Source organism: Haliotis rufescens, unplaced genomic scaffold (assembly GCF_023055435.1).
Source record: "Haliotis rufescens isolate VD_foot unplaced genomic scaffold, xgHalRufe1.0.p SCAF_127, whole genome shotgun sequence".
Classification (NCBI taxonomy): Eukaryota; Metazoa; Mollusca; class Gastropoda; order Lepetellida; family Haliotidae; genus Haliotis; species Haliotis rufescens.
In genome coordinates this window covers 162,343-306,521 of record NW_025963810.1, presented here as the reverse complement: position 1 = coordinate 306,521, position 144,179 = coordinate 162,343, and the positions used below count along the sequence as shown (strand labels likewise).

General features: G+C 39.2%; 2 protein-coding genes across 2 annotated transcripts; one reads left to right on the top strand and one right to left on the bottom strand.

Moving 5' to 3' along the window:
* Nucleotides 1-29,794: 29,794 nt before the first annotated feature.
* On the top strand, nt 29,795-132,495 carry LOC125378572. Its single transcript, XM_048394019.1, has 7 exons — nt 29,795-29,894; nt 39,908-40,215; nt 40,350-40,436; nt 42,254-42,356; nt 45,467-45,531; nt 45,840-46,080; nt 132,194-132,495. Exons 1-6 carry the CDS (start codon nt 29,795-29,797, stop codon nt 45,927-45,929), a joined length of 753 nt encoding a protein of 250 aa, XP_048249976.1. The 3' UTR covers nt 45,930-46,080; nt 132,194-132,495.
* On the bottom strand, nt 113,727-124,684 carry LOC125378571 (processed variable antigen-like). Its single transcript, XM_048394018.1, has 2 exons — nt 124,307-124,684; nt 113,727-113,909 (listed from the first exon to the last, which is right to left on the bottom strand). Exons 1-2 carry the CDS (start codon nt 124,682-124,684, stop codon nt 113,727-113,729), a joined length of 561 nt encoding a protein of 186 aa, XP_048249975.1.
* Nucleotides 132,496-144,179: the final 11,684 nt, after the last annotated feature.

The following is a 144,179-nucleotide window of genomic DNA, read 5'->3' as shown; positions in this document are numbered from 1 at the left end:
GCTCAATGAAATCTTTTACAGTGGCGTAAAAATTTTAAAAGACACCAGCAATGTAAATTATTTGTTTGCTACACCTCTGGCGATCAGGCGATTCAGGCGTGAAGCCACTGTATCCAACTTGGGTTCTGTGGGCGGCTGTTGTCAAATATGTCTCTGCCGCTTCAGTCAGTTCTATCGTATTGAACACCAGATTCACTTACCACAGGCACAGGCTGCTGGGTACCGAAATGGATGTTTTTCTTAAGTTTGTTAACCTCTTCATTCAGAAAGTTTGTTTTGTTTGTTTGTTTGTTTGTTAAACGCCGCACTCAGCAATATCAAGCTATATGACGGCAGTCTGTAATCAGTCGAGCCTGCACCAGACAATCCAGTGATTGATACCATGAGCGTCGACAAGTATGAGCTATAACAAAACCCATTCCACATTTTTATGTTTTATCACAATGTATAAGTATTTAGATATATTACTCACTTGTATACAGGACAAAACAGCCTGTCTGCCAAATGCATTACCGTAGTCATTCAAATACACTAATGGTCTTCTTTCATATATTTCGCGGCAATGTGCATTCAAACGTGCATCTTTAAAGTATGCATACAGTTATATACGGTGCAAAATAGCCTATACGCCAAATACATTACTGTAGTCATAAAAATACATATATAGTCTTCTTTTGTATTTCGCGACAAAGTACATGGAAACGCGTCGTTGAAGTAAACAATTACCGTATTCACTCCATTATCTGTTAGCTCTTTAGCTGTAGGAAATACACGTCGTCAAAAAAACGTTGCGTGCATGATACATTACCGTAGTTACCAAAATAATCACAACTGAAACTTACGTTTCTCTGATTGAAAACTCAGCTCTATCTCCCACCGTGCACCTTCGTATCAAAACTCTGAGCAGTCACCCGACTTACCGTATTTGCCGAACTTATTATATCATAAAAATTATAACTAAAATTACACATATGAATGTTTACCGCCTTTACCGAAGTAAATGTCACATTCCTCATCTGAACACACTGCCGCAGTTGAACGTATATGGACTACGTATGTATTTTTCATTCTATGATTAGTGTTAACGATAGTCGTAAATTCTTACCGTAGTTACCCAAGTAGGCATGACACCCCACACATAGAATTGTCATGTAGGTTGTACTTGCTCTATTAAAATGTTGCAATTACTCAATTTATCTGTAAACTAATGTTATTTGTTATTGCTGTTCTTACTCTAGTAAATGTGTACCCCATTGCATAATAACTCGATGCGTATTTACCGTACAGACCCTAATATAACATACATTGCATTTATTCCCAGATTTGAATATTGAAACTGTAATAGGGATATTATTATCATTATTATTAACAGTGTATGTCATTATTTGTAAACTAATGTTATTTGTTATTACCGTTATTACTCTAGTAAATGTTGTATACTTTGTATAATGACATTTACCGTACGTACTCCAGTATAGAATACATTGCATTTATTCCTAGACTTAGATTGAAACCACATTAGGATATTATTATCATTATTATACCAGTGTATGTCTTTATTATATAAGAGTGAATGATATCCCGACACTTGCTTGAATAAATCTCTGTTTTTGCTACCGAGCGGGGTAGTGAGGCAAATGCACTGAGCCAGGCATAGGTCATCCTGTCTCCTCTTGCAAATATTATAGTTTGTTTGTTTATTTGATAGTTTGCTTGTTGTTTAACGCCGCACCCAGCTATATGACTGCGGTCTGTAAATAATCCAGTCTGACCAGATAATTCAGTGATTGACATCATGAGCATCGATCCACGCGATTGAGATACGATGACATGCATCAACCATGCAAGTCAGTGAGCCTGGCCTGACCAGCCCGTCGCGTTAGTCGCCTTTTGAGGGAAGCATGCGTTGTTGAAAGGCTATTCTGACCTGCATCTTCACGGATGCAACATTATAGGAACACCTCCCAATAGGCTGAAATATTAGCGTTTAGCAGGAAATAACTGTGCCGAGGCAAATGTGAATAGAAACGCTGTTTATTACACCAAAATGGCCAAATGTTAAAGGGCGTTCTTGGGACGTCAGCAAATCTGAATTCATAAGGATAAGGACGTTGTTTATGACTTTCTGAAGCAGTATGGCAAAATTGTCGGAATTTCTAAAACCAGTTTTGAAACATATACTCTGATGGACGAGAGAAGTTTAATCTGTTTCCACTACGTAGCTGCATTCACGATGGTTCAATCCATGTGTGCCTACAATTCAATTTGCCTACATAAATTATGTAGGCACATTGGGAAGTCAGGTTCATCGCTATTTATGTAAATGGACTGAACCGCCAAGGTTTGACTTGTTATCTTTTCTAATACTATATATTTTTAATATATAGTTGCCCAATCAGTCAGGCTTGTACTGTTGCTGATTCCTGTATAAAATGTTAGTAACTAAAACACTGAATAGAGTTCTTAAGCAATGCAAAGATGTTAATACATATTTTCTTTTAGAGATCAATGCAATTAACATTAGACTGAGTAAATGTGTCAATGAATATCACTTCCTTTACTTTAATCCCATCACATAGAAATGTTTAAAACTAGATTGTGGCAAGTCACTGTTTCACATCATAGTAAATATTCATCGAGAAGAGTTTCTGACATCCCAGACAGGCGACCAGCAAGTGATGGAGGTTACCTTCCCGGCTCAACGGAAGACGCCGGGTGCTGTTGGTCACCTTATCAAATTTGGATAATAACTTTCTATGATTTACCTGTGGTGAATTGATTGAATGTAAAAGTATTTCCAAAACTATTGTTATATTTTTCTCCTGTGTTATAATTATTATAAATATAATATATCCACGACTTTCATTATGTGTTATGGTTTTATTTCATTTCACAAGTGTTTCCTATTGTTTCCTACATTGTTTCGTTGTCTCAGTACGGACCAGTCTATCTCCTAGCACAGGTGAAGCAGGTAACAGTCATATTCACTCGTGCATCACTTTCTGAGCTCCAGACCGTATCATTTCAAGATGTCACTGTGGGCACAATGGGACTGTTGGCACATTGGGAATGTAAAGAAATGTGAAATCGGGTGAAGTAGTTTAAGGAATTCGGACGCCGTTCAAAGCATCGTTTCAAAACAGGTCATCTGGAAGTTGTTTAAGTTGCAAGAACCGTGTGATCAAGGGTTACTAACTCCCTACAATGATGATATTCGACTGATAGCTTACGAAAGTTTTAGCTGTCAACTTGCGCATCTCCCTCTCCAGTCCGCGAGCTTCGTGACACGGGAACACCACGCATGCAGTTTGTTGTGGAACAGTCACTTGCCGTGTTTCTCTATCACATCACTTGGGGCATGCATATGGTTCCACACGTTACGTGTTACAGTCACCATGTCAACTTGGGGATAAGTGAAGCAGGACTCCAGTGAAGTATAATTCCAATCAGTTTCAAGACGGCAACACTGTTTATATATTTGATATTCCTGCAGCCCAACCTGATTTTTGTGTCTCAGCTGGAACACCACATACATCGGCAGCAGGTTGGAGTATACGTTGAGGGCACATTTCAGTAAATCCCAGTGCTAGCATCTGGTCATAAAACAAAATAACACTATCTATCAATTGTGTCACAAGTTCACGCCAATCCTAGTGTTCAGTTCTCAACACATTCGCACGAAACAAACATTAATGGTGCCGTGCGACGGATCTCGGGGACTTCATTGACTAGACATGGTGTCACAGTTTGTAATTTCTTCAAATAAATACAGAACAGGGTTTTTTATGGTGTCAGAAGTGGGATATCTTTGGAAATATTCATGATAGCTGAGTCGTGTTTTTCTGAAATAATGCATTTATAATTCTTATCATACTCAATGGCTAATTATTACCAGGAAGGTCCACTTTACAATCTCAGGTCACATGTACCCATTGCTCCGCCGTGGAGAATGTCAGACCTATTGAGAGTAGCAATGAAAGATAGTGTTGGCTACCAAAGGAACCTGTCCGATTGTTCAGTGATGGACGTGTGGGTGATAATAAAAGGCAGCCAAGCACCTTGCTGGTCTAACCATCATGTACCCAATGACAACTCTCCTGATCCATATGCAGTAAATATCTTGACACAACTGTCTAATTCTGTATGAAATCTGTTCCAAAGAGTTAACTCTATGCCCTTCAAATTTCTGGAGCGCGTATTTCTCTGCAGCTGCCTTAATTTAATGGCAAGGGACATTCTGCTACTTTTGAAGCACAGTTTAAGAAAATGGCTTCTCAGCTCTTAACCCTCATGGCGCCTGCCCGTCACCTGGCTTCGCATGTCGCTCAGTGCCGCAGTGTGATGACGTCGCGGTTATACATTGTGTAACAAGTGTCACAGCGTTCTCATTGCTGCACACAGTGTAACCAAATTGTATAACATCCAACAAGAGTTGATTGTCCCTGCAAATGTATCTCAACTCAACAAATCCAAAAGGCATATGCACTGCGTAACCAACGATGTTTGTAGATTCTATGATTCTAAGTTTGCTATGTATTTTACATTAACTGTAATATTGAATCACATGAATGAGGCTGTTTCAAAGATAATGTTACAGTCAGAACGACAGTTTGGATTATATATCTTGAAGAAATTCTAGTTGCGTCCATATATGTTTCAGTGCCAGTGCTCTTTCCTTAGTGAAAAAGGCAACTTCGCGGTGATTAACATCGGATATTTTCAAAGGACAAAACATAAAAGATGGCTCAACATCTGAAACAATCCTCAAGGTACTATGCTGGCTGGCTGCCGGCCGCATGGAACTCTAGGTAGGAGAGTTGAGACGTGCCTTAAGCCGGGCCCCGTCTCTAATATCACAATATGCGGCGCAAGTTGACGACGCGCATAGGGAGCCGGGAACCAGCTTAGACGTGCCTATACTCTTGAACTAGTCCTGCTTTCGAAATGCGCGACCGCCAACGCCAACTCTGCTAGACGGGACCAAGTATACTACCACGCTTGGTTTTCACCTCTGTTGGCAGTCGTAATAGTTCACTTATTTTGGAATAATAGGATCGGTTAATTGTTATTCCTGCAAGGTTGATCGGTTCCTGACTGACAACTGACAACCATGGGACGTTCGTAAACAACGTTCGTAAACAAACAAACAAAATTACCCAACTTACCATTGTATACAGGTATCTGACAGCATAAGCAGCGTCATGGAAGCCGTGCCTTTGACAGTTTGAATAGGCATTAAATTAGATTTGGAGGATGAAATTTGAAAAATCAATGCTGTGAATATATTTTTAAACATGAACTTTATTTTAGTATATTGTATTTATTTCTTTTTTTTTAGTAATTATAGTACTTAATAAACCAGTCAAGTGTTTAAAACTTAAAATTCAATATGCGCTATATTTGGTCATATTTACTCTGTCACACATCTTTTATTAAGTAAATAGTTTTCCTTGAAGAAATTTGTTAGTTTTGAAACTTATTTTTTAAATATTGTTTTTGAAGGAGACAATAGGGTTTTATGTCATGCAGAAAGCATTTGCGTAAATTGTTGGGTAATTATCAACGTTAGTTTGTATATGATATGTGAATAGATATAATAATGCAGATGTATTATATCTTGCATTTTGGTATACTTGCACTAAAATTTTACTCTTATCTACATGTACAGAATGACAGTGTGGAAGTTCAGATGACAGAAATTACTAAGAAAGACACAAACCAACCACCCACCCACTACCCCTCCTCAAAAGAATATATGTGAAAATTCTATTATAAACATAAAACATTATAGTGTCACAAATCACTCAATAGTTAATCAAATAACCATGAAAGCAAGTCAATACATTATATTGATTACTATAATTAACTATTTGAATTAAATATATCAAACCCTAACCTGTAAAACACACATATCCCCTAACTTTGAATTCCATTCGAATATACATTATCATGGTCATAATGAAAGTATGTCAGCCAATTGCTTTTCTTTTACTTGTATATTCCAATTAAATATCTCTTAGTCTTAGGTAATTTCAGGTTTGTGCAAAAAGTAACTTTGTTACTATTCCATATGCATATTCACAGTGATATACTTATTTATTAAATTATGTAAATATTATTCGTTAAGTCGAGTGATAAATAAAACTGGTGTTGGACAATGATAATCTTACACTGTGTATGTACTTGATGTCTAGTTGACGTTGTTGCTCTTTAAACCATGTGCAGAACATGGATATTGTTTTTTATCTTGGTTATATGGGAGGGAATTTCTGCTGTACAGCAACCAAAAGATGAAGCAGCATCCAGCATACAGCAACTTCAAGTCAGAAGTTGCCAAAATGAAGGCTAATTCACTGAATTACATTAAGAAAGATACTTCCCAATAATTGAAGTGTAATGTTATTCTGAGGGAGGAAATAAAAAGAGTGTTAGACCTCGTCAGCAATATAATTGTTTTAACACTGCAGAATGTGGTTGATAGCATGGGCAAGATTAATTGTGAAGAAAGGTAGTGCTTTCTAATTAATATTTCTAGTTGTGAGGCTTAAATGATCCAAGTAAAAAAAAAATGCCAGAAGTTCAAATCATTAATAAATTCAACTTATCATTCAGTGAACACTGATGAACACAATTTAGTACAACGATATTTATTTGATGCAGAGATAGAAACAATTGCACCTATTTTTCATATATTTTTGTATTTCAAATATTCAGCCAATAAAGCCAAGTTAAACAAATGAGGTGTCTGACATTTCATATTTTCCACTATCCATTTGTATCAATCTGTTTAAAGATTACTGGTCAAGAATAATGTTTATTGGCTATTGACCTATGAATCAGTGTATTTGCATTCTTAACCCTTATACAGCCGATGCAAAAACAAGACATGTTGATATTTCCTGAAAGAATCAATTTCACAAAGCAACTACTGCTATGCCATTGGTTATGTTTAATTTTCATTGGTAATCATCTGTTGAATTTTCTAGGAAAAAATTCACATCAAACAGAAAACATTTAAGTGGGGTCACTTTTCAGAGATATTAAAAACAAACATTGCAAGGATTTAATCATCATTATTTACAAATTAGATAAATAAATTTTGTGAATAAAACCTGATTTTTCAGTGCACATAATATCATCATCATCATATTGGCACATACCTTTTTTATAAACACAGGCACCCCTATAAGTCTCTTTGCCCAAAATTATTACTCAATGATATTACAAGTATTGACAAAATTTCACAACAATTTACATTGCCAACATGCACATAATAGGCCTTCTTATGACTATAGTTTGTGTCATCTCCCCAGGACCCACAAATATAATTCTGTGACGTTCCTTGTGAGAGCTGAACATTTACTATTGGAAAAGGCTCAGGATAGATGTACCGGAAATTTGCAATAACATCGTATGATGCATAAACTGGGAGCTAGTGCAATTCTTGCGGTCTTTCTTTTTGACAAAAAATAACAACAAATTCAATCAGACGGGTCACTTATGACTGTTTGTGCTCATATTTCAACACCACCATCACTGTTCGTGTGATGATTAACCGATCAGTTTTGACTTATCAACACTGATAACTATACCAGCCTATCAGAAGTGTGAGAATAGTGAAAAGTTACCTCAATATTTATGAATGGGTAGTGTCCAGCGTGACATCGACCATATAGGACGTCTTGACAACACTGCAACTGCTTTCACAAGCCAACACTTGCTATTCATGCTACCTAACTCGAGTGTTTTAATGCCTGTGACAATGTTATGTTTTTTTTCTAATTTACACCAGCGTGTTCCGAATATGATTCGCCGGGCCCTGTCTGAGGTAACACTGCTGTCGCCATTGCCACGAGACGTTGTTTGTCACTGGAAGTACTAAACAACGTAAGGTATCGCCTGGTCCCGTGACCTATTTATGGGCCCTTTTCATGTTATTGTTTGTTTGGTAAATTTACACCTGGATATATACATGTACATTTAAAGATATTATGTTTATTTCAAGTTTCCCATTTCATCCCATTCTAAAAAAAGGAAAAGTTTGAAAAAGATGGTGATTGTAGATTATTGAAACTAATGGAATTATTTGTCATAAAAGGGAAAGCAGAATATGAAATTGAATTACGAAAATAAAACTGGCAACATCATTAAATATAACTGTTTTTCAGTAATCATATCTTTCCCCTTTTTCCGTTGGCCTAGCTACAGCACGGATTTATGACTTAAACTAAAAAAGAACAAGCTAAATAAAACACAAGAATGCATTTTGCTTATAGGCAAGATTGTTCTTTTACAAATTCATTTTTTTCATTAAGAATATAAAATAAATAAGAAAACAGCGTTATCACTATCCCACACCATGGGTCACAGAGGAATTTGGTTTGTTCGTATAGTAGTGACCAATAAGGAAGTTAATGTTTACTAAAAACATCCAGTCCTATGAAGCCTTATGAAGAGATAAGAACCAAGGTCGCTTTACATCATCAGAACAAATATTGAAATGAGATGTGAAATTAATACACACAAAAGGTCCCTTCTCTGGGCAAATAATTTATGGGACCAATTTTCGTACTCAGTCTTGACAAGTATCCCTTATATGGGCATGCAAGCTTTCATTCATGTAACCTCAGTAGTGTCTGAGAAAAACCTGTCCCTATTTCACATAGTATGCACTCTGTTGTGTGCAAGGGCCGTGTGTCTGTGGAAAAGGAATTTAGGACACATACTTCGAACTCATTTGAGAAACCAGTGGCTAAAGATTCATTTCCCTAACCCAAATAGTTTTAGAGAACATTGGTCCCCAGAAAGAACGAATGAAAGAACGAACCCCCTTCCATTATCCCCCGCCCAACTTTAATTAAATATCACTCAAAACGTAGGATAATCACATGGATTGGTCTAAGGATCTGATAATTAAGATAATGCAGTATTGTTTTGGGGATATCACACCATGATGTGAAAAGCACATGTCAACATACCAAAATTAGTATAATCCGCCAAATTCTAAGGGTGTGGGTCGATAAACGTCTCATTAACTCCATTTAATCTTCCCAATTTTGATGTACTAAATCTACGTTCCAGTTCAGATCAATTCTGTCTAAGAGAATATTATTACTTAGAAACTGAAACCACGTGCAACCTTATATGGCCACAACATTAGTTCAGCTGTTTGACCTGACGTCATCCACAACACTACACTCGAGGTCAAACCGCTCGCACCTGTCCAGACACACAGCGGCAGTGTTAGCCTACACAAATAAAATTACAGATAGCAACTCCATTGAACGAAAAATCAAAGCGTTTAGCTGACACTAGAATTAACATATCAAATAAAAGTTAAAGACTTGCGATATATTATCATCATCCAGAGTAGACTCGACATAAATAATTTGTAAATCTAAATTTAGTGAGATCTCATATCCACTGTAGCATGTTTGAAATACGAAACTTTATGAGTTATGCCAATACTTTCCATTTTATGAGGAGATTTAATATGTGTATTTGATAATATATAGCCATACATAATCACAGTTATCTATTTGCTTGTACATGCATGTACCATGTATATTAGACTCACGGAAAACATTATTTCAGCAAACCAATCATAGCACCATTATCACAGTTTCATTGAAAGGAAAAACAAATCAAAATCGAACTATAGAGCACGTGGTAACCGTAAGTGGTTAACCCAAATGCAAATATCAGTCATCAGTGATACTGAGAAACACGTTTGCGACAAGACTGTGTGATGCTCTTGGGTCTATGGGGGCCTTTGAATGGTAGTTATTCGTATATTTGTGGGGCGCTTCCTTCAGTTTCTTTGCCGTGTGGGAGTTTGACATGCTGCGCCCGGTAAACTGTAGTCTTGCCAGATTATCTTCCAATTCATGCTCTTTGTGTTTTACAAGAGCAAAGTTCCTACATGATCCCTAGATACTAATTTGAACACTTTGTAGATATTTGTTTTCAGATAATGTTTATTACCATCCTTGTCACCCGAGGCTGCATGACATTCAAAGTCGCACATATCCACTTACACAACAAGTTACAACATCATCGTAATTAATATAACAAGATTACACTATCTTGAAGAGTATAAACAATAAAAGCCACCAGTGTGATCTCAATGGGCATCTTTCATAATATTGCATTTAATACAGGACATCCCGCTGTAATATCTAACAATGGGTGAAGCTTTGGTGGCTATGATATCATGCATGCAATGTCCAACAATGTTGAACATCATATAGAGTAAAACGGCCATTCCGCCTTCCCAGCCCATACGATATAAGTTTTATTCATCTCTATCATAAATAAAAGTTGTAAACCTGAAAGACTGTACAACAAAACCGGGTTTTAATGTTGCATGGTCAGAAGCTGATGTATTTGTCTCTTTTTTTCTGTAAGTAACACATTGAAACTTCCAACCGCAGGGAGTGAAAACCAACCTTGTACTTCTCTGCAACACAGATCTTACTCCACTAGTGATTCACCATTTTCATGTCGGTTTTACATTTACGCCCTGTAGTTAATATCAGTTAGTTAATTGGGCAATTAACGTGCGCTTTCCAAGTTATGGCTAAGAATTCGCAAACGTATTTTCGCAAACGTTTGAGGTCACTCAAAGCAATTTTTAATTCATAGTTAAAATAGTGCGCTGAGAAATGGTTGAGTATATATGAATATAATATACCATATTAAAAAAAATATTCTTCATATCCAACGAATATGTTTGCTCTTTAGTGTTGCGAATCTATCAAACGCATCTGTCTTTGTGGTTTATTCTGCTCCTTCGTAAATCACCAAAACAAGGCAATTCTACGCCATTTCATGGCACGTCGTACACAGCGCATACACAACAGCGATATAACTGGAAAGGCTATATCTACCGTGAGAATTACTGTATCTTATACATACTTACCCCAATAATAGTATGATGGCTTCTTTGCAGATATTCCAAGTACGAATATTGTGTGTCTATTATTACGCGTCCTTCGTAAGTCACCAAACGAGACAATTCTACGCCATTTCATGGCACGTCGTACACAGCGCATACACAACAGCGATATAACTGGAAAGGCTATATCTACCGTGAGAATTACTGTATCTTATACATACTTACCCCAATAATAGTATGATGGCTTCTTTGCAGATATTCCAAGTACGAATATTGTGTGTCTATTATTACGCGTCCTTCGTAAGTCACCAAACGAGACAATTCTACGCCATTTCATGGCACGTCGTACACAGCGCATACACAACAGCGATATAACTGGAAAGGCTATATCTACCGTGAGAATTACTGTATCTTATACATACTTACCCCAATAATAGTATGATGGCTTCTTTGCAGATATTCCAAGTACGAATATTGTGTGTCTATTATTACGCGTCCTCCGTAAGTCACCAAACGAGACAATTCTACGCCATTTCATGGCACGTCGTACACAGCGCATACACAACAGCGATATAACTGGAGAGGCTATATCTACCGTGAGAATTACTGTATCTTATACATACTTACCCCAATAATAGTATGATGGCTTCTTTGCAGATATTCCAAGTACGAATATTGTGTGTCTATTATTACGCGTCCTCCGTAAGTCACCAAACGAGACAATTCTACGCCATTTCATGGCACGTCGTACACAGCGCATACACAACAGCGATATAACTGGAAAGGCTATATCTACCGTGAGAATTACTGTATCTTATACATACTTACCCCAATAATAGTATGATGGCTTCTTTGCAGATATTCCAAGTACGAATATTGTGTGTCTATTAATACGCGTCCTTCGTAAGTCACCAAACGAGACAATTCTACGCCATTTCATGGCACGTCGTACACAGCGCATACACAACAGCGATATAACTGGAAAGGCTATATCTACCGTGAGAATTACTGTATCTTATACATACTTACCCCAATAATAGTATGATGGCTTCTTTGCAGATATTCCAAGTTAGATTATTGTGTGTCTATTATTCCGCGTCCTTCGTAGATCGCCAAACGAGACCATTCTATGCCATTTCAAGGCAAGTCGAACACAGCGCATACCCACATCAATATCACTAGAAAGGCTATATCTCCCGTGAGAATTAGTGTATCTTATACATACTGACCCACATGATAGCATGATGGCTTCTTAGGAAATATTCCTAGAACCCCCATTCCCTATACTACTCTAAAGCTATCCGCATCCTTGGCTGCCAGTGATGAGACCAGGATATGGTCAGTGGAATGTGATGTCTGTTTGACACGTGAATGTCAGGCACCAGCATCACTTTGGTTTCAACACTATCTGCCCCTTGCAATGCCTGCACCTGGCATGTGAGAACATGGCATGGCCCACAGTGGCTAACTGTGTCAGTATCAGATAAAACTATGCATTGATAACCCGTGTAACACTGTATGCATTTTAACAAAATCTTGAAATTGTCCAAATTACGGGTGTGTTTGTGTTTTGATATTGTGTGTGTAAGCTACATAAATATCTACATTTTGATTTATATCAATGTAAAACTACCAGTACTCCGTAGGGGTTCGTTTAAGAACATAGGTCCCCAGTCACCCATGCTTGCCTTAAGTGATCTGGGGGTCAGGCTCATTGACTTGGTTGATTGGATCAATGATCATAGTGTCGATCACTGGATTGTCTGATCCAGATTCGATTATTTACAGATGGCCGTCATATAGCTGGAATATTACTAAGTGTGGCGTTGAAAAAAAATCACACCAAAGTGAATTAGGTATAAAATATAACTTTTTGTATATGCAAGAAAACACAACATCGATTGTATCAATTAATTATTTTACTTTATAGATAAACGTGTTTATTGTTTGTAAGTCTTATTTCATCAAACATAAATCGTGTTATGCTTGTGTTTTAGTCATCAGGCATGTTAAAAGTACGTGTATTCAGGACATGTAATATCAGTCACCGGATTGTCTGGTTGCGATCATTTACACACGATTGGAATATTTCTAGTGCGGCCTTACATTATTTGTATGTTGGTCCGGTGTCATAGATTTAAATTGTGGCTGTAAGTTTGCAGATTTTCTTGAACTATAGAGTCTATCAATGTAATTCCGGTCACTTCCGGACGTCATGTGCGACACAATCGTTATGAGCAGAAGGGAACACAATACTTGAAAGACGAGATCCTTATTCAACGTCACCAGTCCTTGTCATACAGCTTCATCTATACAATAGCTGTAAAGGGCAGGTAATCCAGCTGGTCGTGTAAGTGGAAATGCCTCAGTTGCTACTAATTCCGCTCACCCTGGGTGTAATTCCGCACATACTTGTGATAATAAATTGTGATTTGATCACGTCGTCATCTGACAATCTGCCTTACAATTGAAAAAGGTGAATTGTGGAGACTGTACAACATTTTAAAGGTAATAAATAATTATTTTGAAAGTTCTTGTTTAGAAAACATGTTTGTATTAGACTATTATCGGATGTACAACGATTTATTTCTACAAAACTAGTTACCAGTTACAAAAATAAGCAATGATATCTCAATAAATCTGTTCCAGTTAACTTGCCTTATTAATGTAATCTGAAAATAATCCATCGAAATGTTGATGTGATGGAAGATGTTAAACCGTCCACGTTGTAATAGACTAACAGTGATCAGCAACAAATAATATCAATATTTATCCAGGATTCGCGACGATGTTTAACCGTTCACGTTGTAATAGACTAACAGTGATCGCAACAAATAATATCAATATTTATCCAGATTTCCTGACAACAAGGTTCCATACTGAATTAGCAATTAATTTTTAAGGTGACAGGACTTTTTAACAGTATCATTATATTAAATATCACATGAAAACTACCTTATTCAACAAAATAAATACAAATGTATTTGTTAAAGCGCTCGGTTCCAAATTAAAATAAGAGGTATCTATCTACCCGAGCAGTGGGATGACAACAAATTTCAAAACACTGTAGGTTTTATCTCCAAATTAGACAACTTGTTTTCACAACTGATTGATAATGGCGTCCAATTCTGCTCACCAGCGAATTGCCACTTTGTCGTTTTTGTTTGTTAAAATTGAATTATATGTATCATGTAAAGCAATTAAATTGTTATCCGAACACACATCAAAACAATTTTCCACGACCTTATTGGTGTAGTTTCTTGTCATTGCAGTCGATGTAAAATGATGTAATCTTCCCCATAAGATTTACCAAGCTGATATAGTGAGGCAAACGACAAGGGCATGTCCAACTTTTGACCAACCGAATTGGAGATACGGGATAGCGTGTTTAATCTTGTCGATCCGTCAAAACGAAAACTTTATGATTGAGGTAATCGTGAATGCAAGCATCTGTAAGCTATACTGGACCTAATTCAATAAAATTTACAAAAATTACAGTTGGTATTACAGGTTTGACATTCATTTGACCATAATTTAACTATTTCATTTCACCTTATATTTCAAGTTCAAACGAATGTACACAATATCTACTCGCTAGCGACCAGTTATCACTGTGGACTAATTATCGCCAACTCTCATTATAGCGCGCATGCACCCCATTTTATATTTCCTCGTTTTCATTAGAAGAGAGAAATATTTTTTCTGAAAAGGATGAACAAAAGGGACTCTTGTGAGAAATTATTTAAAAAAAACCACCATAATAAGCTTGCTTATATACAACTTTAGAAAAGACACCCAGGTGTGTCACGTGACTAATTCACATGAAAATATAAATCAAACAACACGATGATGCACTTTCAGTTCTGTCATTGCTTTCTATCTGTCTGATATATTTTCCCCAAAATACAATTCTGAGACCAAATCTGAGCTAAATTAAATTTCCAAAAATGCATAGACTCCATATACGGCTAAATCTATAGTAAATAGTGTTAAGAATAAGAATGTGTAGATCGAATAGTGGTCTTTGTCAGTTTGCAGCCCAGCTTTGATAAAAGCATTTCTTATACATTTTCATGAATAAAAAAATGAATGCGATACCAGAGATACTAAAAAATGTAATTTGTATAACTGAAGCGGTGCGCGTGATCACGTGACACGTGCTGTTGAGGGCATGGCGATAACTGGGTCAGTAAGTGGACTATTACCACTGGTTTGATTCCCTATCGTAGCGTTATAACGAATCTTATAGTTTCAAGTTATTACTACAGTCAACTTTGTACATGGAATATGTCAGAAATAACATGAACAAATGGCGATAACTGGTCGACTACCAGTATTAGATTTTTTTTGTATTTGAAAGCATGATGAAACAGGCTTGTGCTGGAGTATGGTAGAAGATGTAGATTGGAAAGTTTGAAGCACTTTTACAAAATTGAGTTCCAGAATTTTATACGGAGAGTATGGAGACATGCAAGTAGGGCTTCAACTGGTCCACAAATATGGACTCGAGTACCCAAGGGGTAAGACTCAGCTTGTGCTCCAGTACCCTCAATTATACATCTGTTTAAAACAATTGGCAATTATCCTATGTATACAAAATGAAAGAGTCACAATAACATCTAGATCACTGAGAAAATCAATGTGATCGCTATCAAATAAAATATCTTTGAAATGTGTCTGCTGATTCGCTGAAGCTTCATTGAAATAAGAATTGTCAACCTGGGAAAAGAAATCGTTTACATCTATATGCAACACACGCCATGTTCAGGGTGAAAACAATATTGCTCACGAGATCGTCACGTGATGATTGTTGCGATTGGTATTTGGAAGGATTTTGGTGGGCTGGCTTCTTACTATAACTTATATGATAAATAAGATCATTTGATGCCAGCGCCAAAGGAAACTGTCAATAAATGACAAAATATTGATAATAAGTTAAAAGTAACATTTCCAATGTTATCACAAATTCACAAGTCAGTATTTACCTTTTTCGCATTTGAAAACAAAACATTGAAAGATTACTAGGCTTGTATAGTTGACTTCTATAAGACGTTCCCCGACATTTGAGGATATAATTAGAATGAGATACAGTTACACAATGTTAATATTCAATAAAGCTATGTCCAGATAGAGGATTAACCACTGTGTTCGGTTGTTACCGAAAAATCTACACACGAGTGATTAATCTACCACGTTCTAATCATGGCAGATTAATCACACGTGTGGAGATTAATCAGTCGTGTGTAGATTTTATGGTAACAACCGAACACAGTGGTTAATCCTTTTTCGCCCAGAACAATATGCAATTAAAAGTCTGCTCGTAGTTGAAGATTTCCCTTGTTTAGTAACCACTCGGAATTCCCCCCAGCCTGGTTTCGAATATGCTCAGTAAGACAACTGCACCATAAACAGGTAAAAAGGGTCTAGCGAACCCATGCGAGTTTTCCCGTGACAGGCAAGCCATTTCTTAGCATGCATGATAAGATGCTATAACTACCAACTCAGGCAACTGATCAGCTGATTACTGCTAGGTAAATCTTCTCAACTCCATCAATGAATTGTAATATTTTTGAAACGATTTTCGTCTTTAAAATGAACTTTACAGTGAATAATTAAATATGTGAAATGATGATTATTTCATGTCATCTTTTTTCTATTTTTGTTTGTTTGTTTCTGACCATGGTGAGCACATGCGTTTGTATTCTAAAAAAAGAAAATATTTACTAATTCAGTGGACATTTTTTCTTTTGACCATGATATTTAACATCATAACACCAAAAATGTTACAAAATGAGGTATCTAATTTTCCCATATCTGTGAATGACACAATCAGAATTTGACAAGCACAATACTTTATTGTTTGTAAAACATAAATACATAGGATATATGTAAACAAAAGATTATCATTTCAATAGTTATACAAATATTTACATTATGTTAATACCCTTGTAATATTACGTTTATATTTTACTGCTACAGCCACATCCAAACCTTATTTTTTTCTTATTTTATCAGATTATAAATTAAGAATTACTGATCATAGGTAATTGAAATTTAACATGTTCTCCTCTTTATCATCTTGAAAACAAGACTCATAATAAATATATATTTTATTGACCTGATCATATATGAACTTTTTGAAAAAGTATTAAAATTAAAATTTGACATTGGTTATGTTGAGAAATGAGGCTAATGGTATATGTTATAAGATGACCTCTTGTTTGTCGTTCCTTCATCATCCGTAAATCTGAGTTTTTCTTTGCACATTAGAATAATTTAAGGTATCTGATTAAAATAGCGACTACATATAAATACATAGATCAAGGTACTTGAGCTTAATACATTCAAGTTTGAATGTGGTAATGGTTTTTTTTTTTAAATGAGTTTCTTCAATGTCCTGAAATGGTATGTTTAAATAAATGAAGTCTTCAAGTTAAAAAACAAAATGAAAGTAATTATAGGCCAAAATGAATTAATTAAATTGATCTGGATAAACTCCAACTGTTGCAAGGGGAAACAACTGCTGTGGTTGCAAAACATCCTGGTCGGGAGATGTTCGGTCCCACAAAGGTTGATCATTTAATATGAAATATAAGTCTCGATTATTTCAATATAACTGTGAAATATGTTTTTAACGCTGGGTTACACAAACGATTGCTGGTTCCAGATCAACACTTCGTTACATTTCTTATGTGGTTGATAGTTATTTTTTAAACATACCAAAAACAATATGTTTTGACAGACTGTCTGGCCCAGACTCGATTATTTACAGACCGCCGTCATACAGCTGAAATATTGCTGAGTGCAGCGTGAATCAACAAAGAAACAAACCAACCAAATCATATTGTCTGCGAGGACCCTTAAACGTAAATATTGGGGGTCCCTGACTAAATGGTATATGATGAACTCTACATGGCCTCACCAAAATGGGATGTAGGATGTAGACTGCACATTGTTGAAAGCCTGAAAATGTAATGATGTATCTAAAATATTAAGCTAAACTTTGTTGTGAACGATTCAGTTACCTTTAAAACTACTGAGTCACTGTCAAAGTCGAAGAAATGAATCAACTCTAATAATGTAAATAGCACTGTAAGTTGAATAACGTTTAATCTAAACACAACAGATGACGTGAATTTATTGTACCAGGGAGAGGGTAGGTCGCTGGTTCGATCCCCTGGCCGCGTCACTCTGATAGCAAGAGACATGGTACTTGTTGTTACCCTGTCTGCTGCTCGGCATCAATGGGACTCAATGGTCAGCTCAGAGTCAGAATACTGTGTTACAATAGGTCTTCAGCAAATCCATGCTTGTTGTAAGAGGCAACCATGCTTGTTGTATGAGGCAACTATGCTTGTTGTAAGAGGCGACTATGCTTGTTGTAAGAGGCGACTTATTCGTTAAAATGTTACATCCACAGAACTGAGAATCAGAAATACAATGTTCCCTCGCTATTGCGCCCCTAAATATAGCGCTAACTTTGGCTATAGTGCGCGGTAACACATGACTCCCCAAAGTACTTACATATTTAATCAACTCAAATTTTACACTGATACGATCCCAGGCAGCATAACACAAATGGGCCAATGCTGGCTGAGCGTTGCCAGTATCGCAAGTGCCGGTGTCCCGGTATAAACTCTCCCCCCGGAGATTTTATACCAGTACAGATTCTCCCCCGGAGAATCTGTTCTGAAATAAAATCTCCCCCGGGCGGATATATTTCGCGCCCCCCCTCAGTATAAAGTCTGCCCCCTGATTATTCGGTTTGTTGCAATGTCTTTAAGTACTATTTTCTTTAAATAGTTATCTTTAATGTAAGGAGGGTTACTTTAATAAATAGATTATGAAATATGGTCAAAATGAATTGATATTTCAGCATATTTTATTTGGTAACTGTACGTTCCATCCTAAAATAATTATAAGACATATATCATACCAAAGAAATTTGAATGAAATGACTTAATGTAACAAATACATGTATGGTTACTGTTGTAACTGAATTCAGAAATCTTGTTAATCCTCGCAAACATTCGGTTTTAACACTAACTACGTAAAATCTGTCAACATATCCACGCGCGCCTCAAGCTCAGGCTGTCCGTTATACTCTGATTTAAGATCTAAAATATATTCCTTAATACAGGCTACGATTTGAAAATGGTATCAGTGTAAGATCAGTGGCTAGAATATCATGGTGCAACCAGGTTTCTGTTAAACACCCCCACACATACAAGTAACTAAATGTATATTTAGATAAATATATAACCCAGAAAAAATAAAGGAGAGAAAAAAATACGTAAACAAATAAACATTAAAACCTTGAGGAATATGAAAAGCCAATGTGTAATGCTAAAGCACAAAGACACGATAAACTGTACCAACATTACAATGTTCCCCGATATGCATGCTTTACCTGGGTTACATACGGGTGATCTAAGTTAGAAATGTATGGCTGATATAAATTCTTTAAACACGGTAATATCGAATATGCTTGGATTATCTTTTTTTTCAAATGTGCTCCATTCAAGAAAATTATATAGAATTATGTATTTACTCTCCCCCCCCCCCCCCCCCCCCATGTATTTTGCTCTTTTATGTAAAAGCTTTTTACACCTTACACATTTAAATTACAGATTCCTTTGTTTTGATTTTAATGCAAACAAACCAGGCTTTAAAATGTATTTTGTTTCAACAGATTTTTATACATAAATATATGAATGCAAATGAATTGCAAACAAGCTTTACTGGCTTATGTAAAAGCCGCCACCCTTTTAAGCTGAGTTTCCATGTGCGCGGTTTGCCATGCGGTTTGGGACACGTTATATATATATACAAAAACTATGCTTAAGAGTTCGGCGACTTAGTTTCCATTGTGCGCTGTTTGGCGCGGTTTCACCAAATGCAAACCGCTAGGGGTTAGCGGTTGGTAAAACCGCACAAATCGAAACAGTTCATTTATGATGTAGTATTTCCATTGGCGCGGTTGGGACCGCTCGGCTAAAAACAAGTCGAACAGTGCTCGATTATCTTGAACCGGGTGGTTAGCCCAGCGGTTCTACCCGAGCCAATGGTAATTTTACAGAATAAGGCCTAATTTCCTTTGAAAAAAACCTTGCATAGCGGTTTGACTAATCAGCATTGATTTTTACTCCATAAACTGTCATAAAGTATTCATAAAGTATCAGGGATCATTTCAACTTGCAAAATGATTGACATAGTCCTTTATAGAGCGAGGACTGGGCTGTTTTCTCACCCGATTGACTGATATTACAACATTCACATGGTTTAGAATGGCAAAATGAATGGTCAAGCATGCAAATTACACTAATACGCGAAATTTCATAAGAAAATATCATATCTCCGTTAAAACACAAAACCAATGTTTATGAGTCCACATATTGATATAAGACTTTATCACTGTATTCAATTCAAAAAATTTAGATATAAACTTTCGGACAGTTCAGTTCAAAATTCTTCAACCATTAATACATCACAGAAATTGTAGCTAGACGACAGGAATCTAAAAACAGCTGAACACATTCTTACCACATACATTTCCTTATCTAGTATTTAGGTCTATCACAAAATACCACACAGACACTGCATAGCATAAGCATTTAATACACCTAATGTTATTGAACTGCATGACAAGTCTGTATACATAATCGGGGGGAGAAAATATGTTAGGGTTTGATTGGTGGCTAACCCTTGAGAATCTACAAATAGGAGAACACTTTTGTACCACTTACATTCCCTTAATTGGCATTTAAATTTAAATACCTCTAGTTAGTACCGTTTTAAGTTAAGGATCCAGTGAAATCCCTAAATACTGCCTTTGCTTACAAAAACAAGAAATCCACTGAACCCGAAACTGACTCACTTAAATTTATACATGCCGACGCAAGTAAAAGTTGTTCAGAAGCTGATATTCTCCATCAAAATATACCACAAAGACACCACTTAGCAAAAGCATTTTATTTCGTAGGGTGGGGGAGAGTTTATTACAAGAGGGGCGGAACTGTACCGGTATAAATTCGCCTGGGGGAGATTTTATTCTTGGGGCGAATATATTTCGTGACACCGGCACGCTCTGGCAGCACTGACCCAACAGCGGCCAACGTGTGCCAGCCAATGCTAGATAACAACTCGGCTGGGTTCCACTCACACCCTCGCCAGGCGACAGTAGCCCCATACAGTACCACGCTCTTATCAGTAATCGTCCCTGAACACTCAAAGTTGATATCAAATACTATCTTTTATAGGATGAAAATATATATATTGTTTGGTCACACGAATAAATAAGTCTTGTGTACATTGATCGGAAGGGGCGCTAATTGGGATTGTTCACTAGCCAATATATTAGCAAATATCGCGGTGGGCGCTTATTAAAGAGGGGCGCTTATTACGTCGAATACGGTAGGTCTCACAACTTGGTGTCATCAGGGTATGACCGCTGCAGACACAGTGAGACACGTCCTGTCGTCGGCCATAACAAACAAACAAGTAAAACAAATAAATTGGAAAGGGACATCCGGAAAGAGGGTCTTCAAAGACATGCCATCATGCCAATGTTATCATTAATAAGTACAGCTTCAATCTTAATTCGCCTCAATATGTTTCTTGATAATTGCTAAGACATGAAACTGTCTTGAAAACAACTTGAAACAATGTAACATTTATTCTTAGCCTTTCAGTGTAAAACGTCTCAATTCTTGTACATTAACGAGCATTAATATACATGGAACTGTTTGTGTGAAGTAATTAACAAGATTTTAGTAGCTTCTATCTTGTCAAGTATGTTGCAGAAGCCACCCGAAAAAAACCACTGGCCCCAAAAACAACAATGAAATAGAAGATAATTTTAGAAGATGAAAATGTGGTTTCTGCCTCTGACAGGGACGGAGGCAGAAAAGAGCGGATCTTAAAGTCCTTACAAAAGAAGGCACCAGCTATTCCTGGTGGAGATTAGCTTGCAGAACCAGACAAGGAAAACTTTAAACGAGAGACATTTATTTGTGTTCTGTGTTCAAATTCACATCATTAATGTTCTGTGAGGCATATTTATTCAAATATTAGATATTTACATGTAAATAAACAAGGAGGTGGATCACTCGGTTGTTTGTTCCTTTTTTCTGACTATTCAGGACTTCCTGAATTGGATTTGCATTATACAGATTTGTGGTAGACTGACCAAGAATTTCTTTAGTTCATAGCTTTTGTTTTGACTGACCGGCTGTTCTTAATCCTTTAGACCGTTGATTTGGATTTTTTTTTTCAAAAAAAATAGAAAAAAAATGACTCTCTACATTTAAGGTAACTGATAAAAAATTATTGATAATTCCTATTTAGCAAAATATGTAATAAATTCAGTTGGTATCTTAAATCTTAAATCTTAAGTATCCATTCATTCACACCAGCATGATCAAATTTGTAATTCAATTTTAAACCCTGATGGGACACTGCTGATGAGTTTCTATGAAATCATTGTCAATTCTTCACGGACGCATGCATGACTGTGAACTACTGACCATAGTTTGAAATGACAGGAAAGGTAATTTCAAACTTGCCAGCATTGGGCCAACATTGGGCCAATGATGGCTGACAAATGGCATCCAGTGTTGGGCCAATGCTGCCCCATCGTTGATAAACAGCATTGGCCCATTGCCGGCAAACGACATTGGCGCAAAGATTAGTGCGGCATTGGCCTACTGTTGGCCCAATTGCTGCCTGGGATGTTTCTCCCTCCATCTCAAGAAACATTATCAGCTGATCACTGCGAGCATGCATGTAACACCGGAAATACCAGCCAACAAATCCGCACAGAAGTATGCAATTTAAACCCATTATTATACTATCTGGTTATAAAAGCATGTTCGTTGTATATCTTGACTTATGTGTGTAGCATATTTTATAATTTTATTCAAACTTCCCTTCAGTTTTGTTTTGATTAATGTCAGCGAAATTGTGTGTAAAGGGATCGGCAACCACGGTCAGATAATTGCTATTGACGCCTTGAAACGAACTTTAGTTGACAGGGAATGGATACATATATCATAAATGTCATACTTAAAGTTAAAAGTAATATTTGTTGTCGTTTGACCTATGTTTCAACAAAATTTTCGCGATCGATAGAGCATGAGCCTCGACCGGGACTGGCGTATTCAAATAAAATATTCCATCAAAGCTAGGCCTAACGAAGCTTCAAATGTCGGCACTAGACCTACCTCGCATTACAAATTCCAAGAAATGTAGTCAAGAGTCCATCATTCCATTTCCAAGAAGTATGTGCCATATATGGAACAGTTACTACGATTTATCAATGAAACAGGCCTAGTTCTCATTGTTGACCTGCCTGACATCGAAATGTCTTAATCCGATTGGTTGACTGGTGTAACTGTATGCAAAGTAGATTGCCAGTCTGGGACACTAGCCAGTGAAACATCGTAACATGATCACAAATTACATTCTCGTAAAACTTGACCCAGTTCATTTTGTGTGCTCTACTTTTCCACGGCATGCCAGAAAACGTGTATTACTCGCCAAACATCTAAACCTGTTTGGCAGGGGCGTCGGCAATGGTATTTTTTAACCCCTGCGGGTTCGGGTGGTTAGGCTTGGATGATGCATGTCATCGCATCCTAGTTACGTAGACCGATGTTCATTATGTCTATCGCTGGATTGTCTGACTCGATTATTTACAGAACGCCGTCATATAGATGGAATGCTGTCTAAGTTAAACAACAAACTGTGTCTGAGTGGGGTATCCATGGTAAACTGTGGCATGATATCTCACATCTTTCCCAGGCAAGAGAGTCCACTAAGCCATATCAGAGTCCAGTTTTCACTTGAATTTGACATAGGCATGTAGACCTGTCATAAGGTAAAAATGCATCCCCAAAACTTTAGAAAATTACAACAAATTCAACATTCCAAATGGCGGCTTCTCTCGATATAGCTTCCATCCTGTAGTTGCATTTTGATCAATCAGTACATACAGAGTACATAAATCAGGAGGAGTACAGAAGACATAAGTCTTGCGATACAGAATACCTAAGATCATTAATGGGATCAGTAAAGGGACAGACAGACAGACAGACAGAGAGACAATTGTTTATTTGAGTCTCACCACAGTAATACAATATAAATTTACAAACATATATAAAACAACGTAAAATTATTACTTAGGCCACTCAATACAGAGTTATGAGAGACTAAAACGGTTAAAATTATGTACAGAAAACGTGTATAAACATAGTAAAGAAATATCACACTTTGTTATAAATAACCAATTTACGTTTTTGTAAAATTGCATGGCAGGTTTTGGCACTAAGATTACATATAACATTATTTGATAAAACAAAAGACACTTTTTCGACTTCGCTAAGAGTATCAAAACCAGGATATACATATCACAGCATTGTGCTAAAAGAGGTTGACGCTCATCGTTATAAACAGTACAATTCAATAAAACATGTGTTTCATCTTCAATAAGAGTTTGGCAATTAAAACAGAACCTTTCATTCACAGGCACATTATTAAATCTTCCTGTCTCGATGTGTATAGGGGCTGTACCAGATCTGAATTTGGCTAGTGCACTTCTGTGACTTCGAGACACAGGTCGTAGAACATATGTTACTGGACAGTAGTTGTCTACTTGTTTTACAGTAGAGTCTCAACTTATTACCTCCCTTGCCTGATGGACCAACCGTTTTAGAAACAGACTCTTTCCACTCGTTCACATACATTTCCACAGCCTTGCTTTTGACCTCAGATACAATAAATTGCGTATTAAAGTTATGTTCACATAGAATAAAATGTTCAAGGCCCAGTTCACTACACTTGTGATGTATTCTAAAGTTCAAATTTCGTTTTCTTCTGGGAGCCCATCTATTACACCACATATAAATCGTGCCTGTTATTCTGTCCGGGTTTATATAAGAGAGTCTTTTATAAAGTCTTGCCGTACTGCACCACTGACGTACAATAGGTGGAATCCAGGCCATATCACCGTTTACAGCAGGGTTTGGGGCATATTTCCTAAGACCAAGATAAAATCGCATTAACTCTATTCTGTACTGCGTTGATGCATGACATGTTGTATGTACCCCATATACATGCACCGTATTCTAGAGTTGACCACACCATTTTGTTGCAGACGGTTGAAAAATGTGCGAACTTCCATCCCGCCCAGCATCTTGTACTTAGAGATGAGTAGACCCAGTGCTCTACTAGCAGAGCTGACGGCTGCTCTCGCCACACGCTTATAGTCCAGGTGTTCCGTTAGTAGAATCCCCAAGTAACAATACGAGTCGACAGTTTCTAAAGTCTCTTCACCATACTTAAACGCAACGTCAGTCTTTTTCATGGATGGAGGTCTGAAGTGGATTATCTTTGAGTTGTTTGTCCTTGTTAAGGGCCATCTTGTTGGCATGGCACCAGGTATTTCGACAGTCTGGTAACATGTTTAGGTCGTTTTCGTTTTCAGCGAGTAGCAATAGGTCATCATCAGGACATTAATAACAGAATCTTCAAGACAAACTCCCAAACCTAATGCTTCTAAAATACATAGCAAATCATTATTGCCCTTTTGGGAATTAGACAAACACTTAGCTGATAGTGCTGTTATCATGTCCTCTTTAACATGCATATTAAAGTCATTAAAGGCAGCATCAATGTCACCTTAATGCTTCTTAGAATTCTCAAGTCCATCTATGATGTGGTTAAGGGTCTCGCTGCAATCTTCTGATGACATGTCGCACCTTATTTTACTCTCAGATACACAGTTGCCATATTCAGGTTTCTTCACCATCTCATTAATATCAAGAGTCCAGGTTAACACCGAATGATCAACTTTATGAACAGCTTGATCTACCGCACCCGACTGCCACTATGTTACCTATTTCACTTGGCCTCAACACATTAAAGTCATTTATTTTGTTCAGTTTCTCATGCGGTAGTCTACCACAGAGGCACCCCCAGGTGACATACAAGTAAAGTCGTCCCTTGAGCCTCGTCTTCCATTCACAAAACAATAATTAATGTTAATTAAAAAGGCATTTAGGAGATGACCGTAACTCCTTCCACAAAGTCTAACAACCCTCCACATCGACTTTTAAAACCCTCACATATATATGTCATCTCAGGCCATTGATATTTAATAACCTGCAATAAAAGTGTATCAAAAATCTTAACAGCATCTATATGTCTTGATGAATATACAGGTGTTAAATAACATACACAAATTGTAATAACAATATCATGTTTAATCTACTTGTCAACTCCAGCCACAATATACCCTCGTACGAGGAATCTAAAATACTAACACTAAAACAATCATAAAGTTCACGTTTGATGAAATAAACCAAAGCCCCCTGAACCGCATTTGGCTTTTACATGTCTATTTTTTCGGTTGTGTCGTACCATATATAACCATCAACATTCAGTACAGTATCACCAGTTAAATGCGCCTCTGCAACACCAGCAATGTCTAGGTTAGATTTGGATAAAAACTGTGAACGTAATAAATAATTATCAGAGTTAATGTCTTTTGAAAAAACACAGCTATCCAAAACCCGCATGGAACCAAGTAGTTTCGCCGGCTGTGACTTTTCGCTTCTGTGTTGCTGTTCGCTGGTCTTTGGCTGGCTCCAGTCACGTGACCCGTGTTTGTAAACACGACCACGTGTACGCGAATTGCTCTGGTTGTGTCGCGTGTCTCTCTCACCTGTTGGCTGTCGATCTGCGACTGTCGTCTCTGTCTGTCCCGGACCCTGACTGGTGACCTGCTGTCCCCGGAACCACTTGACCAGTCCTTCCTCCCTCGATGTACCCGCTGCAGTCTGCTTCATGACAGTTTCAGCTGACCATCACCCACGTTTCAACAAGCAACTTCTTGTTGTTTTCAAATATTCTCTGCTGTAGAGGTTTATCATTTTGAATATAAACCTCCCTAAAGTTTCTGCTATCTTATAGTTTCATTTTTTCACCCAGATCGATGGATCTGCATTTGGCGACTACTACTCCAGGATATCGGGGGTTATTCGAGTCTTTCCTAGCAGCATTGACAATTGTAATGTCTCCAAACTTTAGTCCATCTTTAATTATGCCATTCACTTTAGAGGTAGCACACCCGTTGTTGGATTCTGGAACATTTCTCAACACAATGTTTGGCCCACTATTTTCTTCTTTTGCAGCTGCAGCATAGCTCTTTTGTCTGCGTATATTGTCTATATCCCTTTTCATTGTTTCGGGGTTTTTTGGTCTTGTGCATCAATCATTTGCTTGAGTTCAGAGTTCATATCGCCTATCTCATCTCTAATCTCACTTCTCACTTTACATACCTTTGTGTCTATAATATTCTGCATTTTACACATTGTTCGCTCCTCCATTGTGTCTAACCTTTTATCAAAATGTCATGTGAGATATTCAATTGCTGTCACCCCCCCCCCCCCCCCCCCCCCCCCTCCCCACCCCGTGAGACTTGTCTCACATTCAACCGAACAGCATGTTGATGTATGTGCTGAGTCTCTACTCACATTGTCTGTATGCACCAGATGGACTGTCTTACCTGGCTGACTAACAGTGTTGGCTAAATTCTAAATTAATCATCCATGTTGTGATAACCTAATCTCAAATTAGAAAGAGACGTTATTTTCATCCAAACTTTTAATACTTATTGGAATGTTTCTCTCCTCTGTGAAATACTTTCAGACCATGAAGAACAAAACGGTTGCGATGTGAACTGGTTATACTTCCGAATATTTTTAGATGGCAATTGTTGTTACCCTGACTGGCACTCGCAGCATTACGGGGATGAAACAAACTCAGATTTAGTATTGAATGTAGTCATGTTAACTGCCGCTGGCACTAAAAAACTGGTATTATAGACTAGTACAAACAAACACATGAGCATGCATGTGGCTATATTAGTGTAATAAATATGAACGCGACGTTAAACCCCATTTCACCTCACCTATATATAGTGTATTATAGCGTACAACTGCCACGATTTCATGCAGTTGGATGGAGGAGGGCGATTTTAAATCCCCACTCTGCCCAACCAGTTCACGTATATAGACTGCTGGGTATGAAACTCATGACACATGCGGGAGTCGTCTCTTTCCCCTCTCTGCCCAACCAGTTCACGTATATAGACTGCTGGGTATGAAACTCATGACACATGCGGGAGTCGTCTCTTTCCCCTCTCTGCCCAACCAGTTCACGTATATAGACTGCTGGGTATGAAACTCATGACACATGCGGGAGTCGTCTCTTTCCCCTCTCTGCCCAACCAGTTCACGTATATAGACTGCTGGGTATGAAACTCATGACACATGCGGGAGTCGTCTCTTTCCCCTCTCTGCCCAACCAGTTCACGTATATAGACTGCTGGGTATGAAACTCATGACACATGCGGGAGTCGTCTCTTTCCCCACTCTGCCCAACCAGTTCACGTATATAGACTGCTGGGTATGAAACTCATGACACATGCGGGAGTCGTCTCTTTCCCCTCTCTGCCCAACCAGTTCACGTATATAGACTGCTGGGTATGAAACTCATGACACATGCGGGAGTCGTCTCCCCACCAGTGGTGCCGAGGGTGCCGACATGCAATAGAATCACAAACATGGAGTCTATTTTAAATGAATATAAGAATGTGAATAGTTCCTAGGCAGGGCTACGCACATTAGTTTCAAGACACATTTTAGGCGTTGGGTCGACACTAAGTTGGTGACCATTGATTTCCTGATTTACAGTGTGCGAGGAAATAATCTGAATTGCTGTTGCTGAAAGTGACTGCCCCAGTTACTGGTTTTGTTTCATTTTTATAGCTGCAATAGAAATATGAAAGTTTCAACACGTTTCGTAACATCTCATTTGTTGCCAATTAATAATAGTTTCTTAGACAGGACAAATGCGTTGAAATCAATCAAATAGAAAGAATAATATGCATATGTGTGTATATTGGAAAGATTTATTAGAATGATTGGTTTTGTTTGTTTGTTTAACGCCGCATAGAGCAGTATTCCAGCTATATGAGTCTTTCCTAGCTCATTCTGCCTACTGCTCATTCTGCCTACACCCATTCTGCCTACAGCTCATTCTGTCAGTCAGTTTCGCGCTGTTTGATAACGACCAGTGTATATGGATACTACTTTGCATTTAATAAAGAAACCGTTATGCTATAAAATATACTTAATGTTACGTAACCGTAATGGGCAAATATTCGGTCCCTAAGTCGTCTTTTACAAGCATGGAATAAGATCATGTAAGGCTCTGCCTTCACCAGCTGATGGGCGTCAACAAATACAACTTCAAACCTAAGTGAAAACGTTATGTATGTCATGACGTTACTGTGTTAGAATAATCGAAAATAGTTTTGTTAAATTTGCTGCCCATAAATATTCCATGAAATATAAACACTATTTTCTGAGAGCTGAGATTTGACTTGATGCTGAGTGACTGTGAGCTTTGTCACTGCCAAGTTTTCTAACATGCAAGGTAATGATGAAGGCTCGCTGACTTGGTTGATGCATGTCATTGTATCCAAATTGCGTGGATCGATGCTCATGATGTCAATGACTGGATTGTCTGCTTCAGACTCGATTATTACAGACCGTCGGCATATAGCTGGAATATTGCTATCACCTTCCATTGTGATTGTCGAGGTTAGAACAAATGAGCTCTGAGCACAAGATGTACTATGAACCCCGTCACTGTGTGTTGTCACTGGCAATGACAAGCATGCATGTTAATGTATTAGAAACTCTGGAGATATATGTCTTGTGCCAGCATTACATTCTGCCTACAGCTCATTCTGCCCACAGCTATGTCTATCCTACAGACCATTCTGCCTAAAGCTATATATTCCTACAGTATGTAATGGGGCCTTTACACAGGATGGCGACCTTTGAGCCTTCCGTGTGCGACCATAAACTCTGCCAGGTCGTCGTTGGAGGCTCAAAGGAGGCAGAATGTTTGCCTAGGTCGTTCCAAGGTGGTAAACAGGAGGTTCAGACATCGCCATGGACGCCATGGTCGCCGTGAATTTTTTAACAGGTTTAAAAAAGTCGCACAAAGGTCGCCGAGAAGGTTGGTTGTTCAAAGGAGGCAGAATGGGGGCACAAGCATTGCGCTTGTTACAGAATGGTCGCCCAATGGTCGCCAGGTAATAGATGCGTTCTGCTCATATACTTTTCCGTTAATCTGGGCGATGCTTCTGCCTTCCTTCTGCCTCCTTTGAGTTACCTGTAGTGCCTCCCCAGCCTGTCTATAAATAGAGGGCTTGTACCTGCAGTGTTTCTTTGTGATTGCAGATACTGAACAACTCGAGCAGTAACTGCTGAAAAACTGCTGGAGCATTAACATAGATTTTCTGGGTTTAGGCGACCATTGAGCGTCCTTCAAAGGTGGCACAAAGGTCGCAGCCCTGTGTAAAGGGGCCTTAAGAAAACAAGTGTCTGCATAAGCGAAGTGAACCTATTGGTAAAATGGCTTTGGTGGCATGTTCAGCAAGCACTGTAAAGCCTTTGTCCATCTGTGTGTGAGCGTAATGAGCAATTCAAGGTATTTGTATCAGCTAACTACTTGAACTACACTGGAATTGTAAGTCGATTTTGTCAGAGTGGCATAAATGTCCCCCCCCCCCGGTAAGTCGGAATTCCGCTTCCGGTGTGTCTGAATTCTTCTTCCAGTGTGTCTGAATTCCGCTTCCGGTGTGTCTGAATTTTGCATCCGCTGTACCTGAATTCAACTTCCGGTGTAGCTGAATTCTATTTCCGGTGTCTGAATTTTGCATCCGGTGTTACCTGAATTCCATTTCCGGTGTTACCTGAATTCGACTTCCAGTGTGTCTGAATTCTTCTTCTGGTGTGTCTGAATTCTTCTTCCGGTGTGTCTGAATTCCGCTTCCGGTGTGTCTGAATTTTGAATCCGCTGTACCTGAATTCAACTTTCCGGTGTAGCTGAATTCGATTTCCGATGTGTCTGAATTTTGCATCCGGTGTTACCTGAATTCCATTTCCGGTGTTACCTGAATTCCATTTCCGGTGTTACCTGAATTCGACTTCCGGTGCACCTGAATTTGACTTCCGGTGTGTCTGAATTCTTTTTCCGGTGTGTCTGAATTCCGCTTCCGGTGTGTCTGAATTCTTCTTCCGGTGTGTCTGAATTCCGCTTCCGGTGTGTCTGAATTCTTCTTCCAGTGTGTCTGAATTCCGCTTCCGGTGTGTCTGAATTCTTCTTCCGGTGTGTCTGAATTCCGTTCCGGTGTGTCTGAATTCTTCTTCCGGTGTGTCTGAATTCCGCTTCCGGTGTGTCTGAATTTTGCATCCGGTGTTATCTGAATTCGACTTCCAGTGTGTCTGAATTCTTCTTCCGGTGTTACTGAATTCTTCTTCCGGTGTGTCTGAATTCCGCTTCCGGTGTGTCTGAATTTTGAATCCGATGTACCTGAATTCAACTTCCGGTGTAGCTGAATTCGATTTCCGATGTGTCTGAATTTTGCATCCGGTGTTACCTGAATTCCATTTCCGGTGTTACCTGAATTTGACTTCCGGTGCACCTGAATTTGACTGCCGGTGTGTCTGAATTCCGCTTCCGGTGTGTCTGAATTCTTCTTCCGGTGTGTCTGAATTCCGCTTCCGGTGTGTCTGAATTCTTCTTCCGGTGTGTCTGAATTCCGCTTCCGGTGTGTCTGAATTCTTCTTCCGGTGTGTCTGAATTCTTCTTCCGGTGTGTCTGAATTCCGCTTCCGGTGTGTCTGAATTTTGCTTCCGGTGTACCTGAATTCAACTTCCGGTGTAGCTGAATTCGATTTCCGGTGTCTGAATTTTGCATCCGGTGTAGCTGAATTCGATTTCCGATGTGTCTGAATTTTGCATCCGGTGTTACCTGAATTCCATTTCCGGTGTTACCTGAATTTGACTTCCGGTGCACCTGAATTTGACTGCCGGTGTGTCTGAATTCCGCTTCCGGTGTGTCTGAATTCTTCTTCCGGTGTGTCTGAATTCCGCTTCCGGTGTGTCTGAATTCTTCTTCCGGTGTGTCTGAATTCCGCTTCCGGTGTGTCTGAATTCTTCTTCCGGTGTGTCTGAATTCTTCTTCCGGTGTGTCTGAATTCCGCTTCCGGTGTGTCTGAATTTTGCTTCCGGTGTACCTGAATTCAACTTCCGGTGTAGCTGAATTCGATTTCCGGTGTCTGAATTTTGCATCCGGTGTACCTGAATTTGATTTCCGATGCGTCTGAATTTTGCATCCGGTGTTACCTGAATTCCATTTCCGGTGTTACCTGAATTCGACTTCCGGTGCACCTGAATTCGACTTCCGGTGTGTCTGAATTCTTCTTCCGGTGTGTCTGAATTCCGCTTCCGGTGTGTCTGAATTCTTCTTCCGGTGTGTCTGAATTCTTCTTCCGGTGTGTCTGAATTCCGCTTCCGGTGTGTCTGAATTCTTCTTCCAATGTGTCTGAATTCAACTTCCGGTGTAGCTGAATTCGATTTCCGGTGTCTGAATTTTGCATCCGGTGTACCTGAATTTGATTTCCGATGTGTCTGAATTTTGCATCCAGTGTTACCTGAATTCCATTTCCGGTGTTACCTGAATTCCATTTCCGGTGTTACCTGAATTCGACTTCCGGTGCACCTGAATTCGACTTCCGGTGTGTCTGAATTCCGCTTCCGGTGTGTCTGAATTTTGCATCCGGTGTACCTGAATTCAACTTCCGGTGTAGCTGAATTCGATTTCCGGTGTCTGAATTTTGCATCCGGTGTTACCTGAATTCCACATCCGGTGTTACCTGAATTCCATTTCCGGTGTTACCTGAATTCGACTTCCAGTGTGTCTGAATTCTTCTTCCGGTGTGTCTGAATTCTTCTTCCGGTGTGTCTGAATTCCGCTTCCGGTGTACCTGAAATCCAGTTCCGGTGTATCTGATATCCACTTCCGGTGTATCTTCCAGATATAACACTCACTCACTCACTCACTCACTCACTCACTCACTCACTCACTCACTCACTAGGGAACAAGGGTGTTGTTCGCCTTTTAGAGTCTTACTTTTAGGGAACCTTGAAAGTATTGGTCATGTCTTAACGAGATTCTAATTAAAAGTAACCAGATTTTATGTAAGGGGTTAGGGAAAAAAATCTGTTCATTACTTGCAATTTGATTTTCTGGTATCGTTTGATTCAAATGCGTTTCCATGGAGTACTCACTGTGTGTTTACATATGGTACATTCATGTTAGTTCTATCTTCTCTGTAAACAATTGTTATGACGTGTGCACCAATTACAACACCTGTCTGCGCCCGCCTGACGAAATGGTGTACGTTTCCCATTTCTGGAGCCCTGTGTCCAAAGCATGCTATGTTATTGAAAGTGTTCAAAATCAAAGAAAATGACCCAATGACCATAATAGTGTGACTGCAAAACATATTTAAATTTGATTCAGAAGTAAAATCATTAAAATTATTTGTTGTTGTGGTGTCTCTCACAGTTTAAACTTGTATACACACAAACCTTTGTAATAAAGATATCTCTTGAATCCAGACTGTCGATGTAAACAATAATTATTCAACACATGGGGCCTGCACCAGTATTTCCTTGAAGAATATGGCGGTAAATATGGAGTCACGAAATCCTTGCAGGTTTTACTCCTGGGGTATCTCGGGTACCTCGGGTACCTCGGGTGATGATAACTCATACACGGATTGCCCTCTATTCTTTGTTCCGCTTGTTTGCAACTATTTGTGTATTTTGGAAAACAAATATAGGCTAAACTCGGAAAAATACTTTTCTACTTAGGACCAGTTTAAGGCAAATTAAGAGGCCTACATACCAATGTTCTGAATTTGAAACTTGCCGAGAACCCACAAGATATTTTGTTTAATTCACATGACTGTTGTCTCGCCTCTATAGCTTCGGACCATTATGGCGGAGGTCACGTCACGTGACGTTACAGGTTATCAACGTAAACTCTATATAATTCTTTGGCTCCTGTTAAAGAAACGTTCCTTGTCCGTATTAATACTTGTAAATTAGGAGTAACCGTATGGCACTTCTTTAATATCAAAACAAGTCTCACATACGGACGCATTGGGCAACAAACGTCCCCTCAAATTGAGCAGTTTTGTGGCCGAAATCAAACTGAAATTTACCCGCATAAAGCGTCACTGTCAGCTGCGCCAGGACCAAGGCCACAGAGTTCAAGTACAAAGGGTATGACGTCATCATCGCCAGTTCTGACGTCACATGTTTCAACTCGGCTGAAGATCTTCCACCCAGTGGTCCAGATGTCTTGTTAACGTTTCAAATGTCGCGCTGAGAATGAAAGTAAACCAGTTTGGACTAAATTATAAATCTTTTATAGACGGATTCAAATTTAATGCCTTAACAATAAATTGTGGTGGAAAGACAAAATCCTTATTTAATCTCGCATTATCCTCATAATAGACCATCTTCATTTGTAATTATAGGGATGCTATGTGCACTGTTCATACCTTTTTTTACATTCATTCATTCATTCATTCATTCATTCATTCATTCATTCATTCATTCATTCATTCATTCATTCATTTTATGATCCAAACATTTATTCATATTTACCCATTCATACATAGATCCACATATTTACAGCTGTGATGGAAAAATGGAATGTATTTCCTCAGAGCTCCACCAGTATTCCTTCCAAAAGAAAAAACTTCATGTTTTGCTCTAAAAACAACTATGCATGAGTATATTCTGAACAATTAATTACTGTCTTGTATACGTCTGTATTGGTATATAGAATTGCCAGATCCCTTTACTTTTATCATTTATACGTAGGCCTATGCATGCACACATACCGTGAATGTTTTGTTTTTATTTGAACGAACGGGCGGGCGGGCAGGCAGGCAGGCAGGCAGGCAGGCAGGCAGGCAGGCAGGCAGACAGACAGACAGACAGACAGACAGACAGACAGACAGAATGTTTATTTGAATCTCACCTCACAAAAATAACATAGATACATATGACAGGACATACAAGTGAGCCACCCGTTAAGGGTTACGAGAGATTTAAAATATCACAGTACATACAGCATAAATATATTAGTGTAAAAGGGGTATATAAAATATACTACTCGTCACTAGCCATGTAAAATATTTTTTCCTCTGTGTAGAGGATAAAAAAGAAGGTTTGGGCTGTAAAATCTACATAATATTAAAAAAGTAAAATAAGTTTATCAGTATTACGTTACTCTAGGAAGTTGGAATAGCTAAAACTGACCTTTGTAGAAACTTTCATGCAGATCGTCGTACACAGGGCAATCCAGCAATACATGACATTCATCCTCAATACTTTCCTCACACTGAAAACACGCTCTTACGTTCACGTTCACATTAATATTCATATTCGTATTTGTATCTGCCTTTTTCTAACGTTTGAGGAGCAGTACCTGATTTACATTTGGAGAAGGCAGAGCCGTAAGAACGAGGCATACATACTTACATAACTCTCACACCCATACAACATTTCACAAGTACTTAATTTATTACCAGCCATTCTCCCTCCAAGCTTGCATAACAGTTCATTCCAATCAGACACATACTTTCCAATGCAGACATCATGCACACGTACAACGACACTTTTCACGCTTACATTCTCAGAAATATTCACACCCCATTCGTTCATGACTTTGCCCTTACTTGAAATTTCCTGTTGTTTTTTTAATCTAAAGGACATTTTAGTTTAGTAAAACGACATAAATGTCTAACAAAATTGGAGGAATCCATCCCATATCATCATTAACAGCAACATTTTGAGCGTATTTTACCACCCTAAGAAAAATGTCAAAGCACGATGGTGAACGGCATTTACAGAACAAATATCACGATGACCCAAAATAGATGCCCCATAACTCAAAACTGGCCAAATCATGTTATCATACAATTTGGAATAAGTAGTGGTTGCATACCTCCGATTGCCTTATATTTACATATAAGAAGACCTCATGCTCTGTTAGCCGATTTAGCTGCTGCTGCTGCTGCTGCTTCTGCTTCTTTTGCCATAGCGTTGTATAGTCAACATGTTCCATGAGCAGTAGGCCTAGATAATTATAACAATCAACAATGTCTAAAACATAGTTACCGATATTTAAAAGGCCATTGTTTTGGTAACGCTTCTATTTCTAAAGTGTACCATAATTGATTTGTCATTATTAAAAAAGATACTATTGTCTACACACCAAGTATTCAAAACGTAATATACTATGATAATAATCTATGTAAGAAATTCAAATCCTCTGCCGATTCTGCAAGCAAAATAAGATCGTCAGCATAGGCTAAGGCTGCAATAGCGATATCATCCAAACAAATACCCAAACCAGTATCATTTAGCTTGTCCAGGAAATCAATAATAAAATCGTTTTGGCGACATTAAGCATCCTTGTTTTAAACTACGATTAACATTGAACCAGGGTGTAAGCATACCAATTATACTACACTGCATGTGACATTTTCATATAAAAATTGAAGTGTAAGAAACAATTTTACATCATTTCTCCCACAGCACACCTCTGTTAATGCTATCATACGCTTTATGAAAGCAGAAAAAGAGTGTTTTTAATACCTTGTCTTGTTTCAGTAAAAGAACAAACAGAGTGAATATGATCCGTATGGTTGATCTACGCTTCCAGAATCCATTTTGTGCATCATTTAGAGCTCCTGCACTTTCAGGCCAACATTGCAGACGGTTATTTAAAATTTTACAATATCATTCGTACTTTGAATTGGTGAGTCAAACCCCTAGACGATACGGATCTCAAGGATCTAAAGTAGAACACTTTGGTATGCAGGTATTTTCCCTGTGTTAAAACGGACATTAAAAGTAATGTGCATAGCCGAAATAACATTTTGTGATTGAAGACATTCCATTGGGATACCGTCAACACCAGGAGCCTTGCCACAGTGACTTGTATCAACCGCCCCAGTTACTTCAAAGAGAGTAATTTTAGAGTCGAGCAACACATGTGTCACCAGGCTCTCACAGGGATCTGTTTTCGTCTCTCCCCACCTACCCCAATCCTCTTCCAGACTATTATTATCCTCCCACATTTCATCCAACCGTTAACTAGCATACATTCGTTTGACATGTCTACCGTGAATATTCTGAATTGATGCATTGATGCTTGGGCATGCTAACAACCTCACCTGGCATTGTACCACCAACAGATTGCAACGAAACAAACGAGCCACAATTTGTATATTCCCACGCATTGCCGCAGCATTAACTCTACCAAACTGATAAGGTATATGACTCTGAAAATTGCTCTACATTTATTAGTTCTGGTTGTAGGGTAGTCGGTAACGTGTCGTGCTTAAAACATGAAGTTCATGGGTTCCAGTCTGCCAGGTTCCTTTTTTTCAGGGTACTTTTATAGAAATATACATACACAGCTGAATGAATCGTCTACCTTGTCGTAAAATAAGTCACGAATAGTGTTCTTGGAAAACATAAGTAACGGAAATGATTTGTTTGCTGCCCCTCAAACCTAGGATCGGGCTTGAAGCCGCACTATGAAGCTTGTTTTCTGTGAACGGCTATTTTTCAGATATTTTTCTGCTGCTTCACTCAGTTTAGTCACATCAACAAGCCTTCTCACGTCAAGCACAGGCCGACACGGCTGTTTTTTAAATTTCACCCAGTTCAGTGAATCAACAACCTCTTAAGACAAGTTGGTTGGTTGGTTGGTTGGTTGGTTGGTTGGTTGGCGGATGTGTTGTTTAACGCCGCACTCAGCAATACTCCAGCTATATGACGGCGATCTGGACCAGACAATGCAGTCATTGACATCATGAGCATCGATCCAAGCAATTGACATCGATGACATGCATCAACCAAGTCAGTCAGCGAGCCTGACCACCCCATCCCGTTAGTCGCCTTTTACGACAAGCATTGTCGCCTTTTAAGGCAAGCATGGGCTCCTGAAGACCTATTCTACCCCGGATCTTCACGTTGTAAGCTCCGTCAATTACAACAACGGCTGTTTAAAGACCCATTAATAACCAATTATAGATATAAATATCCTCAGGAGAGATAATAGCCATAGCTGTTATACCATTATTGTATGGGGGCGGGGGAGTAGGGAGGATGCAAAAATGTTACATAAAATGTGTGTGTGGGGAGAGGGGGAGGGGAGGGGAGGGGAGGGGAGGGGAGGGGAGGGGGAGTGTATTGATGTTCCGGGCCAATACACATGACTTTCCCAGCTGACAATGATCTGTTAATGAATGAAACTTTAGTAGCTATGATACCATGTATATTATGTCCAACAAAGTGCAACATTATCCTGAGCAAAACGGCCATTCAGCCTCTCTACCCCACACTGTATGAGTTTTAGTCACCGCCTTTATTAAAACAAGTTCACCATGTAGAATGACTGCACAACAAAGTGTTTCAAAGCTGTCTTTCATCACTAACGCACTATTTCATTGTCATATAGGGCTTGCTTTTGCTTCACATCCACCAGACTAACGCTCATTTGAAGCACAGCTCATACAAACTTACAATTTCCACCATTAGATCACAAACTTCGCAGTAAACAAATAAAACAATTATGTTTATTTGTCAATTAAAAGCAATTATTAATTTATAGTTCAAAAAGTGCGCTGAGGAATGGTGATATCTATATAAATAAAGCATACAATATTCCACAAATATTATTCATACCCAACAAAGAGTGTCGCTCTTTCTGTTTTCGAATTGATCAATAGTATCTGTTTTTTGTGGTTTAGGCATCTTTTGCGTATTTACAAAACTTGAAACATCATGCAACGTGCAACGTACGTATGGTATTCAGTTTTAGGCCCCCAGGAAGAAAACCTGCACTGGTGGTTAACCGGACATGTTGCGAGCTTATCACCTCCAAATAAATTAGCCCACTGTCAGACAAACGATCCTGTACGCGCATAGGCTAGAATGTATTATTTCACAGCTAATGTGGCAAGCAGTCATCTTATTCATATCGCGCTATATCCGAACGTTTATTAATAGAAAGGGTGTTTTCCAGACAGTTCACACCCGTCTGCAAATCCACTTTGGGCTGCTTTGGGGTCTTTTCGGAAGTTCTTATGTCTCCAGTTCCAGTTCGCGGTCTCTTGGCACTGCTCGATTTGGCCCAGGGGCACCCCCAGTGGGTGCAAACGCCCTTTTTGGAAAGAACTCTTTTTTAAAGAACTTCTTAACAGTTACATGAACCCCCAAACTCAACTCTCACCCCTCAACCCTGGCCAATCGAATCGCTCCCTTTTCACGGGCCGATTAATCGCTTTTCTCCCTTTCCCTTCTTTTGCCTCCGTTATCCAGGCCCCGCATTTAACCCGCTTTCATCGCTTTTCTCCCTTTCCGTTCTTTTGGCTCGATTACCCGCCCCGCTTTTACCCCGCTTCTGCACCCCTTTTAACCCGCTTTTGCTCGCTTTCATCCAGATTTCAGGCTTTGCTTTCAAACGTTAGGAACAAATATTGTCTTACATTTCATAAACAAAATTCACAAATTTTCACTACAATTTCGAAATTTTGAAATTTTGAATCAAACAAAATTTTCAAGTGTTCATTTTACCCATAGTTACGGCTTCGCTTTCAAACACAATATTGTGAAGTAATTTCTCTTCTCTTGTATTTCATTTCATCACATTTTTAAAGAAAATTTCACAACAATTTTTTTTTTTTAATATAGAATTATAAAGTGTTCATTTTACTTCCTTCACTATGTGGCATAATTTGTTTCTTGTTTTCTGGCGATTTCCTCTTGTCCTTCAATGCACTTTTAACTCTCTTTCAAATTTCCACCTTGTCTGCAGGTTTCATACAGTTGTATACACTTTTCTGTTTCCTGTAAAACAAATGATTGCATAATAGTATACTTCATTTTTTCAATATAGGAAATAGCTTTTATTCATCGTACATGTAGTTCCATTTTTTCTACTTCTTTCTACTTTTCACACAAATCCACCACGTGACTACACCGGCTACACCGACAGCGCCGAACGCCAAAAAGCGCAGTTTGAACAGCCGGCACCAAGCCACACGGAAAAGCAACCGGTCAAAGCACCGAGAGCATCTGGGCATTGCACCCACCACCAAAAAACGCAGTTTAGACAGCCGGCACCAAGCCACCCGGAAGGAAACAGCAAAGCACCAATCACAAGCGAGATCACTAATGCCAAAGGCCGTCATTTCCTCCCTCCATCAGCTGGCCATGGCGGAGCACGGAGCTGAATGTCGCTGGCTGGCATCGCCACACCCAAGCGTGCTCGCTCGGTCTCGTCGCATCTCCATGCATCTGAAGGTAAGTTCATTCATATATTTCACTCCACATCTTTTGTTTATCGCAAAGAGCGGCCATTCTGTCAACGAGGGACGAAGCACGTTCCAAACCATTTCCTCCCTTGGCTATTTGCAAGTTCTTAATTTTCTTCACAGAAATTGTCACCCCTCTTTGCCGCTCTCTGGTGCACATTGCAAGTGTTTTCGTGGCGAAGAAGCAGGCAGCGTGCTTCCTGTATTCTTGTAAGTATGTTTGTAGGACAAATGCTTAACCTCACACACTGACCACGCCCTATAACAGTAACTGTACCGTATTTCATCCCACAGAAGAACTGCTCTATGTTATCATTAATCAACATGCACCATTTACCACACCCTTTAGTGTAAACAAATAAAGTATTCAACTACCGTATTTCCCACAAAATCACGTCCTTTATCATGAGTATTTGTTGTATATAGTACTTTTTCTTCTGTTGAAAATGTTTTTGTTCAAGGACCCACCCCACATTCAAACTAATACTGGTCTCTCATTGCTGGAAATCTTGCTGACAGTAATTCTTTAAGCATGTATCACTTGTCTCAGCAATGGGCAAAGGGGAGCATCTGTCATTCTTCCAGGTTCAAGCAACTTAGCGTCATCTCATGACCAAATGCGTTTACCTCATCGACTGATGCAGCTTTGTCAGCCATGTTTTTATGAATACAAATATACTGACCCAAATCCCTTCACTGTTTTCTGGTTTGTATTACAATTTATAATATAAGTAATGACGTAGGTAAGATAACATAGACTTTCCCCAATATCACGTACACGCTTTGGGCGTAGTACCAGATCTAGTAGACATTGAAGCTTGTAGAATCAGAATATAAACTACCTCCCTGGTTGTTGAACACATGGTGTCAGTTATCCCCTCTATATCATCAGGTACATCAATTCAACTTCCCATAGTCTTTGTAATGAAATCTGTCCCAGGGGTATGGGAGACAACTCTGATTGTCTTGTTTAAATAGTGATTTGCAGGGCGCTTCAATTGAACAGTAAAGTTATAATGTAATGCTTTTCACTCAAAATCCATTTATTATAATTCATGTGTAATTTCTTGTTATCCATAATTGATCATAGTACATTTTGGAGTATTATTCTGTAGTATATTTCCATGTAAAACACTTGATATTTCAAGTAGAGTTTCTGTTAAACTCATTTCCCAGTACATGCTGCTTGAAGTATAGTTACTATTCTTGTACTGTAAATAATGGATAATGTTTTTTATTGATAGGTTTTATGGTTCCCATGTTAATTGAAACTTAATAGTGATCCTGTTAGCCATTCCGTTGAGCAATAACTATTGTAGAAGGGGGTCATGTCATTTAGACCAGTGTTGACATAAATAACAGAGAGCACTAAGTAGGTACAAAGACACTTTATTGTAACTATGCCTATAATAGTCGATGAGTTTGTACGTTGTATCTGTTGCGCCATGCCAAGTTACAAACTTGATGACAATACAAGTTTTGTCAGGCATGTTCTTACGTATACAGAGATACTGACCCAGATTCCTTCGCTGTTTTCAGTCAATCTGAGTGATTGTGAGCTGGGTAACATATGCATCCATTATGCTCCATTCATTGATCAAGTTGTTTGTCTTTACTCCATTGCTGCTGTACAGGCCTGCCGCATCGATGTCACATGACCTAGTCCCTCTCCCCGCTGGCTCCCTCCTCCTCCCAATCCTGTCATGTTCATTGTATCGTCGATTATTACCTTTAACATCTGCTTTTTCTTCTTCTAAAAACCTAATGTAAAAGTCAATAATATTGTTGACATTAGTGTCTTTGTGTTACCACTTGAGTGTAACCATGGTAACGGTTCTGTAATTATTCCAGTATCATGAACCATGAAAAGTGACATCTTTATTGAAACCTTTATGTCTAAATTTCCAAGAAATTGATGTTTTTGTTGGTCACCAAGGTGTCAGAGCATTAAGAGTGGTGGAGTAATTATGTTTTAACTTGTTTTGGCTGTGAATCACTTGTTCTCATTGTGTTGGACATTGTTGCAGACCCAAGATGTCTGTGCGGCGCTGACACAATCTCCTGACACAACTTACCTGACACAACTTACCACAGCCCTGATATTTTCTTCTTTATGGAAGATTGTGAAAGGTAGGCAATTATATACTTTGGTCTCTTTGTACTCCATAATATTTTTTATGTGGTATACTGTACTTGCGGTATTAAGCACCCCACTCTATTAATAGCAAGGATTTATCTGGAATTCCAAAACCCTTCCGTTTGTTCCCTCGGCCGTCAAATTGGGAAAGAAATTGTGTTATTGTTCCAAATTTGGGAGCTTCAAATTGGAAAGTTGTAGAGGCTTTTGTTGCAGACTCTTGGTCAAATATTGATTTACGTGACAGGTCCTTTTTTGTGTGTGTATGTTACAGCAATGGTGAAAGAATAACTGTTATTGTCAACAATGCAGTTTACTGGGCCAGGCTCAATTAGCGCTAACTGGCTAAGGCTGCTGATAGTGGCACCCACTTCATAGGTTTTGTGTTCCTCTTCAGTCATTAGGACAAGTTGTGGTTGTGTTTGTGTTAGGGTAGGTTACCTGCAACTCTTTCTGATCAAGCACCCCTTTACAATCATTGGTTAGCCACCCCTTTACAATCATTAGGGTTAGGTACCCCTTTACAATCATTAGGGTTAGGTACCCCTTTACGATCATTAGGGTCAGGTACCCCTTTACAATCATTAGGGTTAGGGACCCAGTTTCCATCAAGCACCCCTATACAATCCTTAGGGTTAGCTGTGTGGTAGGACATGGGTTAGCTATCTCTTTTAAGTGATCCAAAGTAATTTTTGGAAAATACATTCCATGTTTATCAAGCTTCGAGGACCGCTACGTCTCTGACAACAAATGTAACTTGTGGTTGGTTTCAATAAGCGCCACACTTTGTCAATTTGCCAAGCTCCCGGGGTGCTTACTACAGCTAACATTTAGTTCTATGTTTATGTTTTTGTTTCAATTGTCTTGCAACCATGGCAACATATGATACGAAGTGTTCCAGAGAATCTCTTCATTTTCAGGAGAAATCTAGAGTTTTTCCATTGTTTAGTAGACTTGCTTGGGAGCTTTCGGTTATTTCTTCTTCAGTGTCTGTAGGAGAGACAAGTGCACTTGTTCCTGACAAAGTATGACACCAACATCTGAAGTGTTTCAGCCGTGCATGTCCCTTTACCTTGTCTATATACCATGTCCATAACCCCTGTCCATAACCAATGTCCGTATACCATGTCCATATACCATGCCCATAACCCATGTCTATGCACCATGTCCGTATACCATGTCCATATTCCTTGTCCCTATACCATGTCCCAGACTTGTTTATTTACTGCCGTGGTGATGCTGGAATATTGCTGGCTTCATTGTTCAACTTTCATTCACTCACACATGTGCTTATAAGACTGGGAGAGAGCAAGGTCGGTGCTTCAATCCCCTGGTGGGACGGTAAAGGATGGTGCTTGTTGTTTCCTTGTCTGGCACTCGGCATTAAGTCTAGACTAGTACAAGCAGCCACACACATACATGTGCATGCACGTCGCTATATAGGTGCAATAATCTTGGACGCGACGTTAAACCCCATTTCACCTCATCTCACCTCAATGGGAGAACTCCCAACTTGAACTAATTGTGTCACCAACATGTGAGAGTATTTCAGCACTACATGTCTATCAGCCTGTATGCCGTGATATAACTGGAAGTGTGTTCAAAGCAGCATTAACCCTCACTCAATCACTCATCTCATACTCATCCCATTCTCAGCTGTATCAGCCTGTATGCAGTGATATAACTGGTAGTGTGTTCAAAGCAGCATTAATCCTCACTCAATCACTCATCTCATACTCATCCCATTCTCAGCTCTATCAGCCTGTATGCCGTGATATAACTGGAATACTGTACAAAGCAGCATTAACCCTCTCACTCACTCACTCACTCACTCACTCACTCACTCACTCACTCACTCACTCAATCATCTGATGCTTATCCCATTCTTGAATCTAGCCTGGAATTAACATGCTTGGGTGGTTTCTTGTGGAATAATGTTTATTCAACCGTATGCATAACTTTATTAAAGAGGCTATATGTAAATCTGAAAATGAATGCCTGGTTTGGCCTGATTTTGTTTCTAAGTGTGTCACCGCCATACCCATGCTCATGGAATTTGCCTAAGTGGTAAACGTCTAAGACCTACATCACATCGTTGAACTCAACTGTACTCCTTCAGGATATGGGATAAACAGCATGAATGTAATTTCAATAACATTTGACAGAAATATGATGTCAGCAATTAGTCCCACATTTACCTTCACGTCTTATGTTTTCTGTAAAAACAAAATTGCATAAGTTTTCTTTATTTTTCATATCAACCATTGTCTCAATTAAATCTTCTTCCTCATGGGTCAACTCTTTTCTCCTCGTTTCCACTTTTCACACAAACCCACCACATGTGGACGTCCACCCAGCTCATGGTCTCCAATTCACCCACTACTACACTTGCACAAGTCTCTTAGAATATGGTTATTAGTTCCAATCGTAATTCCTTAAATACATCAATAATAAGAGCACATTGTCCCTATAAAAGACTGGCCTCGTTGTAGACAAGTCCATTATAATCCAATATAATGTACTTATCATTCAGTAGAGACTTGGAGCAAGTCTAACCGATCACCCGCCTTTCCGTAACCGGAAGCAGCAAGCACCAATCACAGGCGAGATCACAAACGGCCTCCATGAGCTGGCCACGTGCACGTTTCTTGTGCCTGGCATCACCAACATGCTGGTTCTGTCTGGTCAAATCTCCATCGCTGGTCAGGGACAGCTGTAAGTTCCTTCGTATATTTGACTCAACAGTTTGTATTTCTTGCATGTAGCTGCCATTCTGTCAAGTAGGGAGGAAGCATGTTGGAAATCATGTCACATGCCTTGGCCATTCGCAGGCCTCCAAGACATTGTCTCCTGTATTTGCTGCCCTCTGGTGCGCATTCCAATTGTTTTTGTGGCGCGGAAGCAGGCCCCGTGCTTCCTGTATTCTTGTATGTATTATAAGTGCGTACCTTCACACACTGACCATGCCCGAACAGTGTAGGCAAACCTAAGTATTCAACTACCGTATTTCTGACAAAAAACAATTCCTTTATTATGAGTATTCATTCATTATGCTCCATTTATTGACCAAGTTCTTTGTCTTTATTCCATTGCTGCTGTACAGGCCTGCTGACCCGATGTCACACAACCACGGCCCTCTCCCCCCTGGCTCCCACTCCCAAGGAAACAGTTCATTGTCTCATCTTTTTTATCTTTAAAATCTCTTCTTTTTTCTAAACACGTAACCTTAAAGTTAATAACGTTGTCCGCACTAGTCATTCATGTTACCAGTTGATTGTAACCCTGTTGACAGTACTGTAATTTTTCTAGTATCCTGAACGAGGAAAAATCCCATATTAACACCTTATTTATAAATTTCAATTAAATTCAATTTGTAGTTTGATATCAGGGCATTAACATTTGTATATTAATTATGGTTTATCTTTCTTCCTTTGGCTGTCAATTAGTTGTGTTCATTGTGTTGGACATTGTTGCAGACCCAGACCAACATGGCTTTGCGGCCACTGACATCACCTCTCCACACAGAGAGACATGACATGACCGCTCCTCCTGACACATCCTTCTGACATCACCTCTCCACACATCCTTCTGACACAGCCTCCTGACACATCCTTCTAACACAGCCTTCTGACACAGCCTTCTGACACAGCCTTCTGTCACATCCTTACAATCCTTACAGCAACTTGATATTTACTTCAAGATGGAAGATTGTGTAAGGTAGGTGATTTTATACCAATGGTAGCAGCTGTATTCGCCATATTAAGCACCCCGCCCTGGGAATACATTCGCATGGTAAGTTACTGTTTTGTTTGTTTGTTTGTTTATTTTACATAACTATATTACTATTAAGCAAACCAAGTTTGGTGTCACCAATGTTGGAACCAATTTTCTTCTCTATCGCTTTTCCTCTGACAACAAATTTAACTTGTGCCTGGTTTTTGTACCCCCATTGTCAATTTCCCATGGCCCCCGGGGCACTTATTATGGCGAATATGGCGCTAACATATTGCCTCTGAAATGAAAGTTGGTTTACATTTTGTTTGAACTCTTCATTTTCAGGAAAAATCTATATTTGGCAAAGCATTATACACTTGATTGGGAGCTCTTGGATATTTTTATTTCAGTACATAGTCTTATGAGACACTAGCCCTCTTGTACCTATCCAAGTATGTCAGAGTGGGTATGTGTATATGGAAAAAATGCCCGTATACCATGTATACCAATGTTAAAACTGCTATATCAAACCATTGTTGTTGGGGCTAGCATAGCCTTGCTTCAAGTCTGTACTGAATAAGTCCATGGATGTGTAGTAATTCTAACCTTTTAATAGGCAAGTCTATGGGAGCAGTACTCTAAGGATGCCGGTTGTTTATGGGGACACCTTGTTTTTATTATTATATAGTCTGGGAATTATGGTTTAAACTAATAATCATTGCTTTAGAGACTTGTGTAGGTCTAGTGTTATCAGTATATATACTGAACCGCAAAAGAAACATCACCATGGATCAGGGCTCGAAAAATCCACTCGTCCGCTCGTATTGACGAGTGGTAACTGATGTCGGGCAAGCTAAAATTATCAAATACTCGTCCTGACGGACGAGCAGATACTCACAGCAGTTTAATTTATATTTGTTTTGATGTGCCATATATTGACACGGAAATCACGGCCATTCAGCCGATCGATATTTATGTCGCGTATAGCATTAACAATTAGGCTGAGGTTTGTCTCTTGATGTATCTTTGCGCAGGCTTTGCGCTGAAACCAGTCTTTATTTATTGATGTAAGCGGCCGGTTGCTAACTACCGGTGATTCGGTCAAGACACACCCAATGATATAACTTTATAGGATTTTAATGCAAGGATCGTCAAAAATTGTATTTGAAACTATTTTCTTTATCAGGAATAATATATTCCAATATCTTGTTAAATTAGATGCAGCTTTTACTCAAATTATTAAAATAATAATAACCCTAAGCGAAGCAGCTGATCGCTATTGCCGGTATTATTTTTTACATGGAACCAGTCTGACCAGTCACCGTCAAGGCTCCCGTGCACGTGATCGCGAGAATTACGTGTTGACATAGAATCGTCCAACAAAAACAAATATGACTTTTAACGAGTCACAGTATGGCATTTATGATATATGTATCCATTCTCTGTCAACTAAAGTTCGTTTCAAGGCGTCAATAGCGGTAATCTGACCGTGGTTGCTGTTAATAACGGTGAGTTGTGCGATCTTCCGATCGCTTCACACACGATTTCGCCGAAATTAATGAAAAACAATATTAAAAGGAATTTTGAATAAAATGATAAAAATAAGTTACAAACATAAGTCCAGATATACAAAGAACACTTTTTATAGCCAGACAGTGTAAATTACATGACTAATTTGCGTACTTCAGTATGGATTTGTTGACATGGTATTTCTGGTGTTACGGGCTCACGGTAATGTCTTTCCATGGGGGAAAAAACATCAAAACTCATTATTTCGTGTATAATGCGCACCCCCTTCTACACAGCTGTGTTTTTTGGATAAAAAGGTGCGCACTATACTCAAGAAAATACGGTAAACCAAAATGGCGGATATGAGAATGATTTTCTTGTCGGAGGGTCGTGCCGACAAAAAGTTGACTGCACAGCGGAGAAACGAAAACTTAGTCCAAAACAATATGGTTGAGTGAATTTGAATGGGCAAAATTTGACGATGATGACAGCGAGTTGTATTGCACGGTCTGTCGAAAATACCCCAAACTATCTGATCCCAAATGTGGACTCGTAACTGGTTTACATCATAATTTCAGAAAAGAAACTTTGAAATTTCACGCTAAAAGTAGGAAGCATATTCAGTGCTGTGAACATGATAAAAAATTTTAACAAACCCCAGACTGCGCAGTTTGCCAAGTCAATGCAAAAAGTTGACGAAAAAAACAGTGAAGTTTATGAAAAGCTATTCACAACAGCCTACTATATTGCAATAGAAGGGGAACCATTTTCAAAATTTCCAAGTTTTTGTCAGTTGCAGTATAAGAATGGTGTAATACTTCGTACAAATTATTTGAATGATCATGCTTGCAAGGCATTCACCCAATCTATAGCAGATGTGTTGAAGATAGAAACTGCTCAGGATTTGGAAAACAGTAGGTTTGTCAGTATTTTAGCAGATGGTTCAATTTATTTCCTTTGTTTTGAGTGGTTACATGGTACATGATACATGATACATGATATTGTCTGTTCAGCATTGAGCAATAGGGCAAGTGAAAATTTGGCAGGACGAGTACAAAATTAAAAGTACTTGCCCTGCAGGACAAGTAGGGTTGAACAAATTTTTCGAGCCCTGAGATATATGAGAAACTGTATTTGTCCAAGCACTGTAAACATACTTTGAGACATATTAAAAAGATGAAACTTGGCTAAACTGATCATCATGGTTGAAATTAAAGTGTCAAATGTTCTTAACTGAAACACAACACTAGTCTCTGAGAAAACGGCATCACAAGTCAGTATCTCTTGTGTCCGCCATTTGCATTGATGACTGCCGTCCAACGTCGATACATGGAATGGATGAGGCGGTTGATGAATATTGATTATACTGATTTCTATGTGTGGTATATCTGATATTGGTTACGTCATTGATGGGTGTCTAGCTTGTACTTGATGCTGTGTAGTGTTGAAGCACTGGAATATGGGCTATATACTGATTTCTATGTGTGGTATATCTGATATTGTGTACAGTGTTGAAGCACTGGAATATGGGCTATATACTGATTTCTATGTGTGGTATATCTGATATTGTGAACATTGTTGAATCACCCGAATATGGGCTATATACTGATTTCTATGTGTGGTATATCTGATATTGTGTACAGTGTTGAAGCACTGGAATATGGGCTATATACTGATTTCTATGTGTGGTATATCTGATATTGTGAACATTGTTGAATCACCCGAATATGGGCTATATACTGATTTCTATGTGTGGTATATCTGATGTTGGTTATGTCATTGATGGGTGTCTAGCGTGTACTTGATGCTGTGTAGTGTTGAAGCACTGGAATATGGGCTATATACTGATTTCTATGTGTGGTATATCTGATATTGGTTATGGCATTGATGGGTATCTAGCTTTTCCTTGATGCTATGTAGTGTTGAAGCACTGGAATATGGGCTATATACTGATTTCTATGTGTGGTATATCTGATATCCCTATACTGTAAACAATTGTGTTGTTCTATCGCCCGGTCCAGAACCGTCCTCTCAGCGTTGAGTCGTTCATAGTCCGCGCCTTGATAGTGTGTCCATCAAATAACGGCGTGACAATCCCAACTCACTCATTCACTAATGAAATAGTTATAGCTTTTAAAAAGATTTATTGTGGACACATTTCTATATTTAACTCATGAGAGACAAAAATGATGGACGATACAATTCCCTGTTTTGACTTGTACCAGATGTCCTTGTGTTTTTCGGTGAATCATTGACTTGCCTTTGCATGTATTTGTGATGGGTGCCACCAGTGAATGTTGTTTGAATGGACGGAAGAAAGGTGGTCATCGAGGACGCCATGTTGTTGGATGCTAGAGCGGCGTCAGGGTCGGGATGCATTAACTTATCAAAAGATAACTTCACAGCGAGCTGAAACAGAAGGGGTAGACACACTGTCCATGTTCAGACAAATTGCAGTCATTAGAACAGCATTAGCCACTAATTCTGCTATCAAGATTTTATTCTTTGTCAGTTATCAACACCGTTAAGGTTCTTTTTTTGTATTTAGTTTCCGATTAATTGTGTCAATCTTATAATGGACCCATTTGGATTCTCGAATTGCCTTATCTAGCCCAACGAGATAGTCTCCGTCGAGGCAAAAAGTTTCAATTCAGAGGAAATTACTCTTGAAAGCAAAAAAATTAGTACACAAAAATGTAAAAGTGATTTTTGAAATGTGTCTATTTTTGTGCCTTCCAGCGTAATAGATATGTTCAAGGCTTTCCAAAGGAGGAGAAAGGTTTTTGCTAAAGCAGATATTCATTTGTATTGATACGCGTCCAACACATACATGTACATGTAGAGCGATTAGTTGTAGTACTCTGAGACTCGGGTGACGTAAGCCGGTTCAGAACAAAATCGATAAAGTGAACTCATGTGCCATGCATCTCAGGAACCCCGATATTCATCACATTTGACGATGAATGGCGTTTTGTCAGATCGCCAACTAATTGTCTTTGAAATATGCTCTAGTCCTCTAGAGCCAATTTAAGTTCCCTATATGACAAATAACAAGCGATCACCTCGGTAAGAGAGAGTTCTGCTCTTCGTAATGTTTAAATTACTTTCTGAGTTTACCGTGAATAATATTACAAAGGTTAAGACGGTAATACCACGTCACTTTCTGTTTGTGTCACTAACGTCAGTCAACGTTAAACCACGTCACTTTGTGTCGCTATCGCCAGTCAACGTTAAATACGTGGGCATATAAAGTATTAAAAGTTTACCATATCCCAACAGTTTTTGTCAAAGCAGATTTTATTGTCAGATGCAATTAGGGGTTTAAAGTGAGTTTTCCTTATTTAAACCTTGAAGATTCTTCAACATTCTAAACATCAATTACCACAACGTTCTTCGAAAGTTGATTATTCGAGAAATGCAACTGACAGTTTTAACTGTGTAAAATAATCAACAAAGGCACAGCAATGTTCTCGTTGGCACGTGTATTGAATTTGATATGCGACAAGAAGGTGGTCATATATATGTAAATGATATCCTGAACGAAATCACTTGACAATTCAAAGTTAACGATTTTTATTATTTTGAATTGATATTTTGTAGGTTTTAAATGTTATTCAAATTGTGTCACATTTTATTTATTAGTCAATAGCATCTCTCGATCGATAAGCTTTGTCTCTCTATTAGTTTTTTTTTATACCAATTCAAAACCGTAAACATGCCACGCAATTTCCCCGATCTCTGCACATTGACGTGCGATTCACAGACCACCAAAGTACACTGTTTGCTTTGTTTGGTTTTCGATCCCTGATTTATATTTCAAAGAAGAAACAAAATACATTTGTCAGTTTCATTCATTTCTTTTGCGACCTGTCAGACCCAGATTCAAGATGGCGCCACATTTCAGTCCACCATTGTCCTCTCTTGTCAGCCAAACGAGAGACAATTCCAACACTCCAAGACTTCCAGGAAACGAAGGGACAGCGCTCAGGAACACCCTTCTCGCTTAGCCTGTCTCTGAGAACCCCATTGTGAAGTTCGCAACGGTGTATCAATCACACGAACACATGTAATGCCTATTCAACTCGACCAAACACAGCATAATGGCTTCATCTAAATCCTGTCAGCCGAATCTTTTCGCATTTACTTCTAGGTGAATCATAAAGAGTTTGCTTTTAACTTTTTGTCTAATTCCGGCTTGTATGCCGTGCAAGTTTATAGATCCCGTCAAATTAGCGGATCCTTTTATCCCCGTAAATGATTTTGCTTTTACACAGGTAGAGCCACATTCATCGAGGGCTTATGGAACACGATGAACACTCGCTCTGTAATGGGCAGATTAGAAAGATGCTTTCAAGCCGTGGTGGTAGTATTGACTTAATGTAGGCAGGAATCAGAAAGACGTATCTACAGGAAGGTACGAACAACCTTTACCAAAGAGAGTGTAGTCGGAACATAATAGGATCATGGACTTGGAATAAGATACACATCTCTACGCGCAGTGATGGGTAAATAATACGTAGGTTCGCCTAACAACGCGGAGTGGTACAACAATGCATGCACTAAAGCCCCCTGGCGGTCAGCGGAAGCACTACACTTCTGTCGCGTGGTGATTAATGTATTACAATGGAAATCGGGTTTAATGAATAGACGGTCGGAACTAATGCAGAAGGACTAATGTGTGGAAGAATGGAAACAGAGAAAAAAATTATATTGAGATTTAAAGTTTTTAGTCGGAAATGCATGCTGGAGTGAGAGATACTAGTCTAATTAAAATGCCGAGAGACACCCGATTCGTGCCTGTCACATGAAAAAAGATTAAAGCGTCACAATGGACTTCTTGCAGACACGTTTTTTGCCTGGCAACAAACACATATTTTATTGTGTGAATGGCGGACTACAGATTGGGCAGAACATGCTAACCACGATGTTAGACCTGGCGTTTCACAGGCATTTTGCCTTTTACGCCCTATGGAATCTGTTTTTATAGGGTTTTAAAGCTTTTATTCATCCGTGACTCACTTTAAAACTTTGGGTTGAGACACCAGGTGTTCGGGCAACGGATGACTCGTCCTTACTGCAGCTTTCAGAGAACACAATTGTGGTGCATGTTATTTACAAATAGGCCGAAGGTATGTATGGCTCCGCTGGAGTGGACCACCTCCGTGGTCTAGTGGATACAGCCTCAGTCAGAGAGCGGAACGTCGATGGCTGGATTCTCGACCGCGTCATTCCAATAGACGTTCAAAGATGTTGTTCTTGTTATCCTGGGATAATAGGTTAGTAACGGGATAAAATATGGACTCGGCGCAGAGTTAGTAGTATGTGTCCTAGTTGGGTAACCATGTTAAACTGCGGCATGGTATCTCAGTGGGCTAGCACTATAAAACTGGCAGTAGTCCGGACTAGAAACCCCCCTTCATATACACAAAAACGTACGTTAATAAGACGTTAATACTAACCTGAGGGCCAAAAGAAACGTTACCAACATTAACTGATTTGCCACTTTGAAACAAAGATACCAACCTGTTCAAAAACAGTAAAGAACACATCTCACAAATACAGCCTTCATGTTCTCTGTCGTTCTTTGCACGTGCTTTACGGATTTTGGGAGATATTGGTGTTTGTCAGCAATTTTTAAAACATTTTTTCCCAAATTATTGTGCAATTTCCGGGTATACATTACGCACGGATCTGTTCCATATCTTGTGTTGCGATGATAAACACCAACGAACATGCCAAGACTGACCGTTGTCCAGAGGGAGAGAGCCATAGGTATGCTGCAGATGGGAGCGACCCAGAGAGCGGTTGCCATTAACATGAACTGCTCCAAGATGACCATTACCAGACTGGTCGCACGTCTCCGACAGACTGGCAGAACCGCAGACAGACCACGGAGTGGCAGACCAAAGGTCACGACCCCGCAGGATGACCGCTTTTTACGGGTACTTCATCTGGGGAACAGATTCCTTACTGTGACGTCATCAGCTGCCAACAGCTTAGGACATCCGGTCAGCAGACAAACAGTGACCAGACGACTACGACATTATGGTCTCTTGGCTTATCGCCCTTTCAAGGGCATGACCTTGACCCGTCAACATCGACGTGCCAGATTGACGTGGTGCAGGCTAACTCAGCGATGGCAACAAAGAGAATGGCGGCGAGTGCTGCTTAGTGACGAGAGCAGGTTCCAACTCTTCAAACCTGATGGGCGGACGCGAGTTTATCGACGACATGGTGAACGTACGGCTCCTTGTTGTGTCCAGGAGGTGGAACCTTACGAGGGCGGAAGTGTGATGGTCTGGGGCGGCATTTGCGGGGACGAGAAGACGGAACTTGTCATCATCGAAGGCAATCTGACAGCACCACGCTGCATTAACAATATCTTGCCAGTGGTTCTTCCTTTCATCCAGCGCCAACAACGGACGGTGTTCCAACAAGATAACGCCACACCCCATAAAGCCCGTATTACTAGAGACTTCCTCAACGCCAACAACGTGACTGTCCTGCCGTGGCCAGCTCGATCACCAGATCTGTCACCCATAGAACATCTCTTGGACCAGCTGAGGCGTCGTCTTCGGAAACGTCAACATCCTCCCTTCACGAGACAAGCGTTGATCGTTTCCCTCCGTGAGGAATGGAATCGGATACCTACAGTCGATGTGAGGACGCTTGTCTACTCAGTTCAACGCCGCATTCGAAGATGCATTGCCGCTCATGGAGGTCATATCCCGTATTGAGCGGTCTGGGCCGTCGTCACCTTAAAGTTGTAACCAATGTTGTTATATGTTGAATACTGGACGAATGACCCCTTGTCAAGAAATGTCCATGTTGGAGGTCAAGGACTTTGTTGTTGAATTAGTAAATTCGCACTTTACTGTTCTGAGTGATGAATTTCTAGAATACAATTGTTATTGCTGCTTCAAATTGTGTTGGTCATATTTTATCCTAGAAATATCGTTGGTAACGTTTCTTTTGGCCGTCAGTTTAGATGCCTTTTTGTTATTATATGTCAAACACTTTACTTGTATCTATCTAATTATCGTCACGTAAGGCTGAAATTTTGCCGACTATTAATTTTAATTCAGCCACTCTTTGCATTGTTTAAACTGGTGTTATTAGAGTCATTAGGCATACGGGTGTCACATGCGCTGTGCTGAATCAAGTCGCTTGGGCACGCCAGGAACCTATGGTCGGTTCGAATCTCGGTGCGCCCACGATTATGTTTCCAGGATTTGTTAGCACCATTTCCAAGCATCATACCGGATTCCCTCACACATTAAGTTGACACGCCGTGATACAAATGGAATGTTGTCCAAAGCGACGTTAAACCCAGCGCCCTCACTCACTGTTATAGCGAATGCCAAAATGACTGACAGCTTGAGCGTAAACAACTGTGCCAAGTGTCGAACTGTAAACAAATGCGTTGTTCTATCGTCCGGTCCATAACCGTCCTCTCAGCGTTGAGTTTTTCGTAGTCCGCGCCTTGATAGTGTGGTCCATCAAATAACGCCGTGATAATCCCGACTCACTCACTGTTATAGCGAATGCCAAAATGACTGACAGCTTGAGCGTAAACAACTGTGCCAAGTGTCGAACTGTAAACAAATGCGTTGTTCTATCGTCCGGTCCATAACCGTCCTCTCAGCGTTGAGTTTTTCGTAGTCCGCGCCTTGATAGTGTGGTCCATCAAATAACGCCGTGATAATCCCGACTCACTCACTAATTCACTAATGAAATAGTTATAGCTTTTAAAACGATTTATTGTAGACACATTTCTATATTTGACTCATCAGAGACAAAAATGATGTACGATACAATTCACTGTTTTGACTTGTACCAGATGTCCTCGTGTTTTTTCGGTGACAAATTGACTTGCCTTTGCATGTATTTGTGACGGGTGCCACTAGTTGGACAGGGTCGGCCCTCCCCTTCTCGAACACCGGGTATCATAACTATTTGATAGTGATTCATACACGCATGCTCAGAATATAGTTGGAATCCATCCATGTAATCATATATGAATATTATTGAATATACTAATATAAGTATGTGTTTAAGTCATAATCAGAGGCTTTTAATTGTGTCTCAAAATGTTAATGACTAGGTAATATGAAGATAATTTCATCATGTAATGAATACTAACTAGTGCTTCAGTGGGAGAAATTGCGATCGGATATCATTACAACTGCAGAGGTACATTTTCTTGAGAGCTTCTGAATTATGCCTAAGATGATGGATGTTCAAATAGCATCCATCGTTCAAAGTCGAGCATGATTTAATTGAGAATGTATAATGTACATTTTCCACAGAGTACGAATATGATTAGGCTGATAAATGTTAAATTAAATTCCATCCCAAAATGATTTATTGTAGAACTTGTAAGTTTGGCAAAGGTTCTGTATTTAATCGACGTGATTGATCGAAAAGGATTTGTGTGTTATTCATTCATACATAGGAACCACAGTGAAATCTCCTTAGAGACGTAAATGTGTATGGACCAATGTAAACATATGTTTCTGTTTGATTGCAGAGTGAGTGAGTGAGTGAGTGTGTGGGTGAATGAGTGATTTGGGCTTAGATCCGCTTTGAACAGTATTTCAGATATCATCAAGTCTCATTTAGAAGTTGTACATGTGACTTCGGGATTTTAACTTCAAGATTGTAAAAATGAGACGTTTCGGAAAGCTGCTAATACTTTCATCAAACAAGTGTTAATCTCTGTGTATATTTAATCTTATCCATGTAACCATGGCCTTCCCAGTTTTTGATCACTTGCTTGGTCAAGGTACTAGCACTTCACCGAAACATCCCATTAAAAGAATGTTGAAGTTGAATCCATACGAGAACCTGTGACAAATCAGAGTCAAAAATACGCCTGGTGCAATTCCTTATGTTGACTTCCGTCAAATGTTTCCGTGAGATTTCAGGTTAACAATTGAGATGCCTTTCCCTGTGTTTGTGATAAGTGCCGCTGGGGGGCGGCGAGGGATACGCTTACCTAGTCGCAAACACCTGGTATCATAACTATTTGATAAAGTTTCATAAACACGTGCTCATGATATAGTCGGAATCTCACAATGGGGTCTTGTAGCAGAGATTTGTTATGAATATTGAAAGGATTTTATAGTCTGTTCTTCAGTGGTATCCCGGCATGTCAGCTTGCCATTTTGATGAAACCAATGAGCATTACTAACAAACCAAGGATTCATCAGGGCGAATCTGGGATTTAAACCCTTTTTCATCGGATTCTGGCACGAATAAGGGATGCAGTTCTGCAATTCGAATTGTGGCGCTTTAAAAGACTATACCCTTATGAATACATCAAGTGAATTGCAAAACAACTTAATTTACTGTCCCAGTGGAGAATCGAACCCCGATACCCGCGTGATGGTGAGCTTTCTCACTGCTGTGCTACCTGACACAGAAACATATTATGTTAATGGTCCTGCTTAGCACTACTGAGAAGGTATGGGCTTTAGGTAGAACTTTCTTTGAATGTTTGTTGTTTAACGCCGCAATCAGCAATATTCCAGCTATATGATGGCGGTCTGTAAATAAACGAGTCTGGACCATACAATCCGGTGATTGACATCATGAGCATCGATCCACGTAATTGGGATACCATGACATGCATCAGCCAAGTCAGCGAGCCTGACCACCCGATCCCGTTAGTCGCCTCTTACGACACGCATAGAGGTATTTAATTCAATGATGGCGTATTCGTTTAAATTAATAAAGGTCATAAAAGTTATTGCAGTTTCGTCAGAGAAATGGGAACCACTTAAATATTCTAAAGCCGCCACTCAATTTCATCTGTCATGTTTGTAAAAAGTTGCTGTTTTTGACTACATAACCCGAATTGATTTAATGTATGTCATCGGGCTGATGCAGAATACGTTGAAACTGACACACGTCCAAGACAGCTTTATCAAAATGATTGATAGCTGACGAAAGACAAGTAAATCTGAAACACAGCCAATCCCATAGGTCACAGTTGGACTTTGCTTGAAAAGTTCCATGTCTTCGGTTATTGCGGTGTCATTTATTTAAATGCGCCGTTTGTTGTGATTGGACACTTAACAAACATGGCCGCGACGTAGATAGTACGATCACGTGGCAATTCTTGACAACAAGCGCCCCCTGGTGTCAGAGTGTGACATCTAAACACACCCTCATTACCCAGCGTTTAATATTTCTTGTTTTCCTAGTCGAAAAACTGTCAGCTCTTTAATTAGAATGGCTTCTGAAATTTGCCAACGATTGATTGCAGTCATCTAGGGATTGTTGGGGGAAATTGAAATAAACTGCAAGGTAAAATGTCCGCCATTGATCCCGAGTGGTAATCGGGGATCTTTGACGGTATGTTTACTCATTTCACTTTCAGAGACCGACTAGATTCAGACCCGTCTGAGTTGTGTCCCTTTGAGTGTATTTTTTTTCGAATACAATATGTACACAATACGGAGGCAACACAGGTTTAGGGAATTGCAAGAGAAATATTGGTTAAGGCTGCGTATTAATTGGATCCCTATATGCAGTTATTTGGCTAGCACGTGGCAGGAGATTTGTTGAACCAATCAGAACCGAAGACAGACATACAATGGAGACTAACCACTGTCGTGTTCCTATCAATTAATTCCACAATGAAGAAATATTTATTTGGCTTTATTCCGCAAGGAGGATGGATTGCGTTTTCGGATCAAAATTCACTTCCAATCAAGAAGCTTTTGATTTTTGCACTTGTCTCTACTCCGGTCGCGATTGTTGTTAACCGCAAAAGATTGCCAGTTGATCCGTAGTCCGAAAAGTTTTCATTCCTAAAGATAATAACCCCCCTTTAATGGTGCCACCAACCTTAGGTCACCAGCGACCGCGATAACTCTCCAGCCGTCTGAGACCGTCTCCGCAAGACTGTTTTCATCTTTCCCAAACCGTTCCTAAACAGTCTGAACAAAGAAAACGTTACTATTCAGACACTCGCCGGAGTTACCAGCCGATAATAAAGTCTTTTTTCTCAATCATAACACCCATTTCTATAGTAAACACTTCACTAAACTCCCTCAAGAGTCTTCATACAAACTCGGCCGAAGGAACATTTCCACAACATTCATCTTTCGTTTCGGTAGTCATTTCAGCTCAATTTCGATTTTCTCTAATACTTTTTTTACACAGTCGGTTTAGGAATTCGATCTTTATTACTCCAGCCTCCCAAAAAAGCCTCATTGTGAAAAACAAATTTGTTTCTTTTTGTTCGTCGTGGAGTAAGAGATTGGTTTTCTGGCCCAGGGGCCGTGTAATTCGCCAAGTCTCTTCTTTGCGTTCACGTTCAACAACCAGACAAAAACTGGCAGTATTCTTTCACTGCACCGTTAACAAGTGCAAATGAGAGAAACCAGTCAATGTATCATGGTATTGCAAATGTTGGCGTAAAAATATGGCATGGCGGGTTTTAAGGATTTCTAATTCAAGTTTATCTTCTTTCCTCTCAGAGCAAACCTGAACGTGAACATGGATGAAAGATTTCTGATATCATTACTTTCAAAATAATCCATACCTGTCGACCCAAATTTATTTCTCAATAAATGTTTTGATGTGACATACAACGCACTTTCTGATTATGGAGGGGTGTCAATCAAATCGCAAATTTGCATACCTCAACACGACACTTCAAAGAAATCCTTCTGACGTTGAAATATCTAAAATTCATCTAAACTTCGAAGGGAGGTTCTTTACAACCTAGCTTGAAAAAGCGAGAAAAGACATAATTTAATGTCAGTCGTAAGCCTTGACGCATATGGTTCGTGATTAAACGTCAAACGTCAAAGGTAAAAGGTTTATGAAAGAATAAATTCGTTTTTTTAGGTTTTTAAGATGAAACGATGTCGTCATATATAGCTAGAAGATGAAAGGTTGATTTCTTTTACAATTTACATGCAACTTGGGAAACAGACAAATGGCATTTTGCTTATCACATACATGTATAATATGTCCAGAACGAATGTAAGATGAGTCTTTTGAACAATCATAGAACATTATTTTGTCAGAATCGTTATGTCATTTCGTAAATGTCTCAACACGAGGGAAATGTGGTACAATACAAAGAAACAAGGAACACATGTTTAGCAACCACGTATGGGTGACCCAGACATATATGGGACTGCCCGTTAAAATGTTCTTTAAACTTTAATCGTTTGTAAACTTAAATGTTATGTAATGTCGGTTTGGTTAATTAAAAGTGATATTTTCTTAATACTTGTATGCGTATTAACAACAATGATTATTAACATGATTATATAACTATATGTATTAGAACTATCTATTTGATACGTTAGCCAGCTTGATATATTCATAAATAGCTTTGTCCCATTTCAAGTTGCACATAATATAGGACGACACTGACAGCTTGTAAATTGTACTTTTCTATTCATTTTAGAGTGAATGAGTATGCTTGTACGCCGCATTTAGCAATGTTCCAGCAATATCACGTTTCAGTCTTTTTAACCATGTGGGGAATCGAACTCGGGTCTTCGACGTGACGGGCGAACGACTTAACTTCTAGGATACCCCACCGAACCTTTTCATGTTTGAACGACTGGACACTAATATCACCAAATGCCACATAAGAAATTGTACACAAAATTACCTTATAGCATATAGCATGACACAGTGCTCAGACACCATACACTTACTTCTGATATAACATGCAGTATGCTATAAGCTTACAAGACAATATGCCCAATTCCACACGAAATATGAGCTCATTTAACAATAAAAATTCAGGAAAATTCTCACGGCGCCAAGCAGTCCTTTTTGGTTCCACAAAAGTGGTATATATGTGCTTCTTGCATCACAATCATGCTCTCCGTCCAAATCAAGACAACATCCTGTGATATGACTATAGGTAAATGAGTGTGGTGATGGTGAACACAAACGTCTCATTCCCCCACATGGCCACATATCCTACAAGATGTTGTTAGGGTTGCTATTAACCCTCGAAACAGTCCATACGTCTCATCACATAAGAAATATCTTGAATTTCGAGGTCACGTCCTTTGGTCTGCTTTGGCTACCAAATCCCCATTAGTCATTAGTCTCTTCCCGAGACAAGGGCTTTAACTGACTATAAAAGTCCAGTTCCTATCCTTGCCGAACTAGGCTGGAATTTCTGGAGTTAATTTTTGGCTGGACTAACGAGTCTATGAATTGTCCAATCCAAATCGCGTTAGGAACTACATGGACTTCAATGTGCAGACGATTATTTACAGCCCGCTGTCATATAGCTGGAATATCCCGAGTGCGGCGTTGAACAACAACCAACCAAACAAACAAATCTTACAACTCTTTACATAAAAACGTGTAAATTAAAATCAGTTATAACAACTCCATTCTTTGTATGGATCTTCGTCGTTTTACGTAACAGATTTCCAAGACTTCCTTCCCGCACTGGTTGTTTCGATCACGAACTGAGAGAAAACGGACCCAGTCCTCATGGGTATAGGTTGTAAGGAGGGACTTGTGGTACGAGGTGACATTTAACCCCAAACACATTGCGTAGCTTTGCTTTAATAGTTCTCCCCCATGATACATATAATTTCCCCATTGTGTGTCCAACATCACAGACCGGGCCAAAAGTCTTTCCTCACCCAAACCCAATCATGAAATAACCATACGACTTCCCCTTATGAATATTCATAATTAGTGAGAGTTCATGAAGGTCATGCGTTAGGGTCAGAGAAGCTATTTATATGCAAATGTGGATCAGAATTCAGTATTGTCAGTCTGTTTCAAGCAGAATGGGATGGCATATCAAGTTTATATCTGCAGTAATCATATTTACAATTAATGATCCCTTTATACGATGAATTGGCAATATATCTGCGTTTGTCGTTTCGCCGCAAAACGAACAAATTTCTTCAGCGTTATCTTTTCTTATAAGCTTCAGAATATCCGCAGTTGTACTCATCAGACGTCAGTCAAAATTTCCATATTGTTTTAGGGTAAACAAAATCAGGAAATGTGCTGTCATGTCACTGGATTGTCTGATTCATTACTGCAAGTTGCGGGTGCTACCGATAGAGCAGGCCATGCTTACCCTTTACCCGAACACCTCGTGTCATCGCTGATTTTAAGTAATTCTTTCATATAATTATTTTCCACTGTATTGTCTTTTGCGCTAAATGGGATCTGAATATTCACCAGCGTGGACGTTACGTATTCACCCTCCACGATGCTTATTGAGGATCAACTGAGGTTGAGAGTTCTAGCTCAAAGTATTTGTAGATGTTGAAGAGAAGAGAATTTAAAAGTCTGGAATTCATCATCAATTAAAACTAAAATTCTGAGTTGTTTAAGAAAGCCCAATTTGAATGTATTTTTTGTAAATCAGATATTATTCACTTCTGTTGTTGAAATAAGTGTTAACTTTGTCATAGCAATATAATACAAATCGTCAATGTCAGGAATAATCGCTAAAACGGATTCGCAGACAAAATCGCTGTGACAATTTCATGAATGGTTTACAGGAAACACTGTTCACACCAGGTGTTCGCGAAAAGGGTAAGCATGTCTTGTTCTATCTATCGGTGGCACCTGCCATTCACACAATGTGCATAAAACGAAAGTGTTGATATTTTGATATTTGTTTCATCTATCTGTGTGAAATATACTTGTGAAAATAGTTTTCTATGTGTTTAATTTAAGTAATCTGAGTTTCACTGCGTTTTGTAATGTGTTTTAGTTTTACATTATCCATTTTATAGCTGAAATTTAGAGACACCCATTTGTAGTTTTAGCATCATTGGACATAACGAGAAATAGATTTGGACTCCTATAAAAGTAATGATCGATCGGTTTGCTATTTCTCTCACCCTAGGGAATAAATATACCGCCACATAATGTAAGATGAAGCTGATATGTGCATTAAGCACCATCATTTCAAAGTAAACACTTGAAAAGATGAGATGTATGGATATAATTATAGATGCATTTCTAAAGATGATGAGGGCCTCTTCTCTCTGGACATCTCAGATAACGTGATGACGGTTATTGACGAGTCGACAAACATTCCTCACAAATGGACCCGATAAATATCTAATAACGTTACATATAAAACAAGAATTATCGCAAGTACATTAAATCCTGAAACATTTGAATACCTACACAGCAGACAAGATAATTAAGAGACCTTTGAAAATTGGAAAGTTCAAGTTTTAAATGTTTGTCTCAGTTTTATGTTGCGCACACACAATTTGAATTCATATATATTTACGCAGTGTAATTGAAACAGTGTACATGAGCTGGTTTTGAACTTAATAAAATTATCTGTAACTAACTAAGCCTTCTTCTGGCGAAATGTTGACCTGCTCCTATTACATTTGATCAATGCCTTACAAGTTCAGAAAGCAAAACCAATAAATCCGCCTTATCTCTTGTTTCGCTTGAAGTCCTCTTCGATTTTACCATCACCCTTTTCCAACAGCGCCCTCTGATAGCAACAGGAGACATTACTTGAGCAAATAGATAGCATCACCATTTCCTAATTACTTGTGTGTTTGATTTGCAATGTTTGATGAATGTACGCCATTCTCCACGAAACTCACTTGATATACGGGACAGTTTAATTGAGAAATGCCCTTGTTATTGGGCCAACTTGATTCGCAGTGCGAATAAAATTCCAGGATGGAACCATGACAGGAGAAATGGCGACAGGGTCAGCCTAACACAGGAACCTAATGGCAGATCGTAGATGATACAAGCTTATAAAGGCAATTTGATTTGTTAATAGCGTGACGGTAAATGTTTACATCGTGGCACTTCAAGTAGTTACAAGTCATATTCTGTGGCTACCATTATGCAATAGATGTTAGTTCCCCCTTGCGGTAAGAACAAAATAGCTCTTTATCCCAGGAGAACGCACGGTCTCCCTTCAAGAACCTTTGATGAAGTTTTCAAACAAGCCGCACATTCGCTGTTCGCAGTTAATGGTGTGTGTATGACTCTTGATGACTTTCGTCATGCAAACTGCCGCAGGATATCTACAGCGAAAAATCATCAACTTGAGGTCTTGGAACGTTAGAGTATATCGAGATATCCAGCATTCTAGACAAGCGTAGTATTGAGATTAGGGCACTGTATCGAAAAATTATGTACCGGGTCCACAAGGTGTCATGAAGGTAAATGATCTATCGATTCAAAGAGCATGCTGCACGTTAGAGTATATCGATATATCCGGTATTCTAGACAAGCGTAGTATTGAGATTAGGGCAATGTATCGAAAAATTATGTACCGGGTCCACAAGGTGTCATGAAGGTAAATGATCTATCGATTCAAAGAGCATGCTGCACGTTAGAGTATATCGATATATCCGGTATTCTAGACAAGCGTAGTATAGAGATTAGGGCAATGTATCGAAAAATTATGTACCGGGTTCACAAGGTGTCATGAAGGTAAATGATCTATCGATTCAAAGAGCATGCTGCACTTTTGTTTGCGTCTGGATCTTAAATTGAATCTTTGATGCTGAAATAACGGTTCTAAATAGGTCGACGTCAGTTGAAATTTTACTTTACTTTATCTCAACAATAGATTCCGTCAATTTTAAAACTGTTACTTTAAAGATGTCTTTTAGGTGCCTCGGATTCATTTTGCGCACGTAGGGATTCAATACTACTTTAATGAGACGTTCGAACCTGACTGAACAGCATTGGCCGTGTGGGCCATTTGACTTCTGCATCCTAATTGAAAGTGAGTAACATGTCGCTATTAAGAGAGTAATATCCTGCGGCATCAGTTATCACCAATGCAAGATCATTTAAGGATCTAGACTCTAGGCTACAAGTAACTTAGTCACCTTCCCAGGATTATCAACGTGATTTCAATATCCGTTCAAAATACAATGGCGCAATAGCCAGACCGCTTAACTGATAGTAATATCCGGGGTATCGGCGTACTATCATCATACAAAAACAGTTATTAGGTCCTAGAAGCCTATTAAACGTATGTTATTCATGTCTGGACCATCAAAACAAGTACAGAGTGCTATGACTCCTAAACGTGAACTTTTAAAACTTTACAAACACCCGAATTATGTATTGAATCTGACCATAGAATCAGCGATATTAACGCACTGGCAATATCCATGCTGATTGCAGGGGCGCAATACCTCTACCACAAGTGATGAAGATGACGATCGACATCCAGTAACTGCCTGTGATAGCTCTCAATCCTGCTTAGGGAGGGATTTACTCACAATTATGTTGGCAAACTGCTCTGCCAGGGGCGGATCCAGACCCATCAAGTCATTGACATTCTCTTCACTGCTGTAGGCTTTACTATGGTTCCAAATGACGCGGTCTCTTAGCCATAAATTCCCCAAGATCGACTTTGAGTAGTAATTGCTAGAGACGGGGCATATGCAGAGAAAACGAACTTAGTGTATTCGTCAGAGTGTGGTAAATTGCCTGTCCAATACGGTATATGTCAACGGACTCGACGAAGTGGGTTCAGACCTCAACGCAACATTATTTCATAAAAAACGTTTATATAGCTTGACAGTGACGCAGGAATATATCAATTTTATTTTTCACCAATCTAATTAGAAAAAAGCAGAGTATTCGCTGGTCTATATCAATTTACCCACGTCATCTTTCTAAATGATTTTCATTTTTGTGTATTGATTTTGCGCTAAAGTTAAACAGAAAAACGTTTACAACAAAGAAACAATAAAAAACTTGGACAGTTTGATTGAAGGAGATAGATCAATGTTGTGATCAATCTCAGATTTTAAGCTAAGGGAAATTTTTATATAAACAGAATTTATGTCAACTGAGATTTCAATTTCACATTATAATCGACCATACACAACCAATGTCAACCAGTGAGTCAGTTATTGTGGCACTTTCTATGTCCTTAGGATTGATTCATAGTCTCAAGAGCTTCTGTGGTTGTTATGGTGGTGAAGAAAGAAATGAAAAAATATAAGTATATCGAATAATGTATATCCCTAGCGAAAGAAGATTGCAAAAACACCGGAGTCATTTATTTGACGTAACTAGCGCATACACATATCTGAAGCAATTTCTGTATTTGGCGGTGACTACTTAACCTGATGACTTCACAGTAAGTGAATTTACTCATATATTCCCAGTTGCCCTTGGTCTCAGCACAAGATGACAGAGTCGGAGCAGTATTTACATCAACTGTTAGCTGCGCTCATTACAGAAATAAGCAGGGCGCTAGACTGTCTCCCAGGGGTACTCCGGGCCCATTGCGGGAGACAGGATGCCAGTAACAGACTAACCCTTTTCTCCGCGTCGGTCAAGGCAAATTGAAAGCAGAAGACTAACTAAAAAATGTTCTCCAAGCTCAAGTTAAAAATTGATGTTATGTGTGTAAGGATGGATAGAGTTGAGGTGAAAACTACCAATTTATGTAGCATGTAATGAGGTAAAAATGACAAAATGTTTTTGTAATTCAATTTGTTTGTTCAGAAATGCGTCAGAACACTTCGCGAGTCGCAGCGGATATTGGAACACCGTTATTTGGCACATTAAAGCATGGATCCGCCTTGCGGTTAGTCTTTCCTTCATGAAGCGTAATCGTAAGGCTATTTGGTAAATGACCGAGGTTGGGGACGTTTAAAAACAGTAATGTTTTTAACAGTCACTAGCTGCTTCAATAATTTCACACCTGCATCTTTTACTGCATTTGAAAAGGGCGATGAGCTAGGCTAATTGTAAAATCAATCAATCGCCATGCCTTGGACCCGGGAACACAAATCCATTCTAAGTATCCCGTTGTTTAAAGAACAAGCGGCGTTAAACAATACTCACTCACTTATAAATTAGATAGAACGTGAAGCATGAAACAAAAACAAGTACATTTCTCGTCAAATACACTGCATGTGATGTTTCACAAAAAGATCTCAATAAATGATACTGGATACAAGTAGCGATGTGTTTCATATTGGCATGTTGTCTGAAATTACCTTTTGTAAATAGGTCTCTCCTTGAACTGTTTGCTTATTTGTTTGTTGTTTAAAGCCGCACTCAGCAATATTTCAGCTATATGACTGCGGTCTGTAAATAATCGAGTCTGGATCAGACAATCCAGTGATTGACATCTTACGCATCAATCTACGAAATTGAGATACGATTACCTTCACCAACAAAGTCAGCGAGCCTGACCACCCGATCCCGTTTGTCGATTCTTGCGACAGGCATAGGCGCCTTTTTCATGAAGCACGCCTTGGGTTTCTGAAGACCTATTCTACCCCGGATCTTCACGGGTTCCTTGACAAAGGATGCCCTGTTACATGGCCGGCGTCTCAACGTGCAGCAGGATTAATCAAGTGGACAACTCACGATTCAGCTCATGGGGGATCTAGACAAATCTGTAAATTGACCTAACGAATAAGTAAATAGCTGCTAATTGCTGACAATTAAAGTCAATGCTATTATCGAACTTTTCTTGTAACCTTTCGTCTAGCAAATGTCTCCTTCCTTGCCTTTACGTTTACTTTACTATCGAGCTTCAACCCAAGACGACCTGTCAACACACGCGGCATCGATAAGGCATTATCTGGGGTATTACTGTCATCAGGTCACTTTAAGCTCGGCTACTATCAAAGACCAACGAGGAATGATCTAGCCTCTAATATATCATTATACGTAGGGGTTCCGCTTACGGTGTTACATAATGTGCGTGAGGTTCAAACAAATATAATGTTTCTACAGGCAATGGGACCAAGCGGTATGTCACTTGTTTTGAGTCACATGTTCTAGATCGCGTTACTCAACTGACGTCACGCTTGCATCATGTCGGTGTCAATAAATGCTTCTCGTAAATGATGTTGCTTGATCGGTTTATCGTTGTGTTTTTGAAACTATTTATCCCTTCGGTTTTCTATAGAATATCCTATAAAACTAGACTGTGTTTTGATGGTGTTTTGGTTTAACGTTGTGTTTTTGAAACTATTTATCCCTTCGGTTTTCTATAGAATATCCTATAAAACTAGACTGTGTTTTGTTGGTGTTTTGGTTTAACGTTGTGTTTTTGAAACTATTTATCCCTTCGGTTTTCTATAGAATATCCTATAAAACTAGACTGTGTTTTGTTGGTGTTTTGGTTTATCGTTGTGTTTTTGAAACTATTTATCCCTTCGGTTTTCTATAGAATATCCTATAAAACTAGACTGTGTTTTGTTGGTGTTTTGGTTTATCGTTGTGTTTTTGAAACTATTTATCCCTTCGGTTTTCTATAGAATATCCTATAAAACTAGACTGTGTTTTGTTGGTGTTTTGGTTTATCGTTGTGTTTTTGAAACTATTTATCCCTTCGGTTTTCTATAGAATATCCTATAAAACTAGACTGTGTTTTGTTGGTGTTTTGGTTTATCGTTGTGTTTTTGAAACTATTTATCCCTTCGGTTTTCTATAGAATATCCTATAAAACTAGACTGTGCTTTGTTGGTGTTTTGGTTTAAGGTTGTGTTTTTGAAACTATTTATCCCTTCGGTTTTCTATAGAATATCCTATAAAACTAGACTGTGTTTTGTTGGTGTTTTGGCTTGATTGAAATATCAAGATGGTGTTTCAAATATTGCATGTGCTGTAACATAAATTCAGGGATCTATTTATTGTGAACCCTCTGTGAATCATCCAATAACTCTCTGAAATGTTTTAATTTCATATGACGGTGCCACAGATGGTTTGAAAGCGTTTTTCTCAGTAGCCAGTTGACATGTTGCATATTTGCAGTTATTATTCACATCTAACAATTCGGTTATCAGGTCTAGTGTTATGTGCCGTCATATTCGCCAATTGATAGAAGCATTTCAGATGCGAATTGAGAACCTCAGTGATAAAAGAAACTCAATCATTGTCAAGGATATCTAGCATCCCTTTATGCTCAGTAGCATCCCAATGGGAATATTGTCGGATGCCTGAATTGTAAAATGAGTAGTGGCTATTGTACAATCTATTAATTTAGAAATACGAGACAAATTGAATTATTGTTTATATAGAATATGCACTGAATATCAAACGCTACCTTCTTCATCCATTGGTTTACATCAACCAATCAAATGTTTCTTATTTGTTTGCTGAATCCTTATCATCTCAAAATCGAAAACCCTTTCCAGATGTGATTATCAGAATAGATTGATGGATCTGTGATGAAGTAATTACCTCTGGGTAGACTTCTAAATGTCAGGAACGGTGTTACCGTTACATGGGCCATGCTCACAAGCAGTCTTAGTTCCTTACGTCGTAGGAGGTTCCTGGCATTCAACAGTCAGAGGGTTTGGATTTATAGAGACAGGATATGTTTTCGGTCAGTGTTTTAAAACACGCCATGTTGGTCAACAATTCAAATTTTGTGCATCCCATTTATTTCAGGACCCTAATTTGTGTTAAACACAAGCGTTGTGTATTGGTCAAACTGATTGTGTTTTCCTTCATTGGGGCGTGATGTTTTTGCTTCAAATCATACAATGGAATGCTGACACGCATTCCTAAAACGTTCAACTGTAAGATTGATACTGCAAACCTTTCTTTGCTGTCTACGTGACCATAATGCGCTGAACTTGAGGATTTTAGTAAAACTTGTTCAAGTTAGTGACACATAAAGCCTGTACCAATCCTGGGTCTCTCAAAAGACCAATCCTTGAGCAATTTGTCACGTGATCCAGCGAGTGTTTTCTCAACGGTTCCATTCGACAGGAATCTGATCCCGCCTGCGACTGAAGGTCACATGAACCGGAAGCGAAGTGGTCGACTCAATTTGTGCCAGTCAAGTCGAATTCAAATGACCGCTTCAAATTGAACCGCTACAAATTACATTCCGAGGTGCAGATTAGGGCTTGGAAATGCAATAGAATTACAGGAGAAACGGCGCCTCTATTAGATTACTGGGACAAATAGCAGCTGATTATGGCACCAGAACTTCTTTGAGGTCTTTATTTTGGATTTTGCCCATCATTCAAAGTCGATCCGACACCAAATGCCTCGAACATTTACATCGACTCTAACACTGTTGACATTCAAGACATACAAGACTACCATCCTCCTAAATGACATCATAGTGTCGGAGTGTTTCTGATGTATTTGAAGTAGTGAGATGTGGCAAGTTTTCTCTGTGTTAGATCTGATGTCAGTGTTGTTTACTTATAACTCAATAGCAACTCAGGGTGCAGTTTTACGTTCCCAAAGAACCGATGTTACTTTAGAGTTACAGTTTTATCTCGAAAACCGACCTTGGTCGTGTGATGAGTTGGGGTGGAAAAATATATTAAAACAAGTATGACCAGCTACCAGAATCCTGGTCACGAGAATATTATTGTAGCATTTAAGAGATTTATCGTAGTAGTTTTGTATTAACCAAAAAGTATGTTCCTGAAGTAACCATGCTCGCTGGGTTATAACTTGGAACTTAAACTTAAAGGTGGAGGTATTCAATACAATGTATAGATGTATGTGTACAAAGTTGACGGTTATCCGTTTGGTAAAGTATTGAGGTTGACGTAGGTCCTCATACATAAATACATGTATTTGCATTATAGGCTCAATAACATGGAATCGGGAAAACAACCATAAATATTCGTTGTTTGCCGTTCATTCCCCATATTTCGTAATTCGATACTTTTTGGCAACCCACATATTCTCCCCCAACCCCAATGAGTTTTCATCCGGTGTTTTCCCGTTCACAAATAACACACCTACATAAACGATAACGTCAATGAACATATATTTTCCATTCACGTTTTGCGCAAGTGTCCTTGAGTTCCGAACAAAACATTCTGAACTAGCAACGTTTTGTAGCGTAGGAAGACTTTTTTTCAGGACATAAAAGTCATTGTTCCTTATTTAACTTTAAAACGTGTGTGACAGTTTACCTACATAGACATCGCTGCAAAATATGCATAGACGGTCTCTTTGAAATGCGCTAATCAATACTAAGCGGTCAGAATAAGTAATAGGAAAGCTAAGAGGCAAGACATAATTACCTACTGTCAGCATGTGGCGAAAGAATACTTCAATAATAGCTCACAACGATGACGGCAGAGAGTGGAATATTCTGACAATTATGCCAAGAACACAACCACATGATAAACACATGCTGAGATGCCTGCAAATCTTATTTACCAAACTGCTGTTTAATTAGAAAGATATTAACCCAAATTGCCAAGGTCATATAATTAATTACCTTGAAACAATGCCTTTGATATACTGATACAGGCATCGACTTGCCATCAACTGTTGTAATTAAGGAATGGTAAAACACAACATCAGCAGTGCAATGTAACGTATCAGAGGTGATAAAAGTTTACTTTTACACGAAGCGGATACTAGAACAGGTAGAAATGTTACGCACCATCGTGATATCAAACAAGCTTGCCAATATCACTACTCGTGAAGTGTCCACTTTTAATCATAAACTGTGCGAACACCTGATGTCCCTGGTGTAGGCTTGGGGGAACATGTTTTTTGTTTTGTGTACAGTTGACGACCTGTGCCTATCCCCGAGGTATTGGATTGAATATATTCACAAGATTGTTTATCATTACTTATTTACTTTGCTAAAGTGCTTAGTTCCAAATTAACATCAGAGGTATATAATTTACAGTTAGACTACTCGAAATAGTTTGTTTGTCACCAAAGTGAACCTGCTCATATTCCCTATTAGGTAATATTCCTCAGTAATACATGTTCGTTACCACTTCAGTGAATTAGCCAGTAATAATTCTAAGGTTCTTACACATTTATAGTGAGTAAATATGGTTTCCGCCGCAGATGTCAACAACTGAGGTTGTAATGCGTCTCCTTGTCATAAGCCTTACTTTGGAACGAGCACCTCTACTCTGCTAGGCCCTGTTTGTATAATACACACACATCATATTGTCTCCTGGAAAAATGACCAACTCCAATATTTAACAATATATCAAACCTCTGCACTCACTCCCTAACAAACAAAGGCAAGCGCCATTATCCAAAATAGGAATATTTTTTTGCGTTGTTGGATTGTTAGATTTGTTGTTTAGCATCGTATGTGTACACGGAGCTGGTACTGATGATGTTGAATAGAATAATATATTAAAATTGCGTTTAACGCGTCTTTTAACAGTTGTTTGGTCATCGTGGTCAAATTCAAGGTTGTCATTGAGAACTATATTCACGAAAGACTTGGGTGTAGGATTCCTGTACCTAACACAAGGCAGAGTATTTGAATAATTGTCTGCTATGCCAGATAGATTCAGTCTAAGTGTTGTAGTCACTGTGCTGACATGTGCAGGAAGAGAAATCCATTGTGAGATGTTAGGTCATATGTTACTTTAGGTCTTGAGGTAATCCATTGTGAGATGTTAGGTCATATGTTACTTTAGGTCTTGAGGTATGACTCAATGACCATCTTTATTGTAGAATGAAACCTAAGCACAGATATTTACCACTTTGTGAAACCTACATGCATGGTGAGGCTATACTCCAGATGGAGTACAAATATTCCACAACCAATAGAGCTTAGTATCCAAGGTACACACGTCTGGGCACAACTGATATCTGGGTCCCTTATTCTTCATTCAATGAAAACAAACTGCATAGTGTTTGTATTCTAAATCATGATTGGTAAAATAAAACCCAAACCGCATATCTGTTATAATAGTTATCCAAAGTTACTTAAACCAGTCGTACATGGCACAGCACTAGAAGCCACCCACGTACAGTGGAGATGGCTGCTGCTACAACCAATAGGGACAGAGTATTACACCTGACCCAGGTGTGGACACAATCACTGCTAATTAACCAGTAATTACAGACCATTAGGGAAAGTCCTCGGCCTGGCTCAAATGCATAAAGGGTCCATTACAGTGGATAGCCTCTGTTGAAAGCTGAAAAGCCCAGTCCTTGCCTTCATAATGTGGGCTTAACAACCATCATAAAATCTTTCAGGAAAATCAAATGAGGACAATCAATCTAAATAATTCTGTCAAATTCCTCATTTACATCATGGTCACTGTGAAATACCAGAATGATGCTAATGCTTGAATGATGCTGTACAAGTAACAGAGTACCTGTTTTAGTGTGGCTCAGTAGCACACACTTTAATGGATCCGGTCGTCAGATGTTGTGGCTTGGTTGACAGCGTGGTGTCGTACCCCAACCAGGTGGATGATACTCATCACGGGTCCATTCATATAATGTTTGTGAGGAGATATTGCTAACCAGTTGGTAATATTTGCTAATTAGGTGGCCTGTCGAAGGCCTATCTGTTGATTCTGACACCTATGAAATCAAAAGCAGGAAAGTCTATCCCCATCTTTCAGGAAATAAAACATGAAAGAGCAACATGTACATGCATTCAATGGAAATGTGCTTGACAATGTGACAATGTTACTTGTCATTTGGGTGAATCTTTCTTCTACTATATGTATTCCTTGTTTGCGTGTAAATAGTGTCCCAAGACGATATTGTTGTGTTGTACTTGATCTTATATCGTTCAATAATCACCAAATAGCCAATTCCCATCCACTGATGGAGACCAGTGAGACCGCTTTATTTATCATCTTTGCATTAAGATTCAGAGCGGCAATACACACAAGAGGGATGACTTCAACTTCCCAAAGTCAACTTTGCCTTTATGTCGAGCGATATCCCTGCAGCTCCAACCCTGCTGTCTACATTTCACAACTTGTGAGGTACAGTCGGCCATGCTCTTTTGTTTGATCAAGGTTACACGATTCAAGCTTTCAAAACGTTTTATGGTAGACATGTGGAGGACAGGTCCAAATTTGACGCATCAGTGATACAAATGATGTCCAATACAATTCCCAGGGGCGGTCGAGTAGCCTGGTGGTTAAAGCGTTCGCTCGTCACGCCGAAGACCCGGGTTCGATTCCCGACATGGGTACAATGTGTGAAGCCCATTTGTGGTGTCCCCCGCCGTGATATTGTTGGGATATTGCTAAAAGCGGCGTTAAACCATACTCACTCACTCACTCACTCACTCAATACAATTCCCTATTTTGACTTGTACCATATATTCCCATGATTTTTCGGGTAAACAATTGACTTGCCTTTGTGCATGTTTGTGGCGGTTGCTACCGGTGGGGCAGGATACGCTCACCTTTTGGTAAACACATGGAATCATCCCTATTTGATAGTGATTCATAAACACGTGCTCATCATATATTCTGAATCGTACAAATGACTGTGTTATTTGCAAAAATGTCTTATGAATATGGAAAGGGCTTTATCGCGTTTATTTATTAATGTACTTCACCGTTTCCTGAATTAGTTACACAACATTGAAAATGATATGTGAGTATGTTAGAAAGTTAATATGTTCATAGGATTCCTCATTGATTGTATAGTGTATATAACTACTTTAGGATTAATAATATAATTATATTTATGGTATTAATGTTATTATTATACCTTCACATTATTACAAATAAAAGTTTGATAATTATTTCACATCAAACATAGAGGGAGGTGTGGAGTTTATGGAGATTATTTCTAACACTGGCATTGTTAATACAATTCCTAATTCTGTAGCATATTACACGTGCACAAATGTAAATTTAGTTTGTATTATTAAATTTGTATTCTTCAATCTGTATTATGTTATATGATTACATGGACTGGATGAAATGATAATGAAATGTATAGTTTCTATGTTTAAAAGTAAGCTTTCAATTGTTTTTGTCAAAGCATCCTAGAATGGTGTGTTGTCTACCTGCCCAACTAGAGCCATCTGGTAACAATTAATTACCAGCTGTCAATCACCCAATGGTTTCCCTGGACAGTGGAATGCCCTACTACGGAGCTCAAAGAAAACAGACCTGTTCACATTTAAGCAAAGTTTTCACACTGTTCCCCATAGTATTAAACACCCGAGTTTGTTTCTAGAGTTCCCTGTTGGAAGTAAATAACGTAAATGTATGGTAGTCGTCAACGTCAATCCTCCATTGTGACGTTACAATGCAGCGTCTTTAAACATGGCGCTTAACTGTCGTTAAACAATCACTATGTCATTTGAATAAATAGCCACGCAATACATGCTTTTGTCAGGAAATTATTATCAATGTATCAGTGTGTTGTATTATAAATATTTGTTATCAATATCTTTCAACTAACTGTTTGCTCTAACTGGTTACAGCAAACACAATACGATAATTCACTTGTATTGAATATTTGCCTATTTATAGATTATTTGATATCAGTTACCGAGTTTTGTCCTTAAATTATTGCAGCGATGTATGTGTAAATAGTTGAAAGGTAAATAAGCGAATGACAGGAAATAACAAATCATGTCTAACATGGTTCAACAAATACCAGAGACTGAGGTATTGTTTCTGCGTATTTCGAAATAAATACATCTCATGCATCGTCCTTTTGAAGATCACAAATCTATTCAAGTCCAGACATTTATTTTGACGCTTCATACTGTTTGGACTCCCTGCAGGTGTTTAAACAGCCTTGGAAAACTGCACAAATGCCCCTAATTACATAATAAGCAGAAAGTCGATTTAATGGCACGGTGTCAGGTGTCTAGTTTGCAGGCGTTATGAAGCAGGCTGGCGTGCGCTGATACAATGTGGAAGCAGGAATCAGTGTTGAAACCAATGTATGGTATTAAGAATAGTCCTTGAGGCCATGTCATCATGTTACATCATCAGGTCACGCCCAAATTAACTCTTTACATCCTTCCCTCAATATTGTTTTAGTATTTGTGTGTGAGTGAGTGATTCTGACAGTATTTTAATATCAGCTTGGAGTGTGTGAGTATGTTTTTACACCGCTTTTGGCAATATTCCAGCAATATCACGGCGGGGGAACCAGAAATGGGCTTCACACATTGTACCCATGTCGGGAATCGAACCCTGGTCTTCGGCGTGATGAGCGAACGCTTTAACCACTAGGCTACCTGACCGCCCCAATATCAGCTTGGAGGAAAGCCCTGGCAGGTGCAGGGGTAGACTATAACAACGTCGGGTTTGGTGCTGACAGACGTAGAAACATATTCATGGCGAATCTGGGATTCAAACCTGCGATCCGTTACGCATATGGGACGCAACTCTACACAGCGAATTGCAAAGATAAACGTGCCACCCATGCCAACTTGAGTATATTCAAAAATATAATTGTTTTATTTTGAAATAGTGTGTCTTCATCATCTTTCTCTAGGTCTCAATTTTATTGACTGTAGTTATTAAAAGTACATCGGTTTAGTGTTCACAGAAGGCTCGATGTGGCTTTTTTATTGTTTTGGTGGGGGTTCAATGCAATTGCTACATTCATCAGAAACGTGGTCATCATCAGTCCTGGGTTTATCCTGATGACAACCCTAGATCGACACAACACATTACCTATGACCATTTTAATCACTTTTCAAGAGATGAACAGCTCACACTGCTAAGGTACAATACATCAATGTTTGGCAATTAAAATATTGTGAGAGTCATTTTACACAACCTACTTAAATTTAATACTTGCGTTTATGTGAAGCACTCCAGTCAATACCAACGTCGAGTTTTTAAAAATATAAAACTTTTTGTTATGAACAACTTATACAACCCGATTTTAGGATTTTATTTTGAAAGAAGACAAATCGATATGCAGATTTTTTTTTTAACAAGTATTAAAAGCTAAAAGAAACAAGCATGTGTTTTTGTTGTTTTTCTTTGCAAAAGGACCAACTGCAAAGCATGAGCTACCAGTGTGTAAACGCTCGGTATGGTTCCCCATCCGCTCTAGTGATAAAACAGCAGCTTTTATCTAATGTCTAGACCAGCAATGCTTCGTTTTTTGCCAAAGTTTCTAAAAAAACACCCCAAACAGCAGGGGTTCGATAAAAGCAGAGTGCTGTTAAACAAACGTTCACTGCTTACATAAACTTTATCCTCGTAACCACAGGCTTTTAAAGGATTATTTCTTCTCATCTAAAAGACCGTCGGCTCATGATAAAAGTTAAATTTAAATTTAAATCAAAATTGCTTTTGTTTTCTCTTTAACTCCTAGCGTATTGGTTTCATGTCTTCAACAACAAAGGAACGCGTCTTTGAGTGGTGTTGTTTTAAATCTTAGTAATGTTAAGTTTTTCTCTCAAGGGTTCGCAAATACGGATAACGGTTCGTTTGAAACTGTCACAGAGTTTGATAAAGCGGATCTCATTACCCAATCAAAGACGACAAGGCCTAGTGGTCCCAAGATTACACGACAATGTATAAAAGAATTACTCTGAATAAAACGTCGACCAGTTAAAACCATTCAGCTTTTTTTAACTGTTCAAAGGGTTACACATGATAAAATAGATTTTCATCAGTCAGTCGTAAATCAAAGTCAAGCTGCACCAGTAATTAGTGTATTTCTTGATTGATACGAATTAAATTTACAATACAAAATTAACGAACTTACCCTGCGAGTAATGGGGAAAACGTACATCAAGCCTATGAGCTTCTATAGTACTGGAAGCAATCATGCTCCAATTAGCCTACTCTTAAACTACTGTTTGAACGTGTTTGTACAAGCTTTAACAAAAACATAGGATTTTTTAAATATATCTGCCATGTCATATATATATGGAAATCAAAAACAGTGCAAAAGTAGTTTGTTCTTAAAATGTTTAAAGTTTTCCCCTTGAGTTTAGAAAACCCAGTGGTAACAACGTTATTATTTGCATCCTTTCATAGGTGACCATTTATCAATTACTTTTGCTCATTTACCTTTACTTTGCTTTGTTGAATATACGTTCCAGATAACAACTAGTTGTCATGGTTTCTGGTAGATAAAAGCGACAAAACCATTTCAATAATCATAACAAATCTCCTTTGCACGATTCCTTAAACAAGCATGTGTTTATGAATCACTATCAAATAGTGATGATACGAGGTATAAGCTAAACAGTAGGCGTATATTGCCTCACCGGCGGCAACCGTCACTCAACCCCAGGAGTTTCAGCCGTTTAAAACAATGACAAAACATGTCCGTTTCGTCCAAGTAGCAGACAAAATACTAATTTCCGGCATTTGAAGAAATGATCATGTTTACTATAAGTTCGTGTCATGCATGTATTAGATCATTCATTGCACCTTATGTAAAGCATCCAACACATTTTGCTTGTCTCCAACTACGGAGAACTCGAGTGCCATGACCAACAGGGATCCCAAGTCGGAATACGTCCATGTGCTTGTCGTAAGAGTGGGGCTCGGTGGTCAGGGTTTGTAACTTGGCCGCTGATTTTCAAACACTGACCCATATTCAATTAGTTACATGAGACCAGGAAACAGCAGTAAATTGCAGACCACGACGCGAACATAATTCACTTACTCCTTTCACCTGATCACAAATCATACAACGACAGCCCCTCTGGGAGCGTCGTAAATGTTGTTCACACCACGTACCCACGAGTCCAATTTAATGCATGTCGTATGCAATAGAGGAAAAAACACTTAGCACATATATAGTCTATCTCCCTTACAAATACAGCGAGAGAACAGAACACGTATGTCATTTATATGCAATGTAAACGCAAGACCTTTAAAACTTTATATTACAAACTGAAACTTTATAAGCCTATGGTGAAAGTGTTATCAAAGATAATAACAGCGGTAATATCGACACCGTTCTTAATGATGACAAATGTCCTAGACCTCATTAGGTCGGCTAAAACACACACTTTTGAAAAGAAAAGCTTGTAAAAGCAATCAAATGTCCTCGAGCGGCAGAAACAAAAGATGCAGTAATCAGCGAGAAAATGGTTTTCATTTAATTTTCCCAGCCATTTTAGCTATAAATTGAATTCCAGCTTTTTCGATCGATATTCTACACTCTTGGGGCCTGATTCCTATCATACAGATGTTTTTCTTTGAAAGCATTGAGTCCGTGTGATACGGAAAATCTGACGCAGTGCCAGTGGGGCCTCTAGAGAGGTAAATGCAAGCTTTACCAGTCTGAATACAAGCATCGAAAGCAGGCAAGTTTTGATTACCCCATAACCTCTGCCCTCTTATAAAAGACAAACATTTGAGATGCCGCGGTCCTCGCTATGACATTATCTTTTTAATTTCATACCAGTGCATCGGGGAATCGAATCAATGAGTTCGATCAATAGGCTTTGTTTTTGCATCGTATAGATGAAGTCACAACTACGGGAAAACGGCCCCATTTCAGCTGGCAGGTCTATTTTACTTCACATAAAATATCTTGCTCTGTTTTATGTCAGGAGAAAGAAGAATCGATAATACATGTCTTTGTTCTTCAGGCTTGCAATCTAGAATCCAGTAAAGCCTGAATAACCCTTATCATCTGTATAATTATATCATTTGTTTTATTATCCATTTTTATCAATATTATCTTTAATATTTAAAGTTTCTACGTAAGGACAATTAAGGAGATATGAGAGACAGTATATTCTCCAGAATATTCTGATATAGTTCTATAATGGTCAAATAACCAATTCCATTCCGCTCATTCACCAACCTGAACTAGAAATATAGGAGACCAGTGGAAGCGCCTCATATGTTTCCTATTTAGATCTATACACACAGATTCAGAGGGACAATAAACCATCTACAAAACTGTATGACAAGAGGGGTGACTTCGACTTGTCAATAGTCATGTTTTCCTTCTTGTCAAGCAATATTCGAGCTACGTTTCACAACTTTGTGATACAATCGAGCATGCACTTTCTACGAAGATTCCAAAGAGCTTCCTACGACTCTTGGGCAAATGTTGTTTGATCGGGGATGCTACAGTCAAGGCCTCACCAAAGCTTTTAAAACTTTTTATGGTATCTCTGTGGATGAAGTTTCTAATTTTGACACATCTGTGACCAAAATGATATCCGATGCAAATCTTTATGTTGAGTTGTATCATATGTTCAGGTCAAAGATTGTTTCGCTCTTACAGCGAGGTGCTTGCCTACTAAGAAACCATTCTGCAATACGACGTGGATACCCCTGTCAGACACATTGTACTGACTCAGAGCCGACAAGTCCTTGATTTACTCCCTTAGTGCAAAGCGCAAGGCAGGGTAACAACAAGTACAGTATTTGGTATGACGCAGCCAGGGAATCGAACCACCGACCTTCCGCTCGCCATAAAGATGCTGTGTCGACTACATTGCACACCACGGAGGCAGTCATTAGTCTGTCAGTTTTGACATACTGATAGATCGTAATGTGTGCCCTCCTTATGGTGCTGATATATGGAGAAATGGCAAGAATTATACAATTTCAGATAAATATCTCCGGATTTTGCGAAAGAAATAATGATAAATGACTCAATTACAAACGTACCGTCTCCTTGGTGTTGTCATTAAGATCTTATACCTAGATTATACACGTACAATCCCACTAACCTGGTAGGCCGAAGTAATTTATTTCATGAATTTCACGCAGGTTTGAACAATTTACAAATAAATTGACGACCAAACACTTAGAGAAGACACGTCAATGCGTAGACGGGCATCTAGTGTTTTAACACTGACGTTTGGGCAATTCGTCTTCAGGAAATTGATCTGGTGCAGAAACGTTTTGTTTTGATGAATCGTAAAAATCGACACTTGGACCTCATTTCTCTCGTGTAATGATATCATCACCGTTGAGTGAGTCGGTCGGGCTGGACCGCTGCCCTGACGAATGCGAGCCAAGACAGGAAGCCAGTCTAAGATAAATCCTAACAGTCTCTACAAACATGGAAAACATTTGTTTCAAAATGACTTTCTTTATGAGAAGTGTAATGAAAACCTGTAGCGGAGGGTTATTGACGGGGTTTAGTGATAAACAGTCTTGATTATTCTAAATGAGTTGAAAAGCTCTGGAAAACTCACGAGACCGGAAAGATAAATGTTGACCCTCAGTCAGGCTGCTTTGGGCATAAACAGACTGAGATAACTAGTTTTCTGTAAACGCGTTTCTTGCTCTGCATTGAGATTGCATTGCTTGTCATTAAAGATACACTCCCTGACATTTTGCAATAAATTCATCTGTCAATATCTAACCATTTAGTATATGCCAGGATTCGGAAGCAGAACCATATGATGGTAATAACATGTATGAGGTGTGTCTCTGCTTGAGTCTGGAGATAGTTCCTGTTCACTTCGTACAAAATTGGTTAAAAGACTTTTCCGAGTTTGAAAATCTCGTGACCTGCATATGATGAAGAAGGTATAATACATGTGTTTCCCATGATTGTGCAGTAACCCTCCTGCTTGTCTCTGCGTCATGCAATCGTATAATTGTCATCTGGCGTGGCAATGTATGGTTATCTATGTAGAGAATTGCTTATTTGTGTATACGGAAGGAACGTCATAATCAGCGCACATGTCTTCATAGGCACTACTGGAAATAAACAATGTCCATTAAACATGCCCAGGTGCAAGAGTATGTACCAACTAATGCAACGGCTAATGGACACAGATGTGGAAGTAAAAACTGGTTAATACAATCAAAGGTAGATAATTAAATCATCATCAATATTATTTTATTATTTTATCATCATCATCAGCAGCAGCAGCAGCATCCTTGTTTTTATTATATTTTTTATATCTTTTATTAGTAGTACTATCATGTAACTCTCATTGACTTAAAGTTATACGTGTTCCCATACAATCTGATTTAAACAATTTCGTTTAAAAGGAGGTGGGATTTTGGCGACGGTATAAGTACAACGATACTCAACATCAAGGACAAAACGCATCACTCTCTGAACATGTCAAATGTGAAGCAATCTTTAAGGGTAATGATCTTTGTTGTAGAGAACCGAACAAAGCATAAGTGGTAAGTTTGTTTATGACCGCCAATGATATTTCTGTAACAAGAGCAGTCTACTGTAGTTGAGGAGTAAACGACCGTCTGTGCCTTGAAGAACAGAGAAGTACACTAAAAGCGCCGTAACTCTGTCGATTCCGATATTAATGACAAACGAGTGTAAAACCGTAGAAATCCCCCGCTATAGACCTTGGCCCATATTTCGGACTGACAGGCTCTGGTAATGAGCGCTTTACGAGCTCTGTTGTCTTTCAGCATAATGCGTACCACTAACTTTGACTGATGGCACATTCGGGGCCGTTGCGTGTGTACATGGTGCCCCGGACGAGTAATTTAATCATGTTTCCCACTTATAGCATCATTGTCTCAGTGCATTGTGAACACGATTACCTTACTTAGCCTGTCTGAACGTAACATAGAGTACACATGTTCAGGGCTGGTGAAAAGGAAAGCATCGACCTTAACAGTCATATTCATCTGATCTCAAAGCGATTGAAGGATCATGGATATGATTAATCGTGACATAAAGAAGAACACTCACGTTCCCGTGCAGTGTCAAGAAGATTTAGCCTTTATTGTGATTTCATAACTCTCTCTAGCAGATCTGTCTTCCTGAGAAGACAAAGACTAAACAATAAAAGTCATTTCTGACCGGACATAATATGGTGTCGATCCTAAGCATGCACACATGGCCTTGCTTAGATTTGCCCACCAACATAAAACAAGCTTCTTCGACCCCTTGTTTTACATTGGATATATAAGCTTCTTGTTTTGGATAATTATACAATGATAGATGAGAAGTTCGCATCAGAAGCCCACCAACGTCCAAGGCATGGCCTAATATAAATGATTTCATTGGATTTATCAAAAAAGGACAAGATCAGGTTTGTTGGCCTGGATACGTCTAAGGCTGTTTATGGACCTATTCCAAAGAATTTTGTGTTTATCATTTTCCATGACGCCCACTACGTATTCCGAATATTATTATGATTATGATTTATTTTTTTTGGATTTTTTTTTATTCCATCATATTTTACATTTCAATATCATACATAGTGTGCATGGATTTATTGTGACATTATTGGCATGTTTGTAGCATGGACAGATCATATATCATAGTTATACAGAGTTTCTAATGACACATGTAGAGAAGACCAGAAGGCATCGAAACTTGCATAATTACAATTTGAATATGCAATACATTTTGTAATTTCATAATATCGAAGTTTTTATTTTTGAATTAGTAAAAAGATTGGTTTGACTTTTTTTCTATTAAATGTGTACAGCATAGATTTTGTTACCATAATTACTGCATTGAGTGAATTGTTATTCTTCTCTTTAAATCCAAACAGTATGTGTTCATTACTGAAATAACTCTGCCTTCTGTGTAGTATCCAAGCCAATCTGAAAGTTTCGTCCATACATCAACAGCATAGTGACAATTACATAATACATGAGTAATTGTTTCAGATGGTTCATTACATAATGAACAAACTGGCCATTCAACATATCCAATTTTAAATAAATAACAGTTAGTACTCAAAATATTGTGTATAACTTTAAACTGAAACCATCTTAATTCAGAACCTTGTGTACATCTTTTTGCCATAAGGTTAAAGTTTGTCCACTCTGTATCCGTGTATTGTTTTTCAAGAAAATCTTCCCATTTACTGTAGCACTTATGTTTTATAAATTTAGGGTTTAATAGGGCTTCATAAAATACTTTTTTCCCCCTTTTATTGTTTAATTTTGATACATTATATGGCAGTACAGGTCTTTGGCAAACTTTTACACAATGTATTATATTGATTTATGATTATGATTATGATTATGATTAATAATGTTATCCTCGATCAAGCGTTGTGACCACTACTATAGTTACATAACTGTCCTTCATATGTTCTGGAAAATTTGTCAGAAATAGCAGCAAATGTTAACTGAAGTTTTCTAAGAAAACAATACGTGACAAGTTCCTCGTCTATGTGAAATTTAGGCATAGGATATTCAGGCATGACATGGGCATCCCATGAGCACCAACTGTGCTCTCCTTATTGCGAGACTGTTTCTTGGTGGCTATCAAACGGCAAAATTGAAACCAAGGAATATTGAGCTTCAGGTCTATCGGCGATCTCATATAGTTCAATAATGGTCAAATGGCCAGCTTCCTTTTACTGCTATACCCACCTTAACTTGATACAAAATCTACCAGTGGAGTGCCTCATCTGTCTTATATGTAAATCTATGCAGAGATTCAGAGTGGCAAAAATTACATATTCACAAGGATGACTTTCCAACAGTCAACTCTCCCTTCATGTCGTACAATATTCAAGTAGCTCCAGCCTTTGATGTCCACATTTCACAACTTGTGAGATATAATTGAGCATGCTATTTCTCCGAAGACTTCAAAGACCGTCATACGACTCTTGCTCAAAAGGTTGTTTGATCGGGATTACAGCATTCAAGGCCTTATAAAAGTTCTCAAAATGTTTTAAGATAGACATGCACAGGACAATTCCATATTTGACTCATGCTTGACCGAAATCATGTCCGATGCAATTCCTTTTTTTGACTTGTACCATATGGTCCCATGTTTGTTGTGAACACTGGCCTTACGTTTGCAAGTGTTTGTTTGTTCTTTGTTGTTTAACACCACTCAGCAATATTGCAGGTATATGATGGCGGTCAGTAAATAATCGAGTCTGGACAAGACAATCCAGTGATTGCCATTATGAGCATCAATCTACGCAATTGGGATACGATGACATGCATCGGCTCAGTCAGCGAGCTTGACCACCCGATCCCGTACGTCGCCGGGTACCTATGACGGGGCAGGATACGCTGACCTTTTGGCGAACACTTGGTGTCATGACGTTGATGGTGATTCACAAGCACATGCTTATGTTATGGTCGGAATTAGACACTGGACTCTGCTGTTAGCAGGGATTTCGTGATATTATGGAAAGAGTATGGTTTTGTCGTTTATATTTTCCTTAAGAAATGTCAGAATGATCCACCCTGATTGTGATTCCTGGTGTGTCGGCACCATACCTGTGCGGGCGGGGATCATGGCTTGATATATTTGAAATACAGTTTTAAAATGCTCTCTATCACAATGATGGTGTTTAGGAAGAGAATATATGGATGTCAACTTCTTTAGGAAGACAACGTTTCGGAGAATATGCTTACTCCTTACTCTATAATAAAGAAGTTGACATCCATATATTCTCTTTCTTATGTGTATCACTTCTAAATGCCTTTCAAAGACATAATGTTGTTAAGGAAGAGAATATATGGATGTCAACTTCTTTAGGAACACGACGTTTCGGAGAATATGTTTACTCCTTACTCCATAATAAAGAAGTTGACATCCATATATCCTCTTTCGTATGTGTATCACTTCTAAATGCCTTTCAAAGACATAATGTTGTTAAGGAAGAGAATATATGGATGTCAACTTCTTTAGGAACACAACGTTTCGGAGAATATGCTTACTCCTTACTCCATAATAAAGAAGTTGACAGGTAAGCATATACAACGAAACGTTGTGTTCCTCCTTATAAAGAAGTTGACATCCATATATTCTTTTCCTTATGTATATCACTTCTAAATGCCTTTCAAAGACATAATGTTGTTGTTGCTGTTGCTGTCATTCTCGTTGTTGATGTTACCGATACTTTATTCGACGTTACTGAGAATACTGTGCCGAGCCGGAACGCGACTGAGTGGGCTAGCACTAAAATAACGCCAGTAGTCCGGACAAGTGCACACACACCCACGCACACACACACACAAGCACACACCAAATTCACAAATTACAAATACACACAAACAAACACAAACACACACATGGGGTTAAGCCCCATTTCAAAATCTGATGGTAAAAGTATCTAGACGACACATCATCTGCAATCGATCAAGTTGCAACTATTTATACTGATAAGTATCCGTTAAAGCCTCCATAGGCGCCTACCAACCGAAACCAACAGCATCTGTGCTCTTCCATGTTATAATCAGTTCCATCGCCTCATTATCTTTATCATCGCCATGATGACTACCGTGTACTTTTGCAGTGTGAGGTTTAATGTAAAATATTCGGCAATCATAATTAATGACTCATGCTTTTTAAAGATCAATAGCAAGAACCAAATGGTATATCACTATTCTTTTACTATCGTGTGCACGGATGTCTCATGTGGGCACCATCAGACATTTCATTATGTTATTAATAAACAACACCAACACTAAACAGGAATTTTGTTTGTATTTGCCTGGATCTAATCTGGACTGTCCGCCTCCAATCTGATGGATGATGGCTCCATCTTTGAACACTAATTTGCTGCCAGGCGAGAAGGAATTAGGAGTTTTATAGCATGTACACTAGTCTTCTCTGTAAATAAATTATGCATGTAATCTAGGCTCCACATAACAGGGATCATCATGTGTATGCTATGCCTTTAATATACGTCTTAATGAATACTATTTACATATTCAGTAACCATTTGGCCAGCGTTATTGATTGAATATACATGCAGTATGTTCAGGCTAACATTACTCGTGATTATTATTTTTGAAGTGCAAAATATATAAATATATAAATACGGCACAACCCTAGGAATAAACCATCCAACACAGCCACAACGTGCGTGCGTGCGTGTGTGCGTGCGTGCATGCGTGTGTGCGTGCGTGCGTGCGTGCGTGCGTGCGTGCGAGTGTCGTTAACCGCTTATGTGAAACCAACGAGCACTGGCATGGTGGTTATAAATCTAGAAACGTAATCAGGACTAATCTGGGCTTCGAACCCAGGATCATAGGTTTTCTGGCCCGCGTCAGATGACTTAACCATCAGTACCCTGTATATGGATACAGCTATTCATGGATGCCGTGATGGAATGTCCATCTCGTCCTGGGCTGTTGTTACACGTGTATGCGGTATTGATATTCCTCTCACCTATGGTTGGACTCTTTTGCGTCTATATTACATGGATCGGAGTAGGATTAATCTAATAACACTGACATGCAACATCAAATATACATGACTGTCTGTGTTGTCTCACCACACTCCACGTACTCAAGCATCAAAAACTTTTTTCTCTTCATTCAATATTGTAATTTTAACATTGGTGTGGTCACACTGCACACAGCAATAATCCCGATTTTCGACTGCGTGCTGTAAATAATCGACTCTGGACCAGGCATTCCAGTCATTGATATTATGAACAACGGTCCACGTCCGTTGTTCGATCCCCGCCGCGTCATACCAAGAGGCGTTAAAAGATGGTACTTGTTGTAACCCTGTCTGGCGCTCGGCATTAAGGGGCTAAAACAAGGACTGGTCAGCTCGGAGTCAGTATACTGTATCTGAGTCATGTTAAACTGCGGCAGGATATCTCAGTCGACTAGCACTATAAATCGGCATCAGTCCAGACTAGTACGAGCAGTCACACACACACATGTGCATGCACGTCACTATATATAAGTGCAATAATCTTGGCCGCGATGTTAAACCCCATTTCACCTCACCTCAAGCTTTTGTATTGACAAAATACCCATGTTCCTTCATTATGTAAACATTATTTGTATGCTCCTACGTTCTGCCTAGTATGTTAATCATAATCCTCACTACAAGCTTCCACTAAATATTATACTGTATGCTGCAACATACGCTGATACCAAACCATCTCGATGCTGCTGAATCATATCACCATATTTAAATCCATGCTTGTGCTTCATATGCTTACACTACTTTGACCTAGTCGATACCCACACTATCATGATAATTGGGGCATTACAGATATATGACGGTGTCCTGTAAATAATCGAGTCTGGACGAGACTAGTGTTTGACATCATGAGCATCGATCCACGCAATTGGGATACGATGACATGCAATCAACCACGTCATCAAGACTGACCACCGATCCATAGTCACCTCTTACGTCAAGCATGGGTTGCTGGGGATCAATTCTGACCCGAAATCCCCATGGGGTCTGCAGTATTATATGAAAATATATTCTACTCCATCACTGTCAAACTGAAATTGGCTTTTGTCTTCGAAAACATTTGTCACACCGAACTATATTGTTTTATGCAAATAAACCTCAATTCGGACTTTCTGTGATCTCGTGATGGTTGACCAACCTTTAATCCTGTTCCAGCTGGGAGCCTATAGTCCCGTTCACTATGCTGTCCTACCTACATTCTATGCTCCCGATTCATACAGTTAAGACTGAACTGTATCTTCTGACTCTATGACACTGTTCAAAAATGAACTGGAATATACCCTATCACTCTGCGATGTACAATGATCCAACTTTTGATACTTATACTATTTTTGTTTTTTTATTCGAAAACTGTACATTGCCCATACGCTCAACCCTAGCACCATGTGCCACTTTATGTAAGCGAAGGTATAGAGGTTACATGGCTGTTCTTGTAACATGGGAAAATTGAGACGCGCAGTCAGTCAGAAATGTCAGGTCACAAGATGAGATAAGCATGTTACTTGACAAGAGAAACCAAATGTTCTGTTTATCAGTGTATTTTATAACCTATCTGACATATCTTAGTCTGAAAACCATAATGTTGGTGAGACTGATTGCAAGAAGTCCCCACTTAAAGAGTTATTTCACTCGAGAAATGTCATTATTACACTACAGCGAAATATCGATCGTATACTTTCAGATACTGTAATATTTCATGACGAACTACGAAAAACACAATAAATTACAAAACCCAAACTTTGTATTCCATATAGGACACGATTAACCCCTGATGCACCGCGATGCCAATGCCCCCTAGCACGTTCAGATTTACAAAGGCAAATCGCCATGAAGTCTTCAATACATAGCCTTTGATATGGCCAAGCGAGCGATACAAGACCACATGATATACCAAGGTGGACAGAGACAGCGTTCTACAATGGATGTAATCTTCTGTGGTATGAAGGAGCCAGTTGACTTCATTGTCCAGGGAGGCAATTTATCGGTATTTATCCAACAGAGGGAGTCTATAGAATCACGGAGGGCCCATGGAGCGATAGGAGTCATCTGTTATGGTCAATGTTCAATTGCCCGACATTGTTCGTAGATTATCACAACAGGATTAATGCGTTCTAGCTGTGCAGGTTATGGCTTTGGAATCCGGCTTAGCAAATCCTTAGAACGTGGAGCTCGCCTGCCCGGCGGGGTGTGAATAAGCTGAGGTATATGTGATTCTGCTGCTCAGCCCATCTTACCAGACAACACATCAGTGTTGGTCATCAAATCAGTGACAATGTAATCCTATATTACTTCAAGCTGTACGGCTTGTCTGTTTGGGTATATAAAAATAATACAAAGTACACAAAGATGCTCAATTAAACACTGATTCAGTAGCACTAAATATAAGTGTACATGACTTACACAACTATTTGACGTTCTGAAGATGTCATAACTGAATGAGTTAGAACACTGATCGTTTTCCTCCATGCTGTGGTATAGCATTTCCTTAGATAATAAAACTTGGGATCTTTTGAAAAAGAAAGGAATAAATCTTCCACTCTTCTGTTTACTTCACAGCATCTTCAGAAGCTAATGTGTGGGTGGGTGAGGGGGTCTAATCTAACAGATTAAATTTAAAATAATCATGGGATAACTTAACTAAACACTACTGTAAATACAGGAAATAAGCATCAACATATACCAAAATATGTCATGATCTGTACATTTCGATGAGGCACACAGTCCACTTTTAGAACGTTCAGTCTACTATGAATTTATATGATTTGAATTTTGAATAGAAGTGTTTTGGTCATAAGTGTATTCAGGTATTCTGTGGAAGCATAGGTATATTATTTACCTTACAGTTGAAATGAATTAACATAAACCTGATGTCGTGATATGTGAATCAAAGCATTCAGACATCCTGTTTCTATTCATCAAATGCTTAAATGTATACTATTGATGTTCCTGGCATAATAAAGGTTATACAAAACAAATGATATCGCATGTTAGCGTTGGATTTTCATCAGAGAATTCTGAATTTCTATATATAGCTATTCAACAAATGCTTTATTGTATACAATACTATTATTTTCATTTTCATTATGAACGTTATAATTATAGATGATATCGAATATGGAATTGTGTAGGAAGCTAAATTGTATTACGAATCATTTGATGTTGATATACAACAAAGCTCCAATGTATGTTTTTACTCATTGTACTTGTAGCTGGAGTCAATGCAAGGCTGCTGTTCTGATCTGTATGTCAGGATAAACATCATGGCTTGTTATCAGAACGCTCATGTGTTATCTGCATAGCATATTGAATATGTTATCTAAGGGGTGAATGCATGACGTGTATTATTATCCACATCATCTCCAATGTCAAGAAAAGACCATTTTCTCTGAAACTACTTTGAAAGTGTGGGGTGAATTTCTCATATATCAATATATATCATATACCGAGATTGAATCGCCACTTCACCGACGGGTCAGGATGCGCTCATCTGTTCACGAACACCCGGTGTCATCACAATTTGATAGGGATTCATAAAGGCCCGAGTTTTCTTATGATTATGTAGAGAGTTCTGTCATTTTAATTCACGTATAAAGTTACACATATTATTTTGACATGACATAAACACTCTGGTATTATGTCATCGCTAAAGCTCGCAGTGAACATTCAGCTTCAATTATGAAAATGACTAAGAAATATAAATCTGGAAAGTAATGCGTCTCCGAACTAATGCGACTGCTACCCCTAGCCAAAAATGCGACTCAATATCATTGCGACTCCCCCCACCCAAGTGGAATCATACATATCCTTACCTTAATCCAATCAAACAGCAAATAGCACCGCTTATTAGCGCTGAGTAGAGCAATTCCCTAAAAACAAGAAACAGTGTTTTTTCTAAAAACAGTTTATGTTTACTCTGTTGACTGGCATTAAGGAAGTTCAAAGGCAATAGAATAATTGTTATAAGTTTCGTCAATATCACTCTGGGATGGGGAGCATACCGATTCAAACAGTAATCAAATATCATACGTGTGTTCATTCAATGTCATCAGCTTACATGAATATTTGATGCTCTCATGCTCTAACAGACGCTCAAATGTATATATTTTTTATAATGTTATGAAATGTATATTACATACACACGATTTGAAATGACTGTCAATACTTTAAACCATTCTCAGGGAAACATGCAATCTGTATATCTAATTTAGTGAGCAAGGAATCACCAGACCAAGGAGGCCTGTGTTACCTTCGATGTCCATTAATGTCATCTATTATTCAGTACCATCATGTATCATGTATCATACCAGTCAGGCCTAGGGATACAAACTGTGGAACTATTATCCTCGCTTGACATATCGCATGTTGGCACTAATGGTATCATTATCCATGACGTCACAGACAAATGGCGCCAAGTTGCAATTTACAAACAGCTTGGAAGATAATAATCAAAATATATCGGGCTCACCTTGTATACGTGGTATTCATAAAATAGAAAGCACACAGACAACTTGTCCCAACAAAATAAAACTTTCACCCATGACAATAAATGACTAAATTTCATCACATAGCTTCCTGTCGATTACGTCCACATGGGGATGAATCTTCAGACAAGGAACATTGAGATTCACATCCTAACGTTGTGATTGGCAGTTAGTCGTAATGCATCACAGCCAGACATCGAACTACGTATCGCCAGCACCCATCTACGTCCGTTAGTCTCGGACAGACAATTCACAGTGTATGGTCAGTGATGGTGTAGAGGTCATTGTAGATAATGGCCATTTGGGAGCTGTCGAGAAATAAATCACTACTGAAAGCGTTGATGTATCAACCAAAAATGTATTTATATGCGAAATGAGGGAGACGCACTTTGTGAAGACAGTTATCTTGCGAAAAGCATCTAGTTAACGGTAATATGCTCGTGTTTCACAGTTTTATCATGAAATCAATGTAAAACTGCCTTAGGTTTCTAGATATTGTCAAATGCATGGCATGAAGATTTATCAGTTAATCATTTCTTTATAAAGTTGCAGTTAGAGCTGACATTGCTACGTTTATCATGGAGTGAAAGGATTATTTTCAGGTTTGAGTTATTTTGACAGGACCATATCAATGTTTTTACTTCACTTGTGTTTTTGTGAGTGAGTGATTTGGGTTTAACGCCGCTTTTAACAGTATTGCAGTTATATCAATGGTGTCAGCTTAATGTGGGAGGAAAGCCCGAAGTGATGCAGGTGTCAGACTTTTACCACTTCGGTGACACCCACGAGCACAGGTATTGTGCTGACAAACCTAGAAACATATTTGGTGCGAACCGGGATTCAAACCCACAATCATAGGTTTCTGGCGTGCTCAAGAGATGCAATTCTGCACAGCAAATCGCAGCGCCACTTGTGTGTTAGGGCAGTTGGGTAGCCTGGTGGTTAAAGTGCCCGCTTGCCAAGATTGTGACCCGGTTTGCATTCTCAAGATGGTTACACATGTCCGAACCCGTGAAGATTAGAATTGGCCTTCAGCAACCCGTGCTTGTCGTAAGAGACATCGTATAGATTGATGCCCATGATGTCAATCACAGGATTGTCTGTTCCAGACTCCATTATTTACAGTCTGCCGTCATATAGCTGGACAATTGCTGAGTGCGGTGTTAAACAACAACCAAACAATCATATGTGAGAAGTCGCTGTGTCCCAAACATTGATATTTCTGGAATATTGCTGCAAGCGATGTAACACTATACACAATCACTCTCTGAAATGTGAAAAGTATAACATCATTATGCAATCAGCAGTAATAGAAATACCGATATACGTTTGTCAACTTAGTGCTCCTCCGAGATGCTAAAACACAGATAATTGGATAGGTTCACATTACAAATTTTCCAACCAAAGAACCATTACAAACACAACTAAAATCAAACCAAAACTACCACGACAAAAATCAAATGAAGTTACTTCACTATGCTTCATTAAACACAAAAAATATATGTTGAGATATTATATCAAGTCTGACATCGGTATGTTAACCACCCACTTAGCACCTGCCGTTGGCCAACATTATAACAACAATGACTATGTTAAACCCATTCAGCCCAGCATAACTGAACGAGTATTAACCGCATAATAACCCACTTTCTCATATTGTTAATGCCCAGCTTTGCAGAAAATGCGCTTCTTTGCATAATTCCGTAACGAGACCGCTCGGTGAGATGAATCTTTGTGTGTTTTTTACCATTCTTTCAGTCCCGGCGAGGCTGTCATCCCATCACTGGCTTGTATGGCGGATGTAGCCGCTTGGTTGTTAATTGACGGAGAAATTGTAAGGGGTTCCTTATAAAGAAGATCAGAGTGGATCTGTGTTCTGTGTCTCCGGGCACCTGCTACAGAGAACTGTGTGACTGGGTTGGCCTGGTATTATGCCCTTGTATGTGTGTCACAGCCACACTAACTGTGTCACTGGGGAGGTGTGGTGTGGTGAGGTGTTGTTTATAGTCTATACATACTTTTGATCATGATGCCCTCTGGCAAGCTTGTTGACCTAGCTACAATTAAAGGAATCGAGGTCCTTGAGTTGATGTACGCGAAATGAACTGGGGTAAAGGTCGGTCTATATGCGGTCGATGAAAGCCCGAATTTTGAGTTTATTTGTGTAAAAATATTGAACTCTGTGACAACTGAACTATTTGTGAAGAGAAACGGCAATAGAGGTATCAGACATTGATGGAGTAAAATATGTTCGTACGTTTTTAATATAATACAGCAGACACCGCGGGGGTTTCAAGTTACGGACAGAGTGGATAGTAGCTCAATTTATGGACCACTGGAACTACTTGTACATCTTATCCTGGTGAAAGTGTAGTTAAACAGACATTAATGTCTCAACATGCATCTAATATTCCGACGCAAAAAAGTAACAGAGAGGGTGAAACAGAGTTATATTTAATGTGGTAAGTTCATATATATGTATGTTATATTTTAACCAGCATCATCGCTCATATTGAATTTAAACTGCTGAGCAAAATACATTGTTCAGGAATACACTTGAAAAGTGGATTTGACCAAAACATTACAAACGTTATCAAACTATTTCTAGGCTGAAAACAGTTGCCAAAACACTGCCACTTGAAGGTCCAACACACATCTATGACACCCATTTCAAATACATCACCATCGAATAACCGTTTCCTATTTGACTCATATCCAGCCACCATCATACTTTCGTTTGCCCGACAGTGTAATATCACAGGTTAATAACGATCAAATTACGCTTTAAGTATATTCAATCATTGTTTTCAACTTAATATCCATGCTTCGAGCAAGGTCCTGGAGATAACACATTCCAATCCCATGCCATATTAAGATCTTTTGAAATATACGTGCCATATGTATATTTATTTTATGATATTCCAAAACCAACTTAGAACTAGGAGTAACATGCCAGGTTAACGGTGTAAAGTCCTGACAAAAATAGCCAAACCGAACCCAAAATAAGGTCCAGTCCGGGTAATCCTTCTATGGACAGGTACATCAACTATCTGCTTTACATCGAATCTACCTACGCGTTAAGCCATCAAATTCCCACTACGGGGGCGCTTATAAACGACACTACCTTACCCAGAAGTATGAAATGTGAAATAATGCGCTTTGTCCACTGACAATCGCTGACCAAGAAAGCCTCCTTGCTGTGCACGTCCTTGGACCGAGGGCGCTTAAGGGAAGTGAGCTGGGAGGGGCTCGCTGCTGGGTGTAATTACTGCCGAGGAAATTATTGAAACTTATGAGCTGTCCAGAAAAAAAGAATGATAGTTATTTGGTTCGCGTCAACGGTTCCGACACAAGCTCCAGGCTGTCCTTTTGTGAAGAGAAGACACATCCCGAGAGCATGCGTTCACAGTAAGATTGTTTTCAGTGCTGTTTGAGGAAGAAGACAGTATTTGAATTATTTTCAGTAGCTACACCACCATATTAACATGTAGAAGAGCGATCCCAAATAAGAGATAGACCATTGTATGTTTAGATGGCGTTGATAACGTTCAAAACACTATCAAAACCGGAAACCATGATAGCCTTGTGATTAAAGCGACGACCATCCGAGTTCAATTCCCCTCATTTATACAATGCTTACATATTGTGTTGGTGTATTCTAAATGAGATGACTGGAATTTGGCGTATCACTCACTCTATCACTCACTCACTCACACAACGGATGTTATTACCAGGCTTGTCTCTATTGCCGTGTGTGTTTGCGGTTTAAAACGTGGTTCTACTCGTTGCTTCCTTTGTTGAAGAACAGTTATGATAACTACTGCAAAACAGAAGGCAGTTTCATTACCTATAAACTTTTTGTCCATCAAAAGAAGATATGAACAATATATACATTGACATACACTCACATCAATCTGCTTCAAACAAACATACGTTTACAGATGCAACTGTCATATCATAATATGAAACATCAACACCAGAGAATAATCAGTCTCGATGATCTGCCGAAACAAACTCAACTGGGCGTCAAAGTCTAAACAATGCACAAAACAGCAAAACATGTTTCAGCTTAACTCAAACGATAACCATCCCTCCATGTAGAAATATTGGCATTTTTGACAATTCGCGTGTTAAATGAGCTTACTACCGCGCTCAACTGTTTATCTTCTAGACGCATTTTAAACGTCACAACGTGTTACCCACACACGCAGATAACATACTATATATAGGTGCAAATCAAATCAATCAGACAGTTGTACAGAAAACTCTTCAATTATTCAATCCTCTTTTTATCCTGATTTTGGATTGTCGGATGCACTTATGTGAAATATGTAAGTAATGGTATGTAACACATTTCACCAGTCTTTGATGTGGAAATAGCAGGATATATATATTCGGGAAACTGGTTGAGTAAATTATACAGTTCATCTTTGGACTTTTGAGTGTGTGTGTATATATATATATGTAGATGATACCGACAGTTATGACTTGCCAAATACATTGGTATGCATAGCAGAAACAATATGTACAGTCCATGCATGACACGTGGATTCTGTTGAGTAAATTATACAGTTCATCTTTGGACTTTTGAGTGTGTGTGTATATATATATATATATATATATATATGTAGATGATACCGGCAGTTATGACTTGCCAAATACATTGGTATGCATCGAAGAAACAATATGTACAGTCCATGCACGACACGTGGATTCTGTTGAGTAAATTATACAGTTCATCTTTGGACTTTTGAGTGTGTGTGTATATATATATATGTAGATGATACCGACAGTTATGACTTGCCAAATACATTGGTATGCATAGAAGAAACAATATGTACAGTCCATGCATGACACGTGGATTCTGTTGAGTAAATTATACAGTTCATCTTTGGACTTTTGAGTGTGTGTGTGTATATATATATATATATGTAGATGATACCGGCAGTTATGACTTGCCAAATACATTGGTATGCATAGAAGAAACAATATGTACAGTCCATGCATGACACGTGGATTCTGTTGAGTAAATTATACAGTTCATCTTTGGACTTTTGAGTGTGTGTGTATATATATATATGTAGATGATACCGACAGTTATGACTTGTCAAATACATTGGTATGCATAGAAGAAACAATATGTACAGTCCATGCATGACACGTGGATTCTGTTGAGTAAATTATACAGTTCATCTTTGGACTTTTGAGTGTGTGTGTATATATATATATATATATGTAGATGATACCGGCAGTTATGACTTGCCAAATACATTGGTATGCATAGAAGAAACAATATGTACAGTCCATGCATGACACGTGGATTCTGTTGAGTAAATTATACAGTTCATCTTTGGACTTTTGAGTGTGTGTGTATTTATATATATATATATATGTAGATGATACCGGCAGTTATGACTTGCCAAATACATTGGTATGCATAGAAGAAACAATATGTACAGTCCATGCATGACACGTGGATTCTGTTGAGTAAATTATACAGTTCATCTTTGGACTTTTGAGTGTGTGTGTATATATATATATATATATGTAGATGATACCGGCAGTTATGACTTGCCAAATACATTGGTATGCATAGAAGAAACAATATGTACAGTCCATGCATGACACGTGGATTCTGTTGAGTAAATTATACAGTTCATCTTTGGACTTTTGAGTGTGTGTGTATATATATATATATATATGTAGATGATACCGGCAGTTATGACTTGCCAAATACATTGGTATGCATCGAAGAAACAATATGTACAGTCCATGCATGACACGTGGATTCTGAACGATCTTGGTTCAGGATCAAGTTGGGAGAGTCAGCCAGACATGCCAACGTATGTGTCCATGTGACATCATGCCACGTTGACCTCCTGCTGTTGAGTCTGATCGGAAATCTACTGATAGTAGGTTAGAATATAACTCGTATGTTGCCATTAGATGGAAATACATACTTGTTTGTGGGTGATCGCTCTGTGAGCATAATGAAATGACTACCCATGAACATATCTTTCTTGAACACTCATTTCAGATTCATAGTGTACCACAATATCGTGTGATGATAATAATAATAATAATAATAATAATCATCATAATAATCATATTAATCATAATTACATTTGCTATGCGCTGCATAAAATAGAAGAAAACTCTGTTGATACAAGATATAGATACAAGACAAATAGATGTGGCAGTTTCTGCTTCTTTCACATGTGATGGGAGATGGTTCCGTAGAACGGGAGCATTGCAGACAAATGTGATCCATTCATACATATTTCGCCGCTGTTGTGCCTTACACGCCCTGTGGAAACTGTTTCGGCGGATAATCGAGACCGGTTATCCTGGCATTATTTTTTTATGTTCACTAAAAAGTGTTTAGCTCAAACTTCAGAATCCATCGACAATATATCGCGTTAACGGTAGTTCAAGACAAACGGAGTGCCGATAGCAGACACAGTGTCGATAAAGATTTTGTCTTGACAGCAAGGACCTGTATCACTTCGCTTTATCCTCCCACAGTAAGTCGACATGACATAACTGATTCAACGTGGCGTTAAACCCAACACACTCATTCACTGTACACGGCTTCAGCCTGTGTTAAACCCAACACACTCATTCACTGTACACGGCTTCAGCCTGTGTTAAACCCAACATACTCATTCACTGTACACGGCTTCAGTCTGTGTTAAACCCAACACACTCATTCACTGTACACGGCTTCAGCCTGTGTTAAACCCAACACACTCATTCACTGTACACGGCTTCAGTCTGTGTTAAACCCAACACACTCATTCACTGTACACGGCTTCAGTCTGTGTTAAACCCAACACACTCATTCACTGTACACGGCTTCAGTCTGTGTTAAACCCAACACACTCATTCACTGTACACGGCTTCGGCCTGTGTTTAACCCAACATACTCATTCACTGTACACGGCTTCAGCCTGTGTTAAACCCAACACACTCATTCACTGTACACTGCTTCAGTCTGTGTTAAACTCAACATACTCATTCACTGTACACGGCTTCAGCCTGTGTTAAACCCAACACACTCATTCACTGTACACGGCTTCAGCCTGTGTTAAACCCAACACACTCATTCACTGTACACGGCTTCGGCCTGTGTTTAACCCAACATACTCATTCACTGTACACGGCTTCAGCCTGTGTTAAACCCAACATACTCATTCACTGTACACGGCTTCAGCCTGTGTTAAACCCAACATACTCATTCACTGTACACGGCTTCAGCCTGTGTTAAGCCCAACACACTTATTCACTGTACACGGCTTCAGTCTGTGTTAAAGCGACAAAATGATTTATTCTGTTCGTTACAAAAGCTGCCGTGATTCGTTGTGCAGAGTGAGTTCTGTCTGATTGTGAGTTCGAATCCCGGATATTCCTGATTATGATCCCTGGCTATATTTAACGACTTGCATCACTTCGAACATTCCTCGCACATGAAGCCGTGATAGCAAGGCAATACTGCTTGAAGCGTCGTTAAACCTCACTCACTCACTCACCGATGTGTATTGGTACAAAAGCAAAATGTACTTATAGGATCACAACTGTTTCTATTCAACTACCGTATGTTGGTGAAAGTTTAAACCACTTGTTTAACATTAGTAAGCGATAGGCGATAACACTCATTAAAATATATTTCTATTACATATTCATATTCGAAAAACGAATAACGAATAACGAACCCGCTGCTAACTTCAGGCCCCTTAACAGAAGGGGAATTAAAATGGTTCATGGACTGGGAAACAGAATATTTACTGGCTTTCTTAATCATTTCCTACAACCATTATTCTTGATAATTTGCTCTTCTTTCTTACGAGGCGAGAATATAGAGATGTCAATTTCTTTATTATGAGGAACACAACGTTTCGGAGTATATGCTTACTCCTTCATCAGGTGAATGAAGGAGTAAGCATATACTCCGAAATGTTGTGTTCCTCATAATAAAGAAGTTGACATCCATATAGTCTCTTCCTTGTGTGTATCACTTCTAAATGCCTTTCAAAGGCCTAAATACCTGCTATTCCTATAAACATGCCATAAGCCATTATAGCATAAGATACTCCCAGTGATAAAATGCATATTCATTTTAGATTTCTCGTTGACTTGAATATATTGAGAAACATGATAATATATTTCCAACAGACTTCAGTGAAACAAAATAAAATTGCGTACACACAAAACTACCATCACATATCCGCATTACAAGAAACCAACTATTTAATCGGTGCATGGATCTAAAAGTAGCCAAAGCGAAGTGGACGTGTGTCAAAACTTACATTATTTATCGCACTAATCAAAATAATACGATGACTGATGAGAAGCTGCCCGATGTCTATAGAGAAGACCTACACTGCCGCTGGAAGCCTACATGTGTGTGTCATTAGCGTGTTTGTCAGGTGCTACCAGAGTCTTCTATTGGAGCCAGGAGTGAATCTCCCGTCACTCAACGGGGCTTCAGAGCCATGGCTTGGATCTACTCAATCTGTGATCGTTATGAAGGTGATAATTGCCTCCATACACACATACCTCATCAGCTGGTTATGTACGTCGCAACAAAGCATTTGGGGTGTAGATTATAATGAACATATGATATCCTAGCTTACTGCTTATGGGTGACCATATGTTTTGGTGGCCCCGTTGTGATCAGGGGGCTGTTATACACTTGGTGGCCTTAAAGGGGCGTCACTGGTAACGCTGATCATATGTGAAGAACCTGAGAATTCCATCACTACAATAATGGCACAGATGGTGGAATTTTCCAATATTATTACTTTTACATACATGTAATGAGATATTTTGAAATCCATTTTTGAAGATGTGACGTCATACAAGGATTGTTATAACATTTAGAGATACTGTGAGGCATTCACATTTCTTTAGTCTGAGGCTCTTGATAAGTAAAATTGTTTTTCTTTAGAAAGTTTTGGGACTTTAATCAAAGATTTTCTTAACATTACATACGTTTGCGTGTGATGCCTGTTAAAAACATCTTTTTTAACAATTTGGCAAGTTTTCGTATCACAAAGGCCTCGTTGAAGTGGTTAAATAAGTAAACCAAATTTACATTACCAATACGGCTAATGGAATAAAATTGTTTAAAAACCTGGGTAAATAAGACGGGATAGTTACCTTCAGAAACCGACAAATGACTAGTTTTCATGTAATAGTTTTGTGACTGCCTTTCATTGGCCGTTGTTTGGTAAAAGCGTTTCTTTACGAAGTCGGCAAATAACCAGATACAAAGTACCTTAAGAAACGTTGTAGATAGGAGAAGGTGTGAATGTGTCTCAAAGTACAAGCAAATACTTTTGTGCCCATCGTCAACGGGTCTCATTTGCGAAATATTCAATGAGAAACTTTTTCATAGGAAGCTATGACCTCACCTCTTTTTCACAAGTACCATATCAAAATCTCAAACTACAACATGCACTTGTCCTTTGGAGCTTCACAGTGTGGAGAAGTGCAGAATACTATCGCTGACCATATATGTACATGTATTTCCTATTTCTCCAATCAAGGTAAGGGGCGTTTCGTCCATGGTTACGCCCACATACATTTCGACAGCGACACGGTACGTTGTGCATGCATTCTGGTGGTCAATCCGTGAAACGTTTCAGGTTGTCTCAGTGCAATTTGAGGAAAATGTATCTTCAACATCGATATATATTTTATTTCACGTCTTGTCACCAAGATGGAAGAAACATTTAAATATTAAATGGGTACCATTATCTTGTAGTAACTACATACTGATATACAGAAAGAGAAACTACAATGCATTGAACGGCAAACTGCCATTTGGATATCTTCATCGACATCTGTATGTATCGACTACAGAGCCACGCATGGAACAGGTTTCTGGTTTTTGTCCTTTCTGTTTGTGGATGTCCAGGTAATTCTCTGATTTGGTACCTAACATATACATTTTAACATGAAATTTCCCTTTTTAATATATTTTTAATATATCTGTAATTGAAACATGATTGCAAATGAAATGAGCATGAGAGAACCAGTGATTGAAAAACCTGTAGCCGACATGAACGCATGAAGTACATCTGACGGCTGATGTAAATATAGATTGATATCAGTTTTATAGTTAATGTCTCTCTTGTTTGGGGGACTGTAATCTGTAATTGAAACATGCTTGCAAATGAAATGAGCATGAGAGAACCAGTGATTGAAATACCTGTAGCCGACATGAACGCATGAAGTACATCTGACGGCTGATGTAAATATAGATTGATATCAGTTTTATAGTTAATGTGTCTCTTGTTTGGGGGACTGTAATCTGTAATTGAAACATAAATGCAAATGAAATGAGCATGAGAGAACCAGTGATTGAAATACCTGTAGCCGACATGAACGCATGAAGTACATCTGATGGCTGATGTAGATATAGATTGATATCAGTTTTAAAATTAATGTCTCTTGTTTGGGGGACTGTAATCTGTAATTGAAACATGCTTGCAAATGAAATGAGCATGAGAGAACCAGTGATTGAAATACCTGTAGCCGACATGAACGCATGAAGTACATCTGACGGCTGGATGTCGATATAGATCGATATCAGTTTTAAAATTAATGTCTCTTGTTTGGGGGACTGTAATCTGTAATTGAAACATAAATGCAAATGAAATGAGCATGAGAGAACCAGTGATTGAAATACCTGTAGCCGACATGAACGCATGAAGTACATCTGACGGCTGATGTAGATATAGATTGATATCAGTTTTATAGTTAATGTGTCTCTTGTTTGGGGTGAAATTTCATTCTCGCCACATTATAATAATTTATATGTTCAACCAATGCTTACCGTCACATAAAGCATCACTACTCTTATGTTATGTATGTACATTCCAACAAGGGAATATATGAGGCTTGACTCCTCCATACATTAACACTGAATAAATTAACAGCTGCATCATCAAAAAGTTGAAGCAAATTATTTGTTCACAATTTGAAAGTCGAGATATGCTAATTCGGAACAAGTCGCTCTTGGTTAAGTGATTGTGTGGATATATAAAAGATATGAAAAAGCCCAATCAAATTCCCAGTGGGAAGCACGCAGGGTTATAGACCGAAAAGATGTGTGATAAGCTACCTGATCTTAACGCTCGTGTATCAAATCCACGTGATATTAACCGGTATATATATATGGATTTGATATATATACACAGACACATATATATACACAGACAGGTCGATAGTCGCCATGGCGAGCTAATTTTATGAATTACAAAGCTGTTACTTATCATGAATGGAATCCATCAACTGCGACAAAGTAAAACAGGAAAACGAAATGATTCTATTGATAGCTTTTTTGTTTAGATATAAAAAAATCTTAATTTTCTACATTGTAAATAGAACTTATTTTAAGTTAAATTGCACTGGGAGGGGCGCGCCTGTTAATAGATCTTATGATGTTTTTTGGTTTAGTATGTATTTTGGTGTGGCTGCTACAGATACAGATCATATACGCAGTGGCGGCAAAGGTAAAGAAATCTGGAGGAAAAGCTTTTGACACAAGATCAGAGCATTACCTTCTAGTCTTGGTGTAACACTCATATCCAATATTAATAACAAAATAAAAGGAAAGCACTATATTTGAGGTGTATGTATATATTTTATTATGCCGAAAGCCAAGGCATAGGCTGACTTATCAACACCATACACATACATTTTTATGACATTTCTTATAAAATCACATTTCAACCATATGGTCATATGCTCCCACAAAACAAACGAAAACACAGCTAGCGTTTATTTTTATTTTTCATGTCATATTATTTTACATTCATAATATCATATTAATTGGCATTATTTATCTTCTACCTTACAACATCCGCGCATAATTGCTTCTTTTCATACACTTCAGATTGTCCTATCAACCCTAATAGAAGACCTTTTTTTAATGTAAAAAAACAAAGACGCAATATGCTAGCCATCTGTTCAAAGCATGTCATGTCCATTATTTTGGAATAAAGCAATATCACCTGTTGCATATGGATTGCATTTGGATGTAATTAATCCAAAGGTTTTAGATAGCAACGATTAACACTGTTTTCAACAATCGATAGTTACACCAAATCTGGGATTTTGTGATAAATACAACTCGTTATTGGACTTCGCTATGTTCACAATCATGAAACAGATTGGGTATATATTGTCCAACTTAGAACACCCTAGCCATGATATTTACATTCAATTACAATATGCACAATGGGCAAAACGAAGGGATAGAACAGCAGAATAGAACATTTAAGTCTTTAAGAAAAATGTACATTGCGTAGGCCAGCATATCATTTACATTAAAAATATAATGAAATGAGTTTGCACATGGATCACCATAGTAACACGTTGAATAATGCCTTTGCTCTGTAAAATTTAATTACCTTGGTGTGAATAACAATCCATTTTTCTTTCGCCAAATGAAATATATTTAGGCGCAAACAAATTTTGCCCTGAACTTTTTATGTGAACGATCATTTTCAGTGGTCCATTCATAATTTTCATCACAAGTTTACCTTTCGCAACCAATTGAGTCATGAGATATTCGAGACTGAATAATTGACATTTTAATTATCAACTTTCCCTTCATGTCGAGCAATATTCCAGCAGCTACAACCTTTTTGTCTACACTTCACATCGTTTGAGATGAAATCGAGCATACTCTTTCTACCAAGATTTCAATAATGTCAATCTTGTTCAAAAGTTGTTCCATCAGGAATAAAGCATTCAAGAATATTACAACGTTTATGGTGGACATGTTAAGGACATTTTCAAATTTTAAAATCTTTGACAAGTGATGACATGTGACACAGTACTTGGTTTTCATTTGTACCGTATGTTCCCGTGATGTTTTGGGTGAACAGTTGACCTGCCTTTGCATGTGTTTTAGACGGGTGTCACCTAGGGGACCGGATGTTTATGGTTGACATGTAAAGGAAATTTCATTTTCAAATTTTAAAATCATTGACAAGTGAAGACACGTGACACAATACTTGGTTTTCATTTGTACCGTATGTTCCCGTGATGTTTTGGGTGAACAGTTGACCTGCCTTTGCATGTGTTTTAGACGGGTGTCACCTAGGGGACCGGTTACGCTAACCTTTTCGCGAACACCTGGTGTAATCCCTATTTGAAAATGACTGACAAACAGATGGTGAAGCTAAGTCGGACTAAGTGGACTCTTTCAGATTTCTTATGTTTACTGAAAGGGTTTGATAAGGATGTTGACTTTCAGCCATGTTCTATTTGTCGAAGTATAAAAATATCATGTGTAAGACAGAGTCCTGGAATATCCTCATATATTTTATGAAACAGACAAAGTTTCCGATTTGACCTTCATTCTAATGACGTTTCCTAACCGCATCAGGTATAGGGCATCACATAATGCACAGTTTAGAAAACTAGTTAGTATTTTTGCATCTTCTAATGGAAGTTTTTCTTGTTGAGCAATCTGTTTGTGTGTTCACTTCTCCCAAACGTCACATACATATTCAAAATATGCCCGTATAAAAACTGTATATACCTTATTCACTGTATTGTGGCTTTACAGTATTGCTTATGTGACAAGACCATTTTGTAATTTGATGAAAACGTCAGTCCCAGTTCACATTGATCCACTTCATTTCTTTGTTATCCAAAATCAGTTTTATATCACCAAATTTGTTTTGGATTCCTGGTAAGAATAAATGTCACAGGCAACTGGTGGTTGATTGATTTACTTATCATTGTATTTCAATTGTGTAGATCGATGCAAAGAATGTCAATCATTGGATTGTCTGGTCCTGATACGATTATTTACAGACCGCCGTCATATACCTGCAATATTTCTGAGTGTGACGTTAAGCAACAAACAAAATATACATCGCAAATAATGTGTACGGATTTTAGAAGGCTTTGCAGGGTATGGTCAGTTTAACTGAGGGAAATATGGAATCGGACCAACAACAGCAGAACCTGATACGACCCAAAAGAGCAATAAATTATGTGTGAGTGAGTGAGTGAGTGAGTGAGTGAATTTGGTTTTACGCTGCTTTTAGCAATAGTCACGGCCATTTATGTTACCCGTAATGTTACCAACAATATTACACATAATGTAACGAATCGACCCCAGGTCCTTGAAGTGACGAACGAACACTCGTAGCACAGTGAGTTGCTGCGCCTTAGAGCATGGTAACCAATAATATAGACCCAGTCTAAACATCAAGACATGGGGTCAATAGCAACATAAGTGATGTACGTTAACTTTGGTATAAAATATCCGCCTAACTGGTAAAAGAATTGCCCCAGAGACGGGGCAAAGTTTACGTTCATATACCCTTGAAATTTGCAATGTCACCTATAAAGGTAAACACATCCCCTATTGGCTTCATGTTTAACTTAAATATTAATATGTATATACATGCTATCAAATTCATTTCCACATTCATCTATGACCATGACGTCTCCCTTAATCCCTTGTCATGTATTCATAGGCATGTATGGATTCCTCAAACACACGATCTTTGAACTATCCCGAAAGTGGATAAACAAACACCTAATTTACTTAACAATACTTGACTCAAGCCGCGCGCCAGGTCAGGGAAGTTGAACTGTAAGGAAATATGACTGGACAGATGACAAAGGGGAACAGTTAGGTATCTTCCCTTGGAATGGTAAACATGATTTGATCTCACGAAAACAGCCCCGACATGTTACACGAGGCGGTTACATTGAAACAACCGAGAGGAAGACAAGATCAACTGGTTCCACTCTCATATCCTGAACATTGTCACCCTGACATCTTCCGTCTACTTGCCCCTGACTGGGCCGTGTTTGGACTGCACTCAAGGCTCATTTAAACACTGACATGGATATGGAATAACAAACAATAGTGCCTGTCACTGCATGTCAGCGCCCTCCACGTACTGCCAGATGATTGTATTCAGGAACAGATCATAAAGGTGTGGCGACAACCTGTTGTCTTCATGTTAATGCCTTCTCGGGATTTTGTTGTTGTTTGTTGTTTAACGCCGCACTCAGCAGTATTACAGCAAAATGACGGTGGTCTGTAAATAATCGAATCTGGACCAAACAATCCAGTGATTGACATCGTGAGCATCGATCCACGCAATTGGGATACGATGACATGCATCAACCAAATCAGCGAGTCTGACCACCCAACCCGTTAGTCGACTCTTACGACAAGCATGGGTTGCTGAAGATCAATTCCAACCCGGATCTTCACGGGTTTTCTCAGATTGATTGGAGGACATTGTCAAATATGCTTCTTCTTGTGCTTACTCTGTTAGCGAACACCTGGTGTCATCACAGATTTTTAATGATCCTTTCGTGTATATTTTTTACAGTTGTTTGGCCTTTTTACGGATGGAATCTGTTTCAGAAAATAATCAAGCCCTTTTTATTCTCTTTTTATTATAAGCTTGTAATTCTGTTACAGATGGAAAAGTTGTGCTTTCTTACCAAAATGATCAAGTTAAGACACGTAATAAAGAAAATTAGACAATTAATTGTTATTTTGGTTGAAAATATGTTACCCAAATATGTTTATAGTTTCATAATAAGTATATAAAGGCTTCAAATCTCTACCTTATGCGCGTACGTTTTTTCCGCACTCAGCATTGTTCTAGCTCTTTTGTGTTTATCATTTTCCATGACGCCCTCTCGCTTAAGATACTGTGTTTGTGCCAAAGCTGGGCATCCACTGACAATGTGTTGGACAGACTGATTAAATTCAGTGCATAATCTACATTTCATATTCACACTTTGATGCAAAATCACACATTGACGGTTTCGAGTGGGAAGTGACTGGTCCTGAGCAGCAAACAGAAAACCTTCTGTTTCACTTTTCCGGCCAGCCGACTTTATCCAAGCAAAGGACTCTGCAGGGTTGCTGATTTTTTCAACACGCTGCACATAAACCCGATGCAGTGTTCGTTCAGAAGGACTCATTATTATTATTATTATTATTGTTGTTGTTATTATTATTCCACTAATATTCGACCGAATTTGTGTACACATTCTCCAAAGCTTCAGTAAATAAACCCGTACATGAATAATGAAGCTGTCACACTCCCGCTCAGTGTCATAATATCGCTTTTGACATTTTCATCATGAGCCATATAGTAGGAGACATATCCAGTTAAACAGCCTAATACATTCTACACATTACACATGTTCTTTGAGTTCTCTTATTAATGTTAAATGTCTCGTGTAATCCCTGTCAAAGTTTCTTCGGACTTTAAGGAAAATGTTGCAAGCATTCATTTCTCAAATCAAATGATTTTATACTAAAAATACCACGTCCAGAAAAAGTGAGTAAATTAAACGCCATATTGGATTATCTGATTCCCTTCACCGTGGGCGACTGAGTAATGGGTGTAGAATAGTATTCACATTTCACACATTTGACGTCCTCAAAGGGGCCAGGAGACTGTGAAATTGTCACCTGCCAATACCAGACATAGTAACCCCGGCCTATTATATTAACTGCAATAGCTCCACTATTTCATGCAACGTAGACTGGCACGATGGTCGGTCGATTATACACAGACAGTTACTAATGAGGTATTAACTCCATAATACGTCTGAAATAGCGTAATATTGACCAATTAGCAATCCAGATTGCAACATTGCTGTGCTGCTGAGGACTACTGGAAACTTTCACAGGGATTTGTCACAGTTTTGTAAAACTAAAAGGACAAAATACTGCCTCGTTTCAGTAGCTCAAATCATGAAAGATATAATGTTTGGCTTGAAATCTTAAAATATGTTCACAGAAACTTTCACATGTATTTGTCAAAGTGTTATAAGACTAAAAGGGAAACATATTGTATCCCCACTGTAGCTCACTGACATGTGATATTATGTTTCGATTCAATATGATAAAAACAGCAATATAAGAACTTTAAAAGTTGACAGCATCATAGAATGTGGGCGTATTTTTCAATATTTATCAATATGGCATGAAGTCAAAGCTATCATCTTATCTGTATCCATACACATATGCTACACAAAAGAATTAAACAATGCTGTCTTTACAAGGGGATTCCTTCTGTACAGACAAAACCAAGGGCACAGAAGCATCAACGAAACTTACATGTAGGTATATGTTTTCAGAGACTACCCACCTCACCCGTGACGCCAGTAGGTCACTTTTAACATCCTAAATATCACAACTGATTACAGAACAAACACAGGGACATTACCGACTGACCCACATGATCTTTCAATAAATAACCCCAAATGCCATCATTCTTATGTTATACAAGCATATTAGATATCACAGCCACACACGGCCTACATAGCCACACCTGTATTCGACAACGTTAGATGTCCCGATCAATACCTATTTCAGGTTGTATTCCTGTTCATGTAACACAGTGTAAGGCCTATTGAGCCTGGCATGTCCCCCGAAGGAAGTGTCTATCTGATTTTTTTCCTTGCTTAAAATACTTCTTCACAGAATGTGTTAAAGAATATGGAACTATATTTGGACAAGGAAGAACCGTTTTTCTTCTTGTAATAATAACTTATCTAAACATTTCTAAATCTTTGGCACCTGTGGTTGTGCCGTGTGTTTGATATAAGCATAAATAGATAAATCACTGTTTTGATACAGTAACAAGTGATTAAATGTTTATACACATGCGTGTAGTGTCACATGCTATGGCCTGTACTTTTTATGTTTCAATGTTGCTACTTTTTCGTATACTGTTATTATGTATAACTAGGTGTATTCACCTCCAAAAACAGACACAATAAATATAGAAGCGTTAATTTCTTATTCAAGTATTAATATCCCTTTAGCAAGAAAAGGTCACACCTTGATGGAACCGTTAGATTTAGACCTTCACTCAGGAACCATGGTATGTCAGAGGGGGGACAACAGGTTCTGCCCTACAAGACAAGAAAAGGTCACACCGTGATGGAACCGTTAGATTTAGACCTTCACTCAGGAACCATGGTATGTCAGAGGGGGTACAACAGGTTCTGCCCTTCTGGCAGCACACTCAACAAAGCAAAGATTGAAACCTAGGTTCATGTCAAAATATCACCCATACACCATGCTGAGAGTTGTTTAAGTCATACCGTTTCACCAGATACTTGAACCCTTTGGACGTTGTAAGAATAAAACACGTCACTATTTAAATACTTTTGGAATGCTGTGCAAATATGTACTTTTTGTATCCCCAAGAGGTATTATTTTCAACATTTCTCGAACATTTGGACTCGATAGTACAGAAAACAAGGAACGTTGTTCTACAAGATTGCGGGATACCGTCTTATCTTTTCTTCACATGGTCCCTTCCATAGCCTTTGCACATAGTTCTAATATTACAGATAATGCAAGCTTGTTTGGAAGTAGGAATCTATTTGCGTTGGGCTACCGCTTCAAGTGCTATCAATCTTAATAACATGAGGTTTGATGCGTGTTGCTTTGGGCGATCTTACTTCTAGGAATATATTCAGTGCTCTGACAACATATATAAATACACAGTTTCTGGACGTAGATGTTAGCTCACATGACAAACAAAGTTCCAGTTGAAACTTTATGTACTAGGTTACCATCAATATCTTTTATGTCAAACCTATGCATAATATTTGATCCCTAGACTGTATGATAAAAGGGGTGGACTGGGCTGGCATCGTTTAGGTTGACATAATAGTGACGATGATCTGGTTGACCCTGCCAGTAATTATATGCTTGTCTCAAAGATTAAGCCATGCATGTCTTAATACAAGTGTCTATCATGACAACATATATTTAAGTATTTGGTCTCAATTAATTCACTATAACATGCCACTGTATATTCCAAGTCGCCAATAGTAATTCGCACTGATAATTATTATTGGTTTATGAATACCGTACTCTCGCTTTTAAGTTTCACCAAAGGGATAGATCACCTCGGCTTGACTCGCACATTAAGCTGACACTTGATATAACGTTAAATCTGTTCTGCTTTAACGCATTCAGTCACTTTATTGGTATAATCGCATCCTCATAGAGGAGTGCCATGAACTCACTCACTCACTCATTTACTTAATATGCTAATAAAAGCGCCAAAATGCTTTCCATAATCATAATAATAAAATATATGTCAATAATGATACAAAATCTCTAATGAGTCCACTGCAGGATTCCGGCTATATCATTAGCATGGATTTATGAATCACAATCAAGTCGGGATGATACTGGGTGGTTGTGACGTGGTACTGCTGTACCTCGACATGATACTGATCCTGGGCACATGTACAGATGGGTACCCGGTAGATGGGGGATATGAAAATAATGAAAAGCTACAAGGCATATAGAAACAGGTCTCCGAGGTGCACTCGTACGTTCAACTACCCCCTCGTGCATGACTACAACAACTACCCCCTCGTGCATGACTACGACAACTACCCCCTCGTGCATGACTACAACAACTACCCCCTCGTGCATGACTACGACAACTACCCCCTCGTGCATGACTACAAGTAACTTCGAGACACGAGTTAGCGAGAAGACGTGTGTGTACAGTTTTCACGCTGTCGGCAGCATCACTACGACAACTACCCCCCCCCCCCGTGCATGACTAAAAGTAACTTCGAGACACGAGTTAGCGAGAAGACGTGTGTACAGTTTTCACGCTGTCAGCGGCATCACTGCGACAACTACCCCCTCGTGCATGACTAAAAGTAACTTCGAGACACGAGTTAGCGAGAAGACGTGTGTACAGTTTTCACGCTGTCGGCAGCATCACTACGACAATGTCACGCTTCGGTGAACGTTGATTATTGGTGAGACATTCTTGTACCAGAGATGCTTGCTTGTAGGGGAACAGGTGCCTGCTGAAATGGTTTAATGTTTCAGCATTTGTATTTTTAGCACGGAGGTAGTGTTCAGTGTTTGGGGATACCATTGTACGTGCAGATATTATTGTATTTTAAGACTGAACCGTTCTCAAACGAGAGAATGACTTTGTTTGTTTGCCGGAATGACAAACTAATTAATATGGAAATTTAATTGTATATTTCTTAGTTTATCTCAATGTTATCAAATAGACGTAGAACAAAAAATATTGACTGTATGTATTGTTGTACTGGCAACATATGTCGATTTTCAACAATAAACAGCGTTAACGACATAACTATAACAGCCTCCGTGGCCTAGTGGATAGAGCTCAACCCGGAGAGGAGAAGGTCGTTGTTCAAACCCCAGCCGCGTCATATCAAAATATGTTAAAATATGGTTCTTGTTGTTACCCTACCTGGTGCTCGGCAAACAAGGACTGGTCAGCTCGGAGTCAGTATACTGTGTCTGTGTGGGGTATTTATGTTAAACTGCGGCATGGTATCTCAGTGGGTAGCACTATCAAACCGGCATTAGTCCGGACTAGTACAAGCACGCACGCACGGTCGCACACACACGCGAATAAACGCAAGCCACACAGACACACACACTCACACAAACAAACACACACGTATATAAGTGCAGTAATCTTGAACCCAACATTTTTTCACCTCACACTACAACATAGTGCTGAATGGAAGAAAAGGCTTATTATCGAACTAGCATTGCGTACACCAGTTGTCGACGGCTCATTTACCCAAATGGAAAGTAATCAGATATCATGCACAGAATAGTTTAGGAAACTCCAGGAACATAAACAAAGGAGGCAGTGTTACTGCATATAATCCCACCAGCGTCGCGCAGGAATATGCTTTTCGTTATGTTGTCTTAAAAGGCATTTGTTCCTCCGCCATACTATTGAGTTCCTATATAAATGCATCAATTAGCGATGCCATCTTCATTGTCGGTACATGTCGTGTTTTCCCTGGCGCAGTAATTTGTTGTGACAGTCAGTCCGCGCTTCTGCACGAGTTATGCAGGATATGCTAAACAATTTGCCCGATTCAGTTCCGCAGTAAATCCCATGATCTTCCGGTATAGTCCCGCAGCAAGAACAACACATGTTAATGCTGAAGAGCTTTGTTTGACACGGAACGCGGGAAGTAAGTACTTTCTTAGGTTCTTAGGAGAGGCTGCAAGTGGTACGGAAGACTGTTTGGTCATATGTTCCAATTACTTTTGACATTACAAAATAAAGACAGAATCCGAGTCTCGTAAAGCTTTCTTTATTTGACGTATCCAATTGGCTTTACAATGCTTTTGGATTGATTGCATAATAACAGGCAGCCAGTCCATCACAAGACCTACATTATTTAAAAATAAGTTGATTTCACTGACAAACAGGGGTGTATTTAAATCCTGCGTAGTGTCCTCCTTGCACTGAATATATCGGCTAATGTTTTTTATCTTCAGTTTGACGTTAATAAGATGAGAATAGGACAACGTATTGACTTTATCTCACGTTTCACATTTCACAGGCATCTGTAATTACATAAATATCTATTTTATCATTTTTGTGTGTCGACGTTTGGCATATGAATGTTAGTATGGCATGGCATGATTCATATATTCCAGGTTACATCCACAAATTGTTTTGCCTATTGATTTTATTGTTTATTTCAAATGACAGGACATTCACCCCAATCCCTCACTCATAGATATGAGGGACGGTGCGCTGGCCTTGAGGGACATTCACCCCAATCCCTCACTCATAGATATGAGGGACGTGCGCTGGCCTTGAGGGACATTCACCCCAATCCCTCACGCATAGATATGAGGGACGGTGCGCTGGCCTTGAGGGACATTCACCCCAATCCCTCACTCATAGATATGAGGGACGGTGCGCTGGCCTTGAGGGACATTCACCCCAATCCCTCACTCATAGATATGAGGGACGGTGCGCTGGCCTTGAGGGACATTCACCCCAATCCCTCACTCATAGATATGAGGGACGTTGCGCTGGCCTTGAGGGACATTCACCCCAATCCCTCACTCATAGATATGAGGGACGGTGCGCTGGCCTTGAGGGACATTCACCCCAATCCCTCACTCATAGATATGAGGGACGGTGAGCTGGCCTTGAGGGACATTCACCCCAATCCCTCACTCATAGATATGAGGGACGGTGCGCTGGCCTTGAGGGACATTCACCCCAATCCCTCACTCATAGATATGAGGGACGGTGAGCTGGCCTTGAGGGACATTCACCCCAATCCCTCACTCATAGATATGAGGGACGGTGCGCTGGCCTTGAGGGACATTCACCCCAATCCCTCACTCATAGATATGAGGGACGGTGGGCTGGCCTTGAGGGACATTCACCCCAATCCCTCACTCATAGATATGAGGGACGGTGGGCTGGCCTTGAGGGACATTCACCCCAATCCCTCACTCATAGATATGAGGGACGTTGCGCTGGCCTTGAGGGACATTCACCCCAATCCCTCACTCATAGATATGAGGGACGTTGCGCTGGCCTTGAGGGACATTCACCCCAATCCCTCACTCGTAGATATGAGGGACGGTGCGCTGGCCTTGAGGGACATTCACCCCAATCCCTCACTCGTAGATATGAGGGACGGTGCGCTGGCCTTGAGGGACATTCACCCCAATCCCTCACTCGTAGATATGAGGGACGGTGAGCTGACCTTGAGGGACAGAGTGTTCACCATCCATCCCGAAGAAATGGATAAGCCCCCACACAGGTGCATGCAGACTAACACATAGTCTGTGATATATTTTATGACACAACACACTCCTTAGCAACCAAATCTGTGCACCAACGTAACAACGTAACATTGTAGTTGCAGCTTTATCTCGAAAAGTCTAGGACCCGGTTCAAATCCCTTGGTGCTCCCCACCGTGATACGGCTGGCATTTTGCTAAAGGTTTCGTGTAACCCTCACTTGTGTCTGATGGGATGACAATACTACTCCTCCTTTTAATGATGACGATGACGACGATGATTACGCCGACGATGATGACGCCGATGATGATGATGATGATGATGGTGCTATGACGACGACGATTACGGTGACGAAGACGACGATGCTGCTGCTGCCGATGATGATGATGATAATGACGACTACGATAGCGACGAAGCCGACGATCCTGCTGCTGCTGCTGCTGATGATGATGATGATGACGATCTCGAGAAAGTGATATATCGAGACAACAGAGCTCAAGTTCACGAAACAAATTACGGAATTACTAAAACCCTGCGATAACTGTGATGAGCTGTTCGCATTGATTCAAATATATCTCAATTAATTCTTCCAATTTCAATCTATTTACCAATTTCTTTGTGTTTGTTTTAATTCACTAAACAACGACTCAATTAAACGTTTTTCTGACTTGATAAATATTTCACCGAGAAAGTAATAATTGAAAATTGAATTTTTTGGGTGCGTAGGATTTAATGTAAATAGACTGTGGCTCCCAAGCAAACATGTGACACCTACATTCTTTTAAGTTTGAGAAATGGCAGTATGAATCAGAATTCGTGTAAACTGCACATCAATTCGAACACTCAAACAGAGGGACATAAAAGAAGACTGGCTAAGTAGCGTTCTCTAGGGCATAAACACACTTCCGAGTGCCTCATGGCGTTTTCATTAATCACTCCATTCACCAACACGGGAGAGACGTGTTTATCATGGTTTAGATGCAAATCCTATAATTTTACCGTTGACTTTTGACGATGCATGGCAGCACCAGAGACGAATCAGTCTCGATAATCTCAATACACAGATTCCATTTTGCGTAAGAGGTAAAACAGCGGTAAGAATTTAATGAATGGATCACTGAAAATCAGCGATGACACCAGTTGTTTGTGAAAACTGCCACCATGCCCTGCCTGCCGGTAACACCCTCCACCCACACAATGTAAAGCACAATGTAAGTGTTTGTTTGTTTGCTAAGAATTAATCAGTTGATTCAGTTTTCAGTAATCCGAATTTATTGGGTATTCTAATATTTATTAATTTTACCTGGTCCAGGATTTCAATCCCGTACATAGATACCAACACGATGTACTGGAGGCTAACGTATATCTTGACATGGGCACGGTTATCTGAGACACCGAAGTTCATGGTACATGTGCTTCTTGGCACATTTCTATAGCTAAGTCCATTTAAGATGCGCCAACATGTCACTCACTTGTATACTCATGACGCTACGTTGTTATCGCCACGCCCAGTGGGCCTGTGTGCACTCCATTTCAATTCTCAACACCCTGGGGAGTATACAACCCAAGGCGCTACAAGGGTCACAGTCATATTACCATCTTGTCCTATGTGACGGTAGTAGTAGTGGTAGAAGGAGTACTTGAAGAAGCAATGTAAGTAGTAGTAGAAGTAGTGGTAGTAGTAGAAGTAGTAGTGTAGAAGTAGTGGTAGCATCAGTAGTAGCAGTAGAAGCGGTAGCAGTAGCAGAAGCAATAGTAGTAGCATCAGTAGTAACAGAAATAGTTACAGTTGTAGAAGTAGTATAGGAGTAGTAGTACTAGTAGTGGTAGTAGTAGTAGTAGTAGTAGTAGTAGTAACAGCAGTGGTAGCGGTAGTAGAAGTAGCAATAGTAGAAGCAGCAGTAGCGGTGGTAGTAGCAGTAGCAATAGTAGTAGCATCTGAAGTAACAGAAGTAGTAACATTTGTAGAAGTAGTACCAGTAGTCGTAGTACTAGTAGTAGCAGAGGTAGCTGTGGCAGTAGTATAGGATGTTGATCAGTGCTACACATATAGTGTCTGTTTAGTATTCCGAGCCTGCGCGGCTGATGAAGACATATACCGTCCATGTACGTGTTAATGAACCATATATTTGCATCTCTGAGGTACGAACGATTGTTAAATGATATGGAAGCTCATGGCGTTAAACATTCACATACATAGTGGGAATGCGTGGCTATCCGCTTTAGACCTCAGTTCGATTTTCCACATGGGTACAATGTGTGCCCATTCCTGGTGGCCTCCACCATGTTCAAGTTAAAAGTGGCGTAAAACAATATTCACTCACTCATTTACATTTACGACCGCATCCGTAGTTTAGTAGATGGAGTGTCTGCCCGGAGAGCGGAGGCTCCTTGGTTCGATACCTGGCCACGTCATACCTAAAGACGCCAAAATATGGTACCCTGTCTGGCAATGAGGGGCAAAACAAGGACCGGTCAGATCGGAGTCAGTATACTGTGTCTGATTGGGTTATTTGTGTTAAACTGTGGCATGGTATCTCGTGAGCTAGTATTGGGCTAACTGGCATTACAAGCAGCCATATACACATACACACACGCGTGCATTCACGTCGCTGTATATAAGCACATTAAACGTAGTGGGGTAGCCTAGTGGTTAAAGCGTTCGCTCGTCACACCGAAGACCCGGGTTCGATTCCCTACATGGGTACAATGTGTGAAGCCCATTTCGGGTATCCCCGCCGAGGTATTGCAGGAATGTTGTTAAAAGCGGCGTAAAACCATACTCACTCACTCCCATGACAAATACACGCGCACTAAGGGTAAATGTGTAGAATTTACGGCATATCTAAATATTCGGTTCATGTTTACAAAATAAAGGGACAAAACAGTTTCCATAACCAAGCGTCCATTGTACGATTCCAACTAAATCATAAGCATGTGTTTATGTGTCACTCTCAAACAACAACCCGCCATATCTTGAGACGGGTTTACAGCCTCCCTGTATTACCATAGTCTATGTCATGTAAGGTATCACAGCAATCTATCATTCCCTCTTTGTTGTTCATGGCTCTGGATTCACAGTACCTGTACACAAACCAAAACAACCGTTATCTTACGTATGTTAAGACCACACGAACAGGGAACCGTCAGATCAAACCACCTGTTTCACGTCCTGGCGTCAAGGTGATTGACAGATGACCTTTGGGGTGGTCTATTTCTCACACTTGATAACATAATGCCCCCGGGGCTTTGAGAGAGTCCTTCAGACTGGAAACCTATATTACTATCTCTGTTGGTGTTACAACTACTACAACTACTTCTACCTCTCCGTCTACGTCACCATCCAGAAACCTAGATTCAAGAGTCACCTTTGACAAACCATTACTCAAAACGACAATTTCTTGGGGTTAATAGACAACAAGGTAATGACGCATCGGTCATTGACGTGGTATATGTACCGTTATGTCTTCAAGGTAAACATTCGACCTTGCTGTTTTGGTTTGGTCATTTGATACACAGAACGTAGAACATATACATCAACGCCCATTGTCTACCTACTGTGACAATAATTGATCGAGTAGCTCACATTCGGAGCACCATGTCCTACACTTCATGAACTCAAAAATGCAAACTTCGCATCAATATGCCAATAACACTGACAGATGACATCTCGGCTCGATTCTTAACATCCACAGTTATTTTTTGTGAGAAGTGCAGATATATATCGGCTCGATTCTAACATCCACAGTTTTGTGTGAGCAGTGCAGATATATATCGGCTCAATTCTAACATCCACAGTTTTTTGTGAGCAAAGTAGATATATATCGGCTCGATGCTAATATACACAGTTTTGTGTGAGCAGTGCACACATATATCGGCTCCATTTTAACATCCACTATTTTGGGTGAGCAGTGCAGATATATATCGGCTCAATTCTTAACATCCACAGTTTTTTGTGAGCAAAGTAGATATATATCGGCTCGATGCTAATATACACAGTTTTGTGTGAGCAGTGCATATATATATCGGCTCCATTTTAACATCCACAGTTTTGTGTGAGCAGTGCAGATATATATCGGCTCAATTCTTAACATCCACAGTTTTTTGTGAGCAAAGTAGATATATATCGGCTCGATGCTAATATACACAGTTTTGTGTGAGCAGTGCACACATATATCGGCTCCATTTTAACATCCACAGTTTTGTGTGAGCAGTGCAGATATATATCGGCTCAATTCTAACATCCACAGTTTTTTGTGAGCAAAGTAGATATATATCGGCTCGATGCTAATATACACAGTTTTGTGTGAGCAGTGCATATATATATCGGCTCCATTTTAACATCCACAGTTTTGTGTGAGCAGTGCAGATATATATCGGCTCAATTCTTAACAACCACATTTCATCGTTGTGTTTTGTTTTAAATTTTATATACAGGGCCTCTTAGGTCCTTTAAACTCGAAGATCTTCTTGTCTGAAAGTCCATCCTTACTCTCGAAAGAACCCGAGTGAGCTGAAATGCGCATGACTCCAACAGAGCAGGGATGCTGGTTGTATTGTTATAATTTCAACCCCACATCACTGTGATGTTTATAACTTGAGACTGTGTGAGACTTCCACATAACCGTTGTAGCATGTACAATTATCAACAGTATCATCCTAGATATAGCCCTATATCACAAAGGTAACGCGTGAACTAGCCAGCAAAGCGTAACTGATCAAACCGCCTTGAGTATCTGTCCTCTGTGTGTGTAGGGGGGAAGGGGGGTGTCACCGAACCACAAACATGTGCTGGGTTCGTTTCATTGTCACTGGTGGAAGCCGGGTGGCCCTGTTGTCTAAGACACCGTAATTCACTGTATCGAGTTGCCCCTCTGTCCTATGAATCCTATGAATCCTATGAATCCCTGCTTCTCCCTTACTGAGAGTCTTGGTTTGGTCGCATCACACCAGTGTGGGTTTCTCTGAAGTGTAAACGTCAAAGACCTGCGTCACTTCCAGCTTTCCTCCCACATTAAGCTGAAACTCCGTGACATGGCTGACATACTGTACAAAGCGGCATTAAACTACATGTGAGTTTGAATAATTATCAAATCAAGGATGATCATGATCAAACTGGGTAACTTCTTCTGAAACAAAGCTATACTGTTAGCTGTCAATGCTTTGTTCAACAAGATGGACATCCCCTGGCAACAACCTGGTGCAAAAACAATTACAGGTCCATCACACTGACAACAAACAATGCCGGTAGGATGAAGCCATCCCGCCGATGACAGTGATAGCCTCCCTGCTCTGCTCTCGAGCCTGTACACGATCCTCCTGTTCTAAAGACCTTCAAACCACCAGAGCCTTATAAAGAGAAGATCAAGAGCGCCACTTGAAGGTTCAGATATTTCAAACAGCAGAGCGGACGCGCCTGGGGAAAGATGAGGATGAGAGGAGATGCGCGGGCAGCCGGAAGCAAGAAGCACACCTTGAAGGGAAAGGACTTCCTGTTGTAATGTAAAGCTGTCTAAAGGAAGGTTTACATCTGGGCTGATTAATTATCTGCTTGCTATCAGATTCTGTGTGTGTGTTATTATAGACCGTTGATTGTTTCCTCTCCACATAGACGTTAAGTTTTCGCGAGGCGATGGGCAGTTAACGGGAAGTGATAGCTTTACTCTAGGGTTATTTGAAACAGTTGATATAATCGTTTGACGTATTTGTGAAGGAGAGAATCTGCCTTCCCCTCCTTTATTAAATCTTCCAAGTCGAATTAATCATTGCGAAACATGGGTTTGCACTTATGATGTCAGTGTATGTGTAGCTGTACATGTGCAAGCATAACTGACTCCATTTCATTGTGACACGATGACGTCATGCATTCCTGGTGTACCCTTGTCCTGTGGAAAAGATGGATTTTATTCAACGAATATCAATTTGAGATAACAGGCTACAAGTATATGTAACTTCGCCCTTATTCACTCTTAAAGGCCCACTGCACATGGAGCATTTCAATGTCTGAATTATTTTTTCAAATGGTTTTGGACGTGTATGTAGGACTGATCACGACAATGGACGTGTGTGTGGGTCTGATCACGACAATGGACGTGTATGTAGGACTGATCACGACATTGGACGTGTATGTAGGACTGATCACGACAATGGACGTGTATGTAGGACTGATCACGACATTGGACGTGTGTGTAGAACTGATCACGACATTGGATGTGTATGTAGAACTGATAACGACATTGGACGTGTATGTAGGACTGATCACGACATTGGACGTGTATGTAGAACTGATCACGACATTGGACGTGTATGTAGAACTGATCACGACATTGGATGTGTATGTAGAACTGATCACGACATTGGACGTGTATGTAGGACTGATCACGACATTGGACGTGTATGTAGGACTGATCACGACATTGGACGTGTATGTAGGACTGATCACGATATTGGACGTGTATGTAGGACTGATCACGACATTGGACGTGTATGTAGGACTGATCACGACATAGGACGTGTATGTAGAACTGATCACGACATTGGACGTGTATGTAGGACTGATCACGACATTGGACGTGTATGTAGAACTGATCACGACATTGGATGTGTATGTAGGACTGACCACGACTTTGTCGCTTGTATTTTAGAAAATCAAATTGGATCAGAGTCTTGCTATACCTACATAGTAACACCCTCAAAATACGTTATTGACACATTTCATCGTGATACTTCTTCATTCGATGCAAAAAATGCTCGCCAATCACACGAACACTTCTGATATAATACTTTCTGTATCTCACTTCAAGTGGAAGTTCTAGAAGAGGAATCTAACCCCGACTCTTGTTTGATTTATTTAACGTAAGTGAATATATGAAACATGTACATATTAGATCACGTTTAAAGAGAGAGCATCGAGTGTGTGGTCCAGGCATCACATCCACGTGACTCAAATACCTTTACGTTTCATCATCGGAGACACTTAAAAGTCGTCCTACTGCGCACGCGCCAGCACGTGCAGATGGCAGGGGTAAGTACCTCCTTACGGCCTCCTTACAACATTTCGCTGTAAATAACCCGGGAATGTCCTCAGACTACGCCAAGGTGCATCCTCCGCCCAGTTCTCTTCCAATTTCTATTACTTAAGTCCTCATGAAAAACACCACGATCAATTTCTCAGTGTCACAACACACAGTCAACATGTTTTCTAACTTAGAAACATCAATTTGTATTATAGTTACATCATGTCTACTTTAAACATCAAATTGCTCTCTGTATGCTTGGCAACAGGTTTAAAGAGAGTTCAACAGAGGATAGGGTGTAATGGTCTTCAGTACTCCGTTAAAAGAGTAAGAGGGGACGTTTCAGTTTAAAATCTTTCTTGGTTGGTGTTGAAAGGAAAGGGAAAATATTCATCTTATAATGTTGTATGTGTCTCACGTCACGTTTCATTTTCTTATTTTATTCTAGTTTTCACGTTAATGTCCCATATGTCCTCAGTGGATACTCCATCTTCCTTCCTCTGGCATCAGGGTGAAGTACCATCAGTTTGGATGAGAGCTGTATTGGTACACCTGTGTTCATATAATTTAGAAATAATTTCACAAGAAGGCTAATCACAAATTTCATTTCAATTATATTAAATTGTTATTGACATACTTGAAGCTATTCAAGGGTTGCTTATTTTCTGGATGTGAATCGTTCAATTATGTAGGTATCATTTTGTTTCAGATGCCACTATATTGCATTGCAAATATACAACATTGAATACAATCTACCTTTCAAACATTCGTTTTTTAATTTGGATTGGAAAATATATCTTTATCAAGAACATTATTCAAACTCCCGTCTATTTCAAGTCTCGACTCCAACCTCTCAACTTGCTGTATACACTCACGTTTGTTTGACTTAACAGCAATCAGAATATTTAGATTGGTGAATACATTCTGTCTGAACTGTTCATTTTAGCTTTAAACAGCACTACTACTTCCGTTTACATATATAAAGTATTTAGATACTGCTTCCTTTGAATCACAAGTTGAGATACAAGTATTAAGAGCCCTGTTAGTGATGTTTCAAATAAGCCAGTACACCTTTGTATGTCAAACATTTGAAACCGCTCTGTCCCTACCGCCATTGGACACATGTCATCGAAACACAAGGACTACAGTATAGAAATCGATGGTGTTACAAATACGTACATCACTCCACGTGACTTATAGGGTACGGAGGGGCGAACTCCTCCCCATCTCCCATTGCCCTCAGCTGACCGGACACATTAGCTATTGACCGTACTGACCAGTTGACTCACTTCCATCTACCGTCCTGGGTACAGTAACTGTTCCTCTTCACGGGGTTTACCTCGAACAAGGGGCATTGTGAAACTGAAATGAAAAGGTTGAATCTGATTGGACAAGATCACGGATATCTTTCTGACTTTTCACTGCTTATAAATACTTTTGTTGATACACTTTTTCTCCCAATCCAAATTGGCTTGCCGAAATAATTACCGCATTAATTATAGTGTTTGAACACACAAAACACAGATGCCGTCATGAATTGTGTCATGACGTCACATCATTCCAGCGAGAAAGGGAGACAGCACTACGTACAGTTACTGATACCCTTTGTATTTTACAATGTCGGTAAACATGCGTTTTCAGATTTGAGGGTGATATTGATTATTCGAACGCCGCCGGTTCCTGGTGATTTTTTCTGAATACTCAACAACACTTGCAAATCTGAACACACACAATGTTTATCTCAGAGCATCAAGTGTGCAGGGGCCATATACTTTAAGTTTGAAGACATCAGGATTCAATGTTTGGTTAACTACGGGAAATGAAACCCCAAACCCAATATGAATTTAGGCAGCGTGTAAACTGAATAATATTAACAAATAAGAAGACAAATACATAAAGAATAAAGTAAAATTCGAAATTTAATATTTTTTCCATGAAGAGGTACAACCTTGGACAAGTTCCAGATCGCGGTATAGCTTCACCGGAATATGAAAGGATAGGGCCGTGGAGTGAGTGAGTGAGTGAGTGAGGGTGGTTTTAGCTGTTTTATCATTATACCAACAATACCAAGGCAGACATCGGGAATGGGCTTCACAGAATGTACCTCTCTACGACCGTGGAGCAGGACCCAGCCCAAGTTGAAAATTGACGTTTCAAATCCGTTACCTCCGGCTCCGATTGGCTATATTTTTACGACCTCACGCAGATTTCTCCTTGTGTTTTGATACCATATGTTCATAATAACAGTGACTAAATAGGTAGTCACTGGTTGTACTTTGACCATAATCCCTCTTTTACATGTAACGTCATTAACTTATATCGTCATGAAAATAGATTTGGCACAGATTTCGAATACCAGAATGTATTATGTTAAAATGTGTTTTTCTGGACATTAGGAGAATATTTTTATGGTGTTTATTAAGACCCTGCAGCAAGGTTGGAAAGATATAATATTTACTTGTTGACATAATATCACCATTAAGGAGATTCTAGTGAACATATAATTGACTATAATTGCCTTACAGTTATTTTAAATTATTTTAAAGAAACGGTGTTCACAGCAGTCTATAGCCTGTATACATAATACTGACATTACTTCAAAAGATACATTTAACACATTTAAACTTAAACAGATAGAAGACAACGTTAACACGATTTATTCATCCTGTATATATATTTATATACTATATATATTTATAATATGACAAGATTGTTTATTTCACCATTTACGGTAATACGGACCTATAAATCCAAACACGGTATTAACAAACCTGGTGAAGAAGAAACGCAACATTACCTACAGCATCTTCAACACAGCGGGAGACTTTCCTATCTCAGTTGGAAGAGTTCCCTCCGGGCATGCGCATTATATAGCGGAACAAGAGAGAGCCGTGGTGTAGTGATTCGTGTAATAAGCTTTTGTTGCATGGCGGCTGTCGCTATTGACTGGCACAGAGCCCCTACAGTAATCCTCTCTTCACATCCAGAGCAGGGAGACACTTTAACTGGGTGGAGAAATTAATGCGTTTCAGTTCACGTGTTTGCTTTTTCCAATTTATTAATGCGAAATAAGTCAAAGCAAACAAGTCCTGATTCACACCATGGATGACAAAATAGACACTTTATTGATTGTTGCGTTCTTTGTCTGGGGACAGGTAGAAACCTTTTTCATAGAGTAAAAGGCCGCTGTCCTCTGTCAACTTGTGAAATATTACCTGGCGTCTAGGTCAGGTGAATTCCTTCGCTGTATATCCACTACGTATTCTCGTTAATCAATGGAGCATTAATTGTCATCACGTTGTGACGGCTCACAGGGCGAGAGTTAATGTCATTATATATTTTATAACGATCTTTATTCCCGAGCGCTACGGGGGGATTGCATGTCAGGGGAATCTGGGTGCTCTGGCGCATCTATCTGTCGCCACAACGTTAAGGCACAATCGGAAGACAGCCCATGTGCTTGTATTTGTTTAATGTATTGATGTGCTTAAATGTGCATTACACTTTGGTGGTTTAGTATAGGTCGGTCGAAAGTTTGCGTATGTGAGGCTGCCAACCCGCTTTTGGCACGTGGGATTCGGGTATCTATTTAGAGAGTATTCGGGACTCAGCAGTGTTGTAAGCGGGATGCAAAAACAATAGCATTTGAAAACAAATAACGATGAACGTAAACATTTCCTTTATAATTAAGCATATCTTTTCGATATTTGTTTTCATTTATTTAACTTCCAGTAGCACCCTATTCTCAATGCTTTGAGATTTTTCTGAAGTTATATTCGGGATATTGGGGTGAGCTATTAAAAGGTATTCAGGATTCAGGGGAGGAGGGGGTTGGTACCCTCACTTGTCGTCTTTCTCCAGTGTGAGGCATGTGTCGACTTTCTACTGTGTCATGCATGTGTCGACTTTCTCCAGTGTCATGCATGTGTCGACTTTCTAGTGTGTCATGCATGTGTTGACTTTCTCCAGTGTGAGGCATGTGTCGACTTTCTCCAGTGTCATGCATGTGTCGACTTTCTACTGTGTCATGCATGTGTCGACTTTCTCCAGTGTGAGGCATGTGTCGACTTTCTACTGTGTCATGCATGTGTCGACTTTCTATTGTGTCATGCATGTGTCGACTTTCTACTGTGTCATGCATGTGTCGACTTTCTACTGTGTCATGCATGTGTCGACTTTCTACAGTGTCATGCATGTGTCGACTTTCTACAGTGTCATGCATGTGTCGACTTTCTACAGTGTCATGCATGTGTCAACTTTCTACAGTGTCATGCATGTGTCAACTTTCTACAGTGTCATGCATGTGTCGACTTTCTACAGTGTCATGCATGTGTCGACTTTCTACAGTGTCATGCATGTGTCGACTTTCTACAGTGTCATGCATGTGTCGACTTTCTACAGTGTCATGCATGTGTCAACTTTCTACAGTGTCATGCATGTGTCGACTTTCTACTGTGTCATGCATGTGTCAACTTTCTACAGTGTCATGCATGTCTATTTTCTACAGGGTCACTGTATGTAATCCATTATTAATTACTTGCTTATAGTAGACGATTTGACGAGTAGAATAAAATGATATTCCATATTAAGTTTATGTCGTCAGGTTATAGAACACTGTTTAACGCCAAATTCCCTTGGGCGTTATAATGATAAACCACAATGAGCTTGAAAATGATAGTTACCGATCGATATTTGAATAATTTTGTAGACTGCACAAATTGGCAATAATGCTACAGTTACTAACGTCATTTGTCATTGTGACAGTCTGGACCAAGAGAAGAGCAACCCTCCCCTCTGATCACGCATTTTATACTGACATTAGAGGGATCAAATTACAATAGCTACCAGATATGCAAAGACACATTATGAGGTGTGAGCGACATACATTCATACGACATGTTATTAATAGTGCACATTTATTATCAAAACGCTCGAACCTTAGGGTTATTCGAACACGAATATTTGTATGCATGGAAGCGTATTAGTGACACAGTATCATCTACGTAGATGTAAGTCTCATCTACGTAGAGGAAAGTAGTATCTTTGATAAAACAATGACTGTGGCACTAATACGCTTCCATAGAAAAGCCGAAACTGCAGTGACAGATTAGAGTGCTTAGAATGTGTGATGCGTGACTCGTCTGTTTCGCGAACGCCCGGTGTCAATGTTGTAGCATCACAATGGTTATAATGTGCAGGTATTTGAATCTGTATTGCGGAGTGAGCCTTGTGGTCAAAGCATGCGTTGTTGTTCCCCGTCAGGATATTGCCGGGAAATGTCAAATGCGGCGTAAAATGCTACTCACCTTCTCATAATGTGGAGTACTGGTGATCAGCTGGGTTAAAACACACTTTTACACCCCTCATGCAATATAACATTCCCATGGGCTTCAGCCTTCTCATAATGTGGAGAACTGGTGATTAGCTGGGTTAAAACACACTTTTACACCCCTCATGCAATATAACATCCCCATGGGCTTCAGACATCTCAGCAAACAAAACAACACATGGGTACAACGTTGTCACATCGTTTCTTGTTTGTTGTGATGATGAATGTTAGAAAATAACATAGCCACAACATTAAATATGTGTTTTGTTATGTTGCTGCAAGGTTATGGTGGACGACGTGTAACGTTACCAAAACACATCCCTGCAACATTCCCTCAACATTGCATTATCATATTCATGATACGATATGTTCATACTATTATTCATAATTGACATGACCCGTGAAGATCCGGAGTATAATAGGTCTTCAGCAATTCGAGCTTGCTGTAACAGGTGACTATGCTTGTTGTAAGAGGCGACTAACGGGATTGGGTGGTCAGGCTCGCTGACTTGGTTGATGCATGCCATCGTATCCCAATGGCGTGGTTTGATGCTCATGGTGTCAATCACTGGATTGTCTGGTCCAGACTCAATCATTTACAGACCACCGTCATATAGCTGGAATATTGCTGAGTGCAGCTTTAAACAACAAACAAACAAAATCATAATTGACATACCAGTCAAATATTCTCATCTCTTCTTGACAAGAATCATAGTTATGAGATCGTGCAAATGTTTCTATTTAAATGCTGTTGACTTAGGGACTTCTTGTTCTCTGTTCAATGTTTATGACACATCAGTTAGGATTCAGCGATGTTGATTTTCTTTGCCGAGTTTGTCATTAGTGAATCAAGGGCGGGCAACTCTATATCACTTTTTTGTGGTGTGATACTTTTGGATGATGAGGGTTACATCACTTCCTGTTTTAAATTATGCATAATCAGTATTTATACCACCTATTGTGGGTCAAGGGACATCGTCCGAACAAGTGGATTCTTTTATAACCAATTTCGAATGTAGGTAGGGTAATTACACTTCAAAAACATTCCAGAAACTATCATAAAAATGTAAACGTGTATACTAACGAGTAGCCGTGACATAGCGCGACGAGTCATATATTCGATCATGCGATGAAATATCGTGCTGAGATTTGCATAAGTTAACAGTCAACAGAGGGTATGGATTACGAGATTTACCGATACCGCGATAATATAGAGAAGCGATACTATAAGGTCATACTAAACATCGTAATATTCCCTTATCTTTTCGATCCAAAACTTCGTAACATATCTTTTGCTGCGATTGTACCAATGTTGCCAATCAAACCTGAGCTGTCGGCGTTACGAGCAGATGCTTTAACCACTTGACAACCCAACGTCCATTTCAGCGTTCTAAATATTTACCAAAATAAGCACTGCTCCTGTAGCACTAACAACTATGTATGACATACACGTATGTGTATCCAAACACCTGTAGCACTAACAACAATGTATGACATACACGTATGTGTATCCAAACACCTGTAGCACTAACAACAATGTGTGACATACATGTATGTGTATCCAAACACCTGTAGCACTAACAACAATGTATGACATACATGTATGTGTATCCAAACACCTGTAGCACTAACAACAATGTGTGACATACATGTATGTGTATCCAAACACCTGTAGCACTAACAACAATGTATGACATACATGTATGTGTATCCAAACACCTGTAGCACTAACAACAATGTGTGACATACATGTATGTGTATCCAAACACCTGTAGCACTAACAACAATGTGTGACATACACGTATGTGTATCCAAACACCTGTAGCACTAACAACAATGTATGACACACACGTATGTGTATCCAAACACCTGTAGCACTAACAACAATGTATGACACTCACGTATGTGTATCCAAACACCTGTAGCACTAACAACAATGTATGACATATACGTATGTGTATCCAAACACCTGTAGCACTAACAACAATGTATGACATATATGTATGTGTATCCAAACACCTGTAGCACTAACAACAATGTATGACATACACGTATGTGTATCCAAACACCTGTAGCACTAACAACAATGTATGACATACATGTATGTGTATCCAAACACCTGTAGCACTAACAACAATGTGTGACATACACGTATGTGTATCCAAACACCTGTAGCACTAACAACAATGTATGACATACATGTATGTGTATCCAAACACCTGTAGCACTAACAACAATGTGTGACATACATGTATGTGTATCCAAACACCTGTAGCACTAACAACGATGTATGACATACATGTATGTGTATCCAAACACCTGTAGCACTAACAACAATGTGTGACATACACGTATGTGTATCCAAACACCTGTAGCACTAACAACAATGTATGACACACACGTATGTGTATCCAAACACCTGTAGCACTAACAACAATGTATGACATACACGTATGTGTATCCAAACACCTGTAGCACTAACAACAATGTATGACATACATGTATGTGTATCCAAACACCTGTAGCACTAACAACAATGTGTGACATACATGTATGTGTATCCAAACACCTGTAGCACTAACAACAATGTATGACATACATGTATGTGTATCCAAACACCTGTAGCACTAACAACAATGTATGACATACACGTATGTGTATCCAAACACCTGTAGCACTAACAACAATGTATGACATACATGTATGTGTATCCAAACACCTGTAGCACTAACAACAATGTGTGACATACACGTATGTGTATCCAAACACCTGTAGCACTAACAACAATGTATGACATACATGTATGTGTATCCAAACACCTGTAGCACTAAGAACAATGTATGACATACACGTATGTGTATCCAAACACCTGTAGCACTAACAACAATGTATGACATACATGTATGTGTATCCAAACACCTGTAGCACTAACAACAATGTATGACATACATGTATGTGTATCCAAACACCTGTAGCACTAACAACAATGTATGACATACACGTATGTGTATCCAAACACCTGTAGCACTAACAACAATGTGTGACATACACGTATGTGTATCCAAACACCTGTAGCACTAACAACAATGTGTGACATACATGTATGTGTATCCAAACACCTGTAGCACTAACAACGATGTATGACATACATGTATGTGTATCCAAACACCTGTAGCACTAACAACAATGTGTGACATACACGTATGTGTATCCAAACACCTGTAGCACTAACAACAATGTATGACACACACGTATGTGTATCCAAACACCTGTAGCACTAACAACAATGTATGACACTCACGTATGTGTATCCAAACACCTGTAGCACTAACAACAATGTATGACATATATGTATATGTATCCAAACACCTGTAGCACTAACAACAATGTATGACATATATGTACATGTATGTGTATCCAAACACCTGTAGCACTAACAACAATGTATGACATACACGTATGTGTATCCAAACACCTGTAGCACTAACAACAATGTATGACATATATGTATGTGTATCCAAACACCTGTAGCACTAACAACAATGTATGACATACACGTATGTGTATCCAAACACCTGTAGCACTAACAACAATGTATGACACTCACGTATGTGTATCCAAACACCTGTAGCACTAACAACAATGTATGACATATACGTATGTGTATCCAAACACCTGTAGCACTAACAACAATGTATGACATACACGTATGTGTATCCAAACACCTGTAGCACTAACAACAATGTATGACATATATGTATATGTATCCAAACACCTGTAGCACTAACAACAATGTATGACATATATGTACATGTATGTGTATCCAAACACCTGTAGCACTAACAACAATGTATGACACACACGTATGTGTATCCAAACACCTGTAGCACTAACAACAATGTATGACATATATGTATGTGTATCCAAACACCTGTAGCACTAACAACAATGTATGACATACACGTATGTGTATCCAAACACCTGTAGCACTAACAACAATGTATGACATATATGTATGTGTATCCAAACACCTGTAGCACTAACAACAATGTATGACATACACGTATGTGTATCCAAACACCTGTAGCACTAACAACAATGTGTGACATACACGTATGTGTATCCAAACACCTGTAGCACTAACAACAATGTATGACATACATGTATGTGTATCCAAACACCTGTAGCACTAACAACAATGTATGACATACACGTATGTGTATCCAAACACCTGTAGCACTAACAACAATGTGTGACATACACGTATGTGTAACCAAACACCTGTAGCACTAACAACAATGTATGACATACACATATGTGTATCCAAACACCTGTAGCACTAACAACAATGTATGACATACACGTATGTGTAACCAAACACCTGTAGCACTAACAACAATGTATGACATACACGTATGTGTATCCAAACACCTGTAGCACTAACAACAATGTATGACATACACGTATGTGTATCCAAACACCTGTAGCACTAACAACAATGTATGACATACACGTATGTGTATCCAAACACCTGTAGCACTAACAACAATGTATGACATACACGTATGTGTATCCAAACACCTGTAGCACTAACAACAATGTATGACATATATGTATGTGTATCCAAACACCTGTAGCACTAACAACAATGTATGACATACACGTATGTGTATCCAAACACCTATAGCACTAACAACAATGTATGACATACATGTATGTGTATCCAAACACCTGTAGCACTAACAACAATGTATGACATACACGTATGTGTAACCAAACACCTGTAGCACTAGCAACAATGTATGACATACATGTATGTGTATCCAAACACCTGTAGCACTAACAACAATGTGTGACATACACGTATGTCTATCCAAACACCATGTCATAGCATCTCAAGAAGTTCCACATTTAAGATTCACCGAAAGAAATTTGGCTTCCTCTGTTTCCGTTTTCTATGATGTGGATGCTGAATGTAAGCTGTGGGTTCCAAGAACAGTTCCTTTGATACTCTGAAACAGCACGCGAGTCATCGTTGAAAACCTTCTCTTTTGATGCATTGTGTTTGTGTGTTTTAGATTTTTTCCTGAACAGTAGTGTAGCTTTTAAGTGTTTTGTTTAAAGCGGGTCCTAAGTTCTTTTCTGTGTCTACATTAATTAAAAAATATTTTCATTTTTTTAACTCTTTTTGACAATTCAACTGGTTATTTCATCTCTAGGCACCTACATTGTGTCAATATTGATTTTATTACATGTCAATACATGTCTTTATCCATGTGCTCTTGTCAACACAACCTGTGAGGAATGGGGAATAGAACATGTTCTCAGAAAGCTTTGCTTGTCCTCCAGTACTACAAAATGGATTGGAGGTCAGGCTCGGTGATTTGGTTGATTGGAGGTCAGACTCGGTGATTTGGTTGATTGGAGGTCAGACTCGGTGATTTGGTTGATTGCTCACAACATCAACCACTGGTTTGTCTCGTCCAAACACGCACATTTACAGGACGTCTTTCTATGGTTGGAATATTCCCGACTGTAGGTGTGGCGTTATACAACACTCATTAACATATGTGAATTATATCGATTCTCAACTGCCTTGGTCCGCTTAAGCAATATCACTTTATACTCCTCCATTGTAAATTATTAATTAAAGGCGACAAAACCCTTTCCATATTCATAAGAAATATCTGCCAAAAGCAGAGTCGATTGTGCCGACAATATCATAAGGGTGTGTTTATGAATCACTATCAAACAGTGATGAAACCAGGTGTTCCTAACTCACTGGTGGCCCCCGTTACAAACACATGCAAGAGCAAGTCAATTGTTCCCCTGAATAAACACTATTATGAAAAAGTAATACAAAACGTCAGTCAACAATTTCCCTAAAGAGTTTTGAATAATTAAGTTGTTAGGACCAAGACTGTATCACCAATTTAGCGATTCCCTAGGTTACATACATTCTAAACAATATAACCCGTGAAGGTCCGGGGCAGAATAGGTCTTCAGCAACCCATGCTTGCCGTAAAAAGCGACTATGTTTGTCCTAAGAGGCGAAAAACGGGATCGATTGGTCAGGCTCGCTGACTTCGTTGATGCATGTCATTGTATCAAAATTGTGTGGATCAATGCTCATGATGTCAATCACTGGATTGTCTGGCCCAGATTCGATTATTTACAGACCCCCTTCATATAGCTGGCATATTGCTAAGAGCGGAATCAAACAACAAACAAACAAAACATATGTTTGTTTATGTTTATATTTTTACTCGGGGCTTCAGAACCATTCATATCTTGCTTTTTAGTGTGTCAAGATGATTATTTAATGTAAAGTTGATTACAGTAGAGCTAGTGACCTACACTTCATGTGCAATTATTAAACAATGTTGATTTTGTCTGTTTCAGGACCATACTCTCTACCTGAAGACGTTTGACAAATGTCTAACAGTTGGGGAGACCTCATCTCTCCAAATGGCGACGTGCGATGGAAATTTGAATCAAAGATGGATATTCGAGAAATCTAAATTTGAAAACCAACGCGTTCTCAGGAATTACAGATAAACCGTCATTCATGAACTCATTCATCATTCAGAACAGGCGCCGAAATTCGCTGTGCAGAGTTGCGTCCCTTGGGCGCACCAGAAACCGATGATTGTTTGTTCGAATCCCGGTTCGCCTTGATTATGTCATAGGTTTGTCAGCACCATACCCGTGCTCGTGGGTTTCACCGAAGTGGTAAATGTCTTAAACCTGCATCACTTCGGGCTTTCCTCCCACATTAAGCTGACACGCCGTGAATAACTGGAACACTGTTAAAAGCGGCCTTAAACCCGACTCACTCACTCACTCACTCATTCAAAACAGCTGATGTGCAATGCCCCATAGCACATAACTCATTTCATAGTCTTCCAACATTGATGTGTATCAGTCCTGAAAATCTAACACCAAAGTATATTATATATTATAATTCTAAGTAACTACTTCCTTGGGACTAATAAAGAATTAGATTGCTACCAAATGATCTTAAACGATCTTGTGATATCGGTTTCACCCTTTGGCGCCAACAGGCTTTTGTCCTTACTCCCCAAACTGTGGCGAATCAACCATATCTACTACTACATCTTGCTCAGAACAACAAGGTCAATCGTATAAATCACCAGAATTTTCAAATTGGAATGATCAAGGCTGTACTGCTTTAGTTTAACATAGCGTGTGTCAAGGTGCAGTCTTTCTAATGTCACGCATGTGGAAAATAATTATGTTTGTAAGATACCATTATTCCAGAGCACAGTTATATACCCCACAAGACTGTTTGACAAGAGTGATGACTTTCCAATAGGCAACTAAACCTTTATGTCCTGCAGTAGTCCAGGGTCTACATTTCACAACTTTTGAGATACTATCAAGCATACTCTTTCTGCTAAGAAATAAAGAGCGTCATACGTCTCTTCATCAAAAGGTGTTTGATCAAGGTTACAACATTCAAGACCACAGTAAAGCTTTCATAAAGTTTTGTGGTCGACATGAGGTGGACGTTTTCAAATTAGACGCATCAGGGACAAAAACAAGATGTCCGATGCAATTCCCTATTTTGACCTGTACCATGTTCCTGTGTTTATTGCCACAGCTAGCCATCTTGTAAATCAATGACAAACATAATGTAACGTAAACGCTGTCACGGAGCTAGAGAACGGAACAGAGAATAAAGTCATAATAAAAACATGGTAAAAGGTTCAGATGTTTATTAATAAAGGCTAGTTGTACAAATAAATGACAATAAAGGATCAGATAAACACTATTTAACAGTTAACAGTTATCACTATTATACAACCGGCATAGCTAAACAACTGTATTACAGCAATACAAGGAGTAACTAAAACAACACGAGATACCCACCAGGGCCCCGTTCCCCAAAGCAAACGTAGCACTACGACTGTCGTAAGCCTATGTTAAAGTATGGGAGTTACGATCACCTTAGCACTACGACTGTCGTAAGCCTGTGTTAAAGTATGGGAGTTACGATCACCTTAGCACTACGACTGTCGTAAGCCTATGTTAAAGTATGGGAGTTACGATCACCTTAGCACTACGACTGTCGTAAGCCTATGTTAAAGTATGGGAGTTACGATCACCTTAGCGCTACGATGATTGTAAGCCTATGTTAAAGTATGGGAGTTACGATCACCTTAGCTCTACGATGATTGTAAGCCTATGTTAAAGTATGGGAGTTACGATCACCTTAGCGCTACGACTGTCGTAAGCTAATGTTAAAGTATGGGAGTTACGATCACCTTAGCGCTACGATGATTGTAAGCCTATGTTAAAGCATGGGAGTTACGATCACCTTAGCGCTACGACTGTCGTAAGCTAATGTTAAAGTATGGGAGTTACGATCACCTTAGCGCTACGATGATTGTAAGCCTATGTTAAAGTATGGGAGTTACGATCACCTTAGCGCTACGACTGTCGTAAGCTAATGTTAAAGTATGGGAGTTACGATCACCTTAGCGCTACGATGATTGTAAGCCTATGTTAAAGTATGGGAGTTACGATCATCTTAGCGCTACGACTGTCGTAAGCTAATGTTAAAGTATGGGAGTTACGATCACCTTAGCGCTACGATGATTGTAAGCCTATGTTAAAGTATGGGAGTTACGATCACCTTAGCGCTACGACTGTCGTAAGCTAATGTTAAAGTATGGGAGTTACGATCACCTTAGTGCTACGATGATTGTAAGCCTATGTTAAAGTATGGGAGTTACGATCACCTTAGCGCTACGATGATTGTAAGCCTATGTTAAAGTATGGGAGTTACGATCACCTTAGCACTACGATGATCGTAAGCCAGTGTTAAAGTATGGGAGTTACGAACACCTTAGCGCTAAGATCGCTTTGTGGAACAGGGCCCAGATGCGTAGACAGACAATTTAGTCGGCTGAGACCAATTAACACCTGAGTCAGTTAACTCAACACTTTAATGAGTGAATAACCTCGGCTGGGTTAAATAACGGGAAATAAACACAGAGAGCCTATCCCTTGAATAAGTCACTTAGATTACAAAATAGACTATTACGTCTGAATATCAACTAGTCTTAATAGACTAAAAATTCAGACAATTTGACTGATAAAGGTGGGTGAGTTTGGTTTGCTTTTAACAGTATTCCAGTTATATCACTGAGTGTCAGCTTAGTGTGGGATGTGGGCCCAAAGTGATGCAGACGTTTATCACTTCAGTGAAACCCATGCGCACGGGTATGCATAGGACGCAACTCTGCACAGCGAATCACGGCGCCTTAGACGACAGGGCCACCCGGCGCCACACACCCCGGTGCCACACACACAGGGGTGCCAAGCCAACGTGTGTTTCTACACAAGGGGATAACACTAACAGCAAACTAACTACTATAGCCATACTGGAGTTGTAACATTCAAAATATAGCGCTGAACATGAGCTATCCAACTGTACCATTAAAGATATACAATAAGCTATTTACAATTATTGATGAGGCAAAAATGACCATGAATACATGAGAAATACTTGAGTGTAATTTTTGAAAATCATAGTCACAAAAACATTTTCAACACAAGAATGCGGTAAGGAAGAGAATATATGGATGTCAACTTCTTTATTATGAGGAACACAATGTTTTCTAGTATATACTTACTTCTTTATCAGGTGAATGATGAAGGAGTAAGCATATACTCCGAAACCTTGTGTTCCTCATAATAAAGAAGTTGACATCCATATATTCTCTTCCTTATCTGTATCGTTTCTTAATGCCTTTCAAAGACAAGAATACGGTGGCGAAAATATAACAGATAAACTACATCCAGTCAAAACATGGTTTGAGAGTGCCATTAGATTACAAGAGAATGAAATATTCGGGCCACTAAATCTCTGACACAAAATGTACTAACACTGTAGGATAGCGACCGCCGGACATTGCCGAGCAGCGCCGGAAATAAAGCCAGGAACCGAGCACTCACAAGACCGTAACATGAGGCAATCAACGCCCCGGTGACAGGCGCCGAGTGGTTAAAACGTTCTATAGTCACAGCCGAAGGGGTTTTGGTTACAAAGTATAAAGTACATTCTTGGTATCCACTGTAGAATTGCTCACTCACGCACGTATACAAATATATTATTCCAGAAAGTATTTTAGTTAATGCATATATTGATTACTGCTTTCCAACGGTACCACCTCGTAACAATGACTATGAAGATGGCCACTTTTCTAGTTATTATGAATATCCACCGATACAAAACCTCGAAGAATAATGAGTCACACTAGCAATACCATATCCTTTAAAAAATCCATAAGTTTTGAAAAGAAAGTTCATTGTTTTGCAATTCTATGTTTTTTTAACAATTACGGTTATCATTAAGCTTTTATATTAAATTATCGTTTTAACAAATATTTGAGTAAGCTGGCACGTTATTTATCTTTCACAAGTTGAAACATGAAATAACACAAAGAAAAAGCTCAGTTCACAATATACAAAAGTATCTGATCTTGTTGGATGATGCGCACGTAACGTTTGTGGACAGTGCAACTTGATCAGGCTTTATGCCCGGCAAGCAAAACTCGGTTAAAGAATAATCATTAGCAACATTGTCGGCGATCACAGAAAACACGAATAATTACGTTTGACGTTTCTGATAATACAATACGTGTGTACATCTAATTAGGTGAAACAACATGACGCCATAGCGACATCATAGTTTCCTTATCTGGACCAATGTTAGAAGTGTTTCATTTGAAGTGTTATCAAGTCAAACCGCCGGTACCTCAGGGGTATTCAAGCTCGTGTGTGTGTCACTTGAAAAGAATCAGAGTTTAGGCAAAATCGTAAGCGACGCATTCAAATGCTTACAAGCATTAATGATTTACACATGCAAAACAAAATTTACAAAACTTTGCACATGCAACACCCGGTGTCATCATGTAAATATAAGTATAGTCAATGCGTGACTCATCCGTTTAGCGAACACTTAGCCCCTTGGATCCATCCGGTTCGCGAACACCTTGTGTCATAATTTAGATATTAGTATAGTTAATGCGTGACTCCTCCGTTTAGCGAACACTTGGCCCCCTGGATCCATCCGGTTCGCGAACACCTTGTGTCATTACTTGATTTACGATGACTAGTGCGTGGTTCATTCAGTTTGCGAACACCTTGTGTCAATACTTGATTTACAATCACCAGTGCGTGGTTCATTCAGTTAGCGAACACCTTGTGTCATTACTTGATTTACGATGACTAGTGCGTGGTTCATTCAGTTTGCGAACACCTTGTGTCATTACTCAATTTACGATGACTAATCCCATTTCGCGAACACATGCCATCGCTTATTATTACTGTAATTATAGCTTGATTCCTGCCGTTTATTGACACCTGGTGTCATCATGTCATATGACAAAGCATGTACGTATTTGCGTCATTACTTAATTTACGATGACTAATCCCATTTCGCGAACACATGTGCCATCGCTTATTATTACTGTAATTATAGCTTGATTCATGCCGTGTATTGACACCTGGTGTTATAATGTCATATGACAAAGCATGTACGTATTTGCGTCTACTGAACTGGACCACAACGCGATCAGTCTTAAGAAAACATCTAACCAGCAGAATCAAAGAACATGACTGCCTTCAAGTAATCTGTCCAGGCTCTTCTGGCAACTGTAGGCTTGAGCCATCGTTAGTTAAGCCGTATGCATGTCAGACATAATTTACCTTCAGTTTCAGAGGCTTTGACGAGATATCCAAGCCTGCTGACCTATACGTCGGACAGGTAATCTGGTAACGTTGAACGTATAATCAGTGCATGTAGAAGTACATTTAAAGACAGACTACTTCTCCTGACACTCACTGCAACGAGTGGGGGAACCAAACAATGTCGTCAGTAACCACGAGCTATTTATATTCTAAAACCTGAGGTTTATTCCAGCATTTGCCAAGAGACCTATCCCGTCCTTGAGAAAGCTTATGCAAATTGTGGGTGCCGGGTGCTACTGGTAGGGCAGGACATGCGTATATCGCGAACACCTTGTGTCATCACTGATCTTCGTTTTTTTGCATTTTGACCAATGGAATCTTTCCGGTCCACCCCTTTCAAAACCAAATGTAGTATGTTGTAGGCAGTGATATTATCTGAGAGAGGATTTTGATATTCTAGACCCCTCCCTATTAAAAATGCTGTATCCTCCCTTGCTCATAACGTGTACATTTTGGGTTCTAGGGTCATGGCTTAATTCCAACATACAACACATATGGAGATTTCCGGGACAGATACTCATGTTATTGGTCCCCAGTAGTGAGTGAGTGAGTGAGTCCCCAATAGTGAGTGAGTGAGTGAGTCCCCAATAGTGAGTGAGTGAGTGAGTCCCCAATAGTGAGTCAGTGAGTGAGTCCCCAATAGTGAGTGAGTGAGTGAGTCCCCAATAGTGAGTCAGTGAGTGAGTCCCCAATAGTGAGTCAGTGAGTGAGTCCCCAATAGTGAGTCAGTGAGTGAGACCCCAATAGTGAGTCAGTGAGTGAGTCCCCAATAGTGGGTCAGTGAGTGAGACCCCAATAGTGGGTCAGTGAGTGAGTGCCCAATAGTGAGTCAGTGAGTGAGTCCCCAATAGTGAGTCAGTGAGTGAGTCAGTGAGTGAGTCCCCAATAGTGAGTCAGTGAGTGAGACCCCAATAGTGAGTCAGTGAGTGAGTCTCCAATAGAGAATCGAACCCGGGTCTTTGGCGTGACGAGCGAACGCTTTAACCACTTGTTTACCCGACCGCCCCTCATTGATATGAAGCAGGTAATATCGCCTGTGATACCCGTATCAAATACATCACCATGGAATAACCATTCTTGTTTGTCCCATGTTAGCCACCATCAAACATGGGTATATACTTTCTTGTCCGGCAGTTAACTGTAAGCACTGTATCGAGAGGGTAAATACAAATATGTCTCTGTGAGACTGAAGACAGAAACTGAGTTTGTATGTAGTCAACGTCTGTTTGACCAACCACTACAACACACCACACAACACCAGAACATGCACTATTCAACTTTTACCACACAGCACACATTATCCACACCCTACACACATTGCCAGACCACGCACTACACGATACACACACTGGACCACACACTACACAAAACACTCTACACTAACGCTACACACTGTACCACACACTACACACAAAGGTACGTACTAAACACTACACTGCCGGACCAACCACTACAACAAACCATCATCCACACACAACACCAGAACACACACGACTCACCTTGTACCACACAACACACAACATCATCATCCACACACAACACCAGAACACACACGACTCACCTTGTACCACACAACACACAACATCATCATCCACACACAACAAACACCGCCAACCAAGCACTACACATAACACACACCGCACCACACACAACATCATCATCCACACACAACACCAGAACACACACGACTCACCTTGTACCACACAACACACAACATCATCCTCCACACACAACACAGCACACACCACACTCAACACACTACCATCAGGCACCCACCCAAAGAACATTAGGTGAAATAGATAAATTGATATCAAACTACAAACTCGATCTCATTGTGCGTATCAAAATAATCGATCTTAATGTGCGTTGATAATCCAGTGATTGATAGCATGGGTATCAATCCTCACCTTCAGGGTATCATCTGGCGCGGGCTATATGAGAACGACAGACACCGGGGTGTCGTTGTACAAAGCGATCTTAGTGCTAAGGTGATCGTTACTCCCATACCTTAACATAGACTTACGGCGGTCGTAATGCTAAGGTGATTGTAACTCCCATACCTTAACATAGACTTACGGCGGTCGTAATGCTAAGGTGATTGTAACTCCCATACCTTAACATAGACTTACGGCGGTCGTAATGCTAAGGTGATTGTAACTCCCATACCTTAACATAGACTTACGGCTGTCGTTGTTTTGTACAACGCCACCCGAGTATTCTTCACACCCTGCTCAACCAGTTGAATACACGATCTGCCTACCGCTGTCTGGATGGACCGTGACGGGTGTGTATGGAAATGTCTCACGTGCAAAGGCATCGTATTCCCAATTACACCAGTCACTGAGGTTACCCCTGCACTCATCCAATCAAAAAGCAGGCACCCGTAAATATCAGATCTTGTTAAACATTTTGTCAGTAATCAAAACAGGTCCAGCGACACATCACACTGGATAATGTATCACGCATCTTCATGGATTGTAACGTTGCTACTTATACAGAGTTTAATGTATTTCGCCGAATTTAAGTCTTCGACAAGATTCTGATGTAGCGAACGGAATATACACGTGTGAGGTGCGGTTTCCATGGCAACTTACCTGCATATAGGTGATGTGGACAAATCGTGACTTATTTGCCTGCTTGTTTGTTTCGCTTCCAGCAAATGTCCTCAAAATGTGTTTGATTGAAAAAATATTGGTTGTGGAAAAACACTAACTAGAGAAATGAAATACTGACGGGCTGACACACTTGGTGCCTGGATATATATGCAACGTCAATTCCATTCGTTTTCAGATACATTTTCACATATAGAATACTTGCTCAGTATGATTCGCTATTAAGTGAGCTGCCATTGCTTTACTGATTTACATATTCGTTTCATTTTTAGTGTTATATTCGCGTTGTTTTTTCGATCACTGAAAGGTAATTCTATTTGAAGGAAATGTTCATAAACGTGCCTCAAATTTAAATAGTTGTCACGTTTTGGTCTCGAAGTATGGCATTTTGTCTATGGCAGTTTGCATTATTCTAAGATCATATAATATTGTATTACAGATCTAGATGTAGATGAGGTTGATGTCACCAATATTAATGAGCTAATATTCAAATGCAACTGACAGCGAGCGAAAAAAAATGTTGCTTGATTTTCCAATATAATTTAGACACTTACCGTATATAAATTAACACTTTCATTTTTGAAGTTGATCATATTTGGGCACGATTTCAATACACTACGTTTTACACATATGTATCAAATTGAAACTCATATTTAATACACTCTCTCAGGTAAACACAGTCTTGGTAACATTTACTCCTCGAAAAATAAGAAATACTAAAATGTTAACACAGCTATAAAACGTAGTTATGGAATTGAAAATTTACATATTGATACACAAGATATTTCAGCGAATATTTCTTGAATAATGACAACCATTTTATGGATAATTAAATATTCCGGGCAAATATTTACGACCCACTTTACAAAAAACAATTATTCTTTCAAAATATATAGCAATTTGCAAACAATTCTTCAGGCAAATTGGCATTTTCTATTTCCATATATTCTTGAAATATGAGCGAAACAAACGATTATTCGGTAGTTAAAAAAGTCAATAATCAGAGTGTCTCTGTGTATAGCGGTCTTACTGCCATTCTACCATAAAACAGTGAAGCTTGGATCTGATTTGTGATTAGATAGACGTGGAACCTAGCATGAAAATGCTTCCCGAATATTCGAAAACCAGGACAACCAATTTGGAACCATTTCGGGTACAAAAAGATTGAACTACAAACTGTCAACATTGATCATTTGAATGCTAAAAACTACACATTGCACACATTCACAACCGTCGAATATACAACAAGCATTGAACGATACATGCCTAATTTAAACAACGAGCTGGTGTGCAGGTCTTTCTTTGATATCATACCTGTTGAAGCAAGATAAGGTTTTATGTCTTAGTCCAGATTCAAGATTATTCCTGGCTCAGAGTACAATTTGTATTCATACAACTTAACGTATGTATGGATTATTTTATATATTTTTTAATGACAGAACTTTACGTATGTATGGATTATTTTATATATATTTTAATGACAGAACTTTACGTATGTATGGATTATTTTATATATTTTTTAATGACAGCTTTAACATTCATATCAATGTGCACAGAGGTGTTTTTTGTGTAAGTGATAAAGATTTTGTTTTTAATATAAGGTAAGACCATTAACCAGTGCATCAGTCGTTGTGGCATAAGTTCTGACAGTTTTTGCCGGGAGGTTCTGAAAGTGAACAGACCAAAGACATTCGTCTTCATCTTCGTCAACTGTCTGAATTTGTGTAGAAAATTCCATAGCGTTGTTTGTTTATTTCCAAGTTGTATGAAAGTGCGAACCATGCCCAAACGTGTATTAACTCTTTTTGTAGTATATCATTTACAATGTGACAAATTGTGGTATTCCTGTTACTGTGATGGTATAATGGCTGTGTTGTAGCGGAACGATGATGCTGGTGTAGGTCATTTACCTTGAGTACAAATTCTGACAATATAAATTGCCGGGCAAAAGAAAGTATACGCCCATGTTAATGCTGGCTAAAAATAAAATAACCAACAAATGGTTATACGATGCTGGTGTATTTGATACATAGTCATAGTTGTGTTTTGGACCTCAAGATTGCAGTGTTTCTGCGACTGTTTTAGGCCTAGTAACCTTACGATAACTGTTGTATTTTTGTGGTCAAATTCAATTTTCATGTGTCTACTTTCTTTTGCCCGGCAGTTTATTGAGGTTACTGTCAGCATTTCGACCTAGATGTAAAAATGAGGCTCTGCCATGTCGAGGAATTATTCGTTCAACTATTGAAGGCCTAAAAAACAGTAACTACCTTCACCGACAATCGATTCCGGTAATGTAGGCCGTGCTTTTACGTATCAGGCAAAAAACATCCGTTTATGTCTAAAGGTCCCTTTCGTGTCAAAAAATGTTTCAGAATATCTCGGTAAGATTTATGTGGGTATTTTTCAGTTTTTACGTCGTAGTAGAGGCAATGTACTTCATACAACGTGTATGACACACACGGAGATCCATCCATCCCTGCCCACCGGGGATATATCCTTGACTTAACTCCTAAACAAGGCAGTGTGTAACTCTATATCTCTGAACCGGAGATTGTGAGAGGTTGATATTCACAACACTGATAACAGGTAAAATATCTACCTGAGCCGTCCATTCCTCGAAGGCTGAGTGATTTACCTGTAGCGATCACATTACCCCACTGTCATCACTACCTGTTGACTGTGGATCATATGTCGCCATCAGTAAGTTGTGGCATTAATAGCAAATCCTTTAAAACCTTCTTCGGATAAGCTTCTCAGGAATATTTTGTATGGGAGGACGATGGTGTTGACTTTCAGCGACTAACGCAGTGGTATACATATTTAAACACGGACTTTACATGTCGGCGGTATCCTTGAAGCATCTCTGAATGTATACCTAACGAATAAACATAGTATTCCTCCATGGTGTAAAACAAGTGTAGTATACATATTTAAACACGGACTTTACATGTCGGCGGTATCCTTGAAGCATAGCTGGGTGTATACCAAACGAATAAACATAGTATTCCTCTATGGTGTAAAACAAATGTAGTATACATATTTAAACACGGACTTTACCATTCAGCGGTATCCTCGAAGCATAGCTGAATGTATACCTAACGTATAAACATAGTATTCCTCCATGGTGTAAAACAAGTGTGGTATACATATTTAAACACGGACTTTACATGTCGGCGGTATCCTTGAAGCATAGCTGAATGAATACCTAACGAATAAACATAGTATTCCTCTATGGTGTAAAACAAGTGAGGTATACATATTTAAACACGGACTTTACATGTCGGCGGTATCCTTGAAGCATAGCTGAGTGTATACCTAACGAATAAACATAGTATTCCTCTATGGTGTAAAACAAGTGAGGTATACATATTTAAACACGGACTTTACATGTCGGCGGTATCCTTGAAGCATAGCTGAGTGAATACCTAACGAATAAACATAGTATTCCTCTATGGTGTAAAACAAGTGAGGTATACATATTTAAACACGGACTTTACATGTCGGCGGTATCATTGAAGCATAGCTGAGTGAATACCTAACGAATAAACATAGTATTCCTCTATGGTGTAAAACAAGTGTGGTATACATATTTAAACACGGACTTTACATGTCGGCGGTATCCTTGAAGCATAGCTGAATGTATACCTAACGAATAAACATAGTATTACTCCATGGTGTAAAACAAGTGTGGTATACATATTTAAACACGGACTTTACATGTCGGCGGTATCCTTGAAGCATAGGTGAGTGTATACCTAACGTATAAACATAGTATTCCTCTATGGAGTAAAACAAGTGTGGTATACATATTTAAACACGGACTTTACATGTCGGCGGTATCCTTGAAGCATAGCTGAATGTATACCTAACGAATAAACATAGTATTCCTCTATGGTATAAAACATGTGTGGTTTACATATTTAAACACGGACTTTACATGTCGGCGGTATCCTTGAAGCACAGCTGAATGTATACCTAACGAATAAACATAG

Bases quoted from the DNA above. Each gene is read 5' to 3' on its own strand.
- LOC125378572 (XM_048394019.1), top strand. From the start codon at position 29,795: ATGGCGACCTTTGAGCCTTCCGTGTGCGACCATAAACTCTGCCAGGTC. The intron at 40,437-42,253 runs GTAAGTATGTTT...ACATTGTTGCAG, and splicing joins AGCGTGCTTCCTGTATTCTT to ACCCAAGATGTCTGTGCGGC. The intron at 45,532-45,839 runs GTTCATTGTCTC...ACATTGTTGCAG, and splicing joins CTCCCACTCCCAAGGAAACA to ACCCAGACCAACATGGCTTT.
- LOC125378571 (XM_048394018.1), bottom strand. From the start codon at position 124,684: ATGCATGACACTGTAGAAAGTCGACACATGCATGACACTGTAGAAAGT. The intron at 113,910-124,306 runs GTGAGGGTACCA...CACTTTCTCGAG, and splicing joins ACACTGGAGAAAGACGACAA to ATCGTCATCATCATCATCAT.